This window comes from Oryctolagus cuniculus, chromosome 5 (genome assembly GCF_051225735.1).
Source record: "Oryctolagus cuniculus isolate XC-2025 breed Fujian yellow rabbit chromosome 5, ASM5122573v1, whole genome shotgun sequence".
In the NCBI taxonomy this organism is placed as follows: domain Eukaryota; kingdom Metazoa; phylum Chordata; class Mammalia; order Lagomorpha; family Leporidae; genus Oryctolagus; species Oryctolagus cuniculus.
The window spans coordinates 8,238,985-8,377,215 of NC_142871.1; the positions used below are offsets into that span (position 1 = coordinate 8,238,985).

The window sequence follows — 138,231 nt, forward strand, 5'->3', positions numbered from 1 at the left end:
GCCACAATCTAGGTCTGGACCAGGCCACAGCCAGGAGCTGGCAGCTCCCTCCTGGTCTCCCACGTGGGTGGCAGGGCTCCAGGCACTTGGGTCGTCTTCCACTGCCCTCTCGGGTGCATTAGCAGGGAGCCGGACCCTAAGTGGAGGAGCCAGGACTCCCACAGGCACTCCAACGTGAGAGGCAGCGTTGCGAGAAGTGGCTTAACTGGCTGCAGCACCACGCCAGCCCCACGACTCCTGTTTACTAAAGCACAGAGCTTTATTTACGGAAGCACCATCTGGCCAGTGCCAACCTGTAACAGCAACAGGCAAGGATGAGCTGTTTCCAGAAGTGCCCGGCTGTTTCCGGAAGCGTCCGGTCTCTGCTCCTGCTTTTCCCTGGGAAATGAGAGGCTCAGAGGCATAACCAGCATCCATGAGCAGCATGGGGGTGAGGGGCACCTGTGGGTGAGGGGCACCCATGGGTGAGGGGCACCCGTGGTGAGGGGCACCCATAGTGAGGGGCACCCATGGTGAGGGGCACCCATAGTGAGGGGCACCCATGGTGAGGGACACCCGTGGTGAGGGGCACCTGTGGGTGAGGGGCACCTGTGGGTGAGGGGCACCCGTGGTGAGGGGCACCCATGGTGAGGGACACCCGTGGTGAGGGGCACCTGTGGGTGAGGGGCACCCGTGGGTGAGGGGCACCCATGGGTGAGGGGCACCCGTGGTGAGGGGCACCCATAGTGAGGGGCACCCATGGTGAGGGGCACCCATAGTGAGGGGCACCCATGGTGAGGGACACCCGTGGTGAGGGGCACCTGTGGGTGAGGGGCACCCGTGGTGAGGGGCACCTGTGGGTGAGGGGCACCCGTGGGTGAGGGGCACCCGTGGTGAGGGACACCTGTGGGTGATGGGCACCCGTGGGTGAGGGGCACCCGTGGTGAGGGGCACCCGTGGTGCGGGGCACCCATGGTGAGGGGCACCCGTGGTGAGGGGCACCCATGGCGAGGGGCACCCATGGGTGAGGGCATCCGCGGTGAGGGGCACCCGTGGGTGCAGGGCGCCCATGGTGAGGGGCGCCCGTGGGTGAGGGCACCCGTGAGTGAGGGGCACCACGCTTCCCCTCAGGGAGGGGGGAGCACCTCATGGCAGGGGCACAGCCACCCGCGTTCATCAGAACAAACAACAGCAGTGAGCCAAGGCCTCCAGGGGGAGCGGATGTCACTCAGTCGCCCTCCCCTGCCCCACACCCGCGTGGCTGTGGAGCCCCCGCCTCACGTCTGCCTCTGGGAGCAGAGCTGGACGCCTCCTCCTCCTGTGGGCCCCCTCCAGCCCCCTCCACACTTTCTCCATCTCCCTCACTGGATCTCTTCTCCGATTGCCCTCCGTGTTGTGCTGGGTCCCACCCACGGCCCCTCCCTACTCCACAGTCCCCCCAGCCCCACTGGTCAGCTGTCACCACCCCCAGCTCGGGCTCAGACCCCTCCCCAGTGTGACCAGCAGCCCTGGTATGGGGGTGGGGTGCTCACAGCGGCACGCCAGCCCCACCGTCCCTACTGTTCCACACTTGCCTGCCCATTGAAGACAAAAGCTGGACACGTCACCAGGCACCCAGGGCTGGCATCCCGCTGGTTCCAATCCCAGCTGCTCTGCCTCCCACCCACCTTCCTCCAGTGGGCCTCGGGGGCAGCAGGTGGCGACCCAAGTACTTGGGCCCCTGCTACCCACGTGGGAGACTCAGATGGAGTTTCCGGTTCCTGGTTTCAGCCTGGCCCAGTCCTGATGACTGTGGTCATTATTTGGGGAGTGAACCAACAAATGGGAGATCTTTCTCTTTCTCCCTCTCTCTCTCTGTCACTCTGCCTTTCAAATAAATCGAGAAATAAATCTTTAAAATGAAATAAATGTGAGGTATGGTTTCTACTAAATGCATGTTCCTTTTGTGCCATCATAAAGTCAAAAAGTAATAATTCAGACCATCATAAATAAATATATATATATATGTGGGGAGCAAACCGGACTAGACTGTTACTGGAATTAAGACTTATTCTATGCATCTGCTCTCCCACAATATGGCGCTGGGAGAGAAGTAAACAGCTTCCGCACAGCTGCCTCCAGTTCAACCAATTAACTGTAGGACTTGCTCCTGATTGGAGAGCAGCGTACTCGGCGTGCGGGCAGCCGAGTTGGGATTGGTGGAGAGGACTATATAGGAGGAGAGAGACGGCATGCACCAGGAACATCTATAGGGAACATCTATGGGGAACATCTGAAGGAACACCTGTGCAGCCCCCCAGAGAGCCGGCCGGCGGTGTGCCGCTCCCCTGCGGAAGTGGGGAATGTGGCCAGGGGGAACTGCCCTTCCACGGAGGTGGAAGGGATAGTAGCCAACCCGGGAAGAACCAGCAGCAAACCCGGGGAGGGCCGAGCAGACGAAAGAACAGCGCAGGGTCCTGTGTTGCTCCTCCACAAAGAGGGGGAGCGACATAATGGTGCCGTGACTCGGATAGGAAACCTGACTTGGATAGGAAACCTAGGACGGATAGGAAACTTAGGAGGGAAGAAACGGGAAGAACTGGGAAATTACCGGAGAGAGAGACTAGCAAACAGCCTAGGGAAAAGCCGGACGAAAAGGGTGCCGGAAGAAGCTATTGAAAGCCTAGGCATAGACTCAGATACGGACTACGGGGGGAAGCTGGGAGAAATCTTTAAGGTCGAAAGCGAAAGTGAAAGCTAGAACAAACAGACTCGGATGCGGACTGTGGGGAGAGGCCAGGAGAAATGAGGGAGGAGTATCGTTGGAGGAAAGTTTGGGGAAACATACCGGGTAGAGAAAAGTGTTAGGGAAATTGAAGCCGCGGGGGGCAGGCCAAGGCGGAAACGGAAGCCACTTTGGGATTCTCAAGTTAGCCCGGGAATAGGGGGCGAAAAGTTGAAACCAGAAGCTGAGACGTAAGCCAGATTGGGATCCGTCTGATTAGCCCGGGGAGCAAAGGACGGGAAGCCAAATCGTGGGGCGGAGACGTACGCTGGGTTGAATTCGCCAGGCTAGCCCGGGGAACTTAGATTGAATGCTAGTGGTGGAGACGCAAGCTACGCTGTGTTACTCGCGGAAGCCGCCGCGTGCAGAGAGAGCACGGGGCATGAATAGATAGGGAACGCTGGCGTAGGCCGTGGTTTAGACGCGAAAGGGTTAAGCGTGGAGACCGCGGAGCGCGCGAAGCCGAGCCGCGCAAAGCCGGGAAGCTGTGCAGATGAGAGAGGCGCGCGGGCTGAAGCGGCGCAGAGCCGGGAACCCGCCGGCGGGGCAAGGTGCCGGAAAGCCGCAGGGATAAGAGAAACAGAAGTTTAGAAGTAAAGTGAGAAAAATAGGAATGCTGGAAGATAGAAGTAAAATGGGAGAAATAGGAATGCCCGGAGATAGAGAAATAGAGAAATAGAAAGGCCTCCCCTCAACATGCCAATGAGAAAGCTTGGATTCGGTCTGCCCGATTAGTGAGGCGATGAGCACCTGGGCGGCTAGCAGCTTATGCACCGCAGGTCACCGAAGACAGGCACGAATTAACATCAGTAAGGCCTCCCCACAATACAAAAACCTCCTCACAACATGGTGAAGAGAGGACCCGGATTCGGTTTGCCTGATTGATAGGACTTGTAAGAGCCTGTGGCAACTCTAGCAAGTAGAGCAGAGTGTGTGCCGCGGGACACCGAAGACAGGCGCGTATCAACGCCAAAAATAAAAAGAAAGGGGGATCTGTGGGGAGCAAACCGGACTAGACTGTTACTGGAATTAAGACTTATTCTATGCATCTGCTCTCCCACAATATGGCGCTGGGAGAGAAGTAAACAGCTTCCGCACAGCTGCCTCCAGTTCAACCAATTAACTGTAGGACTTGCTCCTGATTGGAGAGCAGCGTACTCGGCGTGCGGGCAGCCGAGTTGGGATTGGTGGAGAGGACTATATAGGAGGAGAGAGACGGCATGCACCAGGAACATCTATAGGGAACATCTATGGGGAACATCTGAAGGAACACCTGTGCAGCCCCCCAGAGAGCCGGCCGGCGGTGTGCCGCTCCCCTGCGGAAGTGGGGAATGTGGCCAGGGGGAACTGCCCTTCCACGGAGGTGGAAGGGATAGTAGCCAACCCGGGAAGAACCAGCAGCAAACCCGGGGAGGGCCGAGCAGACGAAAGAACAGCGCAGGGTCCTGTGTCGTTCCTCCACGAAGAGGGGGAGCGACATATATATATATATAGAGAGAGAGAGAGAGAGAGACACCTGTTGGTATCATACATATATGGATGGGTTTCCTATACATGCAAAACCATGGATTTGCACTCATATCTCCTATTGTGATCCAATAACACTGAATTCATTGACACTTTCTCCATCTTTGTATTGTAACTGCCTCCTCTGATGGTGAGCACATGGCTCCCCCCCCCCCCCGCCTTTGGTGCGTTTACTTATGCGATGAGTCCACCTGTGTGTGAACCACCCCATGTCCGCTACTGCCACCGTGAGGTCCAGGCACACACACTCCTCACCCCGCAGGCGCAGCAGCCCCCAGCCCCAGGTCCTCTCCACCCCCGCGCAGTGCTCCCCCTGCCCGCCCTGTGGGGGCTGACGACCCCTGCTGTGTCATCACCACCACTGCCCTCCCTGGATGGGCTGCTCGCCTGCTCCACCCCAACACCTCATCCACGCCCCTGCCCACCGTGCTGGCCGCGGGGAGTGGTCTTCAACCCCCACCACGGGCTGGACCCAGAGCGAGTGGAGGCGGTGCCACGTGTGAGGGCGGAGGAGAGATTTGGGAGTGGGGTTTTTGCCCGTGTTGAAATCACAGCAAGGAGGCCACTGTTCTGCAGGTGCCTGAGGCAGCTTGGCCAAGGAGCCGTGCGCTGCATCACATGGACCCCGGCTGCGAGGTCCGCGCCCAGCGGCACAGCCTCTCTGGCCCGCAGCTCCCTCACGTGATTGACATGTCCATGTGTTTCTGGAAGGCGGGGCCTCTCTCGGGTGGTTTCCTGGCTGTTTCAGGGTGCAGGCTCGGCGCACCCGTGCCCTGGCGGGGCCGCTCTCGGGGAAGCGAGAGGAGCAGGTGGACAGTGGTGCTGATGGGAAGAGCAGGGAGAATCAGAGAAGGCAGAGAATTCTAGCGCCGCGCACTCAGGCTTCCGGAAGTTTCCTGTAGATGCCTGAGAAGCAGCAGCCACTTCCAGGATCCTCTTCACTTGAACTCAGTTCTCCCTTACCCTCGGCATCGCAGCCTGCAACATCACTGTTGTGTGTGTGTGTGTGTGTGTGTGTGTGTGAGAGAGAGAGAGAGTGTGCAGGAGAGGGGAGGGGAAGAGAGGGGAGATGCGAGGCGAGGCGGGGCGAGGAGGAACGAGGAGAGGAGAGGAGGGGAGAGGAAAGGAGAGGGGAGAAGAGGAGAGGAGAGGAGGAGAGGAGAGGAGAAGGGAGGGGAGAGGAGGAGAGGAGAAGGGAAGGGAGAGGAGGAGAGGAGAAGGGAGGGGAGAGGAGAGGAGAGGAGAGAAGAGGAGGAGAGGAGAGGAGAGGAGGAGAGGAGAAGGGAGGGGAGAGGAGGAGAGGAGAAGGGAGGGGAGAGGAGAGGAGAGGAGAAGAGAGGAGAGGAGGAGAGGAGAAGGGAGGGGAGGGGAGAGGAGGAGAGGAGAAGGGAGGGGAGGGGAGGGGAGAGGAGCAGAGGAGAAGGGAGGGGAGGGGAGAGGAGAGGAGAGGAGGAGAGGAGAAGGGAGGGGAGAGGAGGAGAGGAGAGGAGAGGAGGGGAGAGGAGAGGAGAAGAGAGGAGAGGAGAGGAGAGGAGAGGAGAGGAGAGGAGAGGAGAGGAGAGGAGGAGAGGAGAAGGGAGGGGAGAGGAGAGGAGAGGAGAAGAGAGGAGAGGAGGAGAGGAGAAGGGAGGGGAGGGGAGAGGAGGAGAGGAGAAGGGAGGGGAGGGAAGGGGAGAGGAGCAGAGGAGAAAGGAGGGGAGGGGAGAGGAGGAGAGGAGAGGAGGAGAGAAGGGAGGGGAGAGGAGGAGAGGAGAAGGGAGGGGAGAGGAGAGGAGGAGAGGAGAAGGGAGGGGAGAGGAGGAGAGGAGAAGGGAGGAGAGAGGAGGAGAGGAGAAGGGAGGGGAGAGGAGAGGAGAGGAGAGGGGAGAGGAGGAGAGGAGGAGAGGAGAAGGGAGGGGAGAGGAGAGGAGAGGAGAGGAGAAGGGAGGGGAGAGGAGAGGAGAAGAGAGGAGAGGAGGAGAGGAGAAGGGAGGGGAGGGGAGAGGAGGAGAGGAGAAGGGAGGAGAGGGGAGAGGAGCAGAGGAGAAGGGAGGGGAGGGGAGAGGAGGAGAGGAGAGGAGAGAGGGAAAAGCCAACAAAACTAGGGTTTGAGGGGGGCACCCACTGAAACCTCCTCTTGTTCCCAGGCAACCAAAGAGCACCCTGACCCCAGGCTGGACCATCCAGGTGCACAGCTACAGAGACAAGGGCAAATCCTCCCCGTGTGTGTGTAGCAACCTGGACAAACAGAAATCCATTTGTGAGCTGGAGGTCTCAAGGCTGGGAAGGGAGCCTCCAGGCACGTGCAGGGCAAGGGTGGTGGACTTGGCATTGAACGCATCCTCCCTGTACTCCTGACGCTGGAGCTGTCTGCACGGAGAGGCCTCGTGCCCAGAGCGCTGCAGCCGTGAGCTCAAAGGGGCAGGGGGCAGCTGTCTACGGATGTTTAGGTTGAGGGCAGGCTGCCGGCAGCCTCTGGTGGGTAGCGGCCAGCAAAGCTGCGAAACATCCCACAAAACACAGGGCAGCCCCCGACCCCTACAAAGAACCAGCAGCCCGGAAGGTGAATGGTGCCGCGGCCAAAGCCCCCCACTCCGGAGGCAGGCTCCCTGCTGCCACACAGCGATGGGGCAGCAACAGCCCGTGCACTGTGTCCCCAGAGAACCTCACCGCCCTGGCTGGGCAACACTGCTGGGATTCACGCGCCGGTGGGCAAGGCTTCCCGCAGACACCTTGACGCCCCGCACAGGACTCCACAAACAGCAAGCGTACGTGTTAATGTCACTGCCCGCTCAGAAAAGGCACGGGGAGCTCCATCCGGCTTTCCTCCGGCCCCACAGCCAGGGCCGAGGAAACCCAAGCCTGGGAGTCCCCAACTCCCTCATCATTCACAGCATCTAACGCAGCCACTTGGGAGACCTCCAAGTCCACGGTCGGATCTGCGCACGGACCCTAAGACACCCCCCCCCAAGCCTGACCCTGGCATGAGTGCCACAGAAAAGGCAGCCGCACACGCTCCCGCCCCGAGTCTGAGAACCGTGCGCCCGGCAAAGCAGCTAACGTTCGGGAGACAGACGCTTGTGCCGGCACCCGCTGACAGCCACAGCGAACGCTACAAAGCACCGGCACAGAAAGCGCCGCCGGGCGCTGGCTCTCTGAAGAGGAAAAGCTGTCATCCTGGTTAGCAAGGGAGGCCAGACAATGAGAAGCCGGGTGCACACTCACTGGCGTCACTGGCGTCACTGGCGGCGGAAGGCTCAGAGGCGACCGCTGGGACGCTGCCCCCTGGCATCCTGGGGTGCCACTGGCCCGCCGGCCCGCGGGGTCTCCGGTCCCCACATCTCCAGCCACGGCTGCAGCCTGTGTGTCTGCAGGAATCAGAGCTGCTTTCCTACTGCTGAAAATGTTTGCGATGTGCCAAGCAGATGGTCCCACGCTTATCAGCCAAAGCTGCGCTTCAAATGGCATCGTTCAGTGACACACTCGAGTGGAAATCCTCACCCTGACCCAGAGTGGAGACAACTGGCGATGATGTATGGTGGCCGATCGCCACCAAGGCCCACCGGGGCCAGCCAGGGCTAAGGAGGAAGACGGCCGGGAGGAAGGCCACATGGAAGAGCAAACGCACGTGTGTGGGGGGGAGATCTGCGGACCAGCTCGAGTTCCTGGTTCAGCCTGCAACTAGTCACGTGACCCACGGGGAGTTCCTCGAGACTCAGTCTTACCACCTGTAGAATGGAGCTATCGGTCACAGCTCTTTAAAAAGTCGTTGTGATGAAGTGGGCTGGGGGCACCGACCCGGAGGCACGTGGTCCAATGATCAGGTCTCTGTGCGCGTCCTGCAGCCCATCTGCAGAGAGCAGCCCGTGCGTTTAACCCAGGCAGCCTGTGACAGGCCAGGGCAGGGAGAGGAAGCCAGGGACCCAGGTTCCAGGACGGAGGATCCCTCTGCAACACCTCAGTGGCCAGACGGCTTTGCAGCCAGGTCCCGGGACTCCTCCTGGGAGCGGCTGTTTCCTTTAGCTACAGATTCCCACCCATGCAGTCGGGAACACGGGATCAAATTACCTCCACCCACCCTCCCCCGCCTTGCTCCCCACTTTCCAGAGAACTCAAGGCAGAGCTAGGCAGGAGACGCCTGGGTCATTCAGCTACCAATCCCTTTGCTGAAGGACCCCCCCCCCATCACAGGGGTTCCTCTTAACACAGGGACCGCCTAGGAGCTACTGCTTCAGAACAGTAAAGGAGCCGGGATCAATTAGATCACAATGGGTGGGGGTCAGCAGTTTCAGATCCTGCGGGAAGCAGACCAGGGGGCCTTGGGTGCGGCTCTCGTCCGCCTGTTGTCAAGGGCAGCCTGTCCTCCCGGGGTGGGGGTAGGGGACAGAAAGGAGAGAGGGGGCCTTCCCTGGACGCCTTCCTGCCGCAGACCCAGGACGGGCAGGGTGGGCGGAGAAAGCAGGTGTGGCCTGGGGAGGCAGGTGTGAGAGCAGGTCGCCGAGCCCGGGAAGCTGGAACCCGTTCTCTTTACCTGGTGCTGATGTCCAAGGGAGGAGCGGCCAGCGAGGGGGGGGTAGAGGCTGCAGAGCGAACAGGGGCTGCCTGCCGAGCAGAGAGAGGGGCAGGGGAAGGAGGTCCGACTCAGAGAGAAAGCGTGCTGGGCTGGGAGGCGTCCGGAGTCCCAAGCCTGAGGGCAGAGGGGCACGGAGAGAACCGGCTGGGCCAGGAGCAACACGGATCCGCCTTAGCAGTTTCAGGTTTGCCGCACAGTTCACCCTGTCCCCACGGCACTGTGACACCCCGAGCGGAGTGACCAACGAGAGGACTCCAACGTCATTATGTAAGTCAACAGAACCGATTTGCTTTTCCCAGTTCCCAACAGAACAGAGACGTCGTCCACTCTGGCTGGGGACGACCAGCAGCCCCACTGGGAAGCCGGTGAGAGGTGAGAGGGGAGGGAGCCACCAGGAGGCTGGGGTGACCAGAGGGCTTCCAGGGAGAAAGGAGACTCCAAAGGGAGCGATGGCCGGGGGCCTGGAAGCCATGGCCCTCGCGCCCCATAGGGGTCAGGTGGCCGGGGGCCGGGGGCGCCCAGCATTTTGTGACGATCGGCAGCACTGACAGGCGGGAGCTGCTGCCGACGGCTGAAGCTGGAGTTTCCGTTGTGGTCATGATTTATACTTAGAGAAAATACAGCAACGCACAGTAAAAATAAAACTGCTTGCACTTAAGCCACAAATAGGTTGGCTATTTCTGCGCTTGGTTTTGTGGGTAATCATCTCCTCTTGCGGGGTGGCGACAGCTGGGGGGAAGTGTGCGGAGAGCGGGTCCCTGAGCCCTCGGAGCCTGGGCGGCCCCAGCTCCCAGTGTGGAAGCTCCGGTTCTCATCACCGCAGCCGACTCACAGCCTCCACGGTCCCCTTGAGAAAGAACGGGTCCCTTCTTCCCACCAAAGGGCAGAGAACCCTGGGGGAGGGGGCGGGGGGAGGGCCCTAAGATCCCCAGGTGGTAGACTGGAAGCTGCAGGTGGAAGCCAGATGGGGGAGGGGGGGTAGAGGCTCATCAGTGCCCCCCCCCAGCCCCCAGCCGGGAAGCTCTTTTCTCTCAGCCGGCAAAGATCACCCTGGGGGCTGGGAGTCTCACATCAGAAATGGAACTCATGGATGCTGGATGCTGAGCCTATGGGGAGACGGTCCAGCCCTGGCTGTGGTGCGAGGCAGCCTGGAGGAGCCAGAGGGGAGGAGGGAGGGCAGACCCCGCAGCGGGCCCCTGACTTCCTGCACACGGGCCAGGTGCGCCATTTGGGAGAACTTCGGGTGTGCTAGAAGTGTGGACTTGGACGGGGGTGATGGGCATCTCTGCAGCCCATTCGTTTGATTGACAAGGTCTGGGAGCAGGGCTAGTCCCGCCCTCTGCCCTCCAGGGCTGCCGGAGTTTTCAGATCTCACTGGCCAGATAGCGCCGAAGATAAAACCCTGAGAACAAAACTCTCCCAGGCTCATGCAGCAGCCTCCGGGAATCCTCTCCCGGCTGCTCCTGCCTGCCCTGCCCCGGGATTGGCTGGGTTTGTCCCAAGCAGTGACCTTGACTTCATCGCAAATCTGAACGAGAGCGGCACCAAACCGTCCCCCATACCACACCACGAGGTTGTTTCCTCCACCCGGACAGGCTCACGGGGCGGGCACAGCAACAGCCCCCACCCCGGACACAGCCTGGGAAGATGGGAGCGGCCCCTGCCCCCCAAGAAAGCGACTCTGCCCGAGCACTGGGAGCAGCAGGGAGGACGCGAAGTGAGCCAGGACCGAGCCCGCAGCCCTCGGCAGAGCCAGCTCTGCGCCTGGGCCCCGGGGCGCCTGCGATGCTGCCCAGAGCAGACAACCAGGACTCGCTGACTGCAGAGCAAACATCTGCAAAAGAAACAGATGCCCAGCTGCCTGCTCTGAGCCCTGTCAATCCACAGGAAGCCAGTCCCACGTGGCACCCCGTGGCATGGGCCACGCGGCTGGCGGGTAGAGGGGAGCCGGCCCCTTCCCACCCCATCCCCCTCCTTCATCTCCCCTCTTGCCAGGACAACGCTGGCCTAAAGGGCCCTGTGGAAAGCCAGAGCCCCGAGCCCAGCTGAGCCTGTGCAGCGCGGACACCCCCAGGGGGAGCCTGCGTGAAACCACGGGGAGCGCGATCATCAGATCCGTTACCAGGCCTGATGCGCCTGTGCGAGCGGCTCCCCCTCCCCTCCCAATTCCTCTTCTCTCCCGGGAGACGCGAGAACATTTGCTAAGGGCTTGGACTTCTCCCCATTTATAGATGAGGCAAGTGAGGCTTGCAGAGTTTAAGCAATTTGACGCAGAAGGGACGAAAAATCCACCCATACCTAAGTCACGGAGTTCGTAAGCTACGCAGCCTCTTCTCCAGTCTGCTGGCCCCTTCCTCTCATGTCCTCTCGTGCCGGGGGTGGGCGTTTGGCTCAGCGGTTAAGACCCCGCTTCTCTCCGTCCGTCCGTCCGTCCGTCGGAAGTCCAATCACCAGGCAAGAGAGTGGAAGCTCTTCCTTTACAGAGCTGGGAAGTAATTGTGGGGGTGGGGTGGGGTGGGGTGTGTGTTAATAGTTAACAAAGCCGAAGCAGGGGACATCGCGGCGTTAACCCACTGCAGGTGAGAATAAGTGGCTTGTAACACACAGTCTGGTGCCTGTCACTTGGAAGTAGAGTGAACGTCCGAGTCTCAGCTCATTAAGGACAATCGCCCTCTCCCCAACTTGTTACAGAGCCGAGGCCATCAGGACAGCGAGGTGTTTTTGTTTTTAAGATTTATTATTTATTTGAAAGTCAGAGTTACACAGATAAAGAGAGAGAGAGGTCTTCTATCCGCTGGTTCACTCCCCAGATGGCCACAATGGCCGGAGTTGCGCCGATCTGAAGCCAGGAGCCAGGAGCTTCCTCCGGGTCTCCCACGTGGGTGCAGGGGCCCAAGGCATTGGGCCATCTTCTACTGCTTTCCCAGGCCATAGCAGAGAGCTGGATTGGAAGTGGAGCAGCTGGGACTTGAACCGGTGCCCATATGGGATGCCAGCACTGCAGGCGGTGGCTTTACCCACTGCACCACAGCGGTGGCCCCAGGACAGTGCGGTTTTAGTAGAATAGACAAATGGACTAACGGAACAGAGTAACAAATACAGTAGCAGGCGCATACATATACAGCTGAGCAACTTTCAAAGAGTGACAAAGCAAAGCCGGCGCCGTGGCTCAATAGGCTAATCCTCCACCTTGCGGCGCCGGCACACCGGGTTCTAGTCCCGGTTGGGGCGCCGGATTCTGTCCCGGTTGCCCCTCTTCCAGGCCAGCTCTCTGCTATGGCCAGGGAGTGCAGTGGAGGATGGCCCAGGTGCTTGGGCCCTGCACCCCATGGGAGACCAGGAAAAGCACCTGGCTCCTGGCTCCTGCCATCGAATCAGCGCGGTGCGCCGGCTGCAGCGGCGGCCATTGGAGGGTGATCCAACGGCAAAAAGGAAGACCTTTCTCTCTGTCTCTCTCTCTCACTGTCCACTCTGCCTGTCAAAAAAAAAAAAAAAAAAAGAGTGACAAAGCAATCAGATAAGGAAAGTGGAGTCTTAGAACATGTGACAGGGGCCGGCACTGTGACATTGAGCGGGGAGGAAGGGAGGGAGTTCTTCCATCGGCTGGTTCACTCCCCAGATAGCCACAGCAGTCCGGGCAGAGCCAGGCTGACGCCAGGAGCCAGGAACACGTGGGTGGCAATGGCTCAAGCACTTGGTCCATCTTCTACTACGTTCCCAGGTGCATTAGCAGGGAGCTGGATCAGAAGCGGAGCAGCCGGGATTTAAATTGGCACTCATATGGTATGCCGGCATCACATGTGGTGGCTTAACCCACTGAGCCACAATGCTGGCCCCTAAAACAATGCTTTTCTTTCTTTCTTTTTTTTATTTAGATTTTTTGAAAGGCAGAGTTACAGAGAGACAGAGAGAGAGAGAGAGGGAGAGAGAGAGAGAGAGAGGGAGAGAGAGAGAGGGAGAGAGAGAGAGATCGTCCATCAGCTGGTTCAGTCCCCCAAATGGCTGCAATGGCCAGGGCTGGGCCAGAGGAGCTTCTTCCCGGTCTCCCACGTGGATACAGGGGCCCAAGCACTCGGGCCGTTTTCCGCCACTTTTCCCAGGTGCATTAGCAAGGAGTTGGGTCAGAAGTGGAGCAGCCAGGTCTCAAACCAGCACCCATATGGGACGTCAGCATCACAGGTGCCGGCTTAACCTGCCACGCAACAATGCCAGGCCCTGAAAACAATTTCTAAGCAAATAACAGACCCGGAGAAAATTCTTGTAACATATATATTAGGACTTATATGCAGAATACATAAAGACTTTCCATGAAAAAAAAAGGACATTTTTTTAGAAATGGGCAAAAGTCTTGAACAAAGGCTTTACTAGAAAACGAAACAAAAGGTAAATAAAGTCAAGAAAATGTGCTGAATATGTTAATATTGAAGGGATGTAAAGTAGAGCCCCAGTGAGATACCATTTCATTCACCCTGAAGTGTGGGTACAGAACTCTCATAGCGAATGTTGTGACGCTGTGGGTGGCTCTGGTTGGAGTTCACAGCCGCTTTGGAAAGCTGTGTGGCAGTTCCTTAGCCAGGAAATATCTGTCTGCCTTAGGCCCCAGACCTTTCTCCGTGAGAAATTAAACCTCATGTGCAGAAAAGCGTTGTGTGGGAATGTTCACAGCCTTTAGATCTGTGAAAAACAGAAACTGAAAACAGCCCGGACATCGTCAGCGGGAAACCGGCCCACAGAACTGAAGTGAATCCACGCAGCCCCCGACGGGGGGCCTGTGCTTGGTTCCTGGCTCTGGCTCCAGCAGCTTCCCGCCAGTGTAGACCCCGGGAGGCACCCTGACAGAACTCTCTCCTAGTGCAGAGGGCACACAGCCAGGCATGGTCCCTGAGCCCTGAGCCCATCTCCCCCTTAGTGGCTATGGAACGTGATTTAGGCTGCACCAAATACGCACGTCAACACACTCCTGCAGAAACGCACCCTGCGTCCCATCACACTGAAACGGCTCTACAGACTTCAAGAAGAAAGCAAAGTTTGCAGCTGCTTCCCCAGGCAATTCAAACAACACGCTCAAGTGTCGTGCCGTCTCCCTGGGCACATTTGCCCTCCCAGCGATCGCTCGGGCAGCCTGGTTGCCTGCTTTGACTCTCTGGGGGCCGTGGATAAGCTGAAAACGTCATCACAAACACAGTGGCTCCGTGTCAGCCGAAAGCATCCTTGCACGGTGGTGCTTTAAGGCGGCGACCCCTTCACCCTTCCCAGAACTGGCCCCGGGTTTCACAGTGCTGGCCCAAATGTACCTTCTAATTCAATTTTCCTTTTTTTAAAAAAAGATTTATTTATTTATTTGAAGGGGATAGTGACAGAGAAACAGAACCAGAAAGAAGAGAAAGAGAGAGAGAGAGAGAGAGAGAGAGAGAGAGAGAGAATCTTCCACACGCTTTCCAAATGGCCGCAAAGGCCAGGGTTGGGCTAGGCTGAAGCCAGGAGCTGGAACCAGCACTCAGGACTGGACGCTGGAACAGCAGGTGGGAGCAGAGCTCACAGTGCCGCCTCTTGGGCTTTTTCGAAGTACCCTCCCATGCAAAGAGCTCACCACAACTGATAAGACAAAATACTAAGGCTCTCAGTAGAAAAATGGACAAAGGCCATGGAAAGTATCCAACTTCGTTATTAACCAAAGAAATGGTGAATTTTAAAAACACCTTTATTGGTTTCACCTACAGGGTTGGCAAACATTTTTGAATTAAAATCCTCAGGGCTGGTAAGGGTGCTTTGAAACAAGCGCTCACATTTGTTGTTGCTACACACATCACTCCAGCTTGCTGGTTAGCAGGTGGTGGACTTCCCAGGGCCGCCTCCGGGCCTCAGAGACGTGGCCGTCCACGCCGGCCCAGTTCTGAGCAGGAGCGCGACTTTAACACAGGGGGTGTTCCCTTGAGCGATTCAGCCCCTCCTCCGCCACCCCCCAGATCCCTCACCTAGATTGCAATTGTGTGCCTTCCCTTGGCCAAACGCCAGGAAAAAGAACGGGTTGTGAGAAAGAATATTTTTGGAGAGTTTTGTCTTGGGACAGGCCTCTCTCCGTCCCTCGAGCCGTGCTAAATATTGCCCTGGGTTCAGCCTCGAGTCCCAGGCCGGAGTCTGTAGCCCTCTGTGCAACTGGAACTTCTACGTTTTCCTTTGGAGATGCTAATCAGCTAGCGTTTAGGGTTCCTGCAAAAAAGAGACAGAAAAAGGTGAAAAGTGTGTCTGCTAGCATCTCTCCCACCCAAAGCCCCGCCTTTGACCAGCCTTGCAAATGCACCCCCGGGCTACTGGCTACCGGGAAGCAAAACCTTTGAAACTGCCGACTTACACACACACGTCAAACCTGCGGACCGTTAACTATACACTTGCTGCCCTTCTGCCAGTAAGTGCGAATTTTGGCAAAGCACACTTCTGATGTGAGGCAAACAGTGTAGACACACACGATAGGGTGTGCTTTGTCCCCCCTGCCCACTGTGCCATCCCCAGAGAATGAATTCAGCTACCCTTGCTTCAGCGTATCTGAAGGGGCCAGCAATGTGGTACAGCGGGTTAATCTGCTGCCTGCAGTGCCGGCATCCCATATGGGTGCTGGTTCAAGTCCCGGCTGCACCACTTCCGATCCAGCTCTCTGCTGTGGCCTGGGAAAGCAGAAGTAGATGGCCCAAGTGCTTGGGCCCCTGCACCTGCGTGGGAGGAAACTTCTGGCTCCTGCCTTTGGATCGGCACAGCTCCGGCCGTTGTGGCCATCCAGTGGATGGAAGACCTCTCTCTATATATACCTTTGCCTCTCTATAACTCTGCCTTTCAAATAAATAAATAACGCAGAAGTGTCCTTGTCTGCCTGCGGTTGAAGAGGCTCTGAGTCCACGTGGGCCCCAGTGGGACCTGCTGCCCCTGCTGGGAGCGGCTCCGGGCAGCCCGGCTCGGGTGCACACAGAGGTGGCCTCCAGCCGAGCAGCTGGGCCCCGGACGCTCCCCTGGCTGCAGCTGAGGCTCTGAGAGGCAGATCTGGGGGCCACACGGGGCGGAATCAACCCTGGGGGACAGGCCCGCGGCTCTTCTGGCAGCACAGTCAAGGAAGGGACCTGTCCCCTCCCCGTCACTGGGGCCGCAGCCTCAGGAGCTGTCCCCCTCCACCCACCCCACCCCGGTGCGTCCCCCGCTCTCCCCAGCTTGATGTAAGTGCTTGGTTCTCAGCTGTCAGCCCTGCACGGGGACACGGGGACCTTGTCTGGTCCCCTCCACAACTCCCGTACCCCAGTGCTCCACCGCTCACGCTGCCACCCAACAGTGATGTGCAGGGCGGGCCCGCTCCTCTGGGTTCTGGAATGTTCTGTACTGGCTGCACCTGGGGTCTTAGCTTAGGCAGGAGCCGCGGGGACTCCTAAAGCCTACACTCGCCAGCACCCATGACCCTGTAACCCTAGAAAAACCCGCCCCTGGTCTTCGTCCCGGCTCCTGGCCAGAGCTCCCAAGACAAGTGCAGTTTGCCAAGCGGGTCGAGCCCGAGGGCATCTCTGGTTGTCACGGAGCCGCACAGGGGAAGGAGGCCCCTCCTGGGTGCCTGTTGGGAGGGGGCTGGGGGGGGGGGTGCTGAGGGTGAGGTGCAGCTCCAGGGCCTGGCTGCGGAAAGGGGAGTGGGGCTGGGGGCCACGTGGCCCAAGACAGCATCCACCACACAGGTGTCACGCAGCCTCCCCAGAACCCCAAAGGACAGGGTTGGGAGGGCTTCTGGGAAGGCACCCGCATTGGGGGCTGGAAGCTCCGTGTCCCCTCCCCAGCCTTGCCTGTGCCTTTAGCATAACCGTATGCGCTCCAGCAGAAAGACAAACCCAGGACGCCCCAATTGACAGCCAGGGGCCAGAGGCCAGAGGCCAGGCCCAGCCTCGGCTCCGGGGCGGACACCACCTCCAGGTGTCAGGATGGGATCCCCTGTAGGACACCAGCTTGCCAGGGAAAACGCCCACGCGCGGAGCCCGGCGGGAGAGAGGGGTGGGAGCCCGGGGCCTCTGCGCCTGGAAATTCAAGGTTTGTGTCCAGGTCCTTGGGGCCAGGCAGTGCGGCCTCAGAGGGGCCTGGAACACCTGCCCCCGCACTGTGCCTGCATTCCCTGCCCCATCCCGACCCACGTGAGACGCAACAGGCGGGGAGCTGACCTGGACGCGTCTCCAGACCCAGCCTCCTCGCGCCTCCCGCGCCCATGCAGCCCCTCTGGCTTCCTTGGGTTTTGGCGCCACCAAGTGGTGATTTGCGTTTTTTCTCTCAGGTGGAGCTTTTCTGCTTCTTGGATTTTTTTTTTTAAGATTTATTTGAAAGGGGGAGAGAGAGAGAGAGAGAGAGAGAGAGAGAGAGAGAGAGAGAGAGAGAGAGAGAGAGGTCTTCCACAGCCAGGGCTGAGCCTGACCGAAACCAGGATCCAGGAGTTTCTTCCAGGTCTCCCACGCGGGCGTAGCAGCCCAAGCGCTTGGGATGTCCTTTGCTGCTTTCTCAGGTTCAGAAGCAGAGAGCTGGATCAGAAGCGGAGCAGCCGGGACTCGAACAGGCGTCCGTAGGGGATGCTGGCACCACAGGCAGCGGCTTTACCCATTATGCCACAACGCCAGCCCCAGCTTCTTTGATTTTTCTTAAAAGACAAATGTTTTCTTTGCAAATGTGTGCAGACAAGACCATGTATCTTTTCCAGAGTGCTCTGGCAAACAGGCAAGGTGCGGTCCCCCCCGCCCACCACCCATCGTCCCTCAACTCGTCCTAAGGAGCCGACTTCGAGCGCTGCCCGTTCTTTCTGGAACGAGGTCTTCACTTTTTTCCAAGGAAAACCTTCGCTGCAGTCCCAGGGCACTCCTATCCTCAGCCGTGGCGTCCGGGGCATTTTCCGGGATCATTAACAGAGTCCACTCACTGGGCTCATCTGTGGCCCAAGCCGAGTGCCTCATCATAAATCCTCATTAAACTTAGTTCCGCTGCACCAGGAACGTCACCCAACGTGTGTCACCTGTGGGGTTCGGACAGACAGTCCCCTCCTCTAGGAACCGCTCAGTTAAGGGGAGAAGAAAAATGCTGGGGTGCAAATATTTGGGGGAGGGGCGGGGAGGGAGCTGACACTGCGTGAATACAAAAGGCCCACTAGCCTAGAAGGGTCCATCACAAACACAAGTTTAAGTCACAAACACAAGTTTAGCCTATGAACACGACAAAGTCCCAAATAACTGCAACCTGGCTTTTATAGCCAGCTGGGGCGTGGCTGGCCGACCCTCACATAAACCGCCCCCTGTGGAGCACAGTTTGGAGTCCTGTCCTCCCCTGGGGTGCTGTCTGTCCAGCCCGGCTGTGTTGGAGAGGGAACCTTAACCTGCCTTTCACCAGCTGACAGCAGCGAAGGCGCCCACAGCACACAGCCTCCTGGGCAGACTCCGGCTGGAACCCCAGGCTCACCAGAGCCTGCTTGCGGTTGTGAGAAGTAAGAACTAGAAACCGTGACCGGGAGAACAAGGCCCCAGCCACCCAGCCCTCGGGCGACGGCGGGTGCCCCTCTGGGTGTCAGGCCACTTCCCAGCGGGGTGGCCAGAAAGCACTGTTTCGTTCTCTTGACCTGGCTCCTGAGAGAGGTAGCAACGGGCTGCGGCTGTGTCCACGGCACCGCTTGCTGGGGAGGAGGGAGCAGTTTCAGGATCAGGAAGAAGTGTGGGGGCAGGCGGCGCGGTCCAGCGGGTTAAGTCACCACTTGCGAGGCCGGCATTCCACATCGGAGCACCAGTTCGAGTCCCCGCTGCTCTGCCTCCAGTCCTGCTCCCTGCTAACGCGCCTGGGAAAGCAGCAGCAGATCGTCCATGTGCTTGGGCCCCTGCACCCATATAAGACAAACCAGATGGGGCTAGCACTGTGGTGTGGCAGGTTTAGCTGCCGCCTGTGGCACCAGCATCCAACATGGGCACTGGGTCAAGTCCCGGCTGCTCCACTTCTGATGCAGCTCCCCACTGACGTGCCTGGGAAAAGCAGTGGAAGATGCCCCGAGTGCTTGGGCCCCTGCACCCATGTGGGAGACCTGGAAGCAGCTCCTGGCTCCAGGCTTCAGGCAGGCCCAGCCCTGGCCACTGTGGCCATCTGGGGAGTGAACCGCAGATGGAAGAGCTCTGTCTCTCCCTCTAAGACTTTCAGACAAATAAGTCTTAAAACACACAAACAGACAAAAACAACGGACTGAGCGTTCTAACCAGGTATTCAAAGATCCAGAAAGCCCCCTCCCCAAGTTCCCTGGCCATAAGGACCGACGTCAGCGTGGACAACCAACCTTGAGCACCGGTCCTCCCTGACCCTGAATTCCAGGAGCCACTGTCGGGCAGCGGGGCACCGGCTCTGCTTTCAAGAATGGGTGAGTGTTGAGATGACACAGAGGACAGAGGTGACAGAGCCGGGGCCCACACCCCTCCAGGAAGCACCTGCCCGGACGTCCCAGAGCTCATCGTTAGATATCGGCTTATTTTTTTAGCCTGTTTAAAATTGTACCGCTTATATTCGTGGAAGCAAGGACTATCTACTAAAAATCACAATGACACGGAAACTGCAAAGACCCCTGACCTCCGTGGGCTGTGTGGTGGCGGGAAGGGCTGGCGCTCAGGGTCCCCGAGGCCTCGGTCCCAAAGGGCACTGCTTATGGCACTTACCACGACACCCCGGGAGGAGAGCAGCAGCACCGTGACGCCAGCCCCCACAGCTCTGCTGTGCACCTGTGTGCTGGTGGTCACGCGAGTCCCCGTGTTCCTCTGCTAACCACAGAGGCTTCCTCCCTGCCCCAGGTGCCCCTGCTGGGGCGGGAGGGAGGGCGGACAGGTGCTGGCACAGCGGCCACCCACCAGGACACTTCTGTCCAAGGACTCTCCCTAGGGTCAAAGGTCAGGATCTGGACTGGGGCTGTGGGGGCCACGGCCAGGAAGCCACCACTCACCTTCCCACATGTGGGGCGGGGCGGGGCGGGGCGGGGCGGGCAGGGCCTGGGGTTTGATTGCCACCCTTAAGAGACTCCCAGATGCCCTGTGCTGCAGCCGCTCTGCAGTGGGCGGCCAGCACCCTCCTCCTCCCGAGCTGGACAGCGCTCACCCGGCACTGAATGCTGTTTGACAGGAAACACAGCTGGCGTCTGGTTCTCAACCTTCTGTTTACGACCCTAAGCTTCTGTTTCCTGCTTAGACAGGCCTTCTTCCTCCCAACACTTGCCCCTTTTGCTGGCCCGGCTTGTCTTTTCGTAACCTTAGGATCCATGGTGCAGCTTGCTTCCGGTGTGAGCAGCCAAATTGACTTTATTTTTTACAGGCAGAGTGGACAGTGAGAGACAGACAGACAAAGGTCTTCCTTTTGCTGTTGGTTCACCCTCCAGTGGCCGCCACGGCCGGCGTGCTGATCTGAAGGCAGGAGCCAGGTGCTTCTCCCGGTCTCCCATGGGGTGCAGGGCCCAAGCACTTGGGCCATCCTCCACTGCACTCCCGGGCCACAGCAGAGACCTGGCCTGGAAGAGGAGCAACCGGGACAGAATCCGGCGCCCCGACTGGGACTAGAAGCCGGGGTGCCGGCGCCGCAAGGCGGAGGATTAGCCTAGTGAGCTGCGGCGCCGGCCTCGAATTTACTTTAAATAGCAAACTCATTAAAGCCTTCCAAAGCAGCTCTGCCCCAACTTTAAGATTTATTTGAAAGGCAGAGTTAGAGACAGAGACAGAGAGAAAGGTCTCCCAGTTGCTGGTTCACTCCCCAAGTGGCTTTTTAAAAAGATTTACTGTTTATTTTATTTGAAAGGTAGTTAGAGAGAGGTCTTCCAGCTGCTGGTTCACTCCCCAAATGGCCTCAACAGCCAGAGCTGTGCTAATCTGAATTTAGGAGCTTCTTCCAGGTCTCCCACATGGGTGCAGGGGCCCGAGGACTTGGGCCATCTTCCACTGCTTTCCCAGGTCACAAGCAGCGAGTTGGATCAGAAGAGGAGCAGCTGGGACCTGAACCGGCACTGCAGGCAGAGGCTCAGCCCACGTGGCCACAGCGCGGCCCATCTGGCCCCGTTTTAACACGACACGGCTCCTTAGCAACACCCCCGGTGCTCAGCCTGTGTCCAGCCCACCCCACTGCTCTGTGCTACGCTTCGAACGAGACGTGGCTCCTTAACTCCTGCAGGTGCGTAATCCCCAAAGCCCTTCATCACGGTCCTGAGAGGGCGGAGCCTGACCCGATGGTGGCGTCCAGGTGGCCTGACGGGAGGCCCTGGGTCACCGGAGTGGGCTGTCATGGAAGCCCAAGGGCGGCCAGCCTCCCTCCTGGCCCGATCTCTCCCCAGCCTGTGCTCCCGCCTCCTGCTCTGGGTGCCCTGAGCCACCAGCAGGAACAGCAGCATCAGGGGCTGGACCGAGGGCCCCCCACCCTCAGACGGCAAGTCTGAGGCCCGGAGCCAGGGGAAGCCGCCTCCCTCACCAGCGGCTGGCCTCAGGGATTTCGCTGTAGCGCCACACAGTGCAAGAGCAGGCCGTGATGCCGTCCTCATCAACCCTGCAACTGCAAGAGGCCCCACTTCCAACACCCCTGACGGGAGGTGACAGTGGGAGAGGGTCAGCCGGCGGGGCCATCACCTGGGCTCCTCTGTCCCATTTCCTGTTACCTCTGTTTCCCTAGGTGCTGCGTTTACTGGGGCGAGTCACCACCACCTCACACTACACAGCGCACCCTTGAGGTCTTTGTTGGGATTGCACTGAATCGGCAGACACCAAGGATGCTGGGCAGGCAGAGCCCTGCTCCCCTCCCCCACAGGCAGAGAGGATCCCAAGGCTCACCACCTCTGCCACGTTTCGCCGAGGCAAAGTCCCCGCTGCCGTCTCAGCCAGTGTGTCACCAAGTAACAACCCACAGCGTGCACTTCTGTGTCCCTCGGTGGGAGGGGAAGGTACTCGCTGTGCACGGAGTGTCTGTGTCCCCCCAGGCTCCTCTGCTGGCACCCTAACCCCCCAGTGGGACAGCACCCAGAGGCTACCAGGCCATGAGGGTGCAGCTCATCAGTGAGAGCATCGCCCCCAAAGGCAGGGGGAGGCAGGTGGTCCCTCTCTCTGCCAGGTAAGGACGCGGCAAGAAGGCGGCTGCCTGCGAGCCAGGAGGGTGGCGCTCGCTGAGCGCCGAGGCACCGCACCGTGTTCTCCAGGACTGCGGGAATCGAAGCCGCTCAGGCTGTGGCGTTTTAGTTAGGGCGGCCCTAAGGTGGGACTTAGAGGGTGGAAAGAGAAACTCCAATGTGACGATGGCCGAGTTGGCCACGCTCATTCTCACACTAGGCATCTCACGTAAGCAGCTTAAACCACGAAGGGACGAGATTCGAGAAGCGAGGGACGGGCACGGAGCCGCATCACTGCCACACAACCAGGACCCCAGGGCCTGCAAGAACACCCGGGCCTGGTCCCCACCCTCTCCTGCAGAGGCAGAACCTTGTTATGCAAAATGACACCATTTTCAAAAAGGCTCACTGAGCAGCCCTGAGGAGCTGGAACCCTTCCTTGAAACCACAGCCCAGAGGCGTCAGCGCTGGCTGCAGAGGATGCTGGGAAAGCCACCAGGCTCCGCAGAGCGAGACCCGCGAGACACCTGTGCAGGGCCAGGCAGGTGTCAGCCATGCAGGCACCAGGTGACCCAGCCAGGGCGGGATGAGCCCGACAGACCCAGGGGGCATTAAAGACCCTGAACCTGGAGGAGCCGTCAACTCAGCATTTGGGATGTGTGGAGCAAGTCAGGTACAGGGGAGAGAGAGACTGCGATCCCACGGACAGACGGCCTGCAGGGGACAGAGAGGTCAGGCCGCCCATCTCCAAGGTCAAGGGCTTGGGGGTCTGGTGCGAACCCCACAGGAAGACTGCAGGCAGGAGAGAGATCTGCCTTCCAGCCCCGCAGGTGTCAGGGCAGCGCCCTGGACGGAACAGGGCAGGCTGGATGTGGTCAGCAGCAGCCGGAGGCCTGAGACGCTCACCGCCTCCACTGGCAGGGGGACCTGGAGAAGACCGTGCACTCTGCCATGCATCAGTGGACAACCCAGAACGGCTCAGCAGCGGAAGTGGGACAGGGGAGTCACCAGCGGGAGCGCAGAGCCCAGCCCAAGGTGGAGCCGTGGTGGCGGGGAGCGGGGGAGGTGGCATGCAGTCTGGCGGAGGGTGGCGCAGGGGCCGTGGGGGACAGATAGCAGGGCAGACCAGACCCGCCAGCTCGGCCACGCAGCCGAGGAGGGAGAGCCGCTTGAGCCACAGGCAGAAGCGGACGGAGCTGCGGAAGAAGGCGCGAGCGAGTGGCTTCTGCCACTAACTCGGTTTAATTCACTTAGCGGTGGGCATGATGCTGCATTAAAAAAGAAAAAACCCCACAGAGCCAGAGGCCACGGAGGAAGGAGCAGGACGACGGCCAGACCCTGCACCTGCTGCACACCCAGCGCCTCCTCCCAGAGGGGTTGGGGCTGCTGGAGAGGAAGACAGCCCCCCCGCAGACCACCGGTCATCTCTGGGTGCTCGCCCAGGTTGCCGACAGCAAGGCGGGCGACGTCCACAAAACCCAGCTCGTGGTCACCTCCGAGGGTACAGCAGCTCCCTCCGCCTCCAGCCTCCCCTGCAGGGGGCGGCAGGCACAGCACAGGACCACCGCAGAGGGCTCCAGCCGGCAGCGCCAGGCGACACACTCGCTCAGCAGCCAGCAGGCAAGGGCCCACCTAACACAGCCAGGCCCCAAGTTCACCAACAGAGGGGCGAGTTCCCAGCTTGGAGTCACAGCCACTGAAACCCCGGAGGGTTTGAGCAGACGGGCAAAGCCGCCCCCCACCACCACCCAAGAGCACGGCCTGGCCCACTGGACCCTGGGCAAGGGGGCTGTCACAGACTTCCAGGAAAACAGCTCCTCCCCTCTCTCTCCACCTGCACAGCTGTCGCCACCACATGTGTTCTCTGCAGAACCCCCAGGTGAGGTTCAAGGCTGAGCCAAGCACCCAGCTGCCTTAGAACCAGCAGCTCCAAGAACAGCTACAGGGAGCTGCCAAGTGTGGGACACACCACGGGGAACCAGATCACCCCACGGCACCCCGAGGCTCCAGGCACAGGCTGGCGTTCGCTTTAAGGTCTGACAAGTTAACTTTAAAGATTTGAAAGGTAAAGCATGAGAAAATCTTCCAGATGCCAAGTATTTTTTAAAAGATTTGAAAAGGCATGGCCGGCACCGTGGCTCACTAGGCTAATCCTCCGCCTGCGGTGCTGGCACACCGGGTTCTAGTCCCGGTCGGGGCGCCGGATTCTGTCCCAGTTGCTCCTCTTCCAGGCCAGCTCTCTGCGGTGGCCCGGGAGTGCAGTGGAGGATGGCCCAAGTGCTTGGGCCCTGCACCCCATGGGAGACCAGGAGAAGCACCTGGCTCCTGGCTTTGGGCCAGCGTGAGCAGCCATTTTGGGGGTGAACCAACGGAAAAGGAAGACCTTTCTCTAACTCTGCCTTTCAATTTTTTTTTTTTTTTGACAGTCAGAGGAGGAGAGATCAAGATCTTCCATCTGCTACTCACTCCCCAGGCTGAAACCAAGAGCCGGGAGTTTCATCCAGGTCTCCCCCACGTGTGGTGGGGGCTCGTACCTGTACTTGGGCCGTCTTTCGCTGCTCTCCCAGGTGCATTAGCAGGGAGGCGGATCAGAAGTGGAGCAGCCGGGACTTGAATTGGTGCCCATCTGGGATGCCAGCATGGCAGGCAGAAGCTTAACCTGCTACGCCACAACACCAGGCCCCTCCCAACGTTGATTTACTCCCCAAATGGCTGCAACAGCCAGACCAGGGCCAGGCGAAGCCACGCACACGGAACTGCACCCAGGGTCTCCCGTGGGGGTGGCAGGGGCTCAAGCGCTTGGGCCACCTTCCTCTTACTGGGGAGCTGGATCAGAAGTGGAGGAGATGGGACTCGAACCAGCACAGCGAAGCGGGATGCCAGCCCGGCAAGTGGTGGCTTGACCTGCCGTGCCACAACGCTGGCCTGGGCGTTTGTTTCTAAAGTGAGATTGACGCCTTGTTTGTGATACTCATCAAGGTGTCGCCCGCGTTCGTGACACCAACTCTGCCAGGCTTCAGAGTCTGACCGCACTCGGGCCCTTTTCCAGGCCACATCGCCCCAGCCCTGGGGCCACGGAGCAGTGCAGGCTTCGGTCCCCTCGTTACTACAGCTCCCACCTCCGCTACCTGGGCACCAGCTTAACCCCGGAGGTGGCGGTTTCTCCCCACTCATGGAGAAGGAAAGCTTTAGCCACAGAGACAGGAACTGCATCCAAGGATTTCTTTATCATTGATAGTAGTCACAGAATTCCACATTCAAAAAAGTAACGGGATCTCCAGGGAGGACCACACAGGCCCAGCCGCAAACGGAGCGCAGGAGGGCCTGCCCGAGGGGCTCGGAGACGGGACGGTGGCCACAGGCGGCCCTCAGGGGCTGGGTCTTCCCAGGAAGAATGCCAGCAGGGCCCAGGTGGTGACGATGCCACAGACCCTGCAAGACAAGGCCAACATCGGCCTGTGAGCTGGGCAGGTGCGAGGGCTGCCCGAACAGGCCGGTCCCTCCTCCAGACTCAGTCCGCCCAATGTTCTTCCTTCTGCCTATTGTCCCCGGGGCCGACCCTGGTGTGCTGGCAGTTCTAACCAGGGGCTTGGGGGGGGGGGGGCGGACACCCCCCACCCTCCAGGGGCAAGGCCGTCTCCAGGGACATTCTCAGCTCCTCCCAAATGGCAGCTCCGTCCTAGCTGCTCAGCCCCTAGACCTGCGATGCCCACTTATTCCTTCCTGCATGTCACCGGCCCTTCCTCCCACCCCACCGCCACAGCCACGACACTGGACCCTGTCACGGCCACACCACGGCCAGGCTGACCCACCCGCCTCCTCCACCGTCCATCTCTGCCCACGGCAGAGCGGGGCTTTGAAAACCCGAGTCCGACGGAGGCCTCCTCTGCCGAGACCCCAGCGGTGACCAACTTCTCCCGAGTGAAGCCCGCTGCTCCCTCCCCCACCCCGCAGCCAGGGTGGGGCCGGCTCCTCTCCTGTCCCCTCCACACACAGGGCCCCCTGCTGCCTGGACGCCACCGCCGGGTCACTCCCTGCTCTGCTCCCTTCCTCACGGCACTTGGGTCTCCCCCCGGCCTCCTTTGAGGTGTGACCCCCAGCCCCCTCCCCTTTTAACGGACACCTGTCTCCCAGAGCACGGCGGAGTTCACCCGCTTGTCCCGTGCGTCACCTCCCACAAGCACGCGAGTACTGAGACAGCCCGCGTTCTGTTTGCATCGCTCACCAAACCCAGGGCCCACGGCAGTGGCCAGCAGCAGAGCAGGTGGTGGGTAGGCCCTGGGGGGTGTGGCCGAGCAGGTGGCCCTCCCCTCCCAGTCACCCGTGCCCCAGGCCACCCGGCGGCCAGCCTGCAGCCCGCTCACTCACTGCAGCAGGCACTTGACGTCGGGGGCGTGCCTCCAGTAGCGGTAGAGGGAGACCTGCAGGCTCGGGTGGCCCCTGTATTCCTTGAGGACGTTCCGGGCGCTGCCGAGAGGGGGGGGGGGACATCAGCTGGCACAGCGGGGGCCCGGCCCGGCCGCGGGGGGCGGAGCGCAGACTTGGGGCCCAGGCACCTACTCCTTAAACTTATTGGTCAGGAGCAAGAACTGGCTTCGCGTGAGTCGCCGGACGTCGAACTTGCAGAGGTTCTGGAACTCACGATAGACCTGCTGCTCGCTGACCCCGGGCCACCGCGCAACGCTGAGGATGAGCACGGGGGGCCGGAAACTGGGGTAGTCCGGGCCAGAGAAGTTCTAGGAACGGGAAGAGAGAAACAGCTTTCCACAGTTCTCACGGACCTCTTGTCCCGTCCAAGAATTCCAGAAGAAACCTGGGGGTGGGCAGCAGGCACAGCAGGCGAGGCAGCTGCTTGGGATGGCAGCATCCCACGTTGGGGCGCCAGTTCCAGTCCCGGCTACTCTATTTCCAATCCAGCTTCCTGCTGGTGATGAGTGTGGGGTGCCTGCCACCCGTGGGGTACTGGGGTGCCTGCCACCCGTGCGGGAAACCCAGCTGCAGCTCCTGGCTTTGGCCTGCCCCCAGCTGCTGCAGCCATTGGGGGAGTGAACCAGCAGGTAGAAGATCTGACACTTCACTTTTTAAAAGATTTCGAAGGCAAACAAAGGAGGCCTTGAAGGGCTCTGTTAGGGGCTGGGAGAGCGCAGACAAGGAAGAAGTCTGCAATGATCGCAGCAGAAACAGGAGGAAGTGAGTGTGCGCACCCTCAGCCCTTCCCCGGGCTGCCACTAGGACCCCGCCCATGGCCCAGAGCGCCTCCCGGGGAGGAACGGAGCAAAGCGCAGTCACTTACAACTTTGGGGACCCCAGCGCGGATGAGATTCACTTGGTTCACGTAGGGGGCCAGCATGTCGAGGTACTGAGGGAACGAGGGCTCGGTAGCAGGGCTGTTGCTACACGGACGAGAAAGTCCAGAGCAGTCAGGCCCACGAGGTTCCTCCCACGTTGGAGGCACAGCCCCGCATCTGTGACAGCACAGGGAGCACGCGCCCCCGACAGCCCCCCACCCGGAGCCCCAGGAACCGTGTGGGTGGCCTCCCCCATGGCCCCGGCAAGAACAGAGGTTGCCTGTGACAGCCACTGCCTGCCCATGACCCTCTGCCAGCAGCCACAGCGACAGACTCAGGGCCGGGGGGAGCCCAGGGCGGCTCGGCGCCACCTCCTGGATTCCACATGGCCTTGTTCCACCAGCCCCACCTCAGTCCTGGGACCACTCAAAAGGAATGCAGGCCCCGAGCCAGCACAGCTGGGGGACAGGGCGCCCGTGATGAAGAGAAACTGCACATGGAGCCGGAGGCCCTGGCACTGAGCTGCCGCACCGCCCAACGCAGGCACGATGGAGGCCAGTGGGCGGATTTCTTAGACGACACAGCGAGGTGTCACAGAGCACGCACACGTGCAATTCTCACTACACCGGACGCACACAGGTGGCACCCATCACCGGACTCCAGGTCGGAGCACCTCCAGGCTGGTCCCCAAGACCACGCCTGCCCAACCTGCCAAGTCCCACGTGACCGACGCCCACCCCCAGGATGGTGCTCCAGGACACACACACACACACACACGTCACCTGTGCACTCAGTGCCCCCGTGCCGGGGGCGGCAGGCAACAAGGAAGAAATGCATTCTAGATGCCAACCTGGGGGGTCCTGAACCCCTGCTCAGGGCGCTCTGTTCCAAGTCCCCATCCTTCCGCCCAGCCCGACCCCGCGAATCCCAACCTGTCGAGCTCACTGGGACGAGCGTGGCTGGGACAACACGGATGAAGCCAGCACCCAGCTGGGAAGTGCTGCGGTGAGGACCCAGCGCCTGGGTCTCCCAACCTGCTCGCTGCCCTGGGACCAACCCAGGGGCACAGGGAGCGGTACCCTCCCAGGCAGAGGTGGGGCCGCAGAGGGCCGGGGCTCCCTAAACCCCGCCCACTGCCACAGACCACTCACCTGTGCGCCCTCTGCAGGAGCAGGTGCGCCACTTTCAAAAGAACTGGAGAAAAAAAAAGAAAGAAGCCAGAAACTCAACAGGCCTCAGGGCCTCGAGGTCGAGGTCGCACCCAAATGGGTGGGTTTGTCCCCAGAGAAGAGCGAGGCTCCTACCTGACCCACAGAGGAAGGCGTCGTATGCGGCCTCGTGGGGGCACTTGGTGTCCACTGGAGCGTGTTTCCGAAGCAGGAGGGAACCCGGGGCAGGAGGGAACCCGGGGCCCCGTTAGCACCCGCGTGTGGAAGGCAGACCCTCCTCCCCCTGCCACTTCAGCATCCAACAGCCCACCGCGTGGGCCCTCCCCCCACCCGCGATCCACCCCCAGCCGGGGCACAGAAGGCAAGACCGGAGCTCCGCCATGAGGGAGGGGCCGGGCCATCCGCTCCCACGGTGGGGTTCGCAAGAAGGGAGCCCAGGCCTGGCAGCCTCCGGCACCACCAAGGGGCCCAGCGGCAAGGAAGGGCCCAGACCGAGCTCCGCCCGCCTCCGGCTGAGCGCGGCCTCCGGGCACACACCGTATTTTTCACACTTGTTCGCGTGAATGATCTCTGGTCCGGAATTCTTGGTGGGATTCAAGTTACTGTTAGAGAAGGAAAACGGGATGGAGAGTAACTCGTTAACAGTAGTCCCCTCAGTCCGCCCTCGGTCCCCGCACGCACGCACCAGGGCTCGGAGCCTGGCAGCAGACGAGAGACAGGTGCAGGAGGCTCCGGCTACGTTACCCTGGTGTTTCTCAGGGCAGCGGCCAGAGCCCGGCACCAGGGTGCACGCGACGCCGTCCCTGCCCTCCGGCGCGTGACGACCACAGGTGATCACGCGTGTCCCCCACACCCCCGGGGCCAAAGCCGCCAGACAGGCTTCCCCAAGGACACAAGAGACTCAGCCTGGGCACCAACGCAGCCCACGGGGAAGCAAGACGGGCCAGTGGAGAGCAGGGCCAGTGGAGAGCAGGGCCAGTGGAGAGCAGGGCCAGTGGAAAGTGGCCGAGCCCCGTGACGGGCGCAGCCCAGAGGGGAGCGGCCCGCACAACACGTGGGAGTGACCAGAAGGACCCGGTCACTCTGGTGGCCACAGGGGAAGTTGGCAGGAAAGGCCTGCAGCGCGCGCCAGAGACCCCGAGCGCATCACGGAATAACAGCAACAGGACCCGGCCAACCCGAGACGGCGGCGGCGACTCCACCTCAGGACCACGGCTGGGTCTCGGCTCTGGGGGGCGTGGGGGTGGGGTGGGGTGAATGGCGACGGCCCAGTCACTGAGGAGATGCTCACCCGATTTGTTTTCCAACAGTAATCTGTGCTTAGCTGCCCTGAACCTCGGTTTCCCCACCTGTAAGATGGGCGTGGCCCCTGGGCCCATGCCCTAAAGTGAGCATCAGGAACAGGGCCAGCCACACCCAGGGCAGCCGAGACTCCAACAACGCGGACCAAGCGCAGGTGCCGAGTGCTCCCGGGGGCGGACTCGACGGATCCGCCCGACAACCTCGTGGGTTCCATGCTGTTTGTTACTTTTCATTTCAGATGGTAGAAGTGAGGCACCGAGAGGCTGAGAATTCCCGAGGTTTCTTAGAAGACTAGGGAGTGGCACAGCTGGTATTTCAACCCAGGAAGCTGGCACAGGCATCGGCCCAGCAGGTGAGGTCCACCTGGGATGCCCACACCCCGTATTCAAGTGCCTGGTTCGCGTCCCTGCTCCGCTTACAACGCGGCTTCCTGGGGATGCGCACCCAGCACTTGATGGCTCAGGTTGCTGGGTACCTGCCACTCACACGGGACACCCAGACCGAGTTCCTGGCTTCTAGCTTCAGTCTGGCCCAGCCCTCAGCTGGTTGTGGATGTCTGCGGAGTGGACGGAGGAGTTCTCTTGGTCTGATTACACCTGTTGCTCTTTCAAATAAGTAAAAAAATCAGGGGCTGGTTTTGTGGTACAGTGGGTCAAGCTGCCTGCATCCCACACAGGCACTGGTTCAAGTCCCAGCTGCTCCACTTCCAATCCAGCTCCCTCTAATGCACCTGGGAAAGCAGAAGACGGCCCGAGTGCTTGGGCTCCTGCACCCACGTGGGAGAAGAGGAAGCTCCTGGCTTCTGATCAGCCCAGCCCTGGCTGTTGCGGCCATTTGGGAAGTGAAACAGCAGATAAAAGACCTCTCTCCCTCTCTCTCTGCCTCTCTGTAACTCTGCCTTTCAAATAAATAAATCTTAAAAAAAAAGAAAGGCAGCCCCGGGTCTCAAGGCCACGCTCATGGTGAGCGACACCCAGGGCCACATCTATCCCCAGTGCCTCACCTGCATCTTCCCGCCCACCAAGACCAGACAGGTGTGTGCAGGGCGACCCTCCAAGACCACCGAGGGGACGACACAGAGAAGAGGAGCCAGAGGTCGCCAGGACAGTGCTGGAAACGGGCTGCTCAAGGCAGGGCAGCCAATGCTGACGCCCCGGGAAAAGCCAGGAGTGGCCATGCTGGCTCCCCCAGGGCCGGGGCGGGGAGCAGGGGAGTGCGGGGAGCTGGGCCCTTCCTGCCTGGCCTCACGCATGTGAGAACCTCCAGAAAGGCCCCGGTGACTACCAGAGCGCTGGGGCACCTGGGCAGTGGTGGTGAGGTTTCCGCCTCTGGTCTCACTTCCTTCTAAGAATCGGGGGTCGAAAGGGCCACGTGCACCCAAGACTAGAAAGCACCAGGTTGTGGGGGGTGGGCCCACGGGCGAAGAACCTTCTAGAAGAACCCGAGGGCTGAGGCTGCAGACCATGTCACCAGGCACCCTCCTCACCTGTTCAAGACCTCGTACACTTCGGAAAGATTTGAGACCCTCGGGAAATTCAGTTCCTGCAATTACAGACGACAGATCAGGGCGAGGAAGACGTGCACTTCGGTTACCTGCTCCGGGTGTCGCCGAGTGGACACTCACGTGGCCTTGGGAATGCCGCCTCCTCCCCCTCCCATGTACACCTGTCTTCACTGCTCGTTCCACGGCAGGGCTCCCGGGAGCCGTGGGTATCCTAGGACAGCTCCAACACAGGCCACAAACCACTGCCCACGAAGTGCACGCCACCCCCGCTATCGAGAGACGTGCTTACGGGATTCTACAGCCAGCCATGCAGGGCACCAGGCCAAGGCCAGGGGCGAGTGGGCAGAGCGCCAGGCATTCTGAGGGCCTCGGGACAAGGCCAGGACCCTCAGGGCCAAGAGCTTGTTACAGCTAGAAACGCACGAGATGGACGACAGCATCTGTGTGCAGCGGACCAAGGAACCCGACCCCGTTTCTGTGACTGCTCCTCGAGTGGTCGCCCCAAGGCTTTCAAGGCTCAAGCCGACTCCCCTCCCTGTTCAATTTTTAAGCAACTGGGTCCCCTGCTCCCCACAGGCAGCGCATAACCCCAACTTCATAATGGTCACCGGACAGCTTCCAAACCAGGCTGAGACTTGTCGAGGAGCGAGGGTGTCAGGGTGAACCCAGGCCCCCTGGGCTCAGCACACGCCACGTGGGGCCCCTACCCTGGTGCTCCCGCAGCAGGCTGCGGGTGTGTACAAGGTGTGTGCGCTATGAATTGTACAGGCCCCAACAGGAGCCATCCCACGGTCCCACTTAAGCAAGCACAAAAACTATGTACCCGTCAATCAAAACGCGGGCACCTAGAGGGAAGGGAAACCACCACACAGAAGCGAACACGCCGACCCGGACGTGCCAACACAACAGGAAACCGAAGGGGCTTTAAGACAGAAAAGCTTCCTGCCACCCACACCGGAGAGCCGGATGGAGCGCTGGGCTCCTGGCTTCGGCCTGCCCCAGCCCTGGCTGCTGTGGCCACGTGGGGAGTGAGCCGGCACATGGGGGATCTCTCCCCCTCTATCACTCTGCCTTTCAAAGAGCTACGTCTCTTAAATTAAGTAAAAATACAAAAGGGGTCAGGGACCGATTTCCAACACGACGTAAGCAAGCCTGGGGCCGCCGGGACAGACGATGCGGCCGTTACCTTCCAGATGTCCTTCGTCACATTCTTGGTGTCGATGAGAACAGGAAACAGGCTGTGGATATTCTGCTTAAACTGATCGTAGCTTTCTGCAGGGAGAGACGCGGACAGTCGCGGGGAGTCCGCTTGCGGGGAGAGCCGGGAAGGGGCCGTTCTCTAACCCAGCTTGGCTGCCAGCACCGACTGTCAAAGCGGATGAGCAGGGGACAAGACCAGCAGACGGCCCGAGCCCCCGCCGCTGGGGATCCCGCCCTCACATCCAGCCACTGTCGCCGCTGTGAGTCCTGCGGCCCAGGGGTTTCCAATCGCCCCGCTGGGTGCCCTCCACTGCTGGGCGCAGGGAAGAACTGGCGTTACAGGGGCTTCCTCGGTGGTCCGACTCCGGCCCAGCGCGCTTGCCGGGCAGCACAGCGGGACGGGAGGGTGCGGTGGCAGGTGCGCCCCTACCTGGGAGGGGCCTGAAGAACTTCTCGTGCAGGTGCAGCAGGTCCATCATCATGTTATGCCCCACCAAGGGCTACTTGGAGCCAATCGCCAGGGGAGAGAAACAGAATTTTAGAAGCAGAGCCAGACACCCGGGGTGAAGCAGGGTTTGTTTTTTTTTTTTTTTTACAAAGGATACAGCCTTAGAAACTGCTGCAGTTCTGGGCACCTGGCAAGTGCAACCGACCCTCATTCTGACCAAGAAAGGCAGCGCTCAACTGCTTCAGGGCCAAAAAAAAGAAAAAGGGGGGAGGGTGCATGAGTTGGAAGCGCTGGAAGCTGAAGCGTGGAGGCCCCCGGCTTCCTCTGCAAGGCCAGGGAGCGGCAGCGTTCGGCAAGCCTAGCCCTTTGCAGCTTCTCCCGGCATGGGCTGGCGAAAGCAAGCCCACCGCCAGGAAGCCAGCCAACAACGAGGGCGGCTCACTTCTCGGGAGGAAGCCGTCTTCGTTCGAAGGATCCCTCGGTATCTACGGCAGGAATTGGGAAAGATCCGGGGCCTCGCCTACCTTCTGGGCTCTCACCAGCATCTGGAAGAAGACGGAGAAACCCCTGGCCGAGAGCAGAATCTTCTCCTTCCAGCAGCTCGCCCGGTCACAGGACGTGTGCTCCAGGTACCAGCGATGCTGCCTGCTCACCTTCTTCACGACCACCTGCCACGAGGCCGCGACGCACTCCCTCAACCCGGGGTTCCCACCAGTGAGCCCCAGACGCAGCTCCCCACCCCCAGAGCACATGAGAGCCACTTCCCGAGGCCAGACTCGGCCGAAGGAGACAGACGCGGGACCGGGCAAGCACGCACCCCCTGCTCTCTCTGCGCTGTCCAGATGTTGGGGAGGGCCTGCCTCAGCACCAGCTGGACTTCGAAGGCCTGGAACCCTACGGCAGGGAGACACGAGCACACCTGGAAATGGCCACACTCCCAGCAGAAGCCGAGAGGGAGACGAGCCAGGGCACGCAGAGTGGACCGGCAGCTGGTCGGGGCGCACGGCCGTGCGCTCTGGGGAGCACACGCCAACGCTCTGATCACAGGGCTGCCGAAAAGTTGTTCCTATGGGTTACAGCTATTGGTGTCAGCCGTGTTAAAAGAAACAAATTATTCTCAAAGTAACAAAAACCTCATTATACATGAACAAAAATGATGTTTATGGGGGTCAGTGCTGTGGCATGGCAGGTAAAGCCGCCGCCTCCAGTGCCAACATCCCATATGGGTGCCGGTTCGAGACTCTGCTGCTCCATTTCCAATCCAGCTCTCTGCTGTGGCCTGGGAGCGCAGAAGATTGGGCCCCTGCACCCGTGTGGGAGACCCGGAAGAGGCTCCTGGGTCCGGACTGATACAGCTCAGGCTGTTGCGGCCATTTGGAGAGTGAACCAGCTGATGGAAGACTCTCTCTCTGCCTCTCCTTCTCTGTGTAACTCCTTCAAGTGAATAAATAAATCTTTAAAAAAAAAAAAAAAAGGTCTTAAACTTACTTGAAAGACAGAGTTACAAAGAAAAAGATACAGAGCTCCTATCTGCTGGTTCACTCCTCAGATGGCCACCAACCAGCAGCTGTGGGCCAACCCAAAGCCAGGAGCCAGGAACTGTCTAGGTGTCTCCCATGTGGGTACAGGGCTCCACGCACTCGGCCTGGGAAAAGCAGAGGACAGCCCGTCAGCAGGGAGCTGGTTTGCAGGGGGGCAGCCGGGACAGGAACCGGTGCTCACGGGGAAGCTGGCATCGCAGGTGGCTTAACCCACCGCACAACACCGGCTCCTCGTGAAATTCCTGTTAATTCAATTTTGCACAAACTGACTTGCCCTTGTATCACTATACAATACCAATAAAAGCCAGTATAAATACAGCCACTGATCTCACCAGAAAGGTCTCGTGTTGGGAACCTGTCCGGCTCGTGGGGACAGATGCAAATTCTTCAAAATTTCAGTTTTTGATGGAAAACTTGAATTTCACCATTAGCAAGCACTGTAAGTTTTTTTCCTTGAAACAACTCTTTATGTGATCATTTTCACAAACGAAAAACACCAGGCTGGCGCCGCGGCTCACTAGGCTAATCCTCCACCTGCGGTGCCGGCACCCTGGGTTCTAGTCCCGGTCGGGGCACCGGATTCTGTCCCGGTTGTTCCTCTTCCAGTCCCGCTCTCTGCTGTGGCCTGGGAGGGCAGTGGAGGATGGCCCAAGTGCTTGTACCCCTGCACCCTCATGGGAGACCAGGAAGAAGCACCTGGCTCCTGGCTTTGGATCGGCGCAGCACTGGCCGTTGAGGCCATTTGGGGGGTGAACCAACAGAAGGAAGACCTTTCTCTCGGTCTCTAACTCTGCCTGTCAAAACACACCTAAATAACCATGGTCAGTGCTTTCCAGTAAAGGATATTCCATAAAAAAGAAAAAAAGCAGCTAACTCGGCTCTCGTCTCGGATGCCCGCGTGTTGTCCCTCGGCACAACCACCGAGCTCTAATGCGCGTGGCGACGGGTAGCAGACACAGCGACGCTCAGAAGGTGAGCAACCAAGGTTACGGCGAGAACAGCACGTGTCCATCATCATCCAGAGGGTTCGGGGACAGCGCTTGTTCTCAGCCAGAGCCCCTGCGAACAGCACGGCGTCTACCTGCACAGTGCGAGGCTCCTGCCACGTGTGCCACGCGCCGGCTGCTCTCCCACCACCGCTGCAGCCCCAGGGCGGGAAATGACATGACAACGGCAAGCGACAGCTGCGGGGTACCCTGAAAGTGGCTGTGAGCCCCGCAGACCCTTGGGCAAGGATGGCCAGGGTCTCAGAGACCCCGGGGGCCCCAGACCAGGCTCCGAGAGCTGCCGAGCTAGGGCTCCACGCTGCACCGTGCGGGAGAAACCCAGAGGAGCAACTGTCGTTAAGAACAGGACACGGAGCTCTCGGGAAAGCCATGAGAAGGACGGGGAGGAACGGAGCCCGACTCCCTGGGCCTGCAGAGCCGTCCGCTCGGAATTCAGGATGGAGCACAAGGACTGCGCACCGTCCAAGCGCAGGCTCAGCCGGGAGGCATTTGGGAGTGAGACCCACAGGAGGCGGGGGCCGGGGCGGGGGTTCCCCCTTCTCCTGGGACCTGGCCCGGCGGCCTCTCGCCTACCAGCAATCCCAGGCAGCGTTATCGAGTCGCCTTCCTCGGCCGGGTCCAGCCACCGCGTCACCTCGTCGATCACCACCTTGATCTGGTCTTTATCCAGGGAGCTGAAAACGGGCACATGAGAGGGAGACGCTGGAGCACAGCGGACCAGGACCCCAAGACGCCGCCTGCCTGGCTAACCCGAGAGGGGTGTGTCTGCACGTGGCGGCCTCGTGAAGGCCACGGCTCCTGTGGGGCTTCACGCACCAGCAGGCCACAGCCGCTCGGCCTCCGTCTGCCTCCCTGGGCGCCGCAAGGGGGGCCAAGGCACTGGACGCAGCCAGTTCCAAGCACTGGTGCTCTCGGGACCGTCTCCGCCAGCCACCCTTCAGAGGTGACCAAACACATCCTGGGGTGAACCAGGGCAACACAAGGACCAGGCAAGTCCCTCGCCAGTGTTAGAAACACCACAACACTGCCCGAGCAGGGCCCTCTGGAAGGAACATGCGTGTTTATTTCGACATGAAGACATCTGAAATTCATGCACATGAGAGGTCTTCAAAACGCTTATGGAAACACAAGAAAATGACACATGAACTGAAAGATGTTTCCACCGAAACAAGACATTTCCCCCCCAAATTTTGAGGTGTCCTCACATAGAAACGTGCGATCTGGAATACAGAGCCCCTTCTCCCAGCCCTGGGAGATCACATGCTGAAAATCCTAGTTGTTCTTCCCATACAATTTGTCCAAAAACCAGCACTGAGAATACAAAAGTGAACCACGCCTGTGCAACACAACGCGACGACCCAGACCTGTGACGAGCGTCTAACGTACTCCTCTTGCCGACAGGGGCAAGGGGCCAAAAGCCCAAGCAGCCTATGTGACTATCCCAGAACCCACAGGCCTTTGCCAACACCAAGGGGACCCCGGCCCCAGTCAGGTCAACCCACCCCAGCCCTTGATCAAGCAGTCTTAGGTTCCAGAACAAGGACCAACGAGGGGCCCGAGGGAAACAGGCAGGGGTCCACCCGTAGGGGGCACAGCCAAGCCTCAGACACAGCAGTGCTGGGCACACAGGGGCGACATAACCACGCCCAGCTCCTGTCCAACACCAGTGCCCAGCACGGCAGGCACGGCCAAGGGCTGCCCGTGAGTTACCCTTGAAAAGCCCTTGGGGGCGCGTCTCCCGGCAAGTGCAACACAGCCATCTTCCCCTCCCGCTCGCAGTACCAAAGCAAGTGGCGCATTTCTCACTTTCAACACCGGCCGCAGGAGACGCACCAGGGCCACGGCCAGGGCCATGGCCACGGCCGGGGAACAGCGGGCGCGGGCGGAACCAGGTCAGGGCCCGCCTGCAGGCCGCGCACCCCCCTCCGCCAAGAAGCCCCAGGGCGCGAGCGGGAGGGCTCTACCTGCGCACCCGCCAGTCTCCAGCCAGGATGTTCTGCTTGATTTTCTTCTCCTGTTCTTCATTCATGTACGGGATTCCCTTTTTGAGAAACTGGAGGCGGGGACGGAACAAGGAGACAAGTCAGAGGCCACGGCCCGTGGCGGCAGCATCTGGCTCTCCCGGCTCAGGCAGATGGGGGCAGGGAAGAGGCGGCGAGGCCAGGAGCTCCCCCCACAAGGCCCCACCTTGTTATAGTTGAAGCCATACTGATTCAAAAACTGAACACTGGAGGCCTGGAAAGAGAATTCCGAGTCCAAAATCCCAAATGTTGTAGGAAAGAGAAAGAAGTTGCACGAATGGGCTACGTACCTGCAGGAGAGGAGACCCGTTAGGAGACAAGGTCCCGGCCACTCGCAGCCGGCCTCGCACAGCGGGCGCTTTCCGTTCAGACGCGACGTCGGCTGCGCTTCAGGGACCTCGGCCTGGCCCAGGGGCCAAGGACAAAAGGCTGGGATCTTGCCCTGGGGTCCGCCCCGCAAGCTCAGCCGGGCTGCTGCACAGAGCGGACATTCAGCGCCTCCAACTGTGTGCAGGTGGGCTGTCCTGGACTGGCCGGCGGCCGCCCTCACTTGACCTTGCGTGCCTGGGACCCACTGGGCAGTGTGAACACCGCCCCTACTACAACGCACAGCGCGGAGGCTCAGGGCAGGGGTGGAGCTGGAATCTACAGAGGCCAGAAGCAGGAGGGCACGGGGGTGTCCAGGGCCGAAGGGACGGCCGTGGACAGGCAGGGCGGGAGCCACGTGTGCCGCCCAGGCTCGCTCTTCGTACGTACTTGTTCGACTCCCCTTCGATCGTGGAGAACACGGACAGCCCTAGAAGAACGACAGACGCCATGAATACCAAACGAGAGCTACCTGCCAGGAGCTGGCGAGACCCAGCCTCACCACCGGGCTCCGCGGCCAGACGCCACGTGGGCGGTGGCACAGCAGAGCGTCTCTAAGGAGAAACAGAAGGCAGACAGTCCCAAGGCAGAACTAGCAAATTGGAAATAGCCCCCAAATCGGGCAAATGTTACTGGATGGTTCTTCAAACACGGAAGTGAACGCTGCAATACCATTTTCAGTTTTTAAAATTTGAAAGAGTTACACAGAGAGAGGAGAGGCAGAGAGAGAGAGAGAGATCTTCCATCTGATGATCCACTCCCCAATTGGCTGCAATGGCAAGAGCTGTGCCGATCTGAAGCCAGGAGCTTCTTCCAGGTCTCCCACATGGGAGCAGGGGCCCAAGCACTTGGGCCATCTTCTACTGCTTTCCTAGGCCACAGCAGAGAGCCGAATCGGAAGTGGAGCAGCCGGGACTGGAACCGGCGTCCATATGGGATGCTGCACTGCAGGCCAGGGCCTTACCCGCTACGCCACAGCGCCGGCCCCAGCATTTCCAGTTCTAAAACTACCCAGGGGCTGCTGCCGGGGCCCAGCAGGTTAAGCCATTGCTTGGGACACCCACATCCCAGAGCCAAGTGCCTGGGTTTGAGTCCCACACACTCTGCCTCCCATCAGCTTCCTAACGGACACCCTGGGGGAGTGGCAGGTCAGGGCCCACGTACTTGCGGCCTGCTACCTGTTTGAGGCACGGATGGCTGGCTTTTGTGGGCACTTGAGTGACAGAGGAGATGGAAAAACTTCTTTATTTTCATCTATTTGAAAAATGGAGCAACAAACATTTAATAAACAAATACCTGGGGCAGGCATTGTGGCACAGCGGGTAAAGCCACTGCCTGCAGTGCCGGCATCCCATATGGGCACCAGTTCGAGTCCCGGCTGCTTCACTTCCCATCCGGCTCTCTGCTACGGCCTAGAGGGGCAGCAGAAGATGGCCCAAGTCCTGGGGCCCCTGCACCCACATGGGAGACCCAGATAGAGTTCAGGCACCTGGCTTTGGCCAGGCCCAGCCCTGGCTGTGGTGGCCATTTGGGGAATGAACCAGCAGATGGAAGATCTCCCCCTTCCAAGTAAATCTTTTAAAAAATAATACCCTTTAAAAAATAACCAGGGAAAACACCAAATCCATGAACTAGAAGATTTATGAAGTTTACTGCTTTCCAGTGTCTACATGGCTTAAAGATACAAAGAAGACATTTCAAAGAACAGAAACGACACAGAGCCGCAGCCAGGATGGCTGTGTTGGCACAGCAGAGAAGACACGGCTTGGGCAGCCGCACCCGAAACCCTGGCACCGGGCTCAAGTCAGCTCTGCTCCCAATTTCCGCCTCCTGCGAGTGTGCGCCCTAGAGGCAGCGGGCGACGGCCCTTGTGGTTGGGTCCCTGCTTCCCGCGGGAGACCCGGATGGAGCTCCTGGCTCCTGGCTTCAGCCTGGCCCAGCCCAGGCTGCTGTGGGCATCTGGAGAGTGAACCAGCAGATGGATGAACAATCTTGCAAAAGAAAAAAAGACACGCTACTGTTTTCCGTACTTCTCAAAGTGGTCTTATTTAGGAAAAGAACTACAATAGAAGAGCAGCAAAGAACAAGGATAGAGAACACACACACACACACACACACACAGCCACTCAGCACCATTTATAGTAAAAGCAGGATCAATAAAACCTGATCCAGGGGCCGGCGCTGTGGCGCAGTGGGTAAAGCCGCTGCCTGCACTGCTGGCATCCCATATGGCTGCCAGTTTGCGTCCCAGCTGCTCCACTTCCAATCCAGCTCTCATGCTATGGCCTGGGAAACAGCAGATGTCCCAAGTCTATGGGCCCCTGCACCCAGGCGGGAGATCTGGAAGAAGCTCCTGGCTTCGGATCGGCTCAGCTCCAGCCAATGTGGCCAACTGGGAGTGAACCAGGGGATGAAAGACCTCTCTACCTCCCCTTCTAACTCTTTCAAATAATCTTTAAAAAATTTTCAGAAAAAATCCATGGCTTGTTCTTTTATAATTTTACTGAAAGAATCAAGCTCTTGTTAATATATTAACTATCAGTGGTTTTCAGGATTAAGTAGTTGTAACAGAAACCACATTGCCTGCAAAACTTAACATTTACTATTTAGTCTTTTACAGAAAGTCTTTGTTGACTCTTGCATTAAACATGAAATTGGCGGGGCTGGCGCTGTGGTGCAGTGGGTTAACGCCCTGGCCTGAAGCGCCGGCATCCCATATGGGCGCTGGTTCGAGACCCAGCTGCTCCACTTCTGATCCAGCTCTCTGCTGTGGCCTGGGATAACAGAAGATGGCCCAAGTCCTCGGGCCCCTGCACGCACATGGGAGACCCAAAGAGGCTCCTGGCTCTGGATCAGCACAGCTCCGGCCACTGTGGCCAGTCGGGGAGTGAACCATCAGATGGAAGACATTTCTCTCACTCTGCCTCTCCTCTGTGTGAACTGTGGCTTTCAAATAAATAAATAAATCTTTAGAAAAGAAAAAAAAAAAAGAAATTGGCGCCAGCACTGTGGCATAACGGCATCCCATATGGGCACTGGTTGGAGTCTTGGCTGCTCCACTTCCAATCCAGCTCTCTGCTGTGGCCTGCGAAAGCAGAAGATGGCCCAAGTGTTTGGGCCCCTGCACCCGTGTGGGAGACCCAGAAGAAGCTCCTGACTCCTGGCTTCAGATCAGCTCAGCTCTGGCTGTTGCAGCCATTTGGGGAGTGAACCAGCGGCTGGAAGACCTTTCTCTCCATCTCTCCCCTCTGTGTCTGTAACTCTGCCTCTCAAATTAAAAATTAGGGGGAGAAAAAACCCACAAAATCAGAATAATTATTTTTTCCTCTACCAAGCAGGCCAAGCTTAAGGCATTATCAGATACCCAGTGATGGCGAGGGCACCGACGGGCACATTCCGTGTTGGTGCAGCTCGCCACGGTCTCTGGCCGCACACATCACACTGTACTGCACATCACACTGTACCGTCAAAGCACGGACCGACAGGAGAGCAGGTCAGAGGGCACGCCCATCACCTGGAACACCTTGCAATGGTCAGACCTGGGTGTGCTGATCTAGAAAGTTCTCACCAAACCCCACGTGGGGGGAGCAGGAAGGAAACCAAGACGCAGACAAAACACAGTTAAGACCTTGTACGCGTAAGGCTTTAACAAACGGCTCGTTTCTTAAATTTCAAACGTGGAACAGGTACCAGACTGTCCCTCGGGGTGAGCTTATTCAGACAGAAAACACCGCTAACGCTTTGCTCACTCCGAGGTCAACGCTGACCCCACAGGCAAGGCCAAAAGCAGAGCAAGCACACTAGAGCGACACCCAGCTCCGGGAGGACACACGGAGCTGGTGTCCACCAGGAGGAAACACAGACACCGAGGGCGGAACTCACCAATCTGACAGATTGTGAACTGCTGCACACTGCGCCGGGTCTTCAGGTACCACTCGGACGGCAGATCAAAGAGGCTGCGAACGAACGGGGGTCTCACTCCACAGGCCGGGGGGGGGGGGGCGGGGGGGCACCGCCAGCACCCAGTGGACTACGGCCAGGCCCCCGCCCCAGCACCGCGCAAATGCCAGCAAGGAGCCGACCGAGCAGGTGAGCCGCCTCCGACTGGCCCCCAAAGCAGCGGCTGCTGTACCTTATCTGATGGGGTTCAGACAGGCTGGACCGAAGGCCGGTGAACTCGATGTCCAGACCTGCCGGGCAGACGAGAGAGTCGACAGTCCACAGGTGGCCGGCGCCCGGGGCTCAGGACGCCAGGCGAGTCCAGTAAGCGAAAACGGAGCAAACCACCTGGCTGTACCCGGGCCACACGGAAGCGCCGGCCGACAAGGTGCGCGCAGAGGCCTCGGGCGCGCTGCTTAACGTCCCTCGCCGGGAGGGTCCGCGAAGCAGCCCGGGTCCGGAGCTCCGTCCGGCCTCCGCCGCCTCCCCGCCCCGGCCTCACCCAGGCGCAGGCCCCGGCGACAAGGCTCGGGACCCGGCCGCTTACCCACGAAGTCGGCGCCCAGGACCAGCTCCTGGAGCAGGGGCAGGTTCTGCTCGAACTCGTCGGCGCCCACGTCCATGGTCGCGCAGCTGGACCGAGGGCGCCGGCGCAGCCACGTGCCGCCCGCACGCTTCCGCCGCTGCACTGGCCTTAAAGGGCTCGCCCCCGCCCCCGGCGGCCGCCCCGCCCCCGCCCGCGCACCTGCCGCGCGGGGCGCTGGATCAGCGACGGTTGCCGGTGACCGAAGCCTGATCACCTGCCTCCCCGGCCAATTCTCTGGGCCCGCAGGTGGTTCAGGGCCCGCAGAGTGGCAGGGGGCCGGGTGGGAGGAGCCCACGAGCAGGAGCAGCGCAGGTCCCGCTCCTCCGGCCTTGGGTGGTCTCCTCCCCTACAGCTCTCGCGTGCCCCGTCCGCCCCACCCCGCCGGCGGGACCCTGGCACCGCACTGGACGCACAAAGCCCCGGACATCGCCCGGTCCCCGCCCCACGAACCGTTCTCATTAGTGCGCGTCTTGCTCACATCCTCTCTTGACTAGCTGCGAGAACTTCCTACACACGGGTTAGGTGCTCATTTTACTTGAAAGGCAGCGAGGTCCTCCATCGGCTGGTTCACTCCCCAGATGCCTGCCATAACCAGGGCTGAGCCAGGCTAAGCCTGCAACCCAGAACTCCACCCAGGTCTCCCCAGTACCTAAGCCGGCACCTGCTGCCTCTCAGAGGGCGCCCCAGCAGGAAGCGGGGCCAGACGGAGCAGGACTGGAACCAGGCACTCCAAGTCCCAAGCAGCACCTCACCTTTGAGTGGGAACTATTAAAGCGACATACTTTTAAGTGTCTCCAGTGAGCTATTTACTGATCAAAAGCGGACCACTGAATCCTTGGATTTTGAAGGGCTCTGTTTGTTTTTAAAGATTTCACTTGTAAACGAGTGGATACATGAAAATAATTAAAACATCTAGAGTGGTGGTGTTACCTGCTGGTGAAGACACCAGTCAGGCCGCCGCGCCCACCTGGGAGGGCCTGGCTCCAGCCTCCTGCCCGGCGGCCCCGGGAGGCTGAGGACGGCTCAGGCAGCTGGGTTCCTCGGCCCACACCTGAGACTGGCTCTTGGCATCAGACCCGGGCCTTGCAGGCGTTCGGGGAACACACCAGCAGGTGGGAGCAATTTCAAGTCTCGCCTTTGTTTTTTGGAAAGCAGCGCTGCTGTAGAGAGACCCTAATGCTTACAGGCCCTTCCTCCTCCCACCTGCCGGCCAGAAAGTTAACCCCGTCGTCTGCCGCATCAGCTGCTGAGGCCGCCCCGCTGCCCCTCCGCCCAGGCTCTCCACCAGCCTGCAGTGCCCTCCACGCGGCAAGCTGTCCCTCCATGGCAGCCGGAGCGCACGCTCCCAGCTCTGAGTGGCACTGCCCTTGTCCTTCAGTTCTGCTTCTCTGGCCGCCAGGAAGCAGAGCCAAGCGAGCTCAGCGCCGGCCTCTTCACCTCTGCCCCCACGGCCCCCACACCACCGCCATCACGCCCCAGGACCTCAGGCTAGTAAGAGTTTTTATGCAAACTTCACGTGTTCCTGCTACGCTGAGCTGGAAGGCAGAGGGAATTCCAAATGACCCGGAAATAGTTAACACACTTTTATTTCGTAGCTTACAAACAACTTTTGTTGCACAAAAGTTAATTACAGTTCTAACTTTTTCTTCATCTCCAGGACAGGGAAGAATGAAGACCCTGATGTAGAAACCAGACGCCGAGGGAGAGGGTGACCTTCAGCAAGGGCATCCACTGCGCAACAGGGGCAGGGCTCCAGCTGGGGGTCCTCCGATGCGGAGAGGGTGACCTTCAGCAAGGGCATCCACTGCGCAACAGGGGCAGGGCTCCAGCTGGGGGTCCTCCGACGCGGCAGCAGCTGGCGGTTCTGGATCCACCCCAAAACCAGCGGTGCTCGGTCTCATTCATAGATCCGCCGAGGTTCCTGCAGCACCACACCACCTTCCGTCATGGCATTCTGCAGGCATTTCAGCTGGTTTTGCAGATCAGGGAAAACAGGAAACCAGTAAGTCAGCGCCACAAACACCCTGGAAATAAATTCACTTCTCGAGAGACAGGGGGGGACTGGCGCTGTGGCGTAGTGGGTACGGCCACTGCCTGCAGTGCCAGCATCCCATATGGACGCGGGTTCGAGCCCCGGCAGCTACACTTCCGATCTGGCTCTCTGCTGGTGGCCTGGGACCAGGATGCAGCTCCCGGCTCGTGCATTTGGCCTGGTCCAGTCCCGGCCTTTGCAGCCGTCTAGGGAGTGAACCAGCAGATGGAAGATCTAACGCTTTCAAATACATAAATTTTGTTTAAAATTACTATCTTTTCAGTAAAAACATGAAAACAAAGATACCGAGTCCGAGGCTGCCTCCCAGGGGGTCGGCTGGTAGACCATGAAGTTAATTCCTGCTTCCAGGCACCTCTGTGCCAGCACCCGTCCGAGACTCTCACAAGCCACCACGTTCCTGGTCCTGTACAGGTGCTTTTTAATAGCCCACTCGCGAGTGGACGCCGAAACCACAACCTGGCCGCTGGGATGTTCCACGAGCGCTTCCACGTGATGCTGGGTTCTTATGACCCGCAACCTGCGGGGGGTGGAGAGAGCCCTGAACAGATCCCCCCAGCCACAACCGCCGGGGCGGAGGCATGCCCACGCAACCACCAGGCGGAGGCACGCCCCCGCAACCGCCCGGCGCCACGGAGGCACGCCCACGCAACCTCGCGGTGTGGACGCACGCCCACGCAGCCGCCCACGCACCCGCCTCGCGGGGACGCACGCCCCCGCATTTCTCAGGCTCCAGCGTCTGCTGACTCACCTCAGCAGACAACGTGGGTTTTACCTGAGAAAGGTGTGTGGCGTCTGCCTTTTCAACATTCTCAATAAGAAACAATTATTTCCACTTAGCCTCAACTTCAAGGAGAAACTGGAGCTCAGGTTTATTCACTTACACATCTACTTCGTAAGAGAACTCGGGCGAGGCAGAGCTAAGCTGCCGACTGAATCTATTTCCAGCTATCACCAGAGTAAGTATAAGAGTATAAGAAGGGACAAAGACTTACATGTGCGAACCTGAGAGGACTAGAAGAAAACACGGGACTTCTGGCGCTTTCTAAGCAGGGTCAGCCTACTTAGATGTACATCAGAGGCTGGTGCCGTGGTACAGGGAGTTAGGCCAGCGTCTGCGGCACCAGCATCCCATCGGGCACTGGTTCACGTCCTGGCTGCTCCACCTCTGATCCAGCTCTCTGCTGTGGCCTGGGAAAGCAGAAGAGGACGACCGAGTGCTTGGGCCTCTGCACCCACTGGGAGACAGATGAAGCTCCTGACTTCAGCCTGGCCCAGTCTTGTCTGTCTTTTGACAGGCAGAGTGGACAGTGAGAGAGAGAGAGAAAGGTCTTCCTTTGCCGTTGGTTCACCCTCCAATGGCCGCCGCGGCCGGTGCACCGCGCTGATCCGAAGGCAGGAGCCAGGTGCTTCTCCTGGTCTTCCACGGTCCACTGTCCTCCCAGGCCACAGCAGAGAGCTGGCCTGGAAGAGGGGCAACCGGGACGGAATCCGGCGCCCCGACCGGGACTAGAACCCGGTGTGCCGGCGCCGCTAGGCGGAGGATTAGCCTAGTGAGCCGCGGCGCCGGCCCGGAAGTCAGTTAACTGAAACCCAAGAGCTGGGCAGGCTCCTGGTCTGGGTCTGGCCCAGCCCTGGCTGTTACGGGCATTTGGGGAATGAAAGAGCAGATGGAAGAGGTCTCTCTCTGCCTTTCAAATAGATTTTTTAAATGAATCTTCTTTTAAATTAAGCTTGAGTTAGAGAAAACATTCAAATTAGAAGACTCTAAGATTTTTAATGCAAAATAGAAAAAGCACTAGATTTAGAAATTTGGGTTCTACTCAGTTTTGCTGGTAGTTCTAGCAAAAAAAAAGAAAAAGAAAAAGAAAAGAAAAAAATCGGTCTCTCCACCTGGGGTCAACCTTTCCTGTAAAGCCGCAGACGGCAGCTGTTTGAGGCTTTGGGACCACAGTCTGTTGGAACTGCTCAAGCCCTGCGGTGCTGCAGCAGCCAGGCGACCTGTCAGACACGGTGAGGAGCACAGCTGTGCTCCAGCAAACGTCCCTCGCAGACAGAGAACTGAATTTCAGTCTATTTGCATGTTACCAAATAGCGTCTAACCGTTTTAAAAGTGCAAAATCATTTTTTAAACAAGATTTCTTTCCTTCTTTATTCTAAAGGCCGAGTGACAGAGAGAGGGATCTTCCATCTGTTGGTTCACTACCCAGATGGCTGCAACAGCCAGAGGTGGGCCAGGCTGAAACCAAGAGCCAGGAACTCCATGCGTGTCTCCCGAAAGGCTGGCAGGGGCCCACAGGCTCAGGTCGTGCTCCGCCGCCGTCCGGCACATCAGCCGGAGCTGGCCCAGAAGCAGGGCAGGCGGGTGTGAAGCCGCACTTGGAGATGGCATGAGGACGCCACAAGGCCTCACCTGCTGTGCCGCACACCAACTCTGAAAACCGTCTTTAACTCGCAAGCCGAAGCCGGCTGCTGCCCAGAGGCCAGTGTGCTGACCCCTGTCTCAAATCATTCGTTCACTGAAGAGGTTAGGAGGCATTATCTCTGAGGTCACTTCCCAAAGTCTCTATGCAATTATAAATAGGGCTGACGGGGTGGGGATGGGGGGCGGAGAGTGGCTACATGTCTAGTCATTTAAACATCCACATAGTGAAGATTTCAAGTTGGGAGTTTCAAAAGATTGAATTTCAGACTTAAGTTCCGAATTATCTCAAAATTGAATTGCCTGTTCCCTTCCACCCCCTCCCAACTCTGTGAAATGTATCACAGCAACTGTAACCATGATCACCCCCGTCCACTATGATGAAACTTAGGGCTTTTGGTGACAAAGATAACTTCTACTGTATCTACCTCCTTCAGCCAGCACAATGCCCAGTAGGTGATATAGGTCCAGTGTTTGTTAAATAAATACAACACACAGCTAGGATTTTTAATTTGTTCTTGTAACTCTGTATACTCGTTAAGAGGGGTTTTATTCTCCCGCCTGCACTGTAGCATAGCGGACAGCGCCTGCAGGGCTGGCATCCACGTGGGTGCCACTTCATGTCCCGGCTGCTCCACTTGGGCCCAAGTGCTTGGGGCCTGCCACTTGCACGGGACACCCAGATGGGGCTCCTGGCTCGGCTCCAGCCTGGCTCAGCCCTGGCCATCGCGGCCACTTGGGGAGTGAGCCACTGATAGACGCGCTCTCTGTCTCTGTAATTTTCATATATATCCTTAAAAAAATCCCATGCTACAGTTTTCCACCAAGCAGGTAGGCAGCAAGTACAGCCTCCGTGCTGCAGCACAGCAGTAGTAACTCAGTGTCCTGGCTGAGGTCAGCAAAAACACGGCTGACTCTCAGCTCTGCCACTCACCAGTCTGTCTCCCTAAGCCTCAAGTTCCCTGCTCCTGTAAACTGGGGAAGACCACTGCATCTGTTTCTTAATGTAGTTTTTTGGTTTGTTTTTTTTGTTTTTTGTTTTTTTTTGACAGGCAGAGTTAGACAGTGAGAGAGAGACAGAAAGGTCTTCCTTCCGTTGATTCACCCCCCCAAAATGGCTGTTACGGCCGGCACAGCCAGGAGCCAGGTGCTTCTCCTGGTCTCCCATGGGGTGCAGGGCCCAAGCACCTGGGCCATCCTCCACTGCACTCCCGGGCCACAGCAGAGAGCTGGCCTGGAAGAGGGGCAACCGGGACAGAATCCGGCACCCCAACCGGTTCTAGAACCCGGTGTGCCGGTGCTGCAGGTGGAGGATTAGCCTAGTGAGCCGCGGTGCCGGCCTCTTAATGTACTTTTAAAGATTAAGTGAGAAAATATGTATAAAGCACTAGCTTAGTTCCTGGCAAACAGAAATTGTTAAACAACTATCTTTTTTTTTTTTAAGATTTATTTATCTGAAAAGCAGAGTCATGGGGGGGGGGGATGTCTCCCAAATGGTGGCCAGGGCTGGGACAGGCCAAAGCCAGGAGCCAGGAGCACCTTATGGGTCTCCCATGTGGGTGACAGGGCTCAAGCACTTGGGCCGTCCTCTGTTGCTTTCCCAGGTGCATTAGCAGGGAGCAGCCAGGACTTGAATCGGCACCCACACTGGATGCTGGCAGTGCAGGCAGCAGTTTTACCTGCTTTGCTATCTAATCAACTCCCTTAGTAACCAAGCATCTCCTGTCTGTAATAATACACTTCTCCTAAGAATTTACTCTCCAGGGGCAGGAGTCTGGCACCGCAGTGAGGATGCTGCTTGGGGCACCTGCACCACACAGAGACTTGGCTGAAGTCCCAGCTCTGGGGCGGCACCTACCACTCAGCTGCAGGCTCCTGGCTCTGGCCTGGCCTACCCCGGGCATTTCAGGGGAACACAGTGAATGGAAGATCTCGGTGTGGGCTGTGGCCGCCTGGTCAGCCGGTTAAGCTACGCCTGTGATGCCGGCATCCCGTGTCGCAACGCTGGTTCGAGCTCCGTCTCTCTGGTGCGCTTATCAAATACATAAACATGATCAACCTGCCGAACACCCAAAGTATCCAGTGCCACACACTAAAAAATCTACTCTCCCTACTGCAGCCAAAATGACGTCACTTAAACTGCAAATATTCAGGCTCGAACTTTAATCCCCCGGTTCCCACTCCCGCCTACCTGCCCCTTTGCAACCGGTGGCCCGGCCCACGAGCCCCGGGGCCGAGGCCGATCCGGGCCGCCCCAGAGAGGCCCCGGCGGGCCCCCGTCCGCTCCCCGGACCCCGCCGACTCCTCGCTCGCTCCCACGCCCGCCGCCGAATGCCCGGGCCATCACAGCCCGCGGGCTACCTGTGCCAGAACTCGCGCGAGGGCCACACTGTGCCCCAGCCCCGCTCCTTCCGGGCCACAGCCAGGAGCTCCAGGTTGCGGGGGTTGCGGTTGGTGAACTCCGGGGCCACGGCTTCGTTCTCCTGTGGGTCCGCTTCAGGCTTCGCCGCGGGTGCGGACGCCGTCGAGAGGGCCGCCAGCCCGCACCCTGAGAAACGCAAGCGACCACGCGGCTCAGAAGCGGCAGCCGCCCGGAGCGCCCGCCCCCGGGGTCCTGGACAGCTCACCCCCGGGCCTGCCTGGGTCTTCGGCCACCGCCACCGCCACCGCCGCGCGCTGCCCTGCGGTGGGGACGGAGGGAGAGACGGGGCGACGCGAATTACCGGGGCTCCTGCTAGCCGACACCACCTCCCAGAGCCGCGACCGAAGGGCCATCGCGGAGCGGATCTCGGGCAACGCTGCAGACAACGCAGGCCTCCTTCTCCTCACCGGGACCTCAGCGACTCTCCGGCCGCAGCCATGCTAGCTCAGCTAGGGATGTACGGTCGCCTAGGTCATTGACTCGGCCATGCGAGAGACGCTGCGGACCCGGAACTAACAAGCCCCTGGCCGCTGAGTGGCCAAGGGGGCTGTCTGTTATCCCCGATTGGCCAATCACAGCCTACGTCGGGACGCATGCGGGCCCTAGAGCCCACAGGCAAGGCCCCGGGGGCGGGGCGAGGACGCTGTCACGCTACCTGCTCTGAGCCTCTCAGGTCGCAACGTGGACCCCGGTCGCTGTGGGCTGGGCACATGCGACTGGAAACTGAGAATGGGCACAAGATCGTTTCCTTCTCTAAAGGCTGTTCCCCGAAATGGACATTTTTCTCCGCCGGCCCACAGAAAAACCGTGCCTTTCTCACCCAGGCTCAAGACCCGGATGAAAACCTGGCCGATTTGCCTCATGCTCCGCAAGTATTTACGTAGTAAAAGGACGAAACCGTACGAAGGCGAGACTCGCTCAGAACTCCTGCCCTGAAGGGGCTCGCCCACCTATTACAGCCCCGCCCTCCCGATCACATTTTCTAGAAGGCACTAGAATGTCTAAGTGCGCCTGCGCAACCTTGCCCGGCAAGCAGGTGCAGCCGAGCACTTCCTTTTCCTCCGACAGTCCACGAGCCTGACTTCCGGTCTCCCCTTTCGCGCCCTTCTTACCTGCTCTTTAATTGGACAAAGCTACAGAGCCCGCCCCCTTATGTAACCTCACTTCCGGCGCGCTCGCGTCCCCGTCCCTCTTTCTCCGCCTCTTCCTTGTTTCCCGCCGTGCCTCGCGGCCGGGCCGGGGGCGTTGGGGAGCGGCGAGGCGGTGTTTCCCAGCAGCCCTCGCGGCGTCGCTCGGGCCCTTTGCACGCCGCCGCCCGACATCACTACCGACAGCCCGGTCGTCGGCGGTCTGAGCGAAGTCGACGCGCGCCCTGCCGCGAAGATGGAGGGGCCCTTGTCTGTGTTCGGGGACCGCAGCACCGGGGAGGCGATCCGCTCCCAGAACGGTAAGGCCGGGCGTGGCGCCGGCCCGCGCTGCCCCGCTGCGGTCTCCGCTGCGCCGCGGCCGCCTGCGCCCCCCCGGTCGCTCCAGCCCGCCGGGCGAGGGGCCTGAGAGCGCGGCGCGTCCCGGGGGCGGCTGCCGGGGCGGGCGCCGGACGCGGTCTCGGCGCCGGACACGTGCCCGGCCGCCCTTTTGTTCGGGCCTGAGGCGGCGGCCACCTGCGCGCGCCGCGGATGGGCGGGGGCCGCGCGGGGCTCGGGGTCTCGGCCGGCCAGGCGTCCGCGCGGCGACCCCTCGGCTCGTGGGCCGAAGAGCAGGCGTGCCTTCCGCGGGGAGCGCCGGCGTGGAATCGCGCGGGGCGGGCGTGCTCACCCCTGCCGGCCAGGGAGCGCCGCGGGCACCTGCCTGTCGCTGCTTTGGTTCGGCGGAGGGGTGGGTCTCCTGACCGCACTTGGTTTCCCGTTGGGCACAGTGATGGCTGCGGCTTCGATTGCTAACATTGTGAAAAGCTCGCTTGGTCCGGTGGGCTTGGACAAGATGCTGGTGGACGACATCGGTGTAAGTGCACCTGCCGGTCGGGGCGGGGGGCCGGAGGGGGGGGGTCCTCAGTGTGTGACGCCGCTCTGGTCACCCTCTCGGGAGGGTGCGGGTGGCGGCAGGCGGCAGGGCTGCGGTGGTTGACGGTGTCCCCCGTGGCTTTCCAAGGACGTGACCATCACTAACGACGGGGCCACCATCCTGAAGCTGCTGGAGGTGGAGCATCCCGCAGCCAAGGTGCTTTGTGAGCTGGCCGACCTGCAGGATAAGGAAGTCGGAGACGGGACCACCTCCGTGGTAGGTCGGCGGCCGGTAGCGGCCGTCCTCGGCTCGGGCTTTCACGATGGGGCGATGGGAACGCGCTGACGTGTGATTGCCGAGCTGTGGCGCGCACGGGAGGTAGACAGGTCTTGGTGCGGACGGTGTTAACTCTGACCAGGTCAGGGTGCTGTGCGGGGGAGATGTGTCACTAGGTGGGACGTCAGCCCCGACGGGATGCAGCCCACTTCCCCCGAGCAGCGAGGTGGGCTTTGTCCCAGCAACCTGCTTAATACGACTTTTATTTTTTTTTAAACGATTCTTGGTTTCTCATAAGAATGGTTAAGAACAAAAGGCCAGATGGCCCAAGGTAGCATGAATCCCTGAAATGTAAATGACAGGTTTTTAGTTCCTGCTGAGCACTTGATCTCTGAGGATGATGGGTGCGTCCTGGCTGTGCCCTGCGGGACTCTGGCTCAGCCAGAACCCTGGGCAGCCTCCTCTCTGGTCCAGGCGTTCGCAGTTCTTGTCCAGCTTCTAGGAACCAGCTGTTGGGTTCCCCAGCATTCCCGCCGCCGTCTGGCTGATCCCTGACCATGGCAGTGCTTCTGCATCCGTGGTGGCAGACATCCGACGCGGCGTCGGCAGGGCCCTGTGTGTTTTCTCCGCAGGTCATCATCGCAGCAGAACTGCTGAAGAACGCGGACGAGCTGGTCAAGCAGAAAATCCACCCCACCTCAGTCATCAGTGGCTACCGGCTTGCCTGCAAGTAAGATTGCGTACGCTCAGAGAGGGTGACGTTTTTTAAAATCCTGATTTGGACGGTAGAGTTAGGGAGGGGGGAGAGACAGCCTCCATCCGCTGGTTCACTCCCCGGATAGCTGCAGTGACCAGCGCTGTGCCAGGCCAAAGCCAGGAGCCTGGGTTTTCTTCCAGGTCTCCTGTGTTGGTGCAGGGCCCCAGATACTTGCACCGTCTTCTGCTTTTCCCAGGCACGCCAGCAGGGAGGCGGGTCCACATGAGCACCGGGTCTCCTGCGCCCGTATGCAATGCTAGCATCACACAGGCCCTGGAAAAACGTATTTGATGAACTGATAAACAGGTGTCTGTTAATGTGTTGACTAGTGGCTAATTTTTTTTTCTTTATGACTAAATTTCAGTTTGAAAAAGCTGCATTCTAGCACTTTAGCATTTATGCATGAAGTACACGGTGAAGCCAGTATCTTGCCTTTCCCATTTGACTACCACGTTTTCTCCAATTAGTAGATTTCAGTGGCTATGCTTATGGGATAGATGAAAACTGCCATGATCTGAAGAGGGAGAGGATTTGGTACCCTCCTTCTATATGAAATGGCTGGACAGAAGATGGCCTGTGACAGTTGGATGCTATCCGAAATGTGATAAAACCAAACCCTTGAGTGGTGAATTGATCAGTGTTTCTCCCCACACTAAACAGGGAAGCGGTGCGCTATATCAGTGAAAACCTGATTATCAACACGGATGAACTCGGGAGAGATTGCCTGATTAACGCTGCGAAGACGTCAATGTCTTCCAAAATCATCGGGATGTATCCTTGTGGTTGCCCAATACGGGTCAGCCGGTCTGTGCCCGTCATTGTGGAATAGTGCATATCAGTGCAAAATGAGGTTGCAGCAGAGATGAGCGATGCTGGGAGTTGCCTGTTGCCTTCCCTGAATTTTTACAGTGAAAAGATACATAAAGCGCGTATAAAAGTGATTGAATTGCAGATAGTGATAAGTAATATTGCAGGATTTTGGTGGCAGAAATAATGCTTGTTTGATAAATAAGATTACCAAATGGGGGTCTCCTCACATTACTTTTGATTTTCATGTGTACCCTGTGGTCATTCCAAATTTTGTGGTTACCCTTAACTGTTGGCTTAGAAACGGAGATTTCTTCTCTAATATGGTGGTAGATGCCGTGCTTGCTGTTAAATATACAGACGTACGAGGCCAGCCTCGCTACCCAGTCAACTCCATCAATATTCTGAAAGCCCACGGGAGAAGCCAGACCGAGAGCATGCTCGTCAGTGGCTACGCTCTCAACTGTGTGGTGGGATCTCAGGGTAAGGGGTGGGGTCTGCTCAGAGAATGGGGTGGACTTATCTGAGTGGCAGGAGCGATGGAGATCTCACGTCTGCTGGCTTACTTGCCAGAGCAGAGGCCACAGGAGCCAGGAACTCCATCCGGGTCTCTCACGTGGGTGGTAGGGGCCTAAGAACCAGGGACCATCTTGTGCTGCCTTCCCAGGCGCGCTAGCAGGGAGCTGGCGCTCTGATAGGGAATGCTGGCTTTGCAGGCAGCAGCTTCCCTCCCTGCGCCACAACCCTGGCCCTTAAAACTGGCCCATCTGGGTTGTGCGCGTTGCGTGTTTTGTGGCTTACACACATGTAGCTTGTTAGGATGAGTGCACATGGAAGAAATGCTGCTTGTTTGGTGCCATTGAACTGTTGAGATGAAATGTGAATTAATGCCTTCGTGACTCTTGGGGTCTGGGGTGAATGTGTGGTTGATGAAGCAGCATTGTTATGGTGACTGTAATGGAACTGAATATTCTGTTCAATTACAGGCATGCCCAAGAGAATAGTTAATGCAAAAATTGCTTGCCTAGACTTCAGCCTGCAGAAAACAAAAATGAAGCTCGGTGTACAAGTGGTCATTACAGACCCTGAAAAATTGGACCAAATTAGGCAGAGGTATGTTGAGAGAATATTTTTGGTCTTTGACAAGGATGTTTATAAATTATTGGACTAGGTGACAGTAAACTAAAAGGAGTGCTGTGTCTGAGGTCATGGAGCTGGTTTAAGAACCATTTTTTAGGCAGTAGCATGTGTTGTTGAACTGGAGTTTCTGAGTGTGAATATCTTGAAGGACTTTAACATTTCTAACAAAGTCACACCGTTTTGCATAGTGTTAGATTAAAGTAGTTAATCCGTTGGGCCACAGCACCAGCTCCTAGGTGGTGTAGCCTTAACTTTACACACCTGGACTACATCGTATTTATTTGGGCTCTGATCAACAGAACAGTGCAGAGTTGAGCACGAGGGGAAACAGTAGTCGGCACACGGTGCACGAGCTGCTAGCATGACTCAGAAGTCTGCAGCCAGCAGTAGCAGGCGCCCACCCAGTACTAGGTCCTTCATTACCCTGTTATCCCTGGCAAGCGTGCTTGAATAGCTGGTGGGGAGCAGCGTCCCTCAGCCACTGGACCGACGTGCTGTGCTGCGTTCACAGCTGCTGTGGGCTCACGGCAGTGGGGTGGTCCCAGCTGTTTTCTCTGGTACGGGCCCACTGTTGACCAGAGTGCAGTTATGTAGTGGGCAGCACGCCTCTACTGCCCCAAGTCTTGTAGCTTCTGCACCACACCTGACCTCTTTGCAGACACTTCATGCTGGATTTGACTGATAGGGGGTTTCCTTGAAAATGCTCAGCTTCTCAGCCACCTAACCCATAAAGCTCTTCGTTTTCTAGTCTGATCCGCAGGTCTACCCAGGATCCCTTTCTAGACCTCCTTAGCTGGGTGTATGCCTGTGTCCATCTTCGCATACAACAATAGTTAATACTTGCTGGGGGAATGAACAGTAATTCCTCCCTCCAAGAGATCCTGAGGGCAGGCTCCTTCGTATTTGGGGGAGGGGTATTTCAAAGGCAGAATGATGGCTTCCATCTGCTTGTCCACCTCTTAAACACCTGCAAGAGCCAGAGCTATGCCAGGCTGAAGCCAGGAGCCAGGAACTCCATCTAGACTCCTGCATGGTGACAGGGACCCGAGTGCATGGACCATCATCCTCTGCCTTCCCATGTGCATCCGCAGGGAGCTGGGTCTGGAAGTGGAGCACCCAGAACAATCTCCAATGCGGAGGCTGGGCTCGCAGGCAGCAGCTTGACTGCCCGCTCCACGACACCTGCCCCACTGCCTCTTCCTAACCGCACCTCTAAATCAGGAACTCAGCTAGGGATTGTGGGAAGCAAGTCGTCCTTTCCATTCCTTGAGCTTCCAAAAACTGGACTAATTTAAGTTCTAGATGTAGATGGGAAAGAAGGGTTTCAATTTAATCTAGAGTGATTTTGTGAATGAATACTTAGCGAAAGTTAGAGTTGTATTAAGAAAGAGAAGGTAATTTGGGGCACTAAAGTCCTTTTCTTTGTAGAGAATCAGATATCACCAAGGAGAGAATTCAGAAGATCTTGGCGACTGGTGCCAATGTCATCCTCACCACCGGCGGCATTGATGACATGTGTCTCAAGTATTTTGTGGACGCTGGTGCAATGGCAGTTAGGAGAGTTTTAAAGAGGGATCTTAAGCGGATTGCTAAAGCTTCTGGAGGTAAGTCTTCTGCCAGCCGTCAGGTGGAGTCCCGGTGCCTGCCACGATGGCCTGTTTGTGTCGGGACACTGTGCTGAGCAGCTCCGGGGACACCATCCTTGTAATGGTTGTGCTGCAGACAGGAGTGCCTGCCTGTTCACGAACTGGGGAAGTCTGCAACCCTGGGGATGTATTAGCTTACTCTGTTCATCTCAGTGACACCTTGACCTCACGGTGTCACTTTTATCATAAGTTAATGTTCTGAATTTACGACGAGGTCATCATGAACATTATTTACACCTTTATGACTCTCTTAATAGCAAGTATTCTGTCAACCCTGGCCAACTTGGAAGGTGAAGAGACTTTTGAAGCTGTGATGTTGGGACAAGCGGAGGAGGTGGTACAGGAGAGAATCTGTGATGACGAGCTGATCTTAATCAAAAAGTAAGCTACTTTCCAAGCTAGGGAGCAGTGCAGCTTTTGTTGTAGAATTTCCTTCCCATCTATTTGCTGCTGTAGTCTCTCCATGCTATGAGCAGTTATACGCGTGGGATAAAATAACACTGGGCCATTGTAACTAAATGGAGGTGACGTAACTGAGTCATCTCTGCTCCGTGGTCTAGACATGGCCGCGTGCACCCAGGATTTAATCGGTGGTGCGTGTGGAGTTGCTGTGCGGGTCTTGTGGAAGTGCTGTTAAGAGTCTCACGTGCTCTCTCGCAGCACTAAGGCGCGTACGTCTGCGTCCATCATCCTGCGCGGTGCCAACGACTTCATGTGTGACGAGATGGAGCGCTCCCTGCATGATGCTCTCTGTGTGGTGAAGAGAGTTCTGGAGTCAAAGTCTGTGGTTCCAGGTGGGGGCGCTGTCGAGGCAGCGCTGTCCATATACCTTGAGAACTACGCCACCAGCATGGTAAGAGGAGCTGCTTGCTTCCCACAGTGGGGTGGGCAGCTCTGGCATTTTCATAAATTTAAATAGCACGCCTCGCAGAGAGCTGAGCCGCTGCTGCGGGTTCTCCCTGTCCCCGTGTGAGGAGGAACTGTCTGTCTCTCAGGGCTCGCGGGAGCAGCTGGCTATTGCCGAGTTCGCACGGTCGCTCCTCGTGATCCCTAACACGCTGGCCGTGAACGCTGCCCAGGACTCCACGGATCTGGTCGCAAAGTTGAGAGCTTTTCACAATGAGGCGCAGGTGAACCCAGAACGGAAAAATCTAAAATGGTAAGAACGGGAGTGCCCTTTCTCCCTGACTAGATTTTGTGTGGTAGTTTGGTTCCTAAGTTTGTTATGGCTGACACCTCTTTAGCCATTCCAGGGCCTTGGGAAGACTCCTACCCTGGGTGTTGTCACCTGACCTATGGTTCTACATTGGTTCTCAGGCAGCCTTGTTGGGCTTGTGCATTACCTAACAAGGATGAGAGATGTGTCGGGTGCTGTTACCATGACATCATAAGGTGCACTTAGACAAACCGAGACGGCTGAGACACTGATCTTACATGTAGGCTGCTCCAGAACTTGGGCTGTTTTTTCCCCCTTTTAACCACAGGATTGGCCTTGATCTGATCAATGGCAAGCCTCGAGACAACAAGCAGGCAGGGGTGTTTGAGCCAACCATAGTGAAAGTAAAGAGTCTGAAGTTTGCCACAGAAGCTGCAATCACCATTCTCCGCATTGATGACCTCATCAAGTTACATCCAGAAACTAAAGATGACAAGCATGGAGGCTACGAAGATGCTGTTCATTCTGGAGCCCTTGATGACTGATGGGATTTCTCCTTTATTTATAACAATGTTAAATGCAATTGTCTTGTACCTCAGAAGTTACAATTAAAGTACAGTGAGTTGTCAGCTCGGATTCTTGTGAAGTAGGGAATGGTTTCCATCCTCACTTTGGTCCTTAGTAGTTGGTTAGTGGACACCAGGCCCGGGCGAGTGTGAGCACGGCTCACTGCTCACCCCCTCTGAACACACATCGCTATTCCCATCCCACCCCCGACACAAAGGGCCGCGACGCCGCGCGCTCCTCCGGTCCTCTCCAGCGCGTGCACCAGGGTCACCAGAATGCGGCAGCCGGACGCTCCGAGAGGGTGCCCCAGGGCTATGGCTCCTCCTTGGATGTTGATCTGAGGGAAGGAAAGCTCTGTTAGGCTGCACACCCCAACACGTCTGTTCCCTCTCTGTCCTCTGGCAGGGTGCCCTTTCCAACTGTCCTGGCTGCTAAGGAATAAATTTTTGTTACATCCATTCCCGACTTCCCTTGTCCCTTCATTGAGTTTTAACCTTGTTAGAAGGATTTCTTCTCCCTTGGGAAGCAACAGTGAACTGAGTCCCAGCAGGAACTTCAGCATTTCCTCATGCGCGGGGAGATAACCCTCGCACAGTGCGTGGACAGCCTGGCAGCCACACGGGCAGAGGCTGTGCTGTGAGCTCAGGGGCACGGCCTAGGGACTGCGGCCCACAGAAGCCTGGCTTCAGTCCAGGTTCTTAGCACCTGATCTTTACCTTCTCTGGGTTCAGTCCGAGTTCTTTAGCAACTGCCACTGACAGGGCTGCAAAGGCTTCGTTGATTTCGAATATGTCGACATCCTGCAGCGACCAGCCAGCTTTGGCGACCTGAAGAGAAGGGCAGTGAGCGACAGGGCAGGAACGGGCGAGGGCTGCAGAGAGGCGGCACGCTTATCCGGACGCAGACACCGCGGCTGTGGTGCTTAGAGAGGAGCCCAGTGACGCAAAGTCAAGGGTGTCTTGTAGAGCATCACGTGGAAATTCCAGGCCGGGAGTTGGGGAGCAGAGCTGTGCTCTGGGTCAGGAGACGCGTCACCCCTAGATGGTCCTCCCTGCCCTCAGGTCTGCCGGCTGCTGGCACAGCTGCACGGGTGAGTGCGTGAGGCTTGGGGAAGACCAGTGGAGACCGAGCAGTGCTGACCACGGGAGTGCCCACACCGGCGGCCTCCCAGAGGGCTCACTGCACAGCAGGCGAGGAGGAGGTGGGGAAGACTACTCACGGCTTGCTTGATCGCTGGGATGGGCCCTGTCCCCATGATGGAAGGCTCCACGCCTGCTTGTGCCCAGGACACTATCTGCGCTAGAGGGACAAGCCCGCGACTGGCAGCTTCCGACTTCTTCATCACCACCACCGCGGCCGCGCCGTCGTTCATCCCTGCAAGGTGCAGTGACCAGGTTTCTGTCACAAAGACTTCCGCCATTGCACCCATCTCCACAGCTGACCGCGGGACAGTGGGTAATGACCTTGCACAGGTAGAAGGGCGGGGAGTTGCAAAAGGCAGGCCTCACACAGAGAGGGGCACTTTTGGGCACTGGAGAAGTGGAAACATTTTACGTTTGTGTGACAGCTAAAGGAATTTAAGAAGGTGCAGTGGCTGCTGTGTCCTAGCAGTGTCACTGCAGCTGTGACACCCACATCCCACACGGACACCAGCTCGGGGGACACTGGAAGTCCTGGGGTCCAGCTTTGGCCTGACGGAGCCCCCATGATGGCAGCCATCTGGGGACCGAGCCAGCAGAATGTCCCTCTCTTCCCATCACTCTGCCTTTCAAATGAAAGCTAGAAGATGACGGGACAGCCCCGTGTTCCCGGAAGCCTGACCTGAAGCGTTCGCTGGCGTGACTGTGCCTGTTCCGTCGGTCAGGAAGTACGGCTTCAGCTTGGACACGGCCTCCAAGTTACTGCCGTGGCGAGGGAACTCGTCCACTTTCACTTCGGTAGGCCCTGAAAAGAGGAGACCCAGGCCCCCAGCATCAGCGCAGGGTGGTGCCCGGGAAACGGTGCTTTGCTAGGATGCGGGCAGGGACAGCCTGGGGACAAGAGGAGGGAAAGGACTCTCGGGGTGCGGATCTGCTTAGCCACCGAGACCGGAGTACTGGGTTGCCGGCCTGGCTCCGCTCACGCCAGCCTCCCGATGGGCACACTGGGTGGCGGCAGAGGATGGCTCACAATCACGTGGGTTCCTGCTGTCGCACGGGAGACCGAGATGAGCCCGCAGCTCCTGGCGTCACTGGCCCAAGCCAGCCTGCTGCGGTCATCTGGGGGAGCTCTGTCTCTAACCGTCAAGTTTGTTGATGAGCACTTTCCTCAAGAGACAGATGTCTTCTAAACCCACAGCCCTCTCTGAGGAAAGCAGCTGCAGGCAACGGTCAAGTGCCCCCGAGGACCCGCCCTTGGGAAGTGTGGCTGGAGGGGCACACAGCTGCAGGAAGGAGGGGTCAGCCCGTGCGGGGAGCAGGGCACTGCTGCCTCCCATCACTGGTTTCTGCAACAGCCCCTGTGTACACAGCGTGGGCTGAGAGGTCACTCCCTGTGCACACAGCGTGGGCTGAGAGGTCACGCCCTGTGTACACAGCATGGGCTGAGAGGTCACGCCCTGTGTACACAGCCAGGCCAAGGTAAGCAACCTGAGGAACCTGACCGCGAGGCAGCTTGCAAACCCGCCCACCTTTCCTGGAAGACACCAGGACTGGCACGATCTCTCTGTCGAAGTGGCCAGCCTTCTGCGCGTTCTCCGTCCTGTTCTGGGACAGCACTGCGACCCTGTCCTGGTCCTCTCGACTCACCTGCCATTGTTTGGCTACATTTTCAGCTGGGAAAGGAAAGCAACACAGTGTCACGAAGCAGGCTCAGGGTGGGGGGGCACTGCGGGGCGGGGGCACTGCGGGGCGGGGTCTCGCGGGCCGCAGAGGGGGCCTGGGCACGGCAGGCACGAAGCTGCGCTCTCCCTCCTCTCGGGTGTCACTGAGCGGGCAGACCCCTTTACCAGGCTCCCACGTGCTCGGCAGGCCTGGCTCTGCCTGCTCGCCCCCACCGCCCGGGAGGATTCTTTGACCACCGCAGTGCCGGCCCCGGTCGGGCACGTCCGGCTGCCCCACTTGCTTAGCACTCTTCCCCACTCGACAGAAGGTTGGAGATACAACCCCCGTCCACTCCTACGCCTCAGTACTATCATCGAATCCAAATTTCTCCTGCCCAGTAAAGTCCTCACAGGCCAGGATCCAGTGCGGGGCGGGCGGCGACGGTCGGTTCTGCAGGCGCTGTTCCTGTGGCTTGCGTTTTTGGAAGAGCAAGGGCCAATGCTTTTGTAATTCGCCAGTTTGGCTTTGTCTCAGGGTTTCTCCAGGTGAGAGGTGCTGGAAGCCAGGTGAGTGACCCTCGGGACACCTGGGCTCACTGGGCCAAAGTGGCATCCTCCCGTCTACACTGCCATAAACGCACTGTTTCCCACTCAGAACCACTCAGTACGTTGTGGTGAGTTAGTTGGAGATTCTGGAAGTATCTTAAGGATTTTGCTCAGCAGTGGTAGCCTGCATTCATGACTTCTAGTCCCAACGCGCCTCTGCGTGCATGAATCACACTCAGGCCTCGCTCCTTTTCCTGGGCCTGTCAGAGTGCAGCGCTCGTGGGAACCTGACGCTCTGCCCCACACACGCATCGGGGCACCCTGAATGACACTGGTGTCTAGTGCAGTCTCGCCCCCGTGTAGCTCTCTCCTTGGGCCTCTTCTACAGCAGCGACCCTGCTTCCTGTCCTCACCTGCTCAACCCAGCATACACACGCGTTCAGAATCTATACCACTGGGAAAAGCAAACCTAATACAGAGTGAAACATGGAAATCCTAGGTGCACAACTGCGGGCTGCCCACGGACACCAGCTCGTGGGACACCTGTCTAGCACACATATGTAACTCGCAGCACTCCAGAGTTCTCGTGCCCGGAGGCTGCGAGTGCACGCGGCTGCGCTGCCTGGCACAGCCCTGGCACTGAGGCCATCTGGGGCGTGAACCAGTGGATGGGAAGAAAATCTGATGTCTCCTTCTTTCAAACTCTGCCTTTCAAATGAATAAATTTTTTTATTTTTTAAAAAAAGGATGGAATTGCAGTAGGACCATAACTTTGTGTGTTCTAAGTGGTTCTCGATGGACTACGATGTGTTCCTATCACATGCTCAGAGCTCCCGAGTCTCCGGCAAGCTTTTAGTCTCCACCCAGTGCAGTTCCCTAGCCCTGGTCACCAGGCCAGGTGGGTGTGGGCTGCACGTGCCCTGCTGTACCTGACCAAGACCTCGGGGGTCTCAGGCAGACTTCCGGAGCTCCTTTTCTTGGTGGCTCCCTCTTCCCCTGCCCCCTGGCCCGCTGACTCCAGACACCCCAGCAGGCCCTGCTTCTCTGGCTGTTTGCACCAGCGTAGCGTGCCCCAGGGGGAGAGCTGGTGAGTAGCACGAGCCCGGGCGATCCCTCGCTCAGCGCCTCCTTGGCCTGCGGACGGCCGCCCCCTCGCTGTGTCCTGAGCGTGCTCACGCCTGGCGTCTGTCTCAGCTCCCTCCTCTCACACACACCTTTCAGATCGCACGACGGCCCACCGTCATGGCCTCGCTGTCCACTCTGCGTCCTTAGAGGCCCTGTCTCCAAACGCAGTCACGTGCTGAGGGGCTTCCGGTTACGGGTTAACAAGCACATTTTGGTGGCGTCACAGCTTGGACAAGACCGAGGACCTGAATCTACAACCCTTGGTGACAGGAGGCCCGAGTACCACACCTGAGAAACTGACCCGACGCTGTGACAAGACCCTGGTCGGCACGCAGCTCCCAGGGTCTGCCCTGCCCTTCGGCCTGGCCTGCTGCGGCCTACTCGCCCACACCACCAGGCCCTCCCCTCTCTGCCTGCACTTCCTGCTGACCAAGTCCCGCCCCTCTCAATACCTTTCTCCTGCCTCACACTCAGGAGCCAGAGCCAAGCTGCACGCGTCTGGGCAAGGCGCTTCACCCCTCGGGTCTGCTTCTTTAACTCGAAGTCTCACACGGACGCGAGTTCTTCTGACGACTTCCCACTTACTTTGCAGGAAACCTAGACCACAGGGCCTTGCACACGGATGACTCGACCCAGTTGTACGGCGCAGATCGCACAGTGAGGGCCCAGCAGTACCGGCTGGCCTCTGCACAGAACCCTCTTTATGGGGGCTGCAGAACTCCGAGGGACCCCCCTTCTAAGTGCTCTGCTGGTCAGGGAGTCACATGGTCACACGGTCAGGGGAGACACTGACTCGCCGCACCGCAGTTCACCAGAGGGACTTCGTCCTGCAGCAGGGACAGGATCTGCCCGTGAGGAGCGATGGGGCAGGCGGCGAGCGAGCTCGCGACCCTGTGGGAGTGCTCACCCGTAACACCCATGTGGTAGTTGTGGAAGGCGTCGGTAAGGCCGTCACAGAGTATGCTGTCAGCGAGCGCCGTCTCCCCAACCCGCACTCCTGTCCTCAGGTGAACCAAGTGTGGCGCCTGGGAACGAGAAGCAAACGCGGGCTGAGGCGGGGCGGTGATTACTCCTGTCCTGGGTCAGGCCGCCCCGGCCACACAGGCAGCCCATGAGTGCCACCTTCGTCCTGACTACTCTCTGATCCAGCTCCCTGCTAACGCACCTGGGAAAGCAGGAGATGGCCCACGTGCAAGCCACGTGGGAGACCCAGGTGATGCTCCCGGCTTCAGCCTGGCCCAGCCCTGGCCGCTGTGGCCGTTTGGGGAGTGCAGCAGTGGATGAAAGATCCGTCTCTCTCCCTCTGTCACCAAGGATGGCAGCTGACCAGTAAGTGGGAACCTCCGAAGTGTGTAAAGGGGCAGACACCTGGCCTGGCAGTTAAGGTGCCTGCGTCCCACACGGAGGCCTGGGCTTGAATCCTGCCTGGTGCTCCACTCCAACTTCCTGCTAAAGCAGACACTGGCAGACAGCCTATGCTTTTATGTATTTATTTGAGAGGAGTGTCAGAGAGAGAGGGAGAGAGAGAGAGATCTTCCATCCCCTGGTTCATTCTTCAAATGCCCGCAACAGCTGGGGCTGGGTCAGGCCGAAGCCAGAAACCAGGAACCTCATCTGGGTCTCCAATGTGGGTGGCAAGGACTCGAGTACTTGGGTCATCGTCTGCTGCCTCCTGGGCACATTAGCAGGAAGTTGGATTGTAAGCAGAGCTGCGACTTAATCCCAGGAACACGGGAGGCTGGTGCCACAACTCTGGCGCTTCCATTAACTTCCGGAAGCACCCTCCTGTTGGGGCTTTAATATTACACGCTTCATAAGCACAGCTTAAGAAATGTACACTCGTTCCACTCACACGGGTAGGGAGGATTTTTCCTCAATTAGGATTTCCCAACCAACCTGAAGAATGATTAGCACTGAGGTGGGGGTCAAGGTTGAACCCGTGTTGCTTATTCATTAACTGTGTGGCTCCGGCTCTGACGAGCAGGGACAGGACCCGTCAGTGAGGTCACCGGGGCCGTCCCGTCCGAGGCCGTACCTTGCTCATGTTCTCCATGCCGCCTGCCACCACGATGCTGGAGTCCCCTAGGGCTATCGACTGCGCGGCGAGGCACACGGCTTTCAGGCCCGAACCACAGATCATCTGGCAGCTCCAGGCCGGGACGGAGTAGGGGATGCCTGCACCCACACTGGCTTGTCGGACTGGATTCTGCCCGCAACCTGGAAGCAGCAACACAGAGGCCTTAGGCACTGAGTAGAAAGACTTCGGGGTGAGAGGGTACGCAGCGCTGCCAGCCAGGGCCGGAAGCCCACAGGCTGCCCTCGGCAGCTCTTCTCCTCTTGTCCTTAGTCACCACACTGCGGCGCGCTGGTTACCCAACAAGATGCGCAGGGAATCAGAACCCACAAAGGCCTTCCCTGAGGCCGCGGTGGGGACTGGAAACACGGGTTACGCAGAGCAGCAGCGGAAGGGGTGGAGTCAAGAGTTCCAAATATTCTCAGGCACCGCTGTCTGCCGCCAAAGGGTCTTTATGCCACCTCTCAGATTTGCCCGAACCTAGCACTTCTCCTGCTGACTTCCGGACAACTGAGCGTTCCCTTTGGCGTTCTGCTGGCCTGCTGGCTGGAGAGAGCACTGTTTGGATCAAGAGATGGCGTTCCCCATGGCTACCAGCTGCTAAAAGTCATCTTGATCACAAGGTTATTAATCTGGGATGTACACATGACTGACCACACACACAGCAGGGGTCTGGCGCTGCCTGTGACGCAGGCATACCATAGCAGCATGGGTTCTTGTCCCGGCCACGCCACTTCTGATCCAGCCCCGTGCTAATGCACCTGGGAAAGCAGCGGAAGATGGCCCAAGTGCTCGGGCCACTGCACCCACCAAGGAGACCTGGAAGAAGCTCCTGGCTCGGCCCAGTCCTCAGCTTGTGGACTGGCATCGCGGACACAGATCTGGATTCAAGTGCTGGCTCCACTTCCAACTGTGCCCCTGGTAGTTATGTGATGTCTCAAAGTCTCATGCACTCACCTGTGAAAGAGCTAACTGGATCCAACCGCCTCATGATGAGGGTTAAATGAGGTGACAAATGGAAGCACTTGGCTCGGTGCCTCAAAGGTCCTGCACCGAGTGAGCCCTCGATAAGCATAATTGTTAGTTTGATTATGGCTGCACAAGATAGCACAGACGGCAGGGAGACAGGGAGACAGGTACCAGAGAAACTGGCAGGGGGGTGCCCCCCGATAGCCGACAAAGTCCAAGTGGGGAACGGAGAGAGAGGCGGGAGTGCTCAGAACTGAGCCGGTCTGAGGGTGTTATGTGTACATTTTTTTTTAGCATGGTTCATAAAAGACTTCAAGGCCCATAAAGACAAGTTGAGAAAGGAGAATTAGGCAGAAAAAAAACCTAAATTATGAATATTTTAAGCATCCTTAAACCAAAAATCTGAAATACTCTTGAATCTGAAAGTTTTCAGCAATGCTGCGAGGCCCAGATGCAGCTCCAGGCTCCTGGCTTCAGCCTGGCCCAGTCCTGGCTACTGCAGCCATTTAGGGAGTGAACCAGCAGATGGAAGATTTTCTGTCTCTCTCTGTCTCCCTCTCTTTCTGCCTTTCAAATAGGTAAAATATATCTTTTTTTAAAGAAAAATATTTATTTATTTGAAAGGCAGAATGACAGAGAGGCAGAGGCAGAAAGAGAGAGAGAGAGAGGTCTTCCATCTGCTGGTTCACTCCCCAATGGCCGCAACGGCCACAGCTGAGCCGATCTGAAGCCAGGAGCCAGGAGCTTCTTCCAGGTCTCCCACACAGGTGCAGGGGCCCAAGGACTTGGGCCATCTTCTACTGCTTTCCCAGGCCATAGCAGAGAGCTGGATCGGAAGAGGCAGCCAGGACTCGAACCAGCACCCACATGGGATGGTGCCACTGCAGGCAGTGGCTTTACCCACTATGCCACAGTGCTGGCTCCGGCTGGGATGCTGGCAGCCCATATGGGCACTGGTTCAAGTCCTGACTGCTCCACTTCCGATCCAGCTCCTCGCTAATGTGCCTGGGAAAGCAGAGGCACACAACATTCAAGTTTATTCATGGTCCCCACGAGATGCCCTGGCACAGCGCCTGGTGCGCAGACAGCATTCAATGCATTTTATTCAGTGTGTGGAGACCCTGCCGGCGATATGCAAACTCTGTTTCCTGCACAAAACACTGCGTGAAAGTATGGTCGGGCTGTGTCTAAGGCGCACAAGGTCCTCCAGAAAGTTCTTGGACAATGGAATGAAGAGGTAAGTTACTTTTGATGCAAAAAACCTTTGAAATCCAGGCCTAGGAGGATCTTCAACAAGTTCAGGGAAATGTGGACTGTGAAAAAACGGCGGCTTTCAAATTTTTTTTTTTTTTTTTTTTTTTTTTTTTTTTTTTTGACAGGCAGAGTGGACAGTGAGAGAGAGACAGAGAGAGAAAGGTCTTCCTTTGCCGTTGGTTCACCCTCCAATGGCCGCCGCTGCAGCCGGCGCACCGCGCTGATCCTGGCAGGAGCCAGGAGCCAGGTGCTTTTCCTGGTCTCCCGTGGGGTGCAGGGCCCAAGCACTTGGGCCATCCTCCACTGCACTCCCTGACCACAGCAGAGAGCTGGCCTGGAAGAGGGGCAACCGGGACAGAATCCGGCGCCCCAACCGGGACTAGAACCCGGTGTGCCGGCGCCGCAAGGTGGAGGATTAGCCTATTGAGCCACGGCGCCGGCCTAACTTTCAAAATTTCTTGCACCGATAGACTCATCTTCTCATTCCATTTTCCCAGAAACCTTCCGAGGTATGCGTGCATGTGAAACATGAATCATTTTGTGTTGAGACGTTAACCCTGTCCCCTCTGATACTTCAACACGTGTATGTAAATATTCCAAAATCAGAAAAAATCCAACATCTGGAACACTTTGAATCCTAACCGGACACGGAAAAGCAGCGGGTCTTGGTGGCCTGAGGACCGGTGTTGGTCTGAGTCTCCCCAGGGATCCATCCAACCGACGGTAACGTTCAGGGCGGGAGCCTGAAGCTAGTGACCGGCTATTGGGGGGGGACCCCTGTCCGGTCCCCGCGTGGCCGCAGCCACTCGGCCAGCACCTCGCACAGGGCCTGGGGCACCGGCCGAACGCGGCGCACTGATTCACTGCGCGGCCCCAGAGGGGCCCCGCGCCCTGCCGGCCAGCGCTCCGGGGGTTACCTGCGGCCAGGACGTGTCCAAATATGACCTCGGACACCTCGTCCGGGGCCACCGCGGCCCTCCTCAGGACCTCTCTGATGACAGTGGCGCCCAGGTCGTGGACGGGCACGGTCGACAGGGCGCCATTGAAGGAGCCTGCAACACAAGGGCGGAGAGAGAGGACCCCTGAGCCCCGAGGACCACGCGCCGCCGCGCCGTTCGGACAGACCGCCCAGCGTACTGCGGCGGCCCCGACCTTCCGGACCCCGGCAGCCGGCGGCCCGCGGGAACTCGGCGCGACCACGGGGGCGGAGGCCACAAGCAGCCGTCACCGTCCATCAGCCGCACGACCCCCGCCCAGCGCTCGGGTCGCACCACCGAGCGGCCCAGCCCCTGATGACCGATGGCGCCTCCCGGAGCTGGCCAATCAGGGGTCTCGCGAGAAGACGCCTTTCCGCGCCAGCCAATAGAAGAGCCGGGAGGCACCGTGGTTCTACCACGGACAGCCAATCGGAGCACGAGGGGCGGAGCGGACCCGCCTGGCGAGAGCGGGGAGGGGGCGCCGAGCCGAGCCCCGCGGGCACCAGGCTGCGGGCTCCGGGGGTCCCGGCCGGCCGGTCCGCACGCCGGGCCTCCGCACCACCCTGGTCCCGCCCGCGGCGGCCCTCGCGAGCGCCGCGGCGGCCGGGCACTCACCTATGATGGTCCGCGCCGCCGAGACGATGACCACGGGGTCCGAGCCTGCACTCATCCTGTCGGGACCACCGCGCCTGCAGCTGTGGGCCCGGAGCTGCCGGCGAGTGAGGAGCAGCCCTTCCTCGGACCGCCCCGGCCGCGCCAGGGGGCGGAGCCAGGGCGCGCCCCGCCCTCGCCCCGCCCCTCCGCGGCCCTCAGCGCGCAGGCGCGGCCGGGACAGGCGGGCGCGAGGCGGGGGTCCCGGGGTCCGCGCACGGCTCACCCCAGGGTTGGGCTTTCCGTTTGCTCTGACCAGTGACGACCAGGGGGGACGGGATCCCTGTCGCGCTCCGCCCGGGCCTTGAGGAGCCGCTGGCGAGTCCCGCCCGCTGCCGGGGTGCGCTCGTGCGTGTCCCCGTGGGGTGCGCGGGTCTCCTCCCGGGCGCGGAGCCTGTCCCAGCCGGGTCCCTGCCGGCCAAGGTTCCAGACCTCCCCGGGTTGTCCAGGACCGTCCGGCCTCGGCTGCGGGGACCGGGTCGGGGTGCGCCCTGGCTTGGGAACCCCGCGCGTGCCCCTCCGCAGGCTGGGGCTCCCAGGCAGGCGCGCCACCCGGGCCACGGGGGGCACAGTGCGGGCAGGCAGCCGCCCGGGGTCCGGGAGCTTCGGGAGGGCCTCCTGCGAGCCCGCGTTAGGGTGAGGATGCGGGGAGTGCAGGCCCCTCCGGGAGGCGCCCGGGGTGCCCCTGCCCGCTCCGTGCTTGGCAGCCCCGGCCGGTAGGCTGCGGCCCTCCCTGGCCCATTCCTCTCCTTGTGGTCTCCAGCCCCTCATGCGCCGCCCGAGGCTCCTGCTGATAGCCCCCTTTACCATTCTGATGTCTAGCCCAGTTGTCTCAGGAGCACACTGGCCCTGTCTAAATGTCCTGCAAGCACGTCCGATTTAACGTCGAATCAAGCCGGAACCAGCTCTTCAGCCTTTGCGTCTCCTCTAGTGAAAACCTCCATGAGGTCAGTGGGCGAGGCACCTCTTGGGAAGCCTGCGACCCATCTTGACGTCCCTAGGTCCGAGTCCCGTTTCCAGTAGACTACTAAGGTGTACCCTGGGAGGCAGCAGAACTTGGGTCCCTGGGCCTGCGCTGGGCTTAGCGGCTAAAACCACTGCCCACGGCACCAGCATCACATGTGGACACGGGTTCTAGTCCCAGCTGCTCCACTTCGGATCCAGCTCCCTGTTAATGCGCTTGGGAAAGTAGTGGAAGGCGGTCCAACTCTTCGGGCCCCTGCACCCACGGGGAAGACCCAGAAGCAGCTCCTGGCTCCTGGCTTTGGATGGCTCAGCTCCAGCCATTGCAGCCATTTGGGGAGTGAACCAGCAGATGGACAATCTCTACCTCTGCCTTTCAAATAAATGTACACATTACAACAGACGTTGGGTCCCCGTGGAATGAGTTCCAGGCTCCTGGCTTCTGCCAGCTCAGCTGCTGTGGGCATTTGGGGAGTGAATCAGCAGGCCGCTCTCCGACTTTTAAGTAAAAATAAAAAATAGACACAGCACGCATCTGTGAAATCTGTGAGCCTCTATCTTGTTAGCCAAGCCAGAAATCTGTCTGCCTCTTGGAGTTCACCGACATCACTTCCCCCAGGAAGCCTGGCGCCTCGGCGTCTCAGACCCACTGTGCCCTCCCGCCCATGCTGGAGTTCCGCCATCTGTCTCTACAGACTGTAAATTTCACAAGATGACCCTGACTTACTGCTTCGCACCAGCTCCTAGCACACTGAAGGCCCTGGACATGGGAGAGTGCGCATCCATTCCAAATGCATGTTTGAATGAGTGTGAACACTCACTTGTCTTTGACCTCAAGGATTTGTCAGAACCAGCTCTGGAGTACACCTTCGGAAGGTGACAGCTCGTGCGGCCTGGCCACCCTCATCCTAGCTCCTCAGTGTCTGTTCAAAGCTGTGTACGGGCCAGAAGGGAACCAAGAATCAACCCAAGACATAGGCATTGTTTGACTTGCCGAAGGCATTTTGGTCCTCACTGCTGGTTAGACTGAGTCGTTAAGATAAACCAGCCCTTGGCCGGTGCCACGGCTCACTAGGCTAATCCTCACCTTGCAGCGCCGGCACACCGGGTTCTAGTCCCGGTCGGGGCGCCGGATTCTGTCCCGGTTGCCCCTCTTCCAGGCCAGCTCTCTGCTGTGGCCAGGGAGTACAGTGGAGGATGGCCCAAGTGCTTGGGCCCTGCACCTACATGGGAGACCAGGAGAAGCACCTGGCTCCTGCCATTGGATCAGCGCGGTGTGCCGGCCGCAGCGCGCCAGCCATGGCGGCCATTGGAGGGTGAACCAACGGCAAAAGGAAGACCTTTCTCTCTGTCCACTCTGCCTGTTAAAAAAAAAAGAAAAAATGAAAAGATAAACCAGCCCTTTTCTGACGAGCAGAGTCCCCTAGGAAGGTTGGTGCTTCGTGCATTTCAGGGAGCCAAGGACCACCTTCCTCCACAAAACCTCACCCCTGCTTCCTGGTGGCGATCCACTCTCCCAGCCACCTGCCGCTCCGGGCCTCAATGCTGACGCCTCGTTCCCAAGGCGCTGGCCTCGGGAAGGGGAGCCTTTGGAGGTCACTAGATCATGAGCCCTCAGACATAGATGAGCGCCCTCAGCAGCAGCTGGGGGAGGAGACGGCTAACAAACAGTCCAGTCCTCTGCAGGCCAGGAGGGCCCTCGGTAGGAGCCACATCAACAGGCTCTGACCTGACCCTCCAGCCTCAACTGCGGAGAAAGAACGGGTTTTGTTTACAGCAGCCCAGCTAAGTCCTGCTGCAAGCACTCTACATGTATCACCTGCTTTAGAGCAGAAAACACAGTGAGGCGAAGCGGTGGCCGAAGGCATGTATGAGGGACAGCAGTGCCAGGATTCAAACCTATGAGCCCTGGAAACCAGCCTCTAACTTGAGGATGGATTTGAATCACACCCGCAATGAAGCAGCCAACTCCGGAAGTGAGAAATATTAATTAAATGCCTAAGTTATCAACAGAAATGTGAAAACTCATAATCACACTGACAAACCTGTACTAATGTCAGGTTATACAACTGTATTACTGATGGAACTGGTGCTGTGGCATAGCGGGTAAAGTCGCCGTCTGCATTGCCAGCATCCTGTGTGGGTGCTGGTGGAGTTCCAGGCGCCTGCTTAATGGCCTGGGAAAGGAGGAGTCAGCCCAAGTGCTTGGGCCCCTGTCACCCAGCTTGGAGACCTGGAAGAAGTTCCTAGCTTCAGCCTGGCCATTGCAATCATTTGGAGAGTGAATCAGAGGAAGGGAGATCTAACTCTATTAAAATAAATATATCAATAAAGATAACTGAAGACTAAGAATCAAATCCTTGCAACTGTACTATTGGCTGAAAATTTTCCATTACGTATCAAGAATTACCTAACACCCACAGGACAGAGTTCAAACAAACAAGTTAAAAGATTAAAAAGAACATCCATGAACAAAAGCCAGAGTTCAGAGAGTTTGATGAATCGATTCAATGTTTAATTATATATATTTATTTTAAAAAGGTAAACATTCAGTCCCTTGAGCAAACTGCATAGTTCGATAACACTGCAGCACTTTCAATCCACCACTGAGATCAGACATACCTGCGTCAGAGGTCAGCAGCTGTGACCGTAGCTCCGCCTCTGAAGTTGCTTGACTGCACAGGTTCTGCCTAGCCCAGCTGAGTAGTCTGCTCTTGGCAGAAGTAACAAGTTTCATCCTAACCATATATGGAAAGGCAGATTCTAAAGACATGCATTATCACATAGAGCAAGATCATTGATTACAAGAGGCAAAAAATGGAACACTGACAGTCTCACACCTTAAAACCATCTTCCCTACATTCTAATACCTGGTACTGGTATGCTATTAGCAAACACGTGCTGGCCAATGTTTTAAAACAAATTATCAGGGCCACTGCCTACAGTGCTGGCATCCAATATGGGTGTTGGTTCTAGTCCTGCCTGCTCCCCTTCCGATCCAGCTCTCTGCTGTGGCCTGGGAAGGCAGTAGAAGATGGCCCAAGTCCTTGGGCCCCTGCACCCGCATGGGAGACCTGGCTCCTGGCTTCAGGTCGGCCCAGCTCCAGCCATTGCGGCCAATTGGGGAGTGAACCAGCAGATGGAAGACCTCTCTCTCTCTCTCTCTGCCTCTCCTTCTCTCTCTGTGTAACTTTCAAATAAATATTTTTTAAAAATTATCAGACTGTATAGAAAACCTAATTACTTGAAATCAGATCACAACTTAAAATATTTAGATATTTATTGTAGTCTTTGATGTATTTTCCAGCATTTTATGACAGTTACCTTTGTTACTCAGGGGAAAAAATATTTCCTACACTGTGACTTCACTGTACAAGGCAAAAATTAAAAATTATGTCCACAATCAAAATCAATGCATACACTTTAAGTTTCACCTTTGTTATATATTCAAGAATAATGAGCAGAAATTCAGCCAATTCAAGGAAAATAAATGACTACCAAACACATCCAAAATACAACAAGACAACCAATAAAGGAGTTACAATAAAAATCTTTATTTAGGTTTGGTCAGTACAGGTAAGATATACTGGAGTCACAGAGCAATATGCATTAACAGGATACAACAGTTCATAAAAACTGAGTAACTATGCACACACGTTTCTTACACATTCAGTCACCTAAAGAGAAAATGCACAGATGTGTGGTGGGAAAAACTGCATCTAACACTGAAACTACTACAGGACTCCATCAGCAAGTCCAACTCTCAGTGATAAAACTAGTGTACTGGGCAACGCGGCAGTCCTAGGTCCACATCTACTCTAACACGTCTGCATGGTGCAACAGCAGGAGGAAGGATGCCTTACAGCTTGGGTTCTAGAGACAGATTTACACAGACATCATCGCGGTATACTTTAAGGAAAGATTTCCATTTACAACTTCACATTAACTCATATAAAAATAACTTGACCCTACACAAAAATGTCCTTTTAGCAACATTCAAAGTAATTAACTGCTGTAATTCCAAGGTGGCAGAGGTATTGAAGCAAAAAAACAAAACAACACACACCCACAAAAAGGCAAACTGTGACAAAAGTATGCATTACTTTTCTGGACAGTATCCTCTCCCAAATTAAATGACACTGTATAAAAATTTGCTGGAAAAATATTACAAAACTGAACCCTGTACACTTACACTTGAGTCCAAGCCATTCTGGACGTGGCGGGAACCCACAGTTCGGTTACCTTTCCCACTCACTGCTTTCTCCTCTTGAGGGTCATGATTGGAGTCTGTGTCATTTGAGTGGTGTGTGAGAGAGTTTTCACTGCCCGTGGGAGAGTCTACACTTTCGTACCCCGCACTGAGTTGGTTTGCGTAACTACTACCTCCTCTGCCGGGTCTCTCCTCCGAGCTGCTGGAGGCCTTATTAGCACTCCCTGGAGAAGACGCAAAGTCATCTTCAGTCGCGTCCCCCTCCCTGTGAAATGCAGACCCAGACGTCCTCGGCCGGGAGGAGCTGCCGTTGCTTGGTCCGTTGGCCAGCCGACTGCAGTCTTTACTCGCGGCCTCGCCTTGCTCTGCAGGTTCCGAGGACGCAGTCCTGCTGGTACCCGGCGCGGAGGCCTGAGGCTGCTGCTGCTGGTACTGCGCCAGCTGCTGCCGCGTCTCCTTCAGCTGCTGCTGCAGCACGAGGATGGTGCTCTGCATGCCCTCCACCTCCTCGTCCAGCTGGATGATGAAGTCGTTCAGTTCTGTGCAGAGAGAGTCAGACCCACTTCAGTCTCAGAACTCACTGAACAGCATTTCCTAAGCGCTGCCACAGGGCCACTGCCGAGTGCTTATTAACCACTGATACACTTTAAAATCACAATACTATTTTTTAAAAATGTACTAGAATTTAAAAATAGCCATTCAAGAATTAGAATTCATTCAGAGTAGATTGCGTAAAGGAATATACTGTTAATATGTCTCTCTCTACATACACATATCAAAGCAAGTTAAGTTGATTCAAACCATCTCACCATAAAGAACTGTGACAACCCCCAAAATCTGCCCACGATTACCTGCAGGCCCCCAGAGCCAGTTCCTATCTCCTCACTCTCCTAGACAGGGTCTTCACTCCACGCAGGTAGGGCCCTTAGGACAGTGTGGTTTTCTACCTTAACACTCCAAGTAAGTTTATGCCCTAACTGAACACTGTTCTCTGCTACAGAGGAAAGCAAAAATCTCAGAACATAACTCCTGTTGACTATGAAAATGCACACGTTCCTAAGTTCTAAGAGGCCTTTGGAAAAAACTCCTTCACTGCTATACAATCTATTTACATGTTCACAGATAACAAAGGCTAAGAGCTATCACTTTTCTTCTTTTTAAGATCTATTTATTCATTGGAAGCTAAAGTCACAGAGAGGCAGAGGCAAAGGGAGATCTTTCATCTGCTGGCCCACTCCGAAGCCAGGAGCCAGGAGCCTCCTTTGAGCCCCCTACGCGGGAGCAGGGGCCCAAGGACCCAGGCCATTCTCCACCGCCCTCCCAGGCCACAGCAGTGAGCTGGATCAGAAGCAGAGCAGCTGGGACTCAAACAGGTGCCCACACAAGATGCCAGCACTGCAGATGGCAGCCCCACCCACCACACCACAGCACCAGCCCCGGACTATCACTTTCAAAATGCTGTTTTAGGGGCCAGTGTGCTGGCAAAGCTGGGTAAACACCTGCCTGAGATGCTGGCATCCCATATGGGGTCAGGTTCAAAACCCAGCTGCTCCATTTCTGATCCAATTCCTTGCTAATGCTCCCAGGAAAGCAGCAGAGGATAGCCCAAGTGCTTGGGCCCCCACACTCATGTGGGAGATCTGGAGGAGGCTCTGGGCTCTTGGCTTAGGCCTGGCACAACCCCAGCCATTGTGGCCATTTGGGGAGTGAATCAGCGGATGGAAAATCTGCGTTTCTTCCTAACTCTGCCTTTCAAAAACAGAGAAAAGGTATTACCTGGCTACTGATCTCATTAGCCACCATATGCACTAATTCTCAACTAAAACTTCCAGTGAGTTTGGATTTTGTTCTAATATTAATCTGCACAGAGGAGAAACAGCACAGATGCTGGTATACCTGCATAAAAAGGCAGAGAGACTGCAAGCTTGGTTTGACTCCGCAGCAAATTTGAACATAAAATCTTTTAATTTGGAAATTGCCAAATGTCCCCATGATGTTTTAAACCTAAAGAGAAATGGCTGAAGATACTCCTCCTTTCCAAGTGCTGAATATAAATTTAAATTTGTATATTTTAGTAACAACATGCTTTTTATGTCTCACCAATTCCTATTCCCCTCAAAACAAAACTTCTTAGGAAATTTACACAACAATTATGTGAGTGGGGGGAAAATCGCTAAAATCATTAAATGTGGTCTATTTGTTGACTCAGCTAGAAATGTTTCACTCAATTTTATATAAGGGAGAGATTAACATGTACAGAACCTACGTAACAGCCATGCCTGGCGGCTTAATAAAAAGCCAGTGTGAAGTTAAGCAAACTCCAAAAAATACCCTTACCATCCTGACTGCTTTTAAGCTCCTCACTATATTTCTTCTGTAAAGCCAACTCTGCTTCAAGCTGTGCAATACGCCCCTGGGACAGCTGCCTTCCAAGCTCTTGATTCTCCTGGATAAGCATTCGACACTTCGCCATTAACTTTTTGCCTGTTTGGCTGCAAAGGAAAGAGCCATCCATCACAAAATGAAGACAAAACTATGATCTTCTTCGCTTACAATCGCAACAGTGATAGATGTACCAGGTACAGAACAGAACTACGTCACAGCTGATGCCGCCCTGCAGTTACCGTCTTCGCTGCTCGAACACATCCACCTTCTGCATTGCAGCGCTTTGCCAACCAGCAGCAAAAATAAATCCTGAATAAAACATGCCCAGACTTTTTGTTGTTTGTATTACTCAATAATCAATTCTGAAATCTATTCATTTTTCTCACATTATCATCTGAAATAGCAACAGGTCAGGCAACAAACACACACCTTGGATATACCAATATTAATTAACACTAAAGTGTTGTGATTTCTTAAACAAAAAAGTTATTGAAAAGGTACATGAGGTACTAATCACAAGTGTGTACGTCTTTAAAATACGTAATATAAGACAGTACCTAGAAATGAATAAGAATGTATTTTTTGAGAAAAACACAGTATTCTTTGTACATTTATTTCCCATACCTCTTAATTTATCTATTATATTAAGTGAGGCCTCAAGTTTTAAGACTCTTCCCACTCATCAAGCCCTCAATTATTTAACTTCTTTAGGTACTATATGCTTTTGAGCAGTCAAGCAGGACATAGTTTTTTTTTTCCCCATTCCATATCAGTATGTGGTTAACATTTTATTGATACTGCAAAACATCATCTTTGTGACACTAAGGCCTGGGCTACTTATCATAAACAAGGCAAACATGAAAATATCCACCAAATTTGGAAGGCTATACTTTCAACAAACTAGTTTCCAAATGCTAGTGCAACAGACTATAGAAACCACACATGTAGCTCCAGCACGAATGTAATGAAAAGCCCAAATGACAGGTTCTTAATACAACTCTACCGTTTGTCTTCAGCCTCAGTAATAGCAGAAATCACATTTTTTACTGGGATCTAGGGGTCAGCGCAGCAGTGCCTTGGGTTAAGCCACCACCTGCAATGCCAGCATTCCCTAAGAGCATTGGTTTCAGCCTATTGCACTTCCCATCCAGCGCCCAGCTAACAGGCCTGGGGAAGCACCAGAAGGTAAACAAGAACTTAGGCCTACGCAGGAGACCCAGACTGCAGTTCTTGGTTCCTGGCTTCATCCTGGCCCAACCCGAACCAACAGATGGAAGATCTTTCTATTTCATTCTCTCTCTGTAACTCTGCCTTTCAAATAAAATAAATCTTTATAAAAAGGGTTCTACTTTGAAGTAGTAATTTTGATATTATGTCTGAGACTGGGATAGGGATACTTTTACATTCCCATCATTAGGATAAGTCCAGAATGACCTTAATACTCAAAATGTTTTATAAATTTTAGTCTGTCTGTATTGTAATGGCATTCAGGTGCCCGATTCAGGACTGCAGAATCCATCTGATCCTATCAAGCCTTAGAACTTTAAAAATTATAGTTCTCTTTCTTTGAAGCAAACTACAAGGTTCTTTTACCTATACTTGTGTGTTCTAACATAATTCAAGGAAGAAGCTTGTAATTAAGTCTCCTTACAAAAATCTGTGAAAAAGTGAACCCCAAGTTAGTGCATGATAGGGTTTTATTCCTTTCTACGGCAACCATTAGCTGCTGTTTTGTTACTGTAGCTCCAGATTCCCCATCAGCATCTTCAGATTGGCCTACAGTGAGTAAGCACTTAGGAGCCAAACAATGGGGGCTGGCATTGTGGCATGGCAAATAAAGCTGCTGCAGGCCGCCTATGACACTGGCATCCTATATGGGTGCCAATTTAAGTCCTGGCTGCTCCACTTCTGATCCAACTCCCTGCTAATGAGTCTGTGAAAGCAGCGCAGGATGGTCCAGGTACCTGCACCCAGGTGGGAGACCTGGAAGAAGCTACTGGTTTTGGCTTGGCCCAGCCCCAGCTACTGAGGCCATCTGCCATCTGGGGAGTGAACAGACACCTCCATCTCTGTTTCTCTCTTCCTCTCCCTCTCTGTCTTTCAAATAAATAAAGTAAATCTTTAAAAAAAAAAAAAAAAAAAAAAAAAAAAACTAACAAGAAGAAGTCAAATAATGAAGAGACAGACACCTTTTGTCAAAAACAGTGGGCTTTGTTCACTGGACTACCTATGCTCCCACAACTTTGTTTTCTTGCAAGGCACACAGCATTAGTTTTTTCCAGCTACAGCAGAAAATACAAACCCTATAGACAACTATAGAACATATAAACTAGTGACCTGATTTAATCCCCTACAAAAATACCAAACACAAATGCAAAAAATCAATACCTTTTAATAAACAAATGCCATTTTAAGAAATCTTATAACTTGCTAAATAGTGATTAAAATAATCTTACTAAAACCACTGTTCTTGGGGGCCGGTGCCGTGGCACAGTAGGTTAATCCTCCGCCTGCGGTGCTGACATCCCATATGGACACTGGTTCTAGTCCCAGCTGCTCCACTTCCAATCCAGCTCCCTGCTATGGGCTGGCAAAGCAGTAGAAAATGAACCAAGTCCTTGGGCCCCTGCACCCATGTGGGAGACCAGGAAGAAGCGCCTGGCTCTTGGCTTCGGATCAGCACAGCACTGGCCGTTTCAGCCATTTGGGAAGTGAACCAACGGAAGGAAGACCTTTCTGTCTCTACCGCTCTCTGTAACTCTAACTCTCAAATAAAATAAATAAAATCTTAAAAAAAAAAAAAAAAAAAACTAGGCCGGCACCGCGGCTCAATAGGCTAATCCTCCGCCTAGCGGTGCCGGCACACTGGGTTCTAGTCCCGGTTGCCCCTCTTCCAGGCCAGCTCTCTGCTGTGGTCAGGGAGTGCAGTGGAGGATGGCCCAGGTGCTTGGGCCCTGCACCCCATGGGAGACCAGGAGAAGCACCTGGCTCCTGCCTTTGGATCAGCGTGGTGCGCCGGCCACGGCAGCCATTGGAGGGTGAACCAACGGCAAAGGAAGACCTTTCTCTCTGTCTCTCTCTCTCTCACTGTCCACTCTGCCTGTCAAAAAAAAAAAAAAAAAAAAAAAAAAAAAAAAACCTGTTAAACTGTTCTTTAAACATTCTGCAATTTTACTTTAACTATGTCATGTAAAATATGTGCCCCACACGACACCAAAAAATGATTTAACTGCCACTGTTTTTGACGTAATTTTTAAAAATTAAAAGCAAAAAATCCAAGCTGTTCTCAAAATCGAATGACTCAAAGAACAAACACAGTGGGAAATACTGCAAGAGAAGAACTTAAGAAAAGCAATGAACGTTGTATGTTGCTCTTCTTATCAAGAGGAAGGGTAGCAGGCTGTTCTGGGAAAATGTGTACATAATTAACTAAATGCAAACTGAAACACACCTGTCTAACCACTGTAAAATGCATGCGTTTCACATCAGTGAAATTTTTGAACTAAGGTGAACAAGAAAATTCTGAGGATCTTTCTCCTACACAATTAAAAGTGAGAAAACGGGGAAGTGAAAACACCAGACTCATTCTACGTGAATTTTCCAGAGCGAGCACTGACTACTGTCCCAAATGAATGATATATTTCTTGGTACCTGACATACTCTGACTTATAGCGTAATTTTACAAGACAAGAATCTATTTTAAGTGATTAGGATAAATGACTCATTACTATAATGGAAACAGTATATAACCATTTAAATATAATAATCTAGACATACTAAAATATTTAAAAAAAAATGCCTGAGATAAAGTGAAAAGAAAAAAACCCTGCAGATCATCCGTATGAATGGTATGATCACATTTGCTGTAAGACAAATACACATCAAATGCCCGCATCGCACAGAAATTATCGTGCCAGTATGAAGAGATTAACAGTTACTGCTCCTGAGAGTAAATAGGGAAGGGTCAAGGTCACAGCCAGGGGACACTCTTCATCTCCATCTTTCTCCACTCTGTTTCAACCTCATACAGAAGCATTCCTTGTTTTATCAATCGCAAAGAGAAACGCTTAATAATAAGAAAAAAAAGTCCACAGACTTTAAAAGTGACTGTTAACCTTACACAGCAAGGATGCTGGCTGGATTTTGTACATGGTAATAACATCTTTTATGAATTACTTCTTGACCTACTGAAAAGAGACCGTTTCTACTGAGATCTTCAAGATATATAAAAGCCTGTGACACAGTCAGCCAATTTTGATTCAAACACATTTGGTTACTTACCCTGCAACCCCCAGACAATGAGAATTTTAGAGGTGGACTTCTTGCTGAGTCACACAAACCATGCCTTCAACCCACCCTCTACCCCACAATCAGTTCCCTAAAGCACAAACATACAAGATACTTACAATTGGTTTGAATGATTAAGAGAGAACTTAAGTCACTCATGTTAAAACTGCACTTAAACGTTGGGACAAGCTGGAACATTTATCTTCCACTCATCTCAGACTCCATTATCACCAAGCAAAACATTCGAATTGGTGACTTACACAGTGATCTGACGAAAAAAATTCACCTCCAGGATTGGATGGAAGCATGAAGAAAATAATGCCTCATTTCTCTAAATGAGTGAATGAATTTGCTAGAAATGATCACTCTATCTTTTCCAATTCACAAAAAGTCTCACTTAGGCCGCCCACAGTTCCAAAACATCATCTCCCCAGTCTTCTGGCAGGCACCCTGTGAGGCTGTCCCACAGTAACCCCTCTGCAATATCCTGGGACAACATGTCAAGTAACAAGTGTCGTGTCTCCTTGTCTTTAGGATACAGCTGGAATAAAGTCATCTTTTAAAAATAAGACAGCCTTTCACTTTGAAGGGCACACCAACAATTTTCCAAAATCAATCTGCTCTCCATAGCCCCCCAAAATTAAAATATTTCAGAGTACAACAAAATCATATTATTCCTTGAACTTAAAAAAAAAAAAACCAACTATTTCAAGGCACATTTAATTTAATATCAAGAGTTCAATACAAAAAGTCCAAGTACAATGAAGGAACACTTTCCCCCATTAACACCAACGACAAGGCTCTTTTCACATGTGCCTGTTGAATGGAATGGGGTTTCATAATGTTCACTACTGGAAAAAGTAACGCAGTGAGTCTCTTCACAGCCAATATCCTTATACAATCTAGTTATGAAATGAATGTTTATATGCTTCGAACAGTTTAAACCTGAAGTTTGATACCAGACCTTCATGTTTATACAGTCCTTAGTAAGATTATCTACAGTTTTTGCAACCATTCCAAGAACAAACCATTGATTAAACCACATTGATTTAAGGCTCCATCAAGAAACACAGAGCTCCAAGCTAAATGGTTAAAGGTATGCACTACTTGTACTGACATCTATTGCTTGATTTTCTCATGACTACTCAAAGTTGGTTCTTAACCAAAAAAAAAAAAACAAAAAAACAAAAAAACAAAAAAGAAAACAAAAAAAAACCCTTTTAAAGGCAAAATCACCTCAGTTGAGTTTTGACCCAGAAGTTCAAGAACAATGGTGAAGTCCACAGTCTTATTGGCAAAACTGATATACAGTGTCTCTAAGTCACTATGCTCAAGGTTAAGAGCGATGAATATTCCATTTTTACATTTTACTGGAATTTTACATGTTCAATTCATGATTTAAAGGCTCTAGGTTTTCATTCCTCCAAACTGTCTGCAGACACAGTGTGCCTCAGACTTAAGACTTCTGTTTCTCCCTCTATTTTCTTCAAACAGAAACATTTCTCAAGTGTCTACATGTTTTAGAAGGGGAAGTTTCGGAGGTGGCCACTTCTTCGGAATAGTCCGACGGCATCAGGCCTCTGAAGCAAGGGGAAGGGGAAGAGAGAAAAGCTGAAACACAAGGCTCATCTGTAAGTTTTACATTAACCATTACAGGCTGGACAGTGTAAGAATGTGGTTTGGTTTTTTTTTTTTTTTTTTGGCTCAAAAAGTCTGAGTCTTGGTGAGGAAACGAGTACTTGGCTGTCCCACCACAGTTTCTCGTAGTGGGACTGTCAGGGAAGTCTTGACTGGGGAGTATGATTTGTTTACCTATCAGGCGTAAACTTCCAGGCACTCAGTTCATTTTGGGCTTGTTCCAGTTTGTCTTTAGTCTGTTCCAGTTCACCTTTCATTTTTAGGAAAAACAAGTTGATCGCTGGGTCTACCATTGTTGATCTCAGTTGGGCAACACTCGGCTGCTGGACTTGCTTGAGGTACTGGATTTGAGTCTGCGCAAAGCAAAAGAGACAATTACTATCAAATCAAAGGACAGATACTAACTGAATTGTTAAGCTATTCCTCTTAAAACATCGCACAATTAAAACAATTATTTCAGGTTATTGATGTAAGAATAAAGATCACTGGATTGGGGCTGGGACTGGGGCATGGTAGGGTAATCCACCAGCATCTCACAGAGGTGCAAGTTCTAGTCTGGGCTGCTCCACTTCTAGTCCAGCTCTCTGCTGTGGCCTGGGAAAGCAGCAGAAGATGGCCCAAGTCCTTGGGCCCCTGCACCCACATGGGAGACCAGGAAGAAGCTCCTGGCTTTGGATTGTGCAGCTCTGGCCGTTGCAGCCAAGTGGGGAGTAAACCATCGGATGGAAGACCTCTCTCTTTCTCACTGCCTCTCCTTTGTGTAACTCTTTCAAATAAATAAATCTTTAAATTAAAAAAAAAAAAAAAAAGGTTATGTCTTACTTTGCAGCAATCCAATCAATATCAAAACCCAATGTCGGCCGGCGCCGTGGCTCAATAGGCTAATCCTCTGCCTGAGGCGCCGGCACACCGGGTTCTAGTCCCGGTTGGGGCGCCGGATTCTGTCCCGGTCGCCCCTCTTCCAGGCCAACTCTCTGCTATGGCCTGGAAGTGCAGTGGAGGATGGCCCAGGTCCTTGGGCCCTGCACCCCATGGGAGACCAGGAGAAGCACCTGGCTCCTGGCTTCGGATCAGTGCGATGCGCGGGCCACAGCGGCCATTGGAGGGTGAACCAACGGCAAAAGGAAGACCTTTCTCTCTCTCTGTCTCTCTCACTATCCACTCTGCCTGTCAAAAACAAACAAACAAAAACAAACAAACAAACAAAAAAACAAAATAACACAATGTCAGGGACCGGTGTTGTGTGGCACAGCAGGTTAAAGTCACCACTTCTAACATTAGCATCCCATTTAAGCAACAGCTGGAACGCTGGTTGCTCTAGTTCTGATCCAGCTTCCTTCTAATGAGCCTGACAAAGCAGTGGAAGATGGTCCAAGTGCTTGAGCCGGCCCCTACTACGTAGCTACACAAGAGACCTGGATGGAGTTCCAGGCTCCTGGCTTCAGCATGGCCCAGCACCAACCATTACAGCCATTTGGAGAGTGAACCAGCAGACAGGAGATTTCTCTAATTCAGCCTTTCAAATAAATAAACCTTAAAAGAAAAGCAAAAACAAACGTTGGGGCAGATAGTTGGTGTAGCAGTTAAATGATACACAGTTCACCTGCATCTAAGCAGAGTGGCCTGGGTTTGACTCTGGCTCTGCCCCTCATTACAACTTCCTTCTAATGTGCACCCCGAAGACAGGAAGTGATGGTTCAAGTGGTCAGGTCCTCATCACCCACATGGGAGATCTGGACTGAGGTCCCATCCTAGCTGCTGGATTAAGGCAGGTCCAGCATCATTTTGGACCACCAGATGGGAAATCTGTTTCTCTCTTTCAGATTAAAAAAAAAAAAAAAAAAAAGCAAAATTTAAAATATTGTGTAGGGGCCAGCACTGTGGCTTAGCGGGTAAAGCATCTGCTGGCGTCCCATATGGGCGCCGGTTTGAGGCCTGGTTGCTCCACTTCCAATCCAGCTCTCTGCTATGGGTGAGAAAGCAGCAGAAGGTGGCCCCAAGGCCTTGGATCCCTACACCCGCGTGGGAGACTTGGAAGAAGCTCTTGGCTCCTGGCTTCGGATCAATGCAGCTCCAGCCATTGTGGCAAATTGGTGAGTGAACCCGCTGATGGAAGACCACCCCCCTTCTCTCTCTCCATCTTCTCTCTCTGTGTAATACCTAACTTGTACAGACCCTCCCTAAAAATATACTCATTCCAAACAAAAAGCTTTAATTGCTCATTCAATGTAAGGTCAGCTAAGGAGTCTCTAAGGAGACTAAAGCATGTCTTACAGTATACTGCAATGTACTGATGTCAATAATTAAAACACAGTCCCTAAAACACTGACTTGAACTCATTTACTATTAAGTTTACAAAGTCCCAATAGTCAATATTTTTAGTCATGAAAGACAGGTAATCTGATGAGACTAAATTTCACGTCCTAGAGAAAAAAAACCTTGAGAATATATTTGAAAAGTCAGTTTTATTCCTAATGCTATTCTGAGTTAACCAGCAAAAGACTAAATGAAAAACAAGAATACCAAAGGAAAGCAAAACAATGTACTGTATTTACAAGCAAACTAGTTAAACAAGTCTTATAAAATCCAATAATAACCACTACTCTGAGTAACTTATGTCCAATATTAACTAAGTAAGTGTACAAAGACTTCATGTAGACAAAGGAAGAATTCCATAACTTAAAAGGTCCAAGAGGGGACAGTGTTCTGGCACTGTGTGGGTTAGCTGCCTGCTGCACTCTAATTGAGTGCATCTGACCCAGGTCCCTGCTAATCCACCTGGAAAAGCAGCTCAAGTACCTGGGGCTGGCTCCTACCACCAGAGGGAGTTACCGGCTCCTGGCTTCAACCTGGCCCAGCCAAAGCCATTGCAGCTATGTGGGAAATAACCAGCATAAGGAAGGCATCTTTCCCTCTCCTCCCACCCCTTTTCTGTAACTCTTTCAAATAAATCAATTCATGTTTTTTAAAAATCCAATAGATGAGTTAGTACATCAGGCAAACAGATCTATCAGGAAACAGTTAACTCCTGAGGATTCATTTTACCTTTTCTATTGTTTTGTTAATTTCAATCACTGAAGGCAAAAAGGAAAAGCTCTTTTCTGAAATTTTACTTATTTTCATTTTATCTGCAAGGCAGAGAAATACATTCCATCTGCTGTTTCACTCTCTAAATGCTGGCAACAGCCAGAGCTGGCCTAGGCCAAAGCCAATGCTCAGCAACTGAATTCCAATCTCCCACGTGGGTGACACAGACTCAAGTACTTACACTTCCTGCCTTCTAGGGTGTACATCAGCAGAAAGTTGGACTGGCAGCAGAGGACCAGGAAGCAGACCAAGCACTCTGCGATGCGATGCAATGTCCCCAGCAGCCGCAACCGCTGGGCCACAGGCCTGCCCCGAAGCTCTTCTTTTCAGCCCAACCGTTTAACTTGCTCCTCCTGCTTCGTCTACCTTACTTCCACCCTTTTTCCCTTTAAATTCCTCATTTTTAAGCCTCACATGAGGCTTAAGATTTTCCTACAGTGCATACATATTCCAAAGTGACTCATCTTTTTTTTCCTTTAAAGATTCACTTATTTATTTAAGAGGCAGAATTACAGAGAAAGGAAGAGACAGAGAAATAGAGATCTTCCACTAGCTGGTTCACTCCGCAAATGGATGCAATGGCCAGGGCTGGGCCAGGCCCAAGCCCGGAACTTCTTCTGGGTCTCCCACATGGGTGTAAGGCCCCAAGTACTTGGGCCATCATTTGCTGCTTTCCCAGGCACGTTAGCAGGCACTGAATCAGAAGTGAAGCCCAGTCTTGAACAAGAACCCATAGGGGATACTGACACTTCAGACTGAGGTATTAAACTACTACATCATAACAGTGCCCCCCACAAAAGACAACTTCAAACCTTGCCTAATAAGTAATAAAGAACTAGTGTCAACCTCATTAAAAAAACAGTATTGGGGCTGGTGTTGTGGCATAGTGGGCCAAGCTGTACCTGCGACACAGTATCCCACATTGGACTGTCATTTCAAGTCCCAGCTACTCCACTTCTGATCCAGCTCCCTAACATATGTGCCTGGGGACTCAGCAGAAAATGACCTGGATGGAGTTCCAATCTCCTGATTTTAGGTTTGACTCAGCAATGGAAGTTATGGTCATTTGGGGAGTGAATCTGAAGATGGAAGATTTCTCTTTTTCAAATAAACAAAATTTTAAAAAAATTAGCCACATCTCTATTTGATCTATGTCCTATTAAACCACTGAAAATACTGCTTCAGCCTCAACCCTGAAGCTTGAAACGGGCTTCCCTAAAGTGATCATAGTCTCGTGCCAAATCCAACATTTAAGATTAGTTTATTGAGCCTTACTTTTGCCTTTAATACTTTTTTTAAAAAAGATGTATTTATTTACTTGAAAGTCAGAGTTACAGAGAGAGAAGGAGAAGCAGAGAGAGAGAGGTCTTCCACCTGCTGGTTCACTCCCCAGTTGGCTGCAATGGCTGGAGCTGTGTCATTCCGAAGCCAGGAGCCAAGAGCTTCTTCCGGGTCTCCCACAAGGGTGCAGGGACCCATGAACTTAGGCCACCTTCTACTGATTTCCCAGGCCATAGCAGAGCTGGTTCGGAAGAGGAGCAGCCGGGACACGAACCAATGCCAATATGGGATGCCAGCACTGCAGGTGGCAGCTTTACCCGCTATACCATAGCACCACCCCATTGTTTGGCTTTTAAACTTTTTGTATCTTGTTCAAAAGACAGAAACTGATCCATCTTCCATCTGCAGGTTCATCCCCCAAATGCCCACCCCTGGGGGTGAGGCAAGCCAAAGCCAAGAACAGAGAACTCCATAGGGGTCTCCCACATGGATGACAGGGACACATGGAATGAGCCATCACCTGCTACCTACCAGGACTGCATTAGCAGGAAGCTGGATCCAAAGTGGGATGAAACCAGGAACTCTGACAGCAGACACAGTGACCAAGTGGCAGTTTACTCCAGTGTACCCCAATGCCCACCCAAAATCTTTTTTAAAAATGTATTCATCTTTTTTTTTTTGTTGGACAGGCAAAGTGGACAGTGAGACAGAGAGAAAGGTCTTCCTTTTGCCGTTGGTTCACCCTCCAATGGCCGCCACGGCCGGTGCATTGCGCTGATCCAAAGCCAGGAGCCAGGTGCTTCTCCTGGTCTTCCATGGGGTGCAGGTCCCAAGCACTTGGGCCATCCTCCACTGCACTCCCAGGCCACAGCAGAGCTGGCCTGGAAGAGGGGCAACCGGGACAGAATCCGGTGCCGACTGGGACTAGAACCCAGTGTGCTGGCACCGCAGGCGGATGATTGAAATGTATTCATCTTAAAGGCAGAATGATATGGCCAACGCCGCGATCACTAGGCTAATCCTCCACCTTGTGGCGCCGGCACACCGGGTTCTAGTCCCAGTCGGGGCACCGGATTCTGTCCTGGTTGCCCCTCTTCCAGGCCAGCTCTCTGCTGTGGCCAGGGAGTGCAGTGGAGGATGGCCCAAGTGCTTGGGCCCTGCACCCGCATGGGAGACCAGGAGAAGCACCTGGCTCCTGCCTTCGGATTAGCGTGGTGCGCCAGCCGCGGCGGCCATTGGAGGGTGAACCAACGGCAAAGGAAGACCTTTCTCTTTCTCTCACTGTCCACTCTGCCTGTTAAAAAAAAAAAAAAAAAAAGGGCAGAGAGGGTGTGGGGGAATGGAGATCTTCCATCCACTGGTCCCCAAATGGCCACAGTAGTCAGTTCTGGGCCACGCCAGGAGCCAGAAATTCCCTCCTGGTCTCCCATGTGAATGGCAGGGGCCCAAATATGTGAGCCGACTGCTGTTCTCAGGCACTTAACAGGAAGGACTGAAGCGGAGTGGTCAGGACTCAAAATGCCACTCCCGTATGGGATACTGGCAACATAGGCAGCAGCTGAACCACTGTGCTACTGTGTCAGCCTCCCAAATTTTACGCCTTTTGGCATACAAGTATTTCTTTGTATGTTGTTAAAACACTACCTGTTAGAAGACTTTTTGTTTAACCTGCTCAACTCTTTATTCCATGGAATATAAGCATATTTTCCTACAGAGCCACATTATTTCATTGTTAATTTCCCTCACTGTGGTTCACAGGACGACCCAATTTTAGTTTAGTTTAGGACTGTCAGTTTCTGCAGAAAGACTCTGAGCTCGTGCAAGGGAAAGGACAATCATGATAATGAAGCATGACCTAAACCCACTGGCCAACCTTCCAGCGGCTAACGGCAGAAAGGGGCTGGAGGCGCTACCATTCACAGAAACCAATCTCAAGTCTTCTTGGTGTCCTCAATCCAGAATCCTTGATTCAAACAGACTGGAAGGAAATTTCTCTCAACCTCAGGAACGACGAAGGTGTGCAAGTGACAGGGCAGGGGCAACCTCTTCTCCAAGTCTGCAATCAGTCCTCCAGGTTTTAGTCCATCCCACCCTCCTGAGATGCGGGGCTGTGCTTCTAACTCCCAAAACTTCCATTCCCTGGAACCAGTAAACTTGCTTCTTTCGTCTTTGACACTATTCATCATTTTTTTCTTTATTTTTTGGAGGGGAGGGAAAAACTGAATTTCCTGTTTCCTATACACTTTTTCTTGTTAAATCTACCTCGTTTGTAGGTTCTATCCCAGCATCATAATGTATCCAAGTCACACCGAAAGGTAAACTTGAAAGCTACCTGTGACTCCGTCTTGGACTTCCTCATTTCTTTCCCCACCAGGGAATCAAGTCCTACTGATTCTGTCTCCAAAGTATTTACCCTACGTTCCCTGCTTCCCTGTCAGCACTGGCATCATTAACTCATTTGGACATGTTTAAGAGCCTCCCAACTGGTTATTTTAATCCTATTCCTTTTAAGTCCATCTTCCACATTCAAACCAGAGTGATCTGCCTAAAATGCAAATCCGATCAACCACATACACCTCCTCCTTAAAAATTCTTCAGTTGTTCCAAAATCCTAGGCCCTCACTCTAATTCTTTGTTCTTATTTCCACCCCCTGGCTGCATGTAACCTTTTCTTTTCCTTGCTTTTGCTCCTGTTGTCCTGCCTGCAAACCTCACCTTGCAAGAACAGATGGACTGTGTAGGGGAGAACTGTTTGGGGGGAGAGGAGGCTAGAAAAGATTTAGTCCTACTTGAAATAATCTTAAAATCCAGATTTAGGGGCCAGTACGTGGTAGAGTGGGCTGAGCATCCACCTGAGATGCTGGAATTCCATAGGGTGCCAGTTTCGAGTCCTGGCTGCTCCACTTCCCATCTAGTTCTCTGCTATGGTCTGGGAAAGCAGTGGAAGATGGCTCAAATCCATGCCACCCAGGGGGAGACTCAAATTGAGGTTCTGGCTTTTTGCTTTGGCCCTGATGCAACCCTGGCCTTTGAGGAAGGAATCTGAAGATGGGAGTATAATCTGTGTCATTGTTTACACCTTTCAAGGGAAGGGGAAAAAAAAAGAATCTGAGCTACAATGTCAAGACAGAAAGAATTCAAGACACTTCACTAATACAAGCTACTGCTGCTGCTACTGTCCACTCACAAAACATCTCTCAGGCATCAGCACTGGAAGGTAAGACTAATTATCTGCATAAAAAGTAGATTCATTAAAGCACTCAGTGATGGAGCTGGTGTTGTGGCGTACGGAGTAAAGCCACTGCCTGTAGTTATGGTGTCCCATATGGGCACCAGCAAGTCCCAGCTACTCCACTTCTAATCGAGCTCCCTGCCAATGCACCTGGGGAAGCAGCAGAAGATGGCACAAGTTCTTGGGTCCCTACACTCATGTGGGAGATCCAGAAGAAGCTCCTAGCTCCTGACTTCAGTCTGGCCCAGCCCCAGCCATGGTGGCCATTTGGGGAGTGAACCATGAGACGAAAGACCTCTCTCTATAACTCTGCCTTTCAAATTAATAAAATATTGGTGACAGAAGAAACAGGACTAGATTGTGTTCATACACATAGTGTCTACAGTGACCAGAAATGTGTAACACTGTGGAAGATCTCAATCAATATGTATCAAATGAAAGAACACTATATAATGAGTTGAAGAAACATGTAGATTTTAAAATTAGAAGCAAGATTTGGGGAATGAACCAGCAGAGGAAAATTGTCTTTCTCTGCCTTTCAAGCAAATACATCAAAAAAAAACAAAAAAAAAAAAGAGGACAGGTCTTATGTTATGCGGGTAAAGCCAACACCTATAATGCTGGCATCCCTTACGGCACCAGTTCAAGTTCCCGCCACTCCACTGCCTGTCCAGCTGCCTGCTAATGCACCTGAGAAACCAGTGGAACAGCCCAGCTGCTTGGGCCCCTGCACCCACATGCGACAACCAAAGAAGCTCCTGGCTCCTGGATGTGGATCGGCTGTTGCAGTCATCTGGGGAGTGAAACAACAGATGGAAGATCTCTCTCTCTGTTTCTTCCTCTCTCTCTCTGCAACTCCTGCCTTTCAAATAAAAGAACAAATCTCTATTTTAAACAATTAAGAGAAAGGAGAGAGCTAATTTTTGGTAAATTTCTACATACACACAATAATAAAAGAATAGCTAAGAATATCAAAGATTTAATCTAAATGAAAGCTTGAACAATTAAAAATACAGGAAAGTCGCCACCTGCAGTGCCAGCATCCTATATGGGCACCGGTTTGAGTCCCGGCTGCTCCTCTTCTGATCCAGCTCTCTGCTATGGCCTGGGAAAGCAGTGGAAGATGGCCCAACTCCTTGGGCCTCTGAAACCACATGGGAGACCTAGAAGAAGCTCCAGGCTTCTGACTTCAGCCTGGCCCAGCTCTGGCCATCGAGGGCATTTGGGAAGTGAACCAGCAGATGGAAGACCCCATCCCCACCCCATCTCTGCCTTTCAAATAAATAAAAAAATCTTGAAAGAACAAAAAACACAGAAGTTGCTGACATCAGAATATCGTTCTACACAGAAGGGACAAGACAGCAGAAGATAAAATAATCAGACCGCTAGCCTAGAGAGAGGAAGAGACAAGGAGCAAACATTCTTCTATTGGTCATACCATCAGTTATATTTGAAAAATATCCAGGGGCCAGCGCTGTGGCACAGTGGATTAATGCCCTGGCCTGAAGCACCGGTATCCCATATGGGTGCCGGTGTGAGACCTGGCTGTTCCACTTCTAATCCAGCTCTCTGCTATGGCCTAGGAAAGCAACAGAAAATGGCCCAAGCACTTGGGCCCGTGTACCTGTGTGGGAGACCAGGAAGAAGCTCCTGGCTCCTGGCTTTGGATTGGCACAGCTCCGGCCACTGTGGCCAATTGGGGAGTGAACTATCGGATGGAAGACCTCTCTCTCTCTCTGCCTCTGCTTCTCTCTGTGTTAACTCAGACTTTCAAATAAATCAAATCAAATCAAAGAGAAGAAAAGAAAAGAAGAGAAAAATATCCAGACTCGCAGAGCATGGAAAGTGCAGAGTAACTTATACTTACAGTACACTCTTGCATCTCTTGCTCCTTGGTCGCCAGTCGCATTACAAGGATGTTTTCTCTCCGTGCAGACTCCTGCTGTTGTTGCTTTAGTTTTTCTTCAGACTCCCTTAAGCCAGTTACATCATTAGCTGGATTAAAATTTTAAAAATCCACAACATTACAAAGAATTTCAAGACCAAATTGAACAAACCAATAGAAAGTTCAAATTACCTAATAACAGAGTGGACAAAAAAAAATCATGTCTTTAGTTTCTACCCTATTTTTATAATAAAGATATATATGTCTGTGACCATGAGATCAACTTCATAAGGCAATGGTATTACAATGCTTCACAACTACCTAAGGGTAGACTGAATCATATAAAATAATCTGTTCTCACTGGAACTTAGAAAATCCCCATTACTTGCTACTTACAAAATCCCAAGTTACCACTTTTAACCTACTCAATAAAAATGCCAGTAACTGTATGAACAAATAGTACTTTAAGTTTCCTTAACGTTCTAAATTTTGATGGTCATGTAATTAAAAATTTAAGGGTGTTAATAAGCTTTCTGGACCTGGAAAACCATACCAGCTTCCTAATTCACAAATAGTATGTCACTCTGAACAGTGACAGACTGAAGTCGTTTAAATTATACAATTGAAGGCCGACGCCGCGGCTCACTAGGCTAATCCTCCGCCTTGCGGCGCCGAAACACCAGGTTCTAGTCCCGGTCGGGGCACCGGATTCTGTCCCGGTTGCCCCTTTTCCAGGCCAGCTCTCTGCTGTGGCCTGGGAGTGCAGTGGAGGATGGCCCAAGTCCTTGGGCCCCTGCACCCCATGGGAGACCGGGAGAAGCACCTGGCTCCTGCCTTCAGATCAGCGTGGTGCGCCGGCTGCAGCGCGCTGGCCACGGCGGCCATTGGAGGGTGAAGCAGCTGCAAAGGAAGACCTTTCTCTCTGTCTCTCTCTGTCCACTCTGCCTGTCAAAAAAAAAAAAAAAAAAAAAAATCTACACTTGAGGCCAGCGCTGCGGCACAGCAGGTAAAACCATATGGTGCCAGTTTTGAGTCCTGGCTGCTCCACTTCTGATCCAGCTCTCTACTATGGTCTGAGAAAGCAGTAGAAGATGGCCGAAGTCCATGGCCCCTGGATTGGCCCAGCTCTGGCTGTTGTGGCCATCTGGGGAATGAACCAATGGATGGAAGAGCTACCCTTCTCTCTCCTCCTCTCTTACTCTGACTTTCAAATAAATAAATAAATCTTTTAAAAAATAAATTATACACTTGTATTGTTTTTAGCAGATTCTGGAAAATCTGTAAATATGTATCTATACCCTAAGGTTACAATTTAAGCTCTCAAAAATCTATTACTGGTTGCTTGGATTTTTTTCCCTGCTGGACTAATAATTCATGTTTAATTCAAATTCTCATGCAGAACATGTTAGGGACACATCAAGAAAAGTTTCAAATAGCTGCATTAACCTACATATACTCTCTCAGAACCTTGCACATGATTTTACTAAAACAGTCATGCCACTATATCATCATGTCTTACCCAAAAGAGATGTCTCATTCCATTTTGTTGTACCTAGCACAATGCCTGAACAGTTCTTACTAACAAAACGTTCGAATAAAATGACATTCATCTTAGTACAACCAATTATCATGTGTTCGTAATAATCTACAAGGAGACCATTCATAAACCTAAAATTTAGGAAAACAAAATTCAAACTTACAGTTAAGATCTGTGTACTTGCCCTCCAAAGCTTGGACATAAGCTTCATACTGTTTCCATCTAGTACAAAAAGAAGACCGCATATTACTCGTTACATTGAAACTACTGTGCTAGAAAATCATAGTTATAAAAACACTACAAATTCTGCTGGATGGTTTTTAATTATAAATCTAATCTAGCCAATAAACCAATTGATTTCTTTTTCTTTCTTAATTTATAACAATTTGCAACACTGGCATCCCATGTGGGCACCAGTTTGAGCCTGGCTGCTCCCTAATAATGTGCCTGAGAAAGCAACAGGGGACAGCACAAGTGCTTGGGACCCTGCCACCCACATGGGAGACCTGTAAGATGCTCCTGGCTCCTGGCTCTGGACTGTCCCAGCCCTGGCCACTGCAGCCATTTAGGGAGTGAACCAGCAGATGAAGACCTGTCTGCCCTCTACCCTATAACTCTGCCTTTCAAATAAATTTTTGAAAAGGGGGGGTTGGGCGGGCGGGAGATTAGTATTTTTCAAGACTATATTTTAAAAATTATCTAATTAGCAGGAGCAGCCCACATAAATATCATATGCTATCAGTGTGCTAGAGAATTTTCATCCTTATTATATCCCTCTACTCTATTAGTAGAGAGACCACTAGCTAGTCTTGGCAATTACTACAGATAAACAATATTTTCCCAGCAACTCTTTTTTTTTTTTTTTTTGACAGGCAGAGTGGACAGTGAGAGAGAGACAGACAGACAGAAAGGTCTTCCTTTTGCCGTTGCTTCACCCTCCAATGGCCACCGCAGCCGGTGCACTGATCCGATGGCAGGAGCCAGGTACTTATCCTGGTCTCCCATGGGGTGCAGGGCCCAAGCACTTTGGGCCATCCTCCACTGCACTCCCTGGCCACAGCAGAGAGCTGGCCTGGAAGAGGGGCAACCGGGACAGAATCCGGCGCCCCGACTGGGACTAGAACCCGGTGTGCCGGCGCCGCAAGGCAGAGGATTAGCCTAGTGAGCTGTGGTGCCGGCCCCAGCAACTCTTAATGGAGAGACACCTGCCCTGAGTACCTGCTATTCTGCTTAACAGTTATATTTTCTATTTGCTAGTTATGTTATCTAGTTACATATAATTAACACTTAAAATTCAGAAAATTGTTTTATAATTTTTAAAAAAAGATTCATTTTACTTATTTGACGAGCAGTTAGAGAGAGATAGGTAGGGGGTGGGAGAAGGTTCTTCCATCTGCTGGTTCTCTGCAAAAATGGCTGCAATGGCCAGGCTGCAGCCATGAGCCAGTAGCATCTTACTGGTCTCCCACAGGAGTGCAGGGGCCCAAGGACATGGGCCATCTTCTGCATTAGCAGGGAGCTGGATCTGAAGTGGAGCAGCTGGGATTCAAACCAGCAACCATATGGAATACTGATGTTGTAGGCAGCAGTTCAACCTGTTAGGCCACACAGCGCTGGCCCCCTATAACCTTTATTTATTTTTTATTTTATTTTATTTTATTTTATTTTATTTTATTTTATTTTATTTTATTTTATTTTTTTGACAGGCAGAGTGGACAGTGAGAGAGAGACAGACAGAGAGAAAGGTCTTCCTTTGCCGTTGGTTCACCCTCCAATGGCCGCCGCGGCACCGGGCTGATCCGATGGCAGGAGCCAGGAGCCAGGTGCTTCTCCTGGTCTCCCATGGGGTGCAGGGCCCAAGCACCTGGGCCATCCTCCACTGCACTCCCTGGCCACAGCAGAGGGCTGGCCTGGAAGAGGGGCAACCGGGACAGAATCCGGCTCCCCGACCGGGACTAGAACCCGGTGTGCCGGCGCCGCTAGGCGGAGGATTAGCCTAGTGAGCCGCGGCGCCAGCCTATTTTTAAAGATTTATTTAGAGGAACAAATGGGAGTAGCCAGGACTTCAACTGATACTCTAATATGTATGCTGGCACTGCACACAGTAGCTTAAACTGTTGTACAAAGCCAGCTTTGTATTTCATAATCTATAAAATTAGGTATTTCATAAGATTAAAATCAATGTACTGAGTTTCAAAAAAAAAAAAAAAAAATTTTCCTGAGGCCAGTGTTGTGGTATAGCGACTCGGGCCGTCGCCTACAGTGCCAGCTTCCCATATGGGCGCTGGTTCAAGACCCAGTTGCTCCACTTCCAATCCAGCTCTCTGTTGTGGCCTGGGAAAGCAGAAGATGGCCCAAGTCCTTGGGCTCCTACGCCCACGTGGGAGACCTGGAAGAAGCTCCTGGCCAGGAGTGAGGCAGAGGATGGAAGACCTCTCTCTCTGCCTCTCCTTTTCACTCTGTAACTCTTGATTTTCAAATAAATAAATCCTCAAAAACAACAACAACAACAACAACAAAAAAACTTCCTAAGACAAACCTCACTTATCTATTAAAAGACAATTGTAATTGTTCAGCCAAAGCAATACTTATTTTATGGCCTCTAAAACTTGGGACACATCTAGTTCATTAAATGTTTGGGAAAGCATACACAAGGCTCTTTGTGGCAGCTATATAGGAACTATTTCACAGGAGCAAAAAAATATAAAAACTTAAAGCAAGAATATCCACATTAAAAGGATAGAAAGCAGAGACTAGCTAAATAAGTAGCAGCTGATTTTAGATCACCAAGGGCATGAAAGAGAAAAAACACTCACCTAAGAGTTTTAAATGAAGATTCCCTAACCTCAAAAATATAAACCATATATGATGTAGTAACCTTAACAGTAACTTAAAAAAAATTTCTACAGTGATTCTTGAATGTCTCATTTTTTTATTTTTTTGTATTTAAAAAATATCACAATGCTGTACTTGATAGTCTACTTTTTTTTTAAAGATTTTATTTGAAAGTCAGAGTTACAGAGAGAGGAGAGGCAGGGAGAGAGATCTTCCACCCACTGGTTCACTCCCCAGATGGGTGCAACGGCTGGAGCTGCGCCAATCCAAAGCCAGGAACCAGGAGCTTCTTCCAGGTTTCCCACATGGGTGCAGGGGCCCAAGGACTTGGGCCATCCTCTACTGCTTTCCCAGGCCACAGCAGAGAGCTGGATCGGAAGAGGAGCAGCCAGGACTAGAACTGGCACCCATATGGGATGCCGCCGCTTCAGGCCAGGGCATTAACCCGCTGCGCCACAGCGCCGGCCCCGATAGTCTACTCTTGTAATACATTCACAAGAGAACCACGGAAATTCAGAACTGGATGTAACCTTTAAAAATAACTCCAGGCAGGCACTGGACACAGCAGTTACGACACCACTCACTGCCCGCACTGGAGCGCCTTCCTTCCAGCTCCAGCTCCTTCTAACGTGTAAGCCACGAAGCAGCAGCCAATGTTCAAAGACATCCTTGGGTCCCTGCCATTCACACGTGAGACCCACATTAAGGTGTAAGCTCTTGGCTTTGGCCTAGGTTCAGTAGTTGTGGGCATCTGGGAAGTTCATCAGCAGATGGAAGATTTCTGTCTCTTTCAAATAAAATGAAAAAAATAAGTAACACTTAAAAAAATTAACTCATTCTCCTCAACTTATAGATGAAAAAGTAAAGAACATAAGTATATGGAGATGGTGAAATTCACGTTTTGAAGAATAACTTCATGTTATTAGCAATGTATTTCTTCTGAAAGCAGAACTAAATTTCTTAGAAGTGCAAATTTTGGGGTGACACTGCGGTTGAGCAGGTAAAGTTGCTGCCTGCAGCACGTGCATCCCAAGTGGGAGCCTGTTCAAGTCCCGCCTGCTCCACTTCCCATCCAGTTCCCTGATGATGTGCCTGGAAAAGCAGCACAAGATAGCTCAAGTGCTTGGGCCCCTGCTACCCACGTGGGAGACTGGTTGAGGCTCCTGACTCCAGCTGTTGATCCATTTGGGAGTGAATTAGCAGAAAAAGATCTGTCTCTCCCTCTCTCTGTAATTATGCCTTTCAAATAAATAAATAAATCTTAAATAAAAAATACAATTTTTAAAATGTTAAACACAAGGAAAAATTAAACAAAATAGCCTGTGTATGAGTTGTCTCCCGAAGAGTTCATGGAAAATGTGCATTACCTTTGTTTTGGTTTCGACAAGCTGGGAGAAATAGGAACTCCCATCACTGGTTCTCCCTCCAAATCCTTAGAACGGCCAGATAGATAAGGATGAGGCTGGGAGCCAGGAACTTAATCCAGGTCTTCCACAGTGGTGACAGGGGTCCAACTACTTACACCATCATCACCTGCTGCCTCCAGAGTGCACATTAGCAGAAACTGGACTCCAGAACAAACGCAGGACTCGAACCCAAGTAAGTCCTGTGATATGGGACATACCTGTTCTAACTGCTATGACAAATGGCAGCCCCCACATTATCTTTTATTTAATTTTTCCATGAATTTTTAAAAATACCCACGTATCTAAAACAGATTTCTGAGATCAGAGTCTTTCCCTATAGCAAGGTACACATTAAGTAAAATGCTTCCCAAGTATCAATCCTTAATACTCTGTCTCTGCAAGAGAAGAAATTCAGATCACTGTTAGTCCAGGAAGTTTCCCCAACTAGTGCTGTAGTTTGTTAAAATGTTCAATTTTCCTCCATACTTATATAATGAAGAACAGGCCACTGGGGCTGGCCCTGTGCACAGCAGGTGAAGCCGCTGCCAGTAACAATGGAATTCCATATGTGTGCCAGGGTTCAAGTCCCAGCTGCTCCACTTCTGAGCCAGCCCTCTGCTAATGCACCTGGGAAAGCAGTGAAGATGGCCCAAGTGCTTTGGTCCCTGCACCCACTTGGGAGGTCCAGAAGAAGCTCCTGGCTTCAGATCAGTTCAGCTCTGACCGTTGCAGCCATTTGGAGAGTGAACTATCAGATATAAGACCTCTTTCTCTCCCCCTCTCTGTAACTCCACCTTTTAAATAAATAAATAAATCTTTAAAAAAAATGGAAAAAAGGCCATTAAGGAATCTGTTCCAATCCGGTATCAGGTGATATGAGCAAATAGTAACATTAAAAATGAAACATATTTGACATAAAGTATAAATACTCAATGTAGTCGAAATATAATATTTTATAGAAAGCTTGTATTTTGGATAAAAGAACATTTACCTTAGAATTAATTCATCTCGTGCCATAACTTTGAAGTCTGTTTCACTTAGTCGAACCTATAAAAAAAATTAAAAGATGAACTGACTGCTATTCCTGAAGACAAAGCTCTACCCAAAAGGGGCCTACAGAACAGCTCTGTACTGTGAAACACAAATGGTTCAGCACATATTATCATTTATTTGAAATCTTGTTTTACTGGGAAGGTGAACTATTTGTAACAATGAGCATCTTCACTTGGGAAATGCAAATTAATTTTCCATGGGACATTACTACACACTGATTAGAATGGCCAAAATAAAAATAATAGCACCAAATGTTGATGACAAACTCACACACTGCTGGGAAGACTGTAAAATGGTACTGCCACTCTAAAAAACTGTTTCAAAGTGAATGGATGACCCAGTAGTTGCCCTCTTAAGCATGTATTTTCACTTATTTTTTAATTTAATAAATGTGAATTTCACAGGTACAGCTTCTGAATTAGTGATTCTTCCCCCCATACCATCCTCCCACCCCCACTCCCATCCTACCTCCTACTCCTTCTGCCATCCCATTCTTGATTAAAATTCATTTTTAATTATCTTTATATATTAAGCATGTATTTTAAAGAAATAAAAATATTCACAGCAGTTGCATTTTTAATGTCCCCAAACTGAAACTACAATAATGCCCTCTCAGAAGTGATTTATTTTTTTGACAGGCAGAGTTAGTGAGAGAGAAAGAGAGAGAGAGAGAGAGAGGGAGGGAGGGAGGGAGGGAGGGAGAAAGGTCTTCCTTCCGTTGGTTCACCCCCCAAATGGCCGCTACGGCTGGCGCACTGAGCCGATCTGAAGCCAGGAGCCAGGTGCTTCCTCCTGGTCTCCCATGCGGGTGCAGGACCCAAGCACTTGGGCCATCCTCCACTGCCTTCCCAGGTCACAGCAAGAGAGCTGGCCTGGAAGAGGGACAACTGGGACAGAACCTGGAGTGCCGGCGCCACAGGCGGAAGACTAGCCTAGTGAGCTGCGGCGCCAACCGAAAGCGATGTTTAAACTATGATACACTCATAGCATGGAATACTACTTAACGGTAAAGAGTAACAGATCAAGAGATACATGAAACTACCTAGATAAACCTAAAGGAAAGTAGCTGAGTGGAAAAAAATTCTAAAAAGATACATACTACAAGATTTCCTTTATATAACACTGGCAAAATAACAATTATAAAAATGGAGAACAGATTAGGTATTGCCAAGAGTTAGAGAGAGAAAAGGTGGATACGGTTACAAAGGAATAACACTGGGAGTCTTGGGGAGGTAGTTCAGATATGTATCTTCATTGGTGATGGTTACACAAAGCTACGTATGTGATAAAACTGCACAAGCTACACACAGAGTACTTGCTAACTGTAAAATCAGAATCTCTGAGGACTGTGACATTGTCAATTTCCTTGTTTTCATTTTGTTGTTCAAAATGTTTGGAGTCACCCAATACGTTAACACTGGAGGAGGCTGAAGGGAGCAGAGAGTCTCCCTGTACATGTCTCTGCAACTCCAAACTCCCTGTGACTCTGATTATTTGAAAAGAAGTTAAAACGAAGGAGGCACAGGGCTGACGTCGCGGCAGTGGGTTAAGCCACTGCTGTGATGCTGGTATCTCATACCTGATGTGAGTTCAAATTCCAGCTGCTCTGCTTCCCATGCAACTCCCTGCTAATGTGCCTGGAAGGCAGCAGAGGACAGCCCGAGCACCTGAGCTCCTGCTACCCATGTGGGAGGCCTGGATGGAGTTCTTGACTCTAGTTTTGATTCAGCCCTGGCTGTTGTGGGGATTTGGAAATGAATCAGCAGATGGAAGGTATCTCTTTCTCCCTTTCTACCACTGATTTTCAAATAAATGTATCTTTAAAAAAAAAATAAAATCTGATTAGCTTCCCTTCTAAGACACTTAAAAAAATTTCCTTAAAAATACATTTTGGGGACTGGTGGTATGGCAGAGGGTAAAGCCACCACCTGCAACACTGGTATCTCATATGGGTACAGGTTCAAGTCCTGGCTGCTCCACTTCTGATTCAGCTGCCTGCTAACATGCTTAGGAAGGCAGCAGCAGATGACCCAAGTGTTTAGTCCATGCACCCACGTGGGAGACCTAGACAGAGTTCTGGGCTCTTGGCTCCAGCCTGGCCCAGCCCCTGCAGTTGCAGTTATTTGGGGAGTAAACCAGTAGACAGAAGACTTCTGTCTCGCCCTCCCTCTGTAACTGCCTTTCAAATAAATAAATCTTCTAAAAATTTCTTTCAAAGGGCTGTGCTCTGCAATGCTGGCATTCCGTATCAGAGATCCAGTTCCAGTCCAAGCTGCTCTGCTATCCATCAAGCTCCCTGCTAGTGGCAGGGAAGACGGCCCAGGTATACGGGCCCCTGCCACAAATGTGGGAAACCAGGATGCAATTCCTGGATCCTGGCTTTGGCCTGAACCCCTAGTCCTGGCCACTATGGCCAACTAGGGAGTGAACTGGCAGATGAGAAGATATTTGTTTCTCTCTCAATCTGATGCTCTGCCTTTCAAACAAATAAATCTTTGGGAAAAAAGTTTTAAGCTGTTAACATTAACCAGTAAAATGGCATTATAAAATGTAAGAGTGAGGGGGCATTATACCCAAATAGTGAAAGAGGAGGTACACAGTAATTTCAGATTATTTTTTTTTCACTTTTTTTTTTTTTTTTTTTTTTTTTGACAGGCAGAGTGGACAGTGAGAGAGAGAGACAGAGAGAGAAAGGTCTTCCTTTGCTGTTGGTTCACCCTCCAATGGCCGCCGCTGCAGCCGGCGCACCGCGCTGATCCGATGGCAGGAGCCAGGATCCAGGTGCTTTTCCTGGTCTCCCATGGGGTGCAGGGCCCAAGCACCTGGGCCATCCTCCACTGCACTCCCTGGCCATAGCAGAGAGCTGGCCTGGAAGAGGGGCAACCGGGACAGAATCCGGCGCCCCGACCAGGACTAGAACCCGGTGTGCCGGCGCCGCAAGGTGGAGGATTAGCCTATTGAGCCACGGCGTCGGCCGTAATTTCAGATTATTTAAGCACAATCCAATTCTTTATTAATGCTCTAAAATGTCAAAAATTTCTGTAAAACATATTATGTAAACTGTTCACTTAAATACTGTTCAGTAAGCACACACCTGCTTTTCTAAATCCAATTACAACTACTACCAGAAACTGTTACTGTTTTTTAATAGTCATTGTATGAATATATAGTAGATATGTTACTCATATGCTATGAGTAAACTCATAGCATAGAGTAAACTCATATAATGGGGAACTTTAGAAGAAAGTTCAGAGAAAGAGATACCTAAGAATTAGCTGTAACCTTTTCTTGAAAAATACATAAATGGTTTTATAGGAATGTATGAAGTTTCTCCTTTTTTGACATGTGTGTATCTGTAGGCAGGAGTATTTATGTAACAAAGACTAAGAACAGACCATGGGAATATCACTTAACAGATGAAAAGCTGAAAGAATCTAAAAATATAGTACATATAAGATACAACATCTGGCACACTGCACAGCCCAAGTGCTATTACTGTTAATAAAGGCAAGAGGGTGAAGAGGCAGCAAAACAATACAGACAGCCCCTTCAGCACTATTATGAAAAAAAATGCTTTAAAGTTGCAAGGAAAAAAAATTACCTTTTTGGGAAGAGGTTCTTCGTTGGTCATCTTGAATCCTAAAAACAGAAAAAACAAACAAAAAAGGAGTGAGGCAGAGGCTCAATTGATTTTCTTCCAGTTAAGGTAGGAACAAAAATTACTGGGTCTTTTATTGTCTAATCATAAGATTATTTTTACTTAAACTTTTTATTTCAGAATAATGAAATTTTAAACATTTTATTTAAGGTATACAAACTTCATGCATCTCACATATACAAATTTAGGAACATAGTGATTTTTCCCATCCTACCCTGCCTCTAGCTGGCACCCCCACCCTTCTACCTCCTCCCTCTCCTATTTTCATTTTTTTTTTTTTTACAAAGATCTGTTTCAGAATAGTTTTAACCTGCAAGAAAAGCAGCAAGATATTATAGAGTTCCTGTACACTCTACAGTCAGCTTCCTTTTTGTTAAGTACAATTTTTTTTTTTTTGACAGGCAGAGTGGACAGTGAGAGAGAGACAGACAGAGAGAAAGGTCTTCCTTTTGCCGTTGGTTCACCCTCCAATGGCCGCCGCGGCCGGCGCGCTGCAGCCGGCGCACCGCGCTGATCCGATGGCAGGAGCCAGGAGCCAGGTGCTTTTCCTGGTCTCCCATGGGGTGCAGGGCCCAAGCACCTGGGCCATCCTCCACTGCACTCCCTGGCCACAGCAGAGGGCTGGCCTGGAAGAGGGGCAACCGGGACAGAATCGGCGCCCTGACCGGGACTAGAACCCGGTGTGCCGGCGCCGCTAGGCGGAGGATTAGCCTAGTGAGCCGCGGCGCCGGCCTGTTAAGTACATTTTTAAAATCCCTTTGTAAAAGCTGAATCATCTGAAGTTGCCACAAAGGGCCGAGAGATAATTTTTCATTTCAATCTTGCCACTATCCTATGAAAGACAAATTTTGCTACAGAAGTGGTCACTCAGCACTGAAGTCAGATACTGAACTCAAGCAGTAACCTAGGCACGCTGCTAGGTTAGTACCAGTTTCTAAACCTTTGGTTTGATAGCATTATGTTATACTAAAAAGGTAAAATCTAACATGGTCATGGAGATTCACTACTCTTCAATAGTGTTATATATAAACACACACACATGGGTGCAAACTGTTGAAATCTTTACTTAACATATGCTAAACTGATCTTCTGTATATAAAGATAACTGAAAATTAATCTTGATGTGAATGGAACGGGAGAGGGAGTGGGAGAGGGGAGTGTTGTGGGTGGGAGGGAAGTTATGAGGGGGAAGCTATTGTAATCCATAAGCTGTACTTTGGAAATTTATGTTCATTAAATAAAATAAAATATAAAAAAAATAAGCACACACATACAATTATACCATAATAAAAATATTCCTATGGGGCAGGCAGCATTGTGGCGTTGACACACCCACATTCCACATTGTAGTGCCTAGTTTGAGTCCTGGCTCCTCCACTTCCAATCCAGTTTTCTGCTAATAGATCCTGGGAGACAGTGGATGAGGCCCAGTAATTGGGTTCCTAACAGCCACCAGGATATCCAGGAAGTTCTGAGCTCTGGCTTTAGCTTAGCCCAGGCCTAGCTTTTGTGAAACTTTGCAGAGTGAAGCAGATTAAAGATCCCTCTCCTACGTGTTCTGCATTTCTAATAAACATTTTTAAAAATTCTTCTAATTCTATGCCATGAAATAATCTATAAAAGTCTTTCAAAATTAGCTTCTTTATATAAAATTCACTTAGCACTGTTGCAAAAGCTAGCTTAATAATTCAAATAGAGGGGCCGGTGCTATGGTGCAGCAGGTTAACGCCCTGGCCTGAAGTGCCAGCATCCCATTTGGGCGCAGGTTCGAGACCTGGCTGCTCTACTTCTGATCCAGCTCTCTGCTATGGCCTGGGAAAGCAGTAAGAGATGGCCCAGGCCTTGGGCCCCTGCACCTGCATGGGAGAGCCAGAAGAAGCTTCTGACTCCTGATGGGTGCAGCTACAGCCATTGAGGCCAACTGGGGAGTGAACCATCAGATGGAAGACCTCTCTTTCTCTCTCTCTCTTTCTCTCCCCCTCTGCCTCTCCTCTGTGTAACTCTTTCAATAAATCGTAAAAAAAATTCAAGTCGAGAACTAATCATGCTAACTCAGAATGAATGCCAACAGCAGTTTCTGTATAAAAATTCTGTGAGCACTGAAACAGTTCAATCAGTTCTGAATAGCAGTATCGGGGTTTTTTATTTTGTTTAAGATTTACACAACGGTTGGAGCTGGGCCAATCCGAAGCTTCTTCTGGGTCTCCCACGTGGGTGCAGGGGCCCAAGGACTTGGGACATCTTCTACTGCTTTCCTAGGTCACAGCAGAGAGCTAGTTCGGAAGTGGAGCAGCCAGGACCCACACTAGCACCATATGGGATGCTGGCAGCCCCAGCAGTTCTGGTTTTTAAAAGCATCTAAGTTGTGTTTGGAAAAATAATACAAATTAAGAAACTGAATTCTTGTGCTGAAAACACATCTATTACTTCCTTAGGTTCAAATCTGACCAGTAGAAAAGCCAAATTAGGTGTTCCTAGGTATTACTTCTGACAGCATATTCAAGAATGCTCTGTTACCATTTTAAAATATTTCTGGTTTACTTTACTTACTTGTACTTATATAAATTCGAAACTAGTAGAAATCTGACCAAATAATTTTCATATTAAACACGGTATTCTTACTATTTGAGATTCCTCAAAAGAAAGTGATTTACCGTTACTATTTTTAAAAATATTTATTTATTTGGTCGGCACCGCGGCTCACAAGGCATTATAATCCTCCGCCTGCGGCGCTGGCACACCAGGTTCTAGTCCCAGTCAGGGCGCTGGATTCTGTCCCGGTTGCCCCTCTTCCAGTCCAGCTCTCTGCTGTGGCCCGGGAAGGCAGTGGAGGATGGCCCAAGTGCTTGGGCCCTGCACCCACATGGGAGCCCAGGAGGAAGCACCTGGCTCCTGATTTCGGATCAGCACAGTGCGCCTGCCGTAGCGGCCATCTGGAGGGTGAACCAACGGCAAAAGGAAGACCTTTCTCTCTGTCTCTCTCTCTCTCTCTCACTGTCTAACTCTGCCTGTCAAAAAAAATTTTTTTTTATTTATTTGAGAGCACGCCCCATCTTCTGGTTTATACTCCAAAAGCCTACACTGGCAGAGAACTCAATCCAAGTCTCCCTCACGGGTGGCAAGGTCAACTTCTACCCCTTCCAACAACATTTTTAACAATTTCAACTCTCACCTTATAATCAGATAGTCTAACCACACTTGTACTGTCATAGAATTCTGATTTGGGGGGCACAGCAGTTAAGATGCTGTTGGAACATCCACATCCCATGTCAGAGTATCTGGGTTGCAGTCAGGGCTCTGCTCCCAATTTCGGCGCACTGCTACTGTGTACCCCGGGAGGCAGCAGGTAATGGTTCCAGTAATTGGGTCTCTGCAACCCACCTGGGAGGCCTGGATTGCATTCTGGGATTCTGGGTTCAGCTCACCTCAGTCCCAGCTATTGCTTCACTGACTGCCAATGACTAACACATAGTAGACATACAAACGTGTTAAAAGTATGAACAAATTTGCTTCAGGTACCAGTACAGTCATAAAGGTGAGGCTACTTAATCAAGTTTTTTTTTTCTAGAACCAGCTGAGATAACAATTACATAAAATACTGAGAATAAACATGAATCTTAATACAAGAAGTGTGATAATTTGAAAACAGCCAAATTTACCACTAAGGCTAGACAGTCCATCTTTTATCCAGTTACTAGGCACCCTATCTCCTCAGTGTGTAGAATCTTGGGGCTGGTGTTGTGGTGTAGCGAAGGCGCCACCTGCAGCTCCAGCATCCTCTATGGGTGTTGCTTCAAGTTCCAGCTGCTCCATTTCTGATCTAGCTCCCTGCTAATGTGCCTGGGGAAGCAGTAAAGAAGGACCCAAGTAACTGAGCTACTGCACCCACGTGGGAGACCTAGAACAAGCTCCTGGCTCCTGGCTTCAGTCTGGCCCAGCCCCGGCCATTGCAGCCATTTAGAGAGTGTATCAGTGGATGGAAGACCTCACACACTGTCTCCTCCTCACTCCCTCTCTCTGTAATTCTGCCTTTCAAATAAATAAAACCTTAAAAATTTATTTTGGAAAAAAAAAAAAACTAAGCAACTTGAATGTGACTCAATATAGATCATATTCAGTTCAAACTTTATTCAACTGACACTTCTCCTAGGTTTACTTGCTTACTCTCTTCTCAACAGGCAGGTATTCAGATCCTTATCCCATTAAAATAAAAGTAACTGCAAGCTTAAGTAGTAATAACTGTTTTTTTTTTTAATTCCTTTAATGTTTTTTATTTTTTTTTTAATTTTTTTGACAGGCAGAGTGGACAGTGAGAGAGAGAGACAGAGAGAGAAAGGTCTTCCTTTGCTGTTGGTTCACCCTCCAATGGCCACCGCTGCAGCCGGCGCACCGCACTGATCCTATGGCAGGAGCCAGGAGCCAGGTGCTTTTCCTGGTCTCCCATGGGGTGCAGGGCCCAAGCACCTGGGCCATCCTCCACTGCACTCCCTGGCCATAGCAGAGAGCTGGCCTGGAAGAGGGGCAACCGGGATAGAATCCGGCGCCCCGACCGGGACTAGAACCCGGTGTGCCGGCGCCGCAAGGTGGAGGATTAGCCTATTGAGCCACGGCGCCGATCATAACTGTTTTTTTTTTTTTTTTAATGTTTTTATTTATTACAGAGAGTGAGGGAGAGACAGATCTCCCATCCACTAGCTCATTCCTCAAATGGCCATACAGCCAGGGCTGGGCCAGAGCCAGGAGCTTCATCCAGGTCTCCCATGTGGGTGCAGGGGCCCAAGTACTTGGGCCATCTCCCACTGCTTTTCCAGACACATCAGCTGGGAACTGGATAGGAAGGGAGTGGAGTATCAAACCAGTGCCCATACAGGATGCTGCATGGCAGGAGGCAAGTTAACAGGCTACACCACAATGCCAGCGGTAGCAGTCTATTTTTAAAGGGCACTTAGAGGACTGGGAGACACTTGAAGGAAGCTTTCTAGAAGGTTTCACCCTTTGAAAATAAAGCAATGGGCCAGCGCTGTGGCACAGCAGGTAAAGCGGCTGCCTGCAGTGCCAGCATCTCATATGGGTGCTGGTTCAAGCCCTGGCTGCTCCACTTCTGATCCAGCTCTCTGCTATGGCCTGGGAAAGCAATAGAAGACGGCCCAAGTCCTTGGGCCCCTGCACCCATGTGGGAGACCCAGAAGACGCTCCCAGCTCCTGGCTTTGGATCAGCACAGCACTGGCTGTTGTGGCCAATTGGGTAGTCAACCAGTGGATGGAAGTGTGCACGCACTCTCTCTCTCTGCCTCTCCTCTGTGTAACTCTGATTTTCAAATAAATAAATCTTAAAAAAAAAAAGTGATCATTAGAATGCTATCACACTGAAAAAAAAAAAGTAAAAAGGAGAAAACTCTGAACTTCAGTTTCACCGTCTCAAAAAAGACTATCACCATTATGGTCCAAAATTACTCTATTTTGAAGACACACTTCAGTATGGTGACCGGCAAAAAATGGGCATTTAATTTCTTTCTCCATGAGAAACAGGGAGAGAGGGAGAGAGGGAGAGGGGAGAGGGGAGAGGGAGGGATGGAGGAAAGGGAAAGAAAGAGAAGAAATAAATCAAGAGTTTAAGAAAGGATTTAGTTGGGTCTAGCGCTGTGGCCCAGTAGGCTAAAGCCTCCACCTGTGGCTCCAGCATCCCACACGGGCACCGGTTTGTTGCTCCTCTTCCGACCCAGCCCTCTGGTATGGCCTGGGAAAGCAACAGCAGGTGGCCCAAGTGCTTCGGCCCTGGCTTCTGTAACTCTACCTTTCAAATAAACAAATTCTTAACCTAAAGAAAAAAATTAGTTTATTTATTTGAAATGCATAGTTGGAGAGAGATGGAGAGATCTTCCAACTGCTGGTTCACTACCCAAATGGCCAGTGGGCCAAGCTGAAGCCAAGAGTCTGAAACTCCAGGCAGGTCTTCTATGTGGCTGGCAGAGGGCCAAGTATTTGAGTCATCTTCCACTGCTTTCCCAGGTGCATTAGCAGGGAGTTGGATAGGAAGTGGAGCAGCAAGGGCTTCAACTGGCACACATATGAGATGCCAGCATTGTAGGCAGCAGCTTAACCTGCAACACAATACTGGCCGCAGAAATGAGTTTCTTTAATAACCCTAAGAGAATTCACAGACTGAGGACAACTACCATGATGTCCTCCTGTCTTAGTTTCTAACCACAGAATCCTTGGTGTGCTCCAATTTTTAGAATTCTGAAAGATAATTAAGTTTTCTAACACTGATTTATATTTTCCTTTTCAAAAGTTTGATGTTGGGTAGTATGAATTAAAATGGAGTTTGGAGGACATTAACTTTTCTTTCTTCCTTAATTTGAGAGACAAAAGCTTCCATCCCCAATGCCCTCAGTGGCCAGGACAGGCTGGAGCTGGGAGCTGGGAACTCAATCCAGGTCTCTCCCACGTAGGCAGCAGGAACCCAACTACCTGAGCCATCCCTGCTGCCTCCAGGGTCTGCAATGACAGGACACTGGATGGAAGTAAGAACCAGGGCTGGGAACAGACCCAGGCACTCTAAGATGCATTGTGGGTGACTCAGTCATTAGGCTAAACACAACCCCCCCAAAATAAATTTCTGAAGTTGTAATCTAAGTCAGGGGTAAATACAGGTTTTATTCGCATGCATTTTCACAGGTCAGCTCTTGAAAGAGCTGCAGTTCATTCCATGTATGGGGTATTCAGCTTAGGAAACGAGCGCCTCAGAAAATCTGTAACTGATGCAAAGTCCATCTTTCCTTAAGCACTCATGATATGCCACATAAATTCACAGTCAAAGGCAAAGTAGAACTGGTTCAAAACTCTTGTAAGATTTTTTTTTTTTGAGAGGTAGAGTTACAGATAGTGAGAGGGACAGACAGAGAGAAAGGTCTTCCATCTGCTGGTTCACTCCCTAAATGGCCACAACGGCTGGCCAGAGCTGGGCCAATCTGAAGCCAGGAGCTTCTTCCAGGTCTCCCAAGAGGGTGCAGGGGCCCAAGCGCCTGGACCATCCGCCACTGCTCCCCCAGACCATAACAAAGAGCTGGATCGGAAGAGGAGTAGCCCTTATGGGATGCTGGTACTGCAAGCAGAGGATTAACCTACTGCACCACAGCGCCAGTCCTAAAAACTTGCGCCATCTTCCACTGCTTTCCCAGGCTATAAGCAGAGAACTGAATCTGAAGAGGAGCAGCGGGGACAACTGGAGCCCATTTGGGATGCTGGTGCTGCAGTCAGAGGCTTAACCACGGCTTAGCAGGTTGAAAACAAATTAACATACAACATTCAACTACTCAGAACAGAACTCAATTCTCAATTTTTACCTTCACATTGCATAAACACACCAAGAAATCTATTAATCCCCAAGGTAATTTTTTACAACCTGACAAGCTCAGTCACCATCTACAGTTGATTCTAGGTTCACAAAAAGATTCTTAGAATAATCTTCCACAGGAAAACTAGAAGTACTAAAACACCATTTTAAAAAAAGATTTGTTCATTTGAAAAGCAGTGTGACATAGAGAAAAAGAGATCTTCCATCCAACGGTTCATGTCTCAGATGGTTGCCAAGGCTGGGGCTGAGCCATGTCAATGCCAGGAGCCAGGAACGCCATTTGGGTCTTCCACAGGGGTGGCAGAGGCCCAAGCACTTGGGCCATCTTCCCCTGCCTTGCCAAGCACATTAGCAAGAAGCTGGATTGGAAGTAGAGTAGTGGAGACTTAGACCAGCAATTGGAAATGGGATGCCAGCATCACTTAGCCTGCTGTGCCACGTCACCCCATAACATCATCTGGAATCATCAGAGTCCTGAACCTTGAAGGTGAAAAATGAAAGCATATACACACAGACACCACACATACACGTTCACTGTCTATGAGTCACATTTATTCAATAATCACAACTTTTCAAAGTCAAAACTAGTCTCCATTTTCCAAGATGAAAATGTGACTCATTAGGTGATCAGCTCAGCGTAAAACAGCTATTAATGAACTAGAGGTTTGGGTCCTAAATCCAGTGTCTCTCAAAAGTTGGTAACTGGGGCCGGCACTGTGGTGCAGTGGGTTAAAGCCCTGGCCTGAAGCGTTGACAACCCATATGGGCGCTGGTTCTAGTCCCGGCTGCTCTTCTGATCCAGCTCTCTGCTGTGGCCTGAGATGGCAGTGGAGGAAGGCCCAAGTCTTTGGGCCCCTGCACCTGCGTGGGAGACTGGGAGGAAGCTCCTGGCTTCGGATTGGCACAGCTCCGGCCGTTGCAGCCATATGGGGAGTGAAGCAGAGGATGGAAGACCTCTCTGTCTCTACCTCTCTAACACTGTCTTTCAAATAAATAAATCTTCAACCATGGCTGTTGTGGGCATTTGGAGGAGTGAACCAGAGGACGGAAAAATCTGTGTGTTTTTTTTTTTTTTTTAATAAAGCAAAAGAGAAAAAATTCAAAAGCAGCTAAATTGGCTATTTTTAAGCAAAGTTTAAGATTGATTTTTGGGGCTGGCGTGGGCACCAGTTCTAGTCCCGGCTGCTCCTCTTCTGATCCAGCTCTCTGCTATGGCCTGGGATAGCACCAGAGGATGGCCCAAGTCCTTGGGTCCCTGCAGCTGTGTGGGAAACCCGGAAGAAGCTCCTGGCTCCTGATCGGTGCAGCTCTGGCCATTGCGGCCATCTGGGGAGTTAACCAGTGGATGGAAGACCTCTCTCTGTAACTCTTTCAAGTAAATAAAATAAATCTTAAAAAAAAAAAATGATGATGATTGATTTTTAAATTATGTAAAGGTTTCAATTATTCTTGTAGATCATCCCGAGATAACGTTAAAATATCAGAATCAACATCTACTCGATGCCTTTTATCACAGGAGAAGCGGCTTAGGAGGTGCCTAGCACCCTACATTCCAGTAGCACCATGATGCTTTATTAGGCAACTCAGTGCTTCTCTGAAGGCATGTGCTCTAGAGAAACAAATCACAACTGCATTTAAGACTCCATCACCTGATACCACAGTAACCTTTACACTAGAGTAGAAAGAGTACTGCTTAGAAATTCGAGAACCGCCTATTTCTCACACTTGCATTGGTCTTAAGTGTGATCTTCAGCAAGTTACTTAATTCTGTGCTACCGTTTCCAAATTAGCAAAAGGAGGGTACCAATTTTGCAAGCGTAATGAAGTGCTGTAGAAACAAGGATTTTAAAATATGAACATAAAGGACAACTTTAACATGCATTTCGTAAAAATTAAACTCCACCAACATCTTCCAGGTGAACACTTCTTCATAGCACTGAACACCTTTACAGCCTATTCTATCCAATGGAGTATCCTATTACGGGAATATTGAAAAGTTTGTCCTTAATAAGCTTAGTAACTATATCAAATAAAAAATATTTGGAGGTAGAAAAGTGGGAAAAGATTTAACAAGTAAAAACAAGAATGGAACCAAAATACTGTTAAGCCACTCAACATATAGCTCTGACAAACAAGACACAAACAATGTAGGCACATTGTAAAGACGAAAACTAAGACAGTATTTCCAAGGAGACTCTGTACTACACACACCCACGAGACCCAGCAGCTGTAACAATCGTCGTAAATGCGACCGTTACAACTCCTGGCCTATCAAAGGGCTCCTACCCATCTTCCATATCGTACCTACCAGATAATTTGTGACAAATATGCGAAAACATCTTGAACATGGCTCAGAGCGGAATTGGGAAAACTCGCTGTGATGAAGACCCACGAATCTGGGAAGCTGTGGACAACCCAGCGGTGCCCGGATCCCACTCCCATTGTTACCTCCATCCTGCGGGATCTGGCTCTTTGGACAGTTCACCAGTTCTGCCGCCGGCTTAGCTGTCTGCCCAAGACACCGGAAGCCCTGACAGCACTGCACCCTTATCGCCAGCCGCCTGCGGGGCTGCAATCTCCCTCCAACTTGCCTCATCAGATGCTATGGAATGAATGAAGTTAAAATCCAGCCGTCGCGAGAAGATTTTCCCACACCGTGTAAGCGGAGTTTCATACGTCTACACCACGTTCACCTAGCACCGAAAATTTCACGGCCGAAATTTTCACACAAAAAAACGAACGTAATTGGCGGTGACTTCCGAGGGAACAGAATAGCCACACGAGAAAGGCGACCGGAACGTGCCCACGCGGGATCGCTTTTCCACCGGGAAGGGGCCCGTGTTTTTTTATTTTTCCCGTCACAGCCTCGGCGCGCCAGGACTTCCCCCAGTCCCCTGGGGATCCACTTCCTCCCGCAGGAGCCTGGGCTGCGCGCGGGGTCCGCGAGCGGCGTGGAGGACCCCCGGCGACGGGCGCGCGCCCTCGTCCCGACATGGAAGCGCACGGAGCCCGCGCCGCGCACCGGGCCCCGCCGCCGCCGCCGCCGCCGCCTTCTCCCCCGCCGGGCCGGGCCCAGACCAGCAGGGCCGCCCCAGCCGGACCTCCGGGCCCCGCGGGCCGAGGCAACATGGCCTCGGGGCGGCGGAAGAGGAAGCGGGTAACGGGCGGCCGGCGCGGCCCGGGCCCGCGTCGCCCCGCAGCTCCCACAGGGGCCCCGCGGCCGCTCTCCCGCCGCCCGCCCGCACCTACCTCTCCGGGCCGGGGCCGCGCGGCCGCCGCCAGTCGCACAGGCCGAGGCCCCGCCGCCGCGCGCCTCCTCCCGTCACAGCCCCGCGCGCCCCTTTATTTGCGGGTCTCGCTGCCACAAAATGGCGCTGAGGGAGGACGCCAGGCCCCGCCCGCCGCCCGGCCCCGCTCCGCCCCGCCTCCCCGCTCCGCCATGTTCGCGTCGGGCCCGCTCACCGTGGGGGCGCCGCCGGCCGCCCGGCCCCGCCACAGGCGAAGAGGCGAGGAGCGCGCGGCCGCCGGCCTAGCCCGAGCGGGACCTGGCGGCGGAGTCTGCAACCCGGAACCAGCGCCGCCGCCGGGGCTCCGCCAGCTCCGGCCGTGTGTGTGTGTGTGGAGGGGCGACGTCGGGCGAGGGGGCGGGTCGCCGGGGTCGGAGGTCAGCCGCGGGGCATGCCGGGAAGGCGGCCCCGGTGGACGCGCTCGCGTGGGCCGCCTGCGGCGACGGCGCCGCCGGGCGGAGGGATCTGCGCGAGGGCGGCGTGCGATTGGACGCGGTGCTTCCGCGCGCCGGCGGGGCGGGGCCGGCCGCCTCCGTGTGCCGCCTCGCGCGTGACGGGCGGCCTCGTGTCCGCGCGGGTCGTTCTGCCGTGGCGTCTCCGGCGGCGAAAGCGAGCAGCCATTGTTCTCGAGCGGAGGGCGGCCCCGGGGCCAGGGGAGGGCGGGCCGTGGACGATGGGGCGAGCCCGGTGGCGTGAATTCCGTCAGTGGAGTGTACTCGGGTGGGCGAGACTGCCTTGCGGACCGCTGGGAAGACGCGACGCGGGGCCGGGGGCGCCCCGGGGGGACCTGCCTTGGGCCTGCTGGACCCCAGCGTGGCCCCCAGGGCAGCCGGCCCGGGCGAGGCGGTGCGGGGAGCCCGGTAGCTCGCCCTGCAGAATGTCCGGCCTGGCCTCGGAGCGCCGGGTCGGGGAGGAAAGCCGGGGCCGGGTCTCGGGAGAGGCGGCTCGGCTGCGCTCCCGGTGAGCGCACTCGTGAAGTTAGGATAAACGACCCGAGCGCCGAGTAACCTGTGCATTTCTGCTTCTGCCTGTCCCGAGGCAGCGGGTGCACAAGGGTCCCGCCGTGTCCCGGTGCGGGCTCCGTCAGGGCCGCCGCAGCCCAGGGAGGAGCGAGCTGCGGCTTCGTGCGGAGTCCAGGTCGCAGCAGGTGCATACAGAGGAAGTGGCAGATAGTAGGAGCAGGACTTCTCCGACAGAGCTACAGGATGAATCAAGAAGGGAAGCAAAGCCCCGGGTCGAAAGCGATTTGAAAGAAGTGAACTTTAAATCCAGTCGGCAACGAGGAAGATTTACAGAGGAAAGAATTTCCCTGGGGCTTCGCAAGGCCGTAGTTGGTGACGCCCCTGGAGAGAGCCGGCCTCCGCTCCGCGGAACAGGGCTGCGAAGGACTAGGGTTGATGGCTGGCATTTGAAACTACTGTAGGATAACGCAAATAACTTGATGCTATGATGTATGAAGGCTTTCTGTGTGATGGAAAATGAGAAACAAGATCAGAGAGGGTGGGAAAAATTTTACATTGGAAATACCAGTTTGAACGTGATTTTTTTAAAAAGATGTATTTGAATGGGGGGCTCAGAGAGACAGATCCGTCTTCCGTGCAGTGGTTCACTCCCCTAGTGGCTGCAACAGCTGTGGCTGAGCCAGGCTGGAAACCAGGAGCCAGAAGCTTCTTCCAGGTCTCCCGTGTGGGTGGCAGGGGCCCAAGCACTTGGACCATCTTTTGCTGCTTTTCCGGGTGCGTTACAGGGAGCTGGATTGGAAATGCAGCAGTATGGGATGCTGGCACGGCAGGCAGCAGCTTAACGCACTGTGCCACACACCAGCCCCTGAATGCATGACTTTACAGTAAGATTCCTAGTTCCAGGCTCTGAAAGCACCTAGACCTAGTATGGTGACCAGTTGTCCCTGCTCCCCAGAGACCAAGAGGGCCTCCTGGGATCCCTGACTGTCAGGTTAAACTGGGGCAGTCCCCAGCAAACCAGGAAGGTTGGTCCCAGTGAGCTCGGAATCCCATTGCCCACTGAAAGGCTACAGAGCTCCTTGGAGAACTGGCTGGTTGTAGTTCTGGGAAGTGCAAGATGAGGCAGGTATTTTTAGGGCGAGGTCATGTGACCAAGACACAAACTTCCCGGGAGGTGGCCATCACATCAGTTGACCAGGAGAGGAGGAGCAGGGGCCTCAGCTATAAAAATGAGGGAATCTAGAAGGTGAAGCAAATATTCTATTGTGGTTACCCCTTAATCCGCGTTTATGAAAGTACAGCAAGGGGCCAGCACTGTGGTGCAGTGGGTAAAGCCGCCACCTGTGACACTGGCATCCCTTATGGGCGCCAAGTCCCAGCTGCTCCACCTCCATCCAGCCCCCTGTGAATGCGCCTGGGAAAGCAGCGGAAGACAGCCCAAGTGCTTGGGTCCTTACACCTCTGGGAGAGATCTGGGTAAAGCTGCTCGCTCCTGGCTTCGGCTTGGCCCAGCCACAGCCCAGGGCACTGGCCCCAAAGGATGCATTTTTATTGCATGTAAATTATACCTCAGTAAGGAGGAAATAGCCCAGACAAGCTGAATGAAACACACAGTCTGTATTGAGAGCTTGCTGTAGCAAGGGAGTCGGGCGCTGTCCCTTGTGTTTGGCAGGCCCGTGGGCCAGTGGGAAAGGGAGTTTCCAGTGCAGCAAAGGGGGTGGTTCCAGGTTTGCCCTGACGGGAGGCTGCAGGTGGCTCACTGGACGCTGGGCGTCCCATGTGATGCCCTTGGAATGCCCGTTTAACTCGGGTTGATCCAGAGTTGGAAGATGGGATGAAAGCTAGGGAAGGTATCAGCTTGTCAGCCCTGGCCCTTTTGTAAGTTACTGTTCAGTTTCCTGGGTTATTGCTGGAGATAGCAGTCTGACTTCCAGCAGGTTGGCTTCAGGGCTGGCCATTGTTGATAAGCGACTGGTTTCCTGGGTCAGTTACAGGTTTGGGTCAGAATTCTGTTTTACACAGTGTGCAGTCTGGCCATTGTTCACTTGTATATTCAGTCTCTCAAAAGTGAATTTTTGGCGCTGGCATGGCATAGTGGGTTAAGCTACCACCTGCGATGCCGGCATCCCTTGTGGGTGCCAGTTCAAGTCCTGGCTTCTCCACTTCCAACCAGCTCCCTGCTAATGCTCCTGGGAAAACAGCAGAAGATGACCCAAGTTCTTGGGCCCCTGAACCCACGTGTGAGACCCAAATGAAGCTCCTGGCTCCTGGCGTCAGCCTGGCCCAGCCCTGGCTGTTGCAGCCATTTGGGGGTGTGAACCAGTGGATGGAAGATTGCTCTGTCTCTTCCTGTGTCTTTGTAACTCTACCTTTCGAATAAATAAATTTTAAAAAAGGAAGAAAACTTTAAGGTGGGAGTAAGCTTGAAGCATTTCCCACAGTCCAAATTTAGGATAATTTTAGCATTAAAGAAAAATGCATAATTGATTGCAAATGCTATTGAATAAATAGAAATCTTTGACTGCTTGGGTGCAAGGCCCCGCTTCAGCTCTAGCGTCTGACTCCAACTTCCTGCTAATATGGTAGGGAAGCTGGACCACACCTTCTAGCCTACTTTTCTTTCTAGTAGATTGGGGTCAACACTGACTGGTTTTTAAAGATTTATTTATTTATTTGAAAATTAGAGCCGGCGCCGCGGCTCACTAGGCTAATCCTCCGCCTAGCGGCGCCGGCACACCGGGTTCTAGTCCCGGTTGGGGCGCTGGATTCTGTCCCGCTTGCCCCTCTTCCAGGCCAGCTCTCTGCTGTGGCCGGGGAGTGCAGTGGAGGATGGCCCAGGTGCTTGGGCCCTGCACCCCATGGGAGACCAGGAAAAGCACCTGGCTCCTGGCTCCTGCCATCGGATCAGTGCGGTGCGCCGGCCGCAGCGCGCCGGCTGCGGCGGCCATTAGAGGGTGAACCAACGGCAAAGGAAGACCTTTCTCTCTGTCTCTCTCTCTCACTGTCCACTCTGTCAAAAAAAAAAAAAAAAAAGAAAAAGAAAAATTAGAGTTACAGAGAGAAGGAGAGGCAGAGAGAGAGAGGCCTTCATTCCACTGGTTCACTCCCCAGTTGGCTGCAATGGCCGGAGCTGCTCAGATCCAAAGCCAGGAGCCAGGAGCTTCCTCCAGGTCTCCCACGTGGGTGCAGGGGCCCAAGCACTTGGGCCATCTTGTACTGCTTTCCCAGGCCACAACAGAGAACTGGATGGGAATGGAGCAGCCGGGACCCAAACTGGTGCCCATATGGGATGCTGGCACTGCAGGCAGCGGCTTTGCCCCCTATGCCACGGCGCTGGCACTGACTTTCTTAAACGTTTTTCTGTGAATAACAGGCAAACGTGTCCACTCAATTAACCTATTATTTTTTATTTACTTAGCATTTAGATTTTTTTCACCATACTGATAGCTAATAATATTTAGTCTTCACTCTCTTCACAGACTATGAAAAATTATACTAACATTCTAAACTTAATAATTCATTGCTACCATAGTTCCTAGTACTGTTATTACAATGCTATTTTTTCGTACCTATCTCCTTGAACACAGTGCTGAATAATTTTCCAGGCCTTGTGTTTGCATGGTTTTTTTTTTTTTTTTTTTTTGACAGGCAGAGTGGACAGTGAGAGAGAGAGACAGAGAGAGAAAGGTCTTCCTTTTGCCGCTGGTTCACCCTCCAATGGCCGCCGCTGCAGCCGGCGCACCGCGCTGATCCTGGCAGGAGCCAGGAGCCAGGTGCTTTTCCTGGTCTCCCATGGGGTGCAGGGCCCAAGCACCTGGGCCATCCTCCACTGCACTCCCTGGCCATAGCAGAGAGCTGGCCTGGAAGAGGGGCAAGCGGGACAGAATCCGGCGCCCCAACCGGGACTAGAACCCGGTGTGCCGGCGCCGCAAGGTGGAGGATTAGCCTATTGAGCCACGGCGCCGGCTAATTGCATGGTTTTGAATCAATGTATGTGTCACGTCCCCAAGAAAGGGTTACTGCACACCTGCCACACAGCACCAAGCACAGGGTCTGCACGGGCGAGTCCGTCTCCCAGTGACCGCGTGCATCCTTAGGCCGCAGACACCCCGAACTCCTCGGTGGGGGCAAGGAGCAGCCACTCCCTGCACAGATAACAGAGTCTGGGTGACTTAGAGTCAGTTGTTCTTGGAAACAGGCTTGTCCGGTTACTGGGAAATCCCTTCATTAGGGCAAATAAATGCACCCTTTGGAAGTCACCTCCCTATCCTGATCCCTGTCGTCTTTGTCCTGGTCACCTGTTCAGCTTTCTGAAAGGATTCAGTGTGCCAGGACGACTCAGCGTGGCTGTGCTCCGTCCAGCTTTCCCTGGGACGCCCTGGCCCCCACGCTGGGAGCCGTGAGCCTCTTCCCTCCACGCCTGCAGCTGGGTTTGAGTTACATTGTCCTCAACCCACGGGATGAATTGTGGCTGGCATAATCCAGCGTCTCTTTAAAGATTTATTTATTTGAAAAACAAAGTTACACAGAGAGAAAAAGACACACCCACACCCGGAGAGAGAGAGACACAGAGAGAGATTCCATTCACTGGTTCACTTCCCAAATGGCCACAGTGAGCAGGGCGAGGCCTTGCCCAAGCCAGGAAGCTGGAACTGCAGCAGGTCTCCTGGGTGGGTGCAGCGGCCCAGGGACTTGGGCCGTCCTCTGCTGCTTTCCCAGGTACACCAGCAGGGAGCTGCGTCAGAAGTGGAGCAGTGCCGGCGTCACGGCAAGGCAGTGGCTGCACCCACTGTGCTGCAATGCCGTTTCTCCACGAGCATGCTTTTGGTATTTTGGGCAGAGCAAGATAGGCTTTCTGTGTGTGCAGAAGTGCTGTGTGCATTTCAGGACCTCATATGCCGGGGAGGTCTCCCGGGGGCGCTCTCCCTCTTATTCATGTAACCACTGAAAACCTCCCAGTGACAGCCCCTGGCCTAGGGCACGCGTGAGCATTGTCCAGTCTCCCTGTGGACTAGGGCGCGCGTGAGCATCGTCCAGTCTCCCTGTGGACTAGGGCGCGCGTGAGCATTGTCCAGTCTCCCTGTGGACTAGGGCGCGCGTGAGCATCGTCCAGTCTCCCTGTGGACTAGGGCGCGCGTGAGCATTGTCCAGTCTCCCTGTGGACTAGGGCGCGCGTGAGCATTGTCCAGTCTCCCTGTGGACTAGGGCGCGCGTGAGCATTGTCCAGTCTCCCTGTGGACTAGGGCGCGCGTGAGCATTGTCCAGTCTCCCTGTGGACTAGGGCGCGCGTGAGCATTGTCCAGTCTCCCTGTGGACTAGGGCGCGCGTGAGCATTGTCCAGTCTCCCTGTGGACTAGGGCGCGCGTGAGCATTGTCCAGTCTCCCTGTGGACTAGGGCGCGCGTGAGCATTGTCCAGTCTCCCTGCGGGCAGGTGGCCAGCTGGGGGTTCTGGCTGGAAGCAGAGGAAATCTCCTGGGGCTTGGTGATAGCAAAGCACTTTCCTCTCCTTTCTCTTATCAGGGTAGGGGAGGTCTGATGGCTGTGTCTAGGGAAGCCACCTGCCACTATGGGGCAACCAACCGAAAAGTGGCGCAGGCTGCTGAGAGCGTGGAGGAGGGAAAGTCCCTGGCACCAGACCCACCCGGGGCTGCTGGCTGCCGGGCTCTGCACCGACCGCACCCCGACGCCCCCATGTTTGCAGCTCCTGCTCATCTGCTTCTCCTTGCACAGCCAGACACATTCTAACTTCCACCTTTGGAGGGCCGCAAGGTGGGGAGGCACCAACCAAGCCAGTGTCTGTGACAATTTCTGGCTGTTTGTACTTCCTGTTAAGGTGTCTACAGCCCTCATTGCTTAGAAATACGATACATAAAAAATTTAAAAACTTATTCACTTCCAGAAAACCAAACTTTTGTAAGACATACATCTAACTACATTAAAATAAGGGGGCTGGCACTGTGCCACAGCTGCTTAAAGCCCTGGCCTGCAGCGCTGCCATCACATATAGGCACCAGTTCAAATCCTGGCTGCTCCACTTCTGATCCAGCTCCTTGCTAATGTGCCTGAGAAAGCAGCAGAGGACAGCCTGTCTTTGGGCCCCTGCACCTATGTCGGGGACCCAGAAGAAGCTCCTGGCACCTGGCCTTGGATCAGCTCAGTTCCAGCCATTGCAACCATTCAGGGAGTGAACCAGAGGATGGAAGAACTTTATGTCTCCACCTATCTCTGCAACACTGTCTTTCAAATAAATAAAATAAAACTTAAAAAAAAAAAAAAACTTTTCGGCCGGCGCCGCGGCTCACTAGGCTAATCCTCCACCTTGTGGCGCCGGCACACCGGGTTCTAGTCGCGGTTGGGGCGCCGGATTCTTTCCCGGTTGCCCCTCTTCCAGGCCAGCTCTCTGCTGTGGCCTGGGAGTGCAGTGGAGGATGGCCCAAGTGCTTGGGCCCTGCACCCCATGGGAGACCAGGAGAAGTACCTGGCTCCTGCCATCGGATCAGCGCGGTGTGCCGGCCGCAGCGCACTGGCCACGGCGGCCATTGGAGGGTGAACCAATGGCAAAGGAAGACCTTTCTCTCTGTCTCTCTCTCTCACTGTCCACTCTGCCTGTCAAAAAATAATTAAATAAAAATAAAAAAAAATAAAAACTTTTCAAAGTACCATTCTATTTGCCTCTGGTGCTTGCTGATTTTGTTTATTTATAAAACAGATAATACCTTGCTTGATTGAACATTCAGTGAAATATCTTATAATTTCTATTTTTTAGAAGATTTATTTATGGGGCTGGCATTGTGGTATAGCAGGTAAAACTGCTGCCTGCGATGCTGGCATCCCATATGGGCGCTGGTTCGAGTCTCGGCTGCTCCACTTCTGATCCAGCTCCCTGCTTATGGCCTGCGAAAGCAGTAGAAGATGCCTAAGTGGGTCCCTGCACCATGTGGGAAACCCGGATGAAGCTTCTGGCTCCTGCTTAGGCCTGACTCAGCCCTGCCATTGTGGCCATCTGGGGAGTGAACCAGCAGATGATGTGTGTGTGTGTCTGTCTGTCTGTCTGTGTCTCCCTGTCTCTCTGTCACTGAGATGTTCAAATAAATATTTATTTTTTAAAAAAAATCTCTTTGAAAGGCAAAGTGATGAGGAGAGAGGGAGGGGGAGATCTGCCATCTGCAGGTTCACTCCCCAGATGGCTGCAACAGCTGATTTCCCACATGGGTGCCGGGGCTGCTGTCCTGGGCACATTGGCAGGAAGCTGGACTGGAAGCGGAGCAGTCGGAACCCAAACTGGCACTCCAGGGCGGGACGCGGGCAGCGCGGCCTGCAGCCTCACCCTCTGCTCCACGATGCTGCCCCGCAGTTCTCTGTTCCCCACAAATTGAAGACCTGCCAGCTCAGGAGAGCAAGAGCCTGCTGACTGCAGGTGTGTGCTCCCGCCAGCCAGGCGTCCTGGGAAGCAGGCAGGTGCTCCACCACTGGCCAGGCTGCTGCGGGTATCCGCTGGGTCTGTCGGGCCAGAAAGTGATTCCCCAGAGTCTGGCACTTTGACTTGCTGACCAAGGTCGCTCTGACCTTGTGCCTGCCTCCCTCTTGGGTCCCCCTGTCTTCCATAGCACAGTTCCCTCGCCTGCCTAGGCCTGGATCCGCCGAAGAGGAGCACGGTTGCCTTCAGTCTCACTGCAGTGTCACCACCCAAGGAAGGGTAACTCCTGTCACGGCAGAGACTTGGAGATTAGCACAGCCAGGACCCAGGGAGCTTTGTCCCAGCCCTCGTGTAGCCACGAGGCAGATGCGTTCCTCTGAAGCCCCTCACCAGCCTTTGAAGCTGCCTGAGCCCCCGCTTCCACTCCCCTAGGAAGAAGGGTATCCAGGCTTCCACTGTGCGGCTCGAGCCTCGAGGTTTTATGTTTTGTTTTTAAAGATTTGATTTATTTATTTATTTGAGAGGTAGGGTTACAGAGAGAGACAGAGAGGTCTTCCATCCACTGGTCCACTCCCCAAATGGCTGCAACCACCAGAGCTGGGCTGGTCTGAAGCCAGGAGCCAGGAGCTTCTTCCAGGTCTCCTATGCAGGTCTAGGGGCCCAAGCACTTGGGCCATCCTCCACTGTTTTCCCAGGCCATAGCAGAGAGCTGGATTAGAAGAAGAGCAGCCGGGACTCGAACCGGCGCCCATATGGAGGCTGGTGCTGCAGGTCAAGCCTTAGCCCACTACGCCACAGCACTGGTCCCCCTGAGGTTTTGATTTGGTATGACTCCCAGTTGTGCACATTTTCTCTTGTTGACCTGCCTTCTGTGGTAGGGGTCAGCTGCGGCACCATCGTGGGCAGGAAAGGGAGCGCCCCCTTCCCGCCCTCAGGAGCAGGGTTGGCTCACTTCCCTCGCTGTTTTCTGCCTCGCCTAGCCTCGGCAGCATTTTCCCAGGTCCGGAGCACCGTGTTCCAGCGCTGCCGACCGATTGAGTCCACCGGATCTCACGGACAACACATGGCCTCATAAGTCCCCGGCCACCCATGTTTGAGTCCCATCAAAACCTTCCTCCACCCCACAAGCCCCCTGTAAACACAGTTCTGGGAGATGTGCACTCAGTGTTACTCTCACTAAGCAGAAGAAGATTGATGGGGGGGGGGGGGACAAGGGAGCCCGTGGCTAAGGGCCCCAGGACCCAGGGACTGGCGCAGGAGTGAGCTCCATGGGTTTTCCCGTGGCCCGGTATAGCCCAGGAGTCGGCAGTCTGGAATCTGGAAATGCAAACAAGTACAGGCAAAAGCTGCCCCCAACAAAAGCCTGGTCCTTATCAGCAAGGGGCCTGGAAGGGGGCAGCCCACCCAGAACAGAAAACTTCCCGACACCAACCGCTCTATTTCGGTCAGCGTCAGAGAAACATCTGTGGGCCTCTCCAGGAAAGGCTTCTGACGGGGACACCAGAGACCTGTGCTGTTGTCAACCGGACGGGACGCCGGGTAGGATTATTGCACAACTCTGGTCGCACCGATTGCACCTGATCAGCAAGTGCAGAACAGGAAGCTTCCCAGTCCTGTGCGGAAGAGCGCCACCTGGCGAGGAAACAAGCAAAATACCGAAGTGCCTCGCGAGCAGCCTGCAGGTGGAGCCTGCAGGGAGGAGGCGGAGGGGCTGGGGAGCCCAGCTGGGATGTGCCTGTCCGTTCCGGTTCAAAGCCAAGTTCGACTGGGGGAGGGGGGCAGTCAGTGTGACAGGCGTCATCCAGCAGGGGCCTCTCGGAACTCCCGAGTCACTGGGCTTCTAGAGGGGAAAAGGAGGGGGAATGTAGGAGCCCAGGGGAGACGGCGGCGTTGCGTCAGCCCTCACGTGCAGCCATCCCGGGGAGTGAGGGCTTCCATCAGTCCCGTCTGACAGGTGCGTCAGCTGGGGCTCAGGGAGACTGGAGGACAGCACAGACGACAAGTAACGTCTCCGCTTGGATGGAGTCGAGCTGATTTCAAGAGTCCACCCCCTCAGACATGCACGGCAGGTTTCCCAAGGGCACATCGGCGCCACAGGAGCCACCAGCAACACAAGCACAGCTGCAGAGACGGACTGCGAGTGTGCCTGGTCTCGTCAGACTGATGCGTGAAAGCTTCTCTTACTTTTTTTTTTGAAAGATTTATTTATTTACTTGAAAGTCAGAGTTACAGAGAGAGAGAGAGAGAGAGAGAGAGGTCTTCCATCCGCTGGTTCACTCCTCAGATGGCCACAACGGCCAGGGCTGAGCTGATCTGAAGCCAGGAGCCAGGAGCTTCTTCCAGGTCTCCCACGTGGGTGCAGGGGCCCAAGGACGTGGGCCATCTTCTACTGCTTTCCCAGGTCACAGCAGAGAGCTGGATCGGAAGAGGAGCAGCCAGGACAGAAACCAATGCCCATATGGGATGCCAGCATCACACGAAAGGCTTAGTCCACTGCACCACAGCACCGGCCCCAGTGTTTATGTTCATCTACTTGAAAGGCAGATGATCCCACACACACAGAGAGACAGAGACAGAGAGATTGTTGTCCCCGAGTGAGCACAGAGGAGCACCCCACATTGATACAATTTGCCAGTCCTTTATTGCCAGTGGTGGAGAGCAGGCTCATGTGCTCCAAAGAACTCTCGACTCCCAAGCTCAAAGCAACAGGGCAAAAACCACAAGGGGGCAGGGGGAACCCATGGTTGCTGGGATTGGGGCACTACGTGGCTGCTAGGGTCAAGCTGACCTAAGGCCTATGCAAAACTAATACCAATTGCAACCTTGACTATAGACAAATTACAATCTTAACATTAATCCAGGAGCACCTATCTGTTTTAAGCTTGAGTGATCATGCTAGGGAGTTTCTATGCTCTGCCACAGCAGACAGCTGGACTGGAAGTGGAGCAGCCGGGACTCGAACCAGTGCCCATATGGATGCCGGCACTGCAGGTGGCAGCTTTACCAGCTGTGCCACAGCGCCGGCCCCCAGTGTACTGCTATCATCTACGTTTTAGATCATAGTTTCATGGCTCAATATGCTAATCCTCCGCCTTGTGGCGCCGGTACACTGGGTTCTAGTCCAGGTCAGGGCGCCGGATTCTGTCCCGGTTGCCCCTCTTCCAGGCCAACTCTCTGCTGTGGCCTGGGAGTGCAGTGGAGGATGGCCCAGGTGCTTGGGCCCTGCACCCCATGGGAGACCAGGAGAAGCACCTGGCTCCTGCCATCGGATCAATGCAGTGCGCCGGCCGCAGCGCGCCGGCCACGGCGGCCATTGGAGGGTGAACCAACAGCAAAAGGAAGACCTTTCTCTCTGTCTCTCTCTCTCTGCCTGTCAAAAAAAAAAAAAAGAGAAGAAAAAAGAAAACAGATCATAGTTTCAGGCCAGAGTCTCACAGTGGGGGTGCTTCTTAAGATGGAGTCTCGGGTGCTCTAAAATGATGTCCCTGCTCTCAGGGTGTTACTTCCAAGCATCTTCCATCTGCTGGCTCACTCCCCACATGCCTGCGACAGCCAGGTCTGGGCCAGACTGAAGCCAGGAGCCCAGAACGTCAGCTGGGTCTCCGACATGGATGGTAGGGAGCCATGTATTCGGCCATCACCCTCTGTCTCCCAGGATCCATAACCAGGAAGCTGGATGGAGGCAGAGGAGCCGGGACTCGATCCAGGCACTCTGAGAAGGGATACAGGCGTCCTGAGTGGTAGCGAAATCCACTGTACCACAATGCCCACCCCTGGATTAAATTTTAAACCAGTTTAGCACAAGCCTAAGAGGCCTGCTCAAGGCAGATTGGGATAATCCCAGGTCAGCTGTCCCTCACAGAGAGGGCTCTTCCAACCCACCGTGGGGGCGACTGATTAACCCTGTTTTGAAGTATTCTTTTTTTTTAATTTTTTGACAGGCAGAGTGGACAGTGAGAGAGAGAGACAGAGAGAAAGGTCTTCCTTTGCCGTTGGTTCACCCTCCAATGGCCGCCGTGGATGAGGCGGGCGCTGTGGCACAGTAGGTTAATCCTTTGCCTGCGGCACCGGCTTCCCATATGGGCGCCGGTTGTAATCCTGGCTGCTCCTCTTCCAATCCAGCTCTCTGCTGTGGCCTGGGAAAGCAGCAGAAGATGGCCCAAGTGCTTGGGCCCCGGCACCCACATGGGAGACCAGGAAGAAGCTCCTGGCTCCTGGCTTCGGATCGGTGCCGCTCTGGCCGTTGCAGCCATTTGGAGAGTGAACCAACAGAAGGAAGACCTTTCTCTCTGTCTCTCTCTCTCACTGTCTGTAACTCTACCTCTCAAATAAATAAATAAAAAATGTAAAAAAGAAAAAAAATGGGATGCTGGCATCGCCAGTGGCAGCCTAACCTGCTGCATCACAAGGCTGACTCCTCTCCCTGAGTATTTTGTACCAACCAATAGCTGAACAGTTTGCCAAGCCAAATGTATATCCTTACCGTGAAAGCAGTCTTATTTTCCGTGATTTCCTCCAATTTCTCTCCAAAGGACCAGTGCAGACGTATGCCTGCACTGGGTTAGGGTGACGCGGGCCGGGATGGGAGTTCTGGGCGTGCACGAGATGGACACAGGCTGGACTACGTCCTGGCGTGAACCTCGGAAGTAGGTGAAGCAAAGCCTGCTGGGTACTATTCTGGATCCTTAGAGTGGACCAGTGGTGTGCAGGGCATCCCCTGGACTGTGCTGGCTACAACCAGTGGGATCTGGCTTGGTCATTGTCCTTCGTGGGCTGGGCCAGTCTTCAGTAGCTTGGGTAGATTTGAGAGTCATTCTTAGAACAGTGCCCATGGGGCTGGTGCTGTGGCATAGCAGGTTATGCCGCTGCCTGTGACACTGGCATCCCATACGGGTGCCAGGTGGAGTCCTGCCTGGCTGCTGCTCCACTTCTGCTCCAGTTATCTGCTAATGTACCCTGGGAAGCAAAGAAATATGTCCAAGTGTGTGGACCTCTGCACCCGTATGGGAGACCCCAGTGAGGCTCCTGGCTTCTGGCTTTGGCCTGGTCAGCCCAGCCATCGCAGTCACTGCAGTCACTTGAGGAGTGCACCAGCCCATGGAAGGAGTGTCTCTCCTTTCTGTCTCTGTCACTCTGCCTTTCAAGTAAATAAACACATCTTTAGAAGACAGGATTGCGGAGCTGCATGGGGCCAGCAGGAGGGGTGCTGTTTGGAAACCTGGGCTACAAACAGCAGGGCTGAGCTCAGGTTTGGGGGTGGGGAGGGGCATGTGGGAGGCATGGCAACTGCTTGAAGGCAGAGTTATATCAGGTTATGGGGCCAGGGCTGTGGCATAGCGGGTAAAGCTGCCGCCTGCAGTGCTGGCATCCCATATGGGCACTGGTTCGAGTCCTGGCTGCTCCACTTCCAATCCAGCTCTCTGCTATGGTCTGGGATAGTAGTGGGAGATGGCCCAAGTCCTTGGGCCCCTACACCCACGCAGGAGACCTAGAAGAAGCTCCTGGCTCCCGACTTCGGATCGGCTCAGCTCCAGCCATTGTGGCCATCTAGGGAGTGAACCAGCGGATGCAAGACCTCCCTCTATCTGTCTACCTCTCTCTGTAACTCTGTCTTTCAAAAAAAAAAAAAAAAAAAAAAAAAAAAAAAACCTGCTTGAAGGCAGAGTTATGTCAGGTTTAACAGAGAGACACTGAACCCCCTCCTGGCGTCTACCATTCTATGTTGACCTCAGCTGGCTCAAGATCCTTGTGTAAACAGGAGCACAGCACCTGGCCTGGTCCCTGGTACCATCGAGGGGCTCCACGTGGCTCCCCCGCTCCTTTCCTGGACACAGCCTGCTCCTGCTGCCCCGCACGCATGCCCGCATCACTCGCTTGTCCAGCAGCTCTGTCTGACCCAAGGCCATCTGTTCCTTTTCCAAGCTTGACGTGTTCTTTCTGGAGGCAAATAATTACAGTTTTGCCTGAAGCAGGGGAAAAAGGAAAGCTCACACAGGAACCTCCGTTGGTATTGTTTCTCTGTCCTTGCTGTTAGCCTGGGTCATTCCATTTCAGCAGGTTTTTTTTTTTTTTTTAAGACTTATTTATTTATTTGAAAGAGTTACACACACACACACAGAGAGAGAGAGAGAGAGAGAGAGAGAGAGAGAGATCTTCCATCTGCTGGTTCACTCCCCAGTTGACTGCAACGGCCGGAGCTGTGCCGATCCGAAGCCAGGAGCCAGGAGCTTCTTCCGGGTCTCCCACACGGGTACAGAGGCCCAAGCACTTGGGCCATCTTCTACTGCTTTCCCAGGCCACAGCAGAGAGCTGGACTGGAAGTGGAGCAGTCAGGACTCAAACCGGTGCCCACATGGGATGTTGGCATTGCAGGCAGTGGCTTTACCCGCTACACCACAGTGCCAGCCCCGATTTCAGCAGTTTTAAGTGCTACTCTTGGTCCTATAAACAATGTCGGTCATGCAAAGGGCACACTGGAATAGCAATTCTCACTTAGTTTCCTGCTGGGGGTAATATTCACCCCCCCCCCAAAAAAAAAAAAAACCAGAAATACAAACAAGTGAATGCAGCAAAGGTCATTCCAGTAGCGATCAGACCTCAGGTACAAGCAAAGGAAATAATGCCTTAAAGAAGGATATTTAGGGGCTGGCGCTCTGGCGCAGCGGGTTAAAGCCCTGGCTTGAAGCGCCAGCATCCCATACGGGTGCCAGTTCTAGTCCCGGCTGCTCCTCTTCTGATCCAGCTCTCTGCTGTGGCCTGGGAAAGCAGTAGAAGATGGCCCAAGTCCTTGGGCCCCTGCACCCACGTGGGATACCTGTGGCTCCTGGCTCCTGGCTCCAGATCGGCACAGCTCCAGCCGTTGCGGCCATCTGGGGAGTGAACCAGAGGATGCAAGACCTCCCTCTATCTGTCTCTACCTCTCTCTGTAACTGTCTTTCAAATAAATAAAATAAATCTTAAAAAAAAAAGGCTATGTAAAAGGTTGGGATTTTCCAAATCACTTACTCATTTTTTCCTGTTAACAAAATTCCCAGTTTTTTTTTTTTTTTCCAGGCTGAAAATATACACAAGTGGATGACTACATTTTCTAGCCTTTTTGGGCTAGGTGTAGGTTTGTCCCTGAATTTTGACCACTGAGCTGTGAGAGGAATTTGTTGAGTAAATCTACCACGAGGATCCTTAGAAGAGACAAGTGGAGCGAACCCTTTGTTCCTCCTCTTCCCTGGAAAGGAGATAAGATGTCTGGTGCCCTAGCAGCTGTCATGAATCATGAGGCAGCTTTGGGGTCAAAGCCTGTCCCTGGTGGCTTCACCCACTGTCACCCCAGCCGTGACTGCGTACCCCCAGTCGTTTTCCCACGAGGGAATAAACCCTTCTGGGTTTAAGACATGTGGCCGGATCTCTGTTGCTGGAATATGAATACTGGAATCACTGGCGTGGGCTGAGGTGGGCCTCGGGACAGCCGGGATGTAGCCTTGGGTAGCTTATCCAAGGGAACCCATATTTATGGTGCTGGATGTAGTGTGGGGCTCCCGGGGCTGCCTGCAGAAACCCGAGACAGATCCCAGGCACTGTCATCCACCTGCTGGGGCCATCTGAACTGCGGTTCCTTGGAGGAACCCCGGACAGATCCCGGGCCACCGTCATCCACCTGCTGGGGCCATCTGAATTGAGGTTCCTCCTAGTGGCCCTGAAAAGGAAAAAACCCCAGGGGTGGCCGACGGAAAGGAGTAGGCGTCTGATGCTTGTCCCGGAGTCAGCCATACCAACCCAGGGTACAGCAAAGGCGAACGCACGCGGATCCCCGCTGCGGGCACGGAGGCGGCCTGGAGGACAGCCCAAGGTCAGTTCACTGGCAGCGCAAGGTCACGGGGGCACCGCGTGCAAACAGCCCCGTGCGCTTCCTAACGCGCTCACTGGGCCAACAGCCACGGCCCGTCCTCCCCAAGACCGGCCCCGGGTCGCTCAGGCGCGAGGGCCGCTGCTGGCGGGAGCCCAGGTCCCCTCGAGCGGAGGCCGCACGCCCAGCGCAGCGCCGGCTCCCGGAAGCCGAGGTCGAGGCGCGGCGGCCGCGGGCCCGACCACCTCGGCCGGCGCCGGCTGGGGGCGGAGTCGCGGCGCGCTGCGGGCCGTACCAACGCCGCCGGGGGGGGAGAAGCGACCGTCCCTTGGCGACGCCCACCGTAGCAGCGCCAGCAGGTGCCGGGGCTGCCGCGACTTTCACGTTTTCAGGTCCCCTTCCCGCGTGCCCCAGGCCCAGGTCGCGCAGCTCGGGCGGGACGGCCTCTCCCGCTCCGGGTGCCCCCGGCACTCCCCTTCCCTCCCCGGGTGGGCGCGCCGGGGGCGGGCTCTGGGGGCGGGGCCGCGGCTGCCCTTGCGGCGCGGCCGGGGACGCCGCGCGACCGGAAGCTGGTTCGCTGAGGAGGCCCTGGAGTGGCGGCCGCAGCGGTGCGGGCACCATGTTGTGCCGGGCGGCATGCAGGTGCGGGGCGGGCGCCAGCGGCGGGGACGCGGTCACGCCCAAAGGCGAAGGGGCGCGCGGGGTCCACAGTGGCCGTGCCGGGCCTGGTGGGCCCGGGGTGGGCACAGGTGTGTCCAGGGCGCGCGGCTGTGGCGCGGTGGTGGCCGCGCCGGGCCTGGCGGGTCCAGCGGGGCCTGGGGGGGGGCGGCAGGTGTGTCCAGGGCTCGCGGTGGTGGCCGCCGGGCCTGGCGGGTCCAGGGGGGCCGGGGGGGGGCGGCAGGTGTGTCCAGGGCGCGCGGCTGTGGCGCGGTGGTGGCCGCGCCGGGCCCAGGGGGGCCTGGGGGGGGCGGCAGATGTGTCCAGGGCTCGCGGTGGTGGCCGCCGGGCCTGGAGGGCCCAGGGAGGCCTGGGGGGGGGGGCGGCAGGTGTGTCCAGCACTCGCGGTGGTGGCCGTGCCGGGCCTGGCGGGCCCAGGGAGGCCTGGGGGCCGGCAGATGTGTCCGGGGCGCGCGGTGGTGGGCGCTCCAGCCTGGCGGGCCCAGGGGGGCCTGGGGGGGGGGCGGCAGGTGTGTCCAGCACTCGCGGTGGTGGCCGTGCCGGGCCTGGCGGGCCCAGGGAGGCCTGGGGGCCGGCAGATGTGTCCGGGGCGCGCGGTGGTGGGCGCTCCAGCCTGGCGGGCCCGGGTGGGACCCAGCCTGACCGGCCGGGGGCTCCCTGTCGTGCAGCACGCGCCGGGGGCTGGCGCCGGGCCTGGCGGCCCTGGGCTCCAGGCAGAAGCACAGCCTCCCCGACCTGCCCTACGACTACGGCGCGCTGGAGCCCCACATCAACGCGCAGATCATGGAGCTGCACCACAGCAAGCACCACGCGGCCTACGTGAACAACCTGAACGCCACGGAGGAGAAGTACCGCGAGGCGCTGGCCAGGGGTGGGTGCGAGCCGCCGCGGGGGGCGTGCGGGGCCATACCGGGAAGCTTGGGCCCGTAAAAAATGAAATAATAAGAAACCACGCCTGTGGGTTTTCGTGCCCCGCTTTTGTTACCCACGAGCCTTCCGGGGCCGGAAACTTTTCCTGCCAAGGTCCGTTTGGATGCAAAGTGGTCACTCGGGCCCCTGCAGCCACACGGGAGACCCGGATGCAGCCCCTGACCTCAGCCTGGGCCAGGCCTGGTCCTTGTGGCCATCTGGGGAGTGAACCAGCGGATGGAGGATCTCCCCCTCTCCCCCTCTCCCCTTTCCCCCCTCTCCCTCTTCCCCCCTCTCCCTCCTCCCCTCTCCCCCTCTCTCCCCTCCCCCCTCCCCTCCCCCTCTCCCCCTTTCCCTCTCTCCCCTTCTCGCTTTCTCCCCTTCTCCCCCTCTCCCCCTCCCTTTCTCTCCCTACCTCCCTCTCTCTCCTCTCTCTCTCTCTCTGTAACTCTAGCTTTCAAATAAATAAATGAATTTTTAAAAAATATATAGCTTGCTTTAGATTGAATTTCAAGGCCGGCCTGCTGTGTCTTGGCAGAGCGAGAGACGTTCTCCGTCCCTGTGAGCGCCAAGCCTTGGAGTAGGATGTGAATTAACCATGTTATCTCCAAAAAAATGAGCTTTTGTGTGTTGGCAGCTGTTTGTGTTGTATAACGGACCGTTGGCCAAATCAGCGAAATCTTGGGTCACGTGGAGGAGGGCGGAGAGCGCCTGTCCCCTGGGCCCGGACCAGTGCCCTTGCTGCCAGCGTGTGTGTCTGCCCTTTGTCACGTGCAGCCCAGCTGTGGCGCCGCAGCCCCAGGCAGCGTTCACACTGACTGTGTGACTGGTTGTGGGCATTGCCACCGTCCTGGGAGCCCGGCCCGGGGCTCGGAGACACGGGTGTCTGGCGCTCCCCGTGTGCAGTGGGCCCTGACCCAGCATTGTGAGGGTCATTACCAAAACGTGCCACGGTGCAGATCCTGTTAGACTTGGCTTTTCTGGGCTGCTCTTGGGGGTCAAAGTTCACAGAGAAAACAGCCATTTTGTGGGAAACTGAAACATGTTTCTGTCTAATCTTGTCAAATATAATCTTGTTAAAATATAAAGCGGAGATAACTGCTGGTTTTTGTTTTTTTTTTAAAGAGCTCAGTTGATAAGGCTGGTAGCCTGTGGACTTCGTGGGTTTGTGCCTTGGGGGAGTGTGTAAATACTATGTTTTAATGCCTCCATACAGAACAGTATTTTCCTTTTGATCTGTTAGTCAGTGGTTTATACAGGGAAAATAATTGGCGGTCATGGTTCCAGGCGCCCTGCTTGGTAAGCTACAGAGAATCATCTTTGCTTTTCCTTCAGTGTGCCTTCATGGCATGTCAGGCCGGGGAAATTTCAGTAATTTTTAGGTAGTGTCATCTTGTTGACTGGGGGCCTCTAGTGGAAAAATGTAGTATTTCAGCCTGATTGTGAGCTAGTGCCTGGCTAAACAAAAGAGGAGGGAGTTAGCGCACTCTGGAGGGTTTCCTGGCAGCAGTCCTGTGCCCTGAGTGGGAAAAGGCTCGGATTTAGGAAGCAAATGGGGGAAGGATGTGGCCATGAGGAGGCCTGGGAATGGCCCAGCTGTGAAAGTGTTTGCTGACAACTGGCGACTTCTCTCCAGGGTTTTTTTTTTTTTTTTTTTTTAAGATTTATTTATATGAAAGGCAGAGAGGTGTTTTTTTTTTGTTTGTTTGTTTTTGTTTTTGTTTTTGTTTTGAGGGAGAGAGAAGGAGACAGATCCTCCATCTGCTGGTTCACTCCCCAAATAGCCACAACAGCTGGAGCTGGGCGGGTCTGAAGCCAGGAGCCAGGCGCTTCTTTCCGGTCTCCCAGGCAGGTGCAGGGGCCCAAGGACTTGAGCCATTCTCTGTTTTTTTCCCAGGCGCATTAGCAGGACCTGGGTTAGAAGTGGGGCAGCGGGACTGGAACTGGCATCCTTATGGGATGCTGGTGCAGGTGCCACAATGCTGCCCCCTTCAGTATTTTTTTTTTTTTTTTGACAGGCAGAGAGACAGTGAGAGAGAGAGACAGAAAGGTCTTCCTTCCGTTGGTTCACCCCCCAAAAACTACTGCCGGCGCGCTGCGCTGATCCAAAGCCAGGAGCCAGGTGCTTCTCCTGGTCTCCCATGGGGTGCAGGGCCCAAGCACTTGGGCCATCCTCCACTGCAGTCCCGGGCCACAGCAGAGAGCTGGCCTGGAAGAGGAGCAACCGGGACTAGAACCCAGAGTACTGGCGCCGCAGGCGGAGGATTAGCCTAGTGAGCCACGGAGCCAGCCCCCCTTCAGTATATTTAAACAGCTTAATTTCAGTCCTTTACATGTTTAATGAAAGCCACCGAAAAAAGGATTTGTTATGTTGTAGTACTGTTTGTCAATAAGTACCTGCAGAGCTTTCTGTTATTTAGAGTTGTATTTAAATATAAAAAGTTGAGTTTTCATGTTTGAAAATGCGGGAAAATGAATATTAAAAACAGCATCATAATCGCATCCCATGTAACTGATAAAAGTTTTTTAAGTCTGGAAGTCTAAGAGAGAGCAGAGACAGGTCATCCGTCTTCTGGTCCACTCCCCAGATGCCTGCAGCAGCTGGTGCGGGCCGGGCTGGGTCTCCCACGTGGGCGGCAGGGACTTGAGTGCTTGAGCCTCCTGGGATGCACACCGGCAGGAAACTGGGATCGGAAGTGGAGCCAGGACTTAGTGTGGGCTGTGGCGTTCCAGTGGCCTCGGAACTGCTGTGTGAACGCCTGCTCCCGTAAATACTTGTAACCAGGAATATTTGACTTTCTTTGAGTGTATTTGGGGACAAATATTGAACTGAAGCCAAATAAAATGCTGAATTTCACAAAAGTGCTTTTAAAAGCAGATGTTAAGCCCTCACCCACAATTATAATTTTAAAGTGACTAAATAAACTTTAAATTGTTGAAATTATTTTTTCCCCCTGCCATTTTTTTTTTTTAATTTGAAAGTTTTTTATTTGAAGTTGCAGGTGGGCAGGGGAGAGAGAAAAATACATGCACAAGTGAGCTTGATCTTCCGCCTACTGGCTGAATGCGCAAATACTTGGGACTGAACCAGGCTGAAGCCCGGAGGAGGCTGGAGTTCCATCCGGGTCTCCTAAGTGGGTGGCAGAGGCCCAAGCAGGGAAGTCAGGACTTGAGGTGGGAAGTGTCCCGCCAGGGAGGGGGTGCTGGTGTTGTGTGCCAATGGGGAGCAGCAGAGTTAGGAAGAAGGGATTGGATTTTGGTTGAGTGTTAACAGTGGGGCTGGCTTTGCTGATGGATGTGTTGGTGGAGTGAGTATGGGGTGTGACGGGAGAGCATCCATAAAGGGGTAAGCTGCCGCCTGTGACTCCGGCATCCCGTGGGGCGCCAGTTCAACCCCAGCTGCTCTGCTTCCCGTCCAGCTCCCTGCAAATGCGCCTGAGAAAGCAGCAGATGGTCCAAGTGTCTGGCCCCCTGCACCCGCTGGGGTGATATGGATGGAGCTCCAAGCTCCTGGCTTGTGGCCATATGGGGAGTGATCCAGCAGACAGATTTTTGTCTGTCTCCCTTTCTGTAACACTCTATCCTTATCTCAAATAAATGAGTCTTTTTTTTTTAAAGGAGTATTTTTGAAAAAAAAAAAAAAGGTTACAGAGAGTGTCCTGAAGTACAGAGCTGGTGCTTACCAGGGTGGGGGAGCCCCAGGAGGGGTAAGTCTGGGTTTGAACATCAGGAGTTCAGTTTTGAGTATGTTGTTTCTTCCGAATGTAACTTTGAAATATTTCCTAAAAGACAGTCTGTCTTACAAATGCTCTGTGTAGTGTGTATGCTGAGCCGTACAGTTTAGCATTCTGTTACTGTATTTTCGTTGGTTGTTGTCTTTGGTGTTTGATTTGCTGGAATCTTCTGTGAGAACTCCGACCTCGTTGGCACTCGGGAGTGAAGTCTCTGCTAACCTAACGCTGCTGGGTCCTTGTGAGTTGTTCAGCATGTGACTGATGGACTCAGATCCACTGGGAGCAGTAACTTGTGCGGGGCTGTGTGTGTGTGTGTGTGTGTATAGTGACCGGAATTGCTAGATTTTTAGGAACAATAGGGTTATCATAGGTAAGCGAGTCCAATTATCTGATGTTTTAGAATAGTGAATACAGTGGTTGAAAATCTGCGAGGTTTCACACGTGTTTGCATGTTCATGTTTCAGGAGACGTCACAGCCCAGGTGGCTCTGCAGCCTGCCCTGAAGTTCAACGGTGGAGGTCACATCAACCACACCATTTTCTGGACAAACCTGAGCCCTAACGGTGGTGGAGAGCCCAAAGGTCGGTATGCACCGGGGCACTCGTGCCTGCCTGGTGTGCGCAGGAGGAGTGCGCGTTGACCGGACTTCTCCCAGGGGAATCGTAGTGGCATGTGTCTCAGCGCAGGGGGTGCAGCAGAGTTATAACTCACGGGGACGGGAGTGGGAATGGAGAGAACGTTCCGGGAGTTAGGTTGTCTGGCTCTGCGTGTGCCCACACGTGTGCTGTCACACACGGTGCCTTTCTGGTCTGAGTGACACACATGGTAGGGAAAGAGAGAGACGGGTTTCAGAAAAGGTGACCTTGCATTCACTGAGCCTGGGACTTGGGGTGTGGCACTTGCCCACCGGGACCTTGCCTTCATCTGGGTGATCTGGGAACGACCGTGGGGCTGTTGGGAGAATTAGGTACATTATAACTTTTAAAGGGCTTAGAATGACACTTTTGGTACTATTTTTTTTACTTTTCCTGACTGGTAGAAGCCAGTTGTTCCAGTTTGCAGATGATTTTTTCCAAAGCTGCAGGTCGGGATGGGAGGACAGGGTGAGAGGTCTCGCACAGTTGCCGGTGTAGCTGGCGACCCCGACAGCTTAGTTGTCCTCTTTCCCGTGGGAAGGGAAGGCGGGGCGCACGTCTGAGTCTAGGTCTCCTCCCTGGTTTCTGGGCTCCTTGAAGAGCCCTGAATTCTGAGGGTGTGTTTTAAAGATTTAAAAATGGGTTTATTTATTTGAGAGAATGTTGGTGGGGGGAACCCAAGACACAGAAAGGTTTTCCGTCCGCTGCGTGACTCCCCAGATGGCCGCACCAGCCAGGGCTGGGCCAGTCCAAAGCCAGGAGACCGGAGCTCCGTCCAGGTCTCCCACGTGGGTGGCAGGAGCGCGAGTGCCTGGGCCCTCACCTGCTGTCTCCCGGGACACGCGCCAGGAAGCTGGGAGAAGGTGAGGGAAGTGGACCACTCTTTCCCAGGTTTGTCCTCATCCCCTAGTGTACCGCTGATGAGGTTGTTCAGGTAGCAGCGTGAGATGACGCCCGTGCTTAGCCGGTGGCGTTGGTGCTTCTGCCGTTCTGTATCATCTGTGCCGCTTGATTCCATCACCTGTGCTCATAAAAGGTGATTGCTTTTTTAAGATCTGCTTTTTTAAGTCAGAATTATAGAAAGAGGGAGAGACAGAGACACAGAGAGAGAGATCTCCCCAAATGGCCACAGCCAGGAGCTTCTTCCAGGTCTCCAACGTGGGTACAGGGATCCAAGCCATTGGGCTGTGCTCTGCTGCTTTCCCAGGCACAGTAACAGAGCTGGGTCAGAAGTGGGGCAGCTAAGGGGCCGGCGCTGTGGCGCAGCAGTTAACACCCTGACCTGAAGCAACGGCATCCCTTATGGGCGCCGGTTTGAGACCTGGCTGCTCCACTTCCCATCCAGCTCTCTGCTATGGCCTGGGAGAGCAGTGGAGGATGGCCCAAGTCCTTGGGCCCGCACACCCACGGGGGAGACTCGGAAGAAGCTCCTGGCTTTGGATCAGCGCAGTTCTGGCCTTTGCAGCGATTTGGGGAATGGACCATCAGATGGAAGACCTTTTTCTCTCTATCTGTATAACTCTGACTTGGGAAATAAATAAATCTTTAAAAAAGAAAAAGTAGGGCAGCTGGGATTTGAACTGGCGCCAGTAGGGGATGCAGGTGCTGCAGACAGTGGCTTACCCTGCTGTGCTATAGCACTGGCCCCAAGGTGATTGCCTTCAACAGGAAATGACTTTGACCCTGTTGACTTGATTGTTAAGTACAATCTAGAATTGTACATTGCTACAGAATGAAAGGGCTATAGTTATTTTTTTTTTTAAAGTTCTATTTTATTTATTTGAAAGAGTTACAGAGAGAGGTAGAGACAGAGAGAGAGGTCCTCCATCCTCTGGCTCACTTCCCAGATGGCCACAGTGGCCAGAGCTGCACCAATCCAAAGCCAGGAGCCAGAAGCTTCTTCCAGGTCTCCCATGCGGGTGCAGGAGCCCAAGGACTTGGGCCATCTTCCACTGCTTTCCCAGGCCATAGCAGAGAGCTGGATGGGAAGTGGAGTAGCCAGGTCTCAAACCGGCGCCCATATGGTATGCCAACACTTTAGGCCAGGGTGTTAACCCTCTGCGCCACAGTGCCGGCCCCATGAAAACCACGCTTTTTAAAACGATATAATCGGGCCGGCGCCGCGGCTCACTAGGCTAATCCTCCACCTTGTGGCGCCGGCACACCGGGTTCTAGTCCCGGTTGGGGTGCCGGATTCTGTCCTGGTTGCCCCTCTTCCAGGCCAGCTCTCTGCTGTGGCCCGGGAGTGCAGTGGAGGATGGCCCAAGTGCTTGGGTCCTGCACCCGCATGGGAGACCAGGAGAAGCACCTGGCTCCTGCCATCGGATCAGCGCGGTGCGCCGGCAGCAGCCTTTGGAGGGTGAACCAACGGCAAAAGAAAGACCTTTCTCTCTGTCTCTCTCTCTCACTATCCACTCTGCCTGTCAAAAAAAAAAAAAAAAAAAAAAAAAAAAACCACGATATAATCAAGGTTGGAAAATGTAGCTGCCTTGGAGAAGAACCTGATAATAACTGTGATTTTTTTTTTTTTTTAAATTCCCAAGCAAGGATGTAGAGTCGTTAGGGCAGAAGTCAAAGTAAAATTCTGTCGGGAAAATAAAAAGTAAGCAAATGGAAAATATTTGCTTTCTGACGAAAATCACACGGGGGAAGAAATCCTGAGCCACTTCCTGGAGATGCCGTGTGGCCGCAAGTTGTGAAGATGCGGCTGCTGGCCCGGGCGGCTCGCACGCTCGGTTCTGCTGCAGCTCCCCGAGGTGTTGCCGCGTGAAGAGTGTCTTAGTCCAGGTAGCATGAAGTGTGGTTTAGTGACTGAAGTCTGCTCATTTTGCGGTGCTTCTTGGAATTTTCTTAACAGGGGAGTTACTGGAAGCCATCAAACGTGACTTTGGGTCCTTTGACAAGTTCAAGGAGAAGCTGACGGCTGTGTCTGTTGGTGTCCAGGGCTCAGGATGGGGTTGGCTCGGCTTCAATAAGGAGCAGGGACACTTGCAGATTGCTGCGTGTGCGAATCAGGATCCGCTGCAAGGAACAACAGGTGAGATTCACAAGTGACACACTTCATCTGGGGACACGGCGCTCTGTGACGCTCTTAGCTAGGAACAGTGCTGTGCTTGGACATGTTAACCTCAGCAAGTCTTCACACAGACCTGGGTAAGGAAAAACACTGTAGGTCCTGGATTTTTTACTTATTTTTTTACAGTAGATAGTACTTTCATATACACACACACATGAAACTATTTGGTCATAAAAGCTTCATTCTAGGGCCCGGCGCTGTGGCACAGTGCGTTGAAGCCCTGACCTGAAGTGCTGGCATCCCATATGGGCGCCGGTTTGTGTCCCAGCTGCTCCTCTTCTGATCCAGCTCTCTGCTGTGGCCTTCACAGATTCTCATGGCATCTCACTTGCCCAAAAGAGCCATTCAGATTCTGGAAAAATCTGAGTTGTGCCCAGGAAGTGAGTGGCGTCAGCAGTTGTCACATGGCGGGCCACCAACGGTCACCCAGCAGGACGGCTGCCCACACCCTCCGCTGATCTTTCCTGAAGGGCTTCCAGATGAGTCGGGAGCCAACAGCCCACAGCCGGAGCCAAACCCCTTCACATACTGGGTCCTAGTCCCAGCTACCCGCAAGCACTCAGCAAAGCGGGTGCAGTCTGAGGCCAGGCTCAGCTTTGTGCTGGCTCCTGCTGCTCCTCTAATCACAGCTGTAACTGTTACTACCTACAGCTGCCTAAGCTGATACTAATTCTCTGTAGAATGAAGCTTTTTTTTTTCTTTTTTGGGAAGTATTTTATTTATTTGAAAGAGTTACAGAGAGAGGTCCTCCATTTTCTGCTGGTTCACTCCCCAAATGACCACAATGGCCAGAGCTGAGCTGATCCGAAGCCAGGAGCTTCTTCTGGGTCTCCCACGGGGGCGCAGGGGCCCAAGCACTTGGGCCACCTTCCACTGCTTTCCCAGGCCACAGCAGAGAGCTGGATGGAAGAGGAGCAGCCAGGACACGAGCTGGCACTCATCTGGG

The 138,231-nt window shown here is 54.0% G+C and overlaps 6 protein-coding genes and 2 non-coding genes across 17 annotated transcripts in view; 4 read left to right on the top strand and 4 right to left on the bottom strand.

The window, feature by feature from the left end:
- Nucleotides 1-25,128: 25,128 nt before the first annotated feature.
- On the bottom strand, nucleotides 25,129-42,410 carry PNLDC1 (PARN like ribonuclease domain containing exonuclease 1). The gene is made up of 19 exons (XM_002714964.6): nucleotides 42,254-42,410; nucleotides 41,900-41,957; nucleotides 41,650-41,723; nucleotides 38,158-38,197; nucleotides 37,568-37,691; nucleotides 37,345-37,433; nucleotides 35,954-36,054; nucleotides 33,650-33,726; nucleotides 33,357-33,500; nucleotides 32,815-32,884; nucleotides 32,371-32,456; nucleotides 31,167-31,222; nucleotides 28,916-28,980; nucleotides 28,514-28,567; nucleotides 28,361-28,403; nucleotides 27,215-27,314; nucleotides 26,482-26,657; nucleotides 26,290-26,388; nucleotides 25,129-25,353 (listed from the first exon to the last, which is right to left on the bottom strand). Exons 1-19 carry the CDS (start codon nucleotides 42,327-42,329, stop codon nucleotides 25,290-25,292), a joined length of 1,596 nt encoding a protein of 531 aa, XP_002715010.1. The 5' UTR covers nucleotides 42,330-42,410; the 3' UTR covers nucleotides 25,129-25,289.
- Nucleotides 42,411-43,862: 1,452 nt separating this feature from the next.
- Nucleotides 43,863-49,672, bottom strand: MRPL18 (mitochondrial ribosomal protein L18). Of its 6 annotated transcripts, none has more exons than XR_016233581.1 (5): nucleotides 49,488-49,672; nucleotides 49,126-49,312; nucleotides 45,338-45,533; nucleotides 44,631-44,862; nucleotides 43,863-44,261 (listed from the first exon to the last, which is right to left on the bottom strand). XR_016233581.1 is itself a non-coding variant. In XM_017345472.4 (4 exons), exons 1-4 carry the CDS (start codon nucleotides 49,537-49,539, stop codon nucleotides 44,194-44,196), a joined length of 390 nt encoding a protein of 129 aa, XP_017200961.1. In that variant the 5' UTR covers nucleotides 49,540-49,672; the 3' UTR covers nucleotides 43,863-44,193. The 6 variants fall into 6 exon arrangements, 4 of the variants coding, with proteins under 4 accessions (XP_017200961.1, XP_002715030.1, XP_051710162.1 ...); XR_016233580.1 differs by having other exon boundaries at nucleotides 49,392-49,672; XM_017345472.4 differs by lacking the exon at nucleotides 45,338-45,533 and having other exon boundaries at nucleotides 44,780-44,862.
- A 777-nt stretch (nucleotides 49,673-50,449) lies between these two features.
- On the top strand, nucleotides 50,450-57,605 carry TCP1 (t-complex 1). Its single transcript, NM_001163114.1, is given in 12 exon segments — nucleotides 50,450-50,633; nucleotides 51,102-51,187; nucleotides 51,335-51,463; nucleotides 52,096-52,193; nucleotides 52,881-52,991; nucleotides 53,329-53,510; nucleotides 54,014-54,140; nucleotides 55,596-55,771; nucleotides 56,071-56,194; nucleotides 56,474-56,666; nucleotides 56,809-56,972; nucleotides 57,298-57,605. Coding segments are annotated over 12 exon segments (1,671 nt in total). The 5' UTR covers nucleotides 50,450-50,569; the 3' UTR covers nucleotides 57,515-57,605.
- LOC127493361 (small nucleolar RNA SNORA29) lies at nucleotides 52,654-52,792 on the top strand. The gene has a single exon (XR_007923416.1). It is a non-coding gene; the product is annotated as a small nucleolar RNA SNORA29 (small nucleolar RNA).
- Nucleotides 56,246-56,379, top strand: LOC127493352 (small nucleolar RNA SNORA20). The gene has a single exon (XR_007923408.1). It is a non-coding gene; the product is annotated as a small nucleolar RNA SNORA20 (small nucleolar RNA).
- ACAT2 (acetyl-CoA acetyltransferase 2) lies at nucleotides 57,508-67,980 on the bottom strand. Its single transcript, XM_002714983.6, has 9 exons — nucleotides 67,897-67,980; nucleotides 67,222-67,356; nucleotides 64,043-64,224; nucleotides 62,915-63,032; nucleotides 60,205-60,348; nucleotides 59,358-59,480; nucleotides 58,756-58,910; nucleotides 58,253-58,363; nucleotides 57,508-57,873 (listed from the first exon to the last, which is right to left on the bottom strand). The coding sequence occupies exons 1-9, from the start codon at nucleotides 67,949-67,951 to the stop codon at nucleotides 57,703-57,705; spliced, it is 1,194 nt and encodes a 397-aa protein (XP_002715029.1). The 5' UTR covers nucleotides 67,952-67,980; the 3' UTR covers nucleotides 57,508-57,702.
- A 4,445-nt stretch (nucleotides 67,981-72,425) lies between these two features.
- On the bottom strand, nucleotides 72,426-112,390 carry WTAP (WT1 associated protein). 5 transcript variants are annotated; one of them, XR_016233579.1, is made up of 9 exons: nucleotides 111,195-111,348; nucleotides 101,333-101,370; nucleotides 97,670-97,725; nucleotides 92,601-92,659; nucleotides 90,883-91,010; nucleotides 81,590-81,768; nucleotides 80,038-81,357; nucleotides 75,443-75,597; nucleotides 72,426-73,644 (listed from the first exon to the last, which is right to left on the bottom strand). XR_016233579.1 is itself a non-coding variant. In XM_051854197.3 (8 exons), exons 2-8 carry the CDS (start codon nucleotides 101,360-101,362, stop codon nucleotides 73,061-73,063), a joined length of 1,191 nt encoding a protein of 396 aa, XP_051710157.1. In that variant the 5' UTR covers nucleotides 101,363-101,370; nucleotides 112,209-112,390; the 3' UTR covers nucleotides 72,426-73,060. The 5 variants fall into 5 exon arrangements, 4 of the variants coding, with proteins under 4 accessions (XP_051710157.1, XP_051710156.1, XP_069929411.2 ...); XM_051854197.3 differs by lacking the exons at nucleotides 80,038-81,357; nucleotides 111,195-111,348 and adding an exon at nucleotides 112,209-112,390; XM_051854196.3 differs by lacking the exons at nucleotides 80,038-81,357; nucleotides 111,195-111,348 and adding an exon at nucleotides 111,996-112,122.
- Nucleotides 112,391-128,813: 16,423 nt separating this feature from the next.
- SOD2 (superoxide dismutase 2) overlaps nucleotides 128,814-138,231 on the top strand; it is a 13,811-nt gene continuing 4,393 nt past the window's right edge. Inside the window, exons 1-4 of the mRNA XM_051854201.3 lie at nucleotides 128,814-128,895; nucleotides 129,600-129,802; nucleotides 134,039-134,155; nucleotides 137,067-137,246. Of these exons, the coding sequence (XP_051710161.3) occupies nucleotides 128,873-128,895; nucleotides 129,600-129,802; nucleotides 134,039-134,155; nucleotides 137,067-137,246 (523 nt within the window). The 5' untranslated portion in view covers nucleotides 128,814-128,872. The remainder of the gene's footprint in view (nucleotides 128,896-129,599; nucleotides 129,803-134,038; nucleotides 134,156-137,066; nucleotides 137,247-138,231) is intronic.

Excerpts from the sequence above, each read along its gene's own strand:
- WTAP (XM_070073310.2), bottom strand. The coding sequence starts at position 111,342 with ATGAGGCAAGTTGGAGGGAGATTGCAGCCCCGCAGGCGGCTGGCGATA. Across the intron at positions 97,726-101,332 it reads AAGAACCTCTTCCCAAAAAG|GTTCGACTAAGTGAAACAGA; the intron begins GTAATTTTTTTT and ends TTTTTTTTATAG. Across the intron at positions 92,660-97,669 it reads CGAGATGAATTAATTCTAAG|ATGGAAACAGTATGAAGCTT; the intron begins GTAAATGTTCTT and ends TTTTTGTACTAG.
- ACAT2 (XM_002714983.6), bottom strand. The coding sequence starts at position 67,951 with ATGAGTGCAGGCTCGGACCCCGTGGTCATCGTCTCGGCGGCGCGGACC. Across the intron at positions 67,357-67,896 it reads GGCGGCGCGGACCATCATAG|GCTCCTTCAATGGCGCCCTG; the intron begins GTGAGTGCCCGG and ends CTTGTGTTGCAG. Across the intron at positions 58,364-58,755 it reads TCCCAGCGATCAAGCAAGCC|GTCGCCAAAGCTGGCTGGTC; the intron begins GTGAGTAGTCTT and ends CCTTCTCTTCAG.
- MRPL18 (XM_051854202.3), bottom strand. The coding sequence starts at position 49,539 with ATGGCCCTTCGGTCGCGGCTCTGGGAGGTGGTGTCGGCTAGCAGGAGC. Across the intron at positions 44,863-49,125 it reads TCGCGCGAGTTCTGGCACAG|GTTGCGGGTCATAAGAACCC; the intron begins GTAGCCCGCGGG and ends CACCCCCCGCAG. Across the intron at positions 44,262-44,630 it reads GGGAGGCAGCCTCGGACTCG|CTGAAATGCCTGCAGAATGC; the intron begins GTATCTTTGTTT and ends CTGCAAAACCAG.
- PNLDC1 (XM_002714964.6), bottom strand. The coding sequence starts at position 42,329 with ATGGACGTGGGCGCCGACGAGTTCGAGCAGAACCTGCCCCTGCTCCAG. Across the intron at positions 37,692-38,157 it reads ATCGAAGGGGAGTCGAACAA|GTACGTAGCCCATTCGTGCA; the intron begins GTACGTACGAAG and ends CCTCTCCTGCAG. Across the intron at positions 36,055-37,344 it reads GGAGACTGGCGGGTGCGCAG|CTCCCTGGATAAAGACCAGA; the intron begins GTAGAGCCCTCC and ends GCCCGTTTTCAG.